This window comes from Chiloscyllium plagiosum, unplaced genomic scaffold, assembly GCF_037043375.1.
Source record: "Chiloscyllium plagiosum isolate Xiang-an unplaced genomic scaffold, Cpla_swu_hap1 HiC_scaffold_22, whole genome shotgun sequence".
In the NCBI taxonomy this organism is placed as follows: domain Eukaryota; kingdom Metazoa; phylum Chordata; class Chondrichthyes; order Orectolobiformes; family Hemiscylliidae; genus Chiloscyllium; species Chiloscyllium plagiosum.
This window is the reverse complement of record NW_028270160.1, coordinates 48,676,886-48,821,064: the sequence shown is the minus strand read 5'-3', so window position 1 is coordinate 48,821,064 and position 144,179 is coordinate 48,676,886. Positions and strand designations below refer to the sequence as shown.

The 144,179-nt window shown below is 42.7% G+C and overlaps 4 protein-coding genes and 1 long non-coding RNA gene across 10 annotated transcripts in view; 4 read left to right on the top strand and 1 right to left on the bottom strand.

The window, feature by feature from the left end:
• LOC122561065 (interferon-induced protein with tetratricopeptide repeats 5-like) overlaps nucleotides 1-967 on the top strand; it is a 5,368-nt gene extending 4,401 nt beyond the window's left edge. Inside the window, exon 2 of the mRNA XM_043712425.2 lies at nucleotides 1-967. This exon is cut by the window's left edge and continues 2,734 nt beyond it. The gene's annotated coding sequence lies outside the window, so the exon portion shown is untranslated.
• Nucleotides 968-31,309: 30,342 nt separating this feature from the next.
• On the top strand, nucleotides 31,310-36,902 carry LOC122561066 (interferon-induced protein with tetratricopeptide repeats 5-like). 3 transcript variants are annotated; one of them, XM_043712427.2, is made up of 2 exons: nucleotides 31,310-31,329; nucleotides 34,664-36,902. In XM_043712427.2, exons 1-2 carry the CDS (start codon nucleotides 31,325-31,327, stop codon nucleotides 36,138-36,140), a joined length of 1,482 nt encoding a protein of 493 aa, XP_043568362.1. In that variant the 5' UTR covers nucleotides 31,310-31,324; the 3' UTR covers nucleotides 36,141-36,902. The 3 variants fall into 3 exon arrangements, with proteins under 3 accessions (XP_043568362.1, XP_043568361.1, XP_087855160.1); XM_043712426.2 differs by lacking the exon at nucleotides 31,310-31,329 and adding an exon at nucleotides 31,616-31,653; XM_087999034.1 differs by lacking the exon at nucleotides 31,310-31,329 and adding an exon at nucleotides 34,337-34,476.
• A 19,559-nt stretch (nucleotides 36,903-56,461) lies between these two features.
• Nucleotides 56,462-66,652, top strand: LOC122561067 (interferon-induced protein with tetratricopeptide repeats 5-like). Its single transcript, XM_043712430.2, has 2 exons — nucleotides 56,462-56,597; nucleotides 63,174-66,652. Exons 1-2 carry the CDS (start codon nucleotides 56,593-56,595, stop codon nucleotides 64,654-64,656), a joined length of 1,488 nt encoding a protein of 495 aa, XP_043568365.2. The 5' UTR covers nucleotides 56,462-56,592; the 3' UTR covers nucleotides 64,657-66,652.
• Nucleotides 66,653-80,941: 14,289 nt separating this feature from the next.
• LOC122561068 (monocarboxylate transporter 12-like) lies at nucleotides 80,942-134,826 on the bottom strand. 4 transcript variants are annotated; one of them, XM_087999033.1, is made up of 7 exons: nucleotides 134,799-134,826; nucleotides 107,513-107,771; nucleotides 101,775-101,878; nucleotides 93,749-93,892; nucleotides 91,116-91,740; nucleotides 88,070-88,329; nucleotides 80,942-83,956 (listed from the first exon to the last, which is right to left on the bottom strand). In XM_087999033.1, the coding sequence occupies exons 2-7, from the start codon at nucleotides 107,620-107,622 to the stop codon at nucleotides 83,760-83,762; spliced, it is 1,440 nt and encodes a 479-aa protein (XP_087855159.1). In that variant the 5' UTR covers nucleotides 107,623-107,771; nucleotides 134,799-134,826; the 3' UTR covers nucleotides 80,942-83,759. The 4 variants fall into 4 exon arrangements, with proteins under 4 accessions (XP_087855159.1, XP_043568370.2, XP_043568369.2 ...); XM_043712435.2 differs by lacking the exon at nucleotides 134,799-134,826 and adding an exon at nucleotides 134,155-134,233; XM_043712434.2 differs by lacking the exon at nucleotides 134,799-134,826 and adding an exon at nucleotides 108,423-108,558.
• Nucleotides 104,235-113,491, top strand: LOC122561069 (uncharacterized). Its single transcript, XR_006314895.2, has 3 exons — nucleotides 104,235-108,592; nucleotides 108,704-108,819; nucleotides 111,687-113,491. It is a non-coding gene; the product is annotated as an uncharacterized LOC122561069 (long non-coding RNA).
• Nucleotides 134,827-144,179: the final 9,353 nt, after the last annotated feature.

The following is a 144,179-nucleotide window of genomic DNA, read 5'->3' as shown; positions in this document are numbered from 1 at the left end:
TATTCATCTGCCATGCTACCCAGCAAGTGTCCTGTTTACTTGCACCTTATCCACCTGCCACCTAACCATCCGGTTCCCTCCCTTTCCAGCATCCTCATATGCTTATTGTTTGACACAAATTGTTAAAATGACTGTCAGGACCTTTACATTTCAAAATGTGGCAACTTACCACTGTGAAAAGGGAGGGTGATTTGCTTTCTTCTGACAGTTCTCTGCGACAAAAGAACCAACAGAATGGAAGTATGCCTCCATACTTCTAAGGCTGCCCCGAAAGGAAACCCCTCTCTCAAAGGCAGAGCTCTCTTTCAGAAAACAAAAGGGCCCAAGTGGCAATCTGTATGAGACTGCCATTCCTCAAACAGCCCAATACAGCAGAAGGACCATCAATCTCAGTGACAGTCTCAGCATGTGACTGCTCCTCTTTCGATGGTGATGATGGTGTATTCACAATATCCAATCCAGCCTCTAGAGACTGGATTAAAGCCCCCCTTCACTTGCTGCCTCTTCACAAAAAGGATTTCCATTGGGTGAAAGGGCCACCAATCAATGCAGACCCTTCAAATGAACCAACAGCTTAATTCTGTGTCCCTGAGGATTTACTGTGAGGTGATGGGACATCCCCTCCAGAGCGTTCACTCAGATCTCAGCCTCTGTCACTGGGAGTCTCCCTGTCCTGGAAGTTGTCAGCTTCACCAAGCCTTCAGCAAACTATCTGAGGTCCTGATTGGCTATTGCAGAGCAGCTGGGACAATCCCCGAGGAAAGGCCATTTACTGCAGACTGTTGCAGTCTGGGAGAAAGAAAAAGCAGGAACGGGTGTGGGGGATGGGGGGAAGATAGAAGATAGTAAAATGGGTTTGAAGGAATATAACACAATGGCTGCAGATTTTGATCTTGCAATTTAGTTGTAATTGTAATATCAGAAATTGTATGCTCAAAATAGCCAATAAAAGTACACTGTGGCTAACATTCCATTTATGTTGTCGATGTGGGTGAATGAAAACAGTTAATCGTGTGCACACTGCATTAACCCATAATGGGGATTAAATTAGAAAAACCATTTCTAGCAGTCTGTCAGGTTTCCAGACCCTTGTCACCATTTGGAAAACTACCACAGTTCCTTCTGGTCAACACAGGGCAACTTGTCTAAAAGCTGTGAATGGAAATTAGAGCCACCTTAGCCAAAGAGGACTCTGTAAAGGGACAAAAGCTGTGATGATCTAAAGGGTACAGAATCATTAAAACCTCACCATTACACACACTGATTCCATCAACACAAGTCCCACTTGTCAATGAGGCTTGTCTCCTGGAGCCTAGACTGCAATGATTCTCCCTGATGTAGGTGGATTCCTATCTCTGTTTTCATCTTTAGCATTTCTTTGAAGATAAAGTGAAATAAATTGAAGATTTGGATTCCTCTAAGCAATAGATGCCCTGTGGCTGATGAGGACCAGAGGATTTAAAATGTAAAATGATCACCAATTCTCAAATGGAACTGGAGATGGATTTGTCATAAAATTGAACAAATGTTCCATTTTATTCAAAATATAAAAAGAAATCCAATAAAATTGCAAGTCCCAAGTTAAAGAAGCTGCAGCAAATAATGGGCTAAAAGAGTTTGGAGTTCATACCCATTTTACAGGCTGCTTCACTTTGTTTTCTTGGCTGTTCTTATCTTTCCTTTCTTGTTCTATTTCTTCCAGTGCTTTCTCTACCTTTCTACCCAGTCTTCCTCTCACCAGACCTTTCTTACCTCTTGTGTGAAAAGTGCTTCTGTCTTCACTTTCACCAAGTCAGATTCTAATTTTAAAACTCTTTTCCTCTGTTCTAAATCACCCTGCCACACGATCTGGCTTATCAGATCAATTCTATTGAACTCTGTTTTCATTTTTATTGGAGAAAGTGAGGTCTGCAGATGCTGGAGATCAGAGCTGAAAATGTGTTGCTGGAACAGCGCAGCAGGTCAGGCAGCATCCAGGGAACAGGAGAATCGACGTTTCGGGCATAAGCCCTTCTTCAGGAAGGTTCCTGAAGAAGGGCTTATGCCCGAAACGTCGATTCGCCTGTTTCCTGGATGCTGCCTGACCTGCTGCGCTGTTCCAGCAACACATTTTCAGCTTTCATTTTTATTTCGAAGTTAAACTTTCCCTCAACTTACTGAACTCATGTGCATGTCAAACAAGTTAAATCAACTTGTCCTTGTAATTAAATCTTTCACCCCCTGGAATCATTCTTCATTCAGGATCTTACTGTGAGATAGAATGGATGGTGATGGGGTTAGTGTGGGTGAAATATAAAGGTAGTGACAGCTTACTCCAGACGTAAAAGATGTTGGTGACATGACATGAGAGGACTGCTTGCTCTTTGAGTCTCCTCTTTCAAGGAGGAATTTTCTGGTATTGGAGTTACTTCAGAGAAGTTTCACTTGGCAGCTTCATGAGAGAACAGAGTTGTCACATGAGGAACAAGTTGAACAGGTTGGGTCTGCACTCATTGGAGTTTAGACGATTAAGAGGTAATCTTATGAAAACACTATTCTGAGGAATAGTGATAGGGTAGATGCTGAAAGATGGCTCATCTAATGGGGAAATCTAGAACCGGGGGCACCATTTCAGGATAAAGATTCCCAGTTGAAATGAAGATGAAGAGGCATTTCTTCTTCAGGAAGATCATTGTCTTTCAGAGAGTGATGGAGAACTGGATGATTGAATATAATAATTGGATCTACAAGGGAGGGAGCAAAGTGAAGTGACAGCCAGGATCAGATCAGCCATCTTCTTATTGCATGATGGAGCAGGTTTCAAGGACCAAATGGCCTACTCCTTTGGTTTCTTCCTCTAGTTCAGGTTTAAATTGATATAATTACAGTAGACCCCCCGTACTCACGGGGGATACGTTCTAAGACCTACTGCGGAAGCCTGAAACCGAGGATAGGAGTGAACCCATTCATGTAAATGACCTTCCCAGCAGCCCCCTGGTCCCTGGTTCTGGAAGGTTCCCTATGATATGTTTGGGCTGCAGTAAACCACAGGTAACTGAAACCACAGAAAATGATTCCGCAGATATGGGGGCTCGTCCTGTATTTGGAAATTCGACTCCCAGGTGTTGTGTGTAGTACATGGATTACATGGGGCATTTCAATGGTACCACACCTGCTCTGTTCCATGTCAACAAATTATCAGGAGGGGTTCTGAATCAGCTGATAGACACTTCATTAACTTGTGGATGGAGCCTAATGTTCGTTCTGGATGCTGTCAGGTATACATGAATACAGTCAAACTGGTACACTAATAAATTCACTTTAGGTTCCCATGTTCCACATGATACAATGTGAGGAAGTTGATGATTATTTCCTGTATTATGCATTCAGGAAATGGTGCTTGAGGGTTCAAATGTTACTTCTCTCATTGCTGACTGCATGTTGATGTCAACTATTATGGTCCCCATACAGACGCATTCTTTTAAAAAGAGGTGAACCATCAGTTATAAGCAAATGACAAGGTTTCCCATTTTAAGCCATTTCTTTTAACAAATTTAATACACAACTAACACTACAATAAAGAAAAGATACTCACACATTAACTAACAAATGCAATCAAAATATGTCTCATGTTTTTTTTATTTTAGACCATCATTCCTGCAGATCTGTGACATCAAAGATGACATCCTGACTTACTCCCAGGTTTCTATCAAGGCTATTTCTCCTTGCCAAGCCAAATTCCCAGTGTTCACTGAAAATTGTTTTGCCTGAATGAAGTATTCCAGAAATGACTTTCCCAACATGGGCAAACTTAGAAATTTCTTATCCCTTATATCTTCAAAATTTCCGTCTTTGCCTCTTCTCTTTCAACGGAAGACAAACTCTCATCAGTATACTGCTTCGTAACTCACACAAAAATTAGTATTGTAGTCTTCACAGCTGTAGCTGCTTTTGGGTCTCTCTCTCTCTCTCTCTCTCTCTCTCTCTCCTATGTACAAATATCAGCAATTGCTTATTCTGTATTAATGTATGAAAATTATCACTTGATTTTCATTAGGTTTTGGTGTCTTTGCCCAAGGCAACCAGATCAAATGAGTCTTCTCTGGGCAGAAGTTTACAAAGACTTCAGCATTCTCTTGTCCCGAGTACGTTGTTTCACCTTAAGTTAAAAGCAACATTTTATGACAAACTCTCTTGTCAAATCCCACATTTGTAACACTGTGTTTCTCAATTGACAGCATTTAATAGCTCAACAGAACTGTCCCAGGACTCTTCACTTATTTGGTTGTCCTAACTGCTTTTCCAATTTCACTTCCAGGCCAGAGATTTGCTCCCTTTGTCCTTATTCTTTCACAAGATGTGTATGTCTCTGGCTAGGTAAGTATTTCATACCCATCTCCAAATGCCCCTGGACTGTAATCCATATCTCTGCCACCTTTGGATCTTATCATTGATTTCCAACCTTACAGATGTTTTCTGTCTTGCTGTTCCCTCACTACACTGTCTGGCTCTTCAAACTCGTAAAAAGTATCTCTGCACCTTTCAGTTCAGTTTGATTTCACCAAATTCTGCAGTTCCACCTATATGAAAAGTTTCAGTCTTCAATTGAACTTTCATTTTGGACCTTATTTTCTTCACTGTGGCAATCTGGTATGAAACACACATGATAATGTTCATGTTAACACTGTCCAAACAACAGACTTGACTGATGTTGGACCTTGAGCCTCATCATCTGACAGAATGGGGGCACCGCTCAGGTGATGAGAGGAAACTAAGCAAACTGTGGAGCACCAACTGCTGCCAAGCAGTGACCTTCAAGGTAACACTGGGAAGGATGGGCCGGGACGGAGGAGATGTGGAGATGATTGGGAGGTCAGTGAACATGGGTAGGCAATGTAATGGAGCATGTTAATAGAGCAGTCAGTCCAGCATCACTAATCCAGAATCTGATTTCCAGCATCTGCAGTCATTGTTTTTACCCAGTCATATATATAGTGGGTTAGAAATTGGCACTTTTTAAACAAATGCATTCAGGATGTCTCACTGCAACTTGATGTGATGTTGGGGAGACCACACCTAGAGTGATATGAACAGTTTTGGTCCTCTTATTTAAGGAAAGATATTGTTTCATTGGTGACAGTTCAGAAAAAAGGTGCACTTGGATGATCCCGGTGTGGAAGGATTGTCTTCGAGCAAAGGATGAACAGGTTAATAGTCAACTCATTGGATATGGAAGAATGAAAGGTGAACTCATTGAGACACTTCAGATCCTTAACAGGATAAATGCTGAGATCATATGGAAGAATTAGATTAGATTAGATTAGATTAGATTAGATTAGATTACAGTGTGGAAACAGGCCCTTCGGCCCAACAAGTCCACACCGACCCGCCGAAGCGAAACCCACCCATACCCCTACATTTACCCCTTACCTAACACTACGGGCAATTTAGTATGGCCAATTCACCTAACCTGCACATCTTTGGACTGTGGGAGGAAACCGGAGCACCCGGAGGAAACCCACGCAGACACGGGGAGAACGTGCAAACTCCACACAGTCAGTCGCCTGAGTCGGGAATTGAACCCGGGTCTCTGGCGCTGCGAGGCAGCAGTGCTAACCACTGTGCCACCGTGCCACCCACCAGAGCAGAGAGCATAGTCTCAAATTGAACACATCCCAATTTAAGACTGAGATGAGGAATTTCTTCTCTCAGAGGTTTGAGTGTTTTTGGAACTCCATACCATAGAGAGTTGTGGGGCAGAGTCATTGAATATGTGTAAAGTTGGGAGAGATCAGTAGGGGAATCAAGGGTTATGGGGAAAAATCAGGAAAGTGGGCATATGGAATGCTGGATCCGCCATGACCCTCGTGAAAGGTGGAGCCAGCTTAAGGGGCCAAATGGCCTACTCCTGTCCCTATACCTTATGGTCTTATGGACTATGGGTTGATAACCTGACTGTGCCCAATGATAGGTAGAGACTATAAGAAAATGTAGTCTTGACAACAGAGTAATCCAAGCAAGACCCTTGTTTAACTGCTCACCAGGGTTCTGAGTAGGGAGGTGGGCTAGGGGAGTGAAGGTAGGGAAGTGAGGGTAGGAGAATGGGGATAGGGTGTGAGAGTAGAACAGTGGGATAGTGGACTGGATGTAGGGGAGTGGGGAGAGGGCATAAGGGAGTGTAAGTAGGGGAGTAAGGAGTGAGGGTAGAGGAGAGCGGGAAATGCAAGTAAGGATAGGGGACTGGGAGTAAGGAGGTGGGACTAATGGAGTAAGGGAGTGGGGATAGGGCAGTGGGTTTAAAGGATTGGGGGTTGAGCAATGTCATGGGTTACACAGTCTGTTCCTCTTGAAGCTCTTCTGTCCTCAAAGCAAGAGCCTCACTGAATCAAAGAAACGTGATTAATGTTGTTGTGTCAATTGTGAAGAAGGGAAATGAAACCCCCTGACAGACAGATCACTCCCTGAGAGCACAAAGGTCCGAATGATTTGCTTCTCACTTCATCAACATGCCCCGAGTGGGACTCAAACCCACAACCGAGAGATAGAGGCATTATCACTGTCGTACAAAAACTTCCCTTAAACATAGTTAATTTATAAGCAACTGTTCAGACATATTGAAACATACATCCAGGGCAATTGAGATTTGAACAGAGACTTTCTTATGTGTTGTTAAGGACACCACCAATGCAGCATAAGAGCCCTTATCCTCATAGTTTATCTTTGCTGAGTCTGAGAACCTGTCTAATTGTTTGTGTTAGATTATAAACCACCAGCTATTCTGAATGAGTAAAAGACATTTGTCTTACACAAGGTATAACTTACTGCAAAGCTAGGAATCACACAGTGGCCCAATGTGCAGGTTAGATGAATTACTCATGAAAAAATGCTCATAACTTGCTCCAGGGATGTTCAGGCTAGCTGGATTAGTCATGGCATATGCAGGGGTTACAGGGATAGGGTAGGGGGTTTGGTTAAGGTGGTATCCTCTTTGGAGGGTCAATAGGCAACAAAATATAGGTGTTGGAGTAAGCCCTTCGGCCCTTCAAGCCAGCACCACCATTCATTATGATCCTGACTGATCATCCACAATCAGTATCCTGTTCCTGCCTTATCCCCATAACCCTTGATTCCACTATCTTTAAGACCTCTGTCCATCTCTTTCTTGAAAGTATCCAGATACTTGACCTCCACAGACTTCTGGGGCAGAGCATTCCTTACACCCACCACTCTCTGGGTGAAGAACCCAATGGATGAAATGTCAAGATTAGTGGTACTGGAAAAGCACAGTAGTTCAGGCAGCCCCTGAGGAGCAGGAAAATCGACATTTTGGGCAAAAGCCCTTCATCCTGATGAATTTTACAGATTTTGCCCAAAACATTGATTTTCCTGCTCCTCGGATGCTGCCTGACCTGCTGTGCTTTTCCAGCACCACTGATCTTGACTCTGATCTCCAGCATCTACAGTCCTCACTTTTGCCCCGATGGGTCAAATGGCCTACTTCCACACTGTAGGGATTCTATGACAGCCATAGATACAATTAACATTAACTAGTTATCCTAACTGCATAGAAACATAGAAACGAGCAGGAGTAGGTCATCAGCCCTTAAGATCTGCTGTGTTGTTTAGTGTGACCATGTCTGATCATCGAGCCCAATGGCCTAATCTCATCCTCCCTCCATGCCCTTTGAGCCCTTAAGTCACAAGACCCATGTCTAAGTCCTTCTTGAGAACACATTGTTTTGGTCTCAACCCACTTTCTGTGGTAGTAAATTCCACAGGCTCACCATTCTCTGGGTGAAGAAATTTCTCCTCATCTCAGTCCTAAAAGGCTTATCCTTAAACCATGACCCTTGGATTTGGGTTCATGATCAGGAACATCCTTCCTGCATCTGATCTGTCTAGATCCTGCTAGAATTTTACAGATTTTTATAAGATTCCCCCCTCGTTCTTCTGAACTCCAATGAACAGAATCTGGAACTGACTCAATCTCCCCTCATACATCAGTTCTGTCATCTCAGGAGTCAATGTGTTAAATCTTCACTGCACGATGACTTCTAGGTCTCATTGAACATTCCCCTCTCTCAATTTACAGCCTTTAAAATAAGAATCAGCCTTCCTATTTTTGCTACCAAAGTGGACAACATCATAGTTATCCACATTTTACTGCATCTGCCATGCATTTGCCCTCTTACTCCACCTGTCCAAATCACATTGCAACATCTCAGCACCCTCCTCACAGCGCAACCTTTCACTCAGCTTTGCATCACCTGCAAATTTTGAAATATTACATTTAGTTCCATCATCTAAACCACTAACATATTTTGTAACTTGCTGGGGGTCCTAGTACTGATCTCTACAGAACTCCACTAGTCACTTCCTTCCATTCAAAAATAGGTCTGTTTATTCCTACCCTTTGTTTCCTGTCTGCAAACTAGTTTTTTTATTCATCTCAATACAGTCAAGATTAGAGTAGTGCTGGAAAAGCACAGCAGGTCAGGCAGCATCCGAGGAGCAGTTTCAGGCAAAAGCCCTTCATCAGCCCTTTCCTGCTGCTTGGCTGCTGCCTGACTTGCCATGCTTTTCCACACTACTTTAATCTTGACTCTAATCTCCAGCATCTGCAGTACCCACTTTCACCTATTCATCTCAATAATCTACCCCCAATCCGATCTGCTTAATTTTACATATTAATCTCTTACGTGAGACTTTGTGCAAAGCTTTCTGAAAGGCCAAATAAACCACATCCACTGGCTTCTCCTGATCAACTGTACTAGTTCCATCCTTGAAGAATTCTAATAGATTTCTCAAGCATCGTAAATCCATGCTGACTGTCTGATTCTACCATTGTTTTCCAAGAGGTCTGCTATAAAATCCTTGATAATGAGCTGTAGCATTTTGCCCACGATCAATGCCAAATTCATTGGTCTATAATTCCCTGTTTCCCCACTACTTCCATTTTTAACTAGTGGGGTTAAATTAGCTATCCTTAAAACTCTTTCAGAGTCTGAAGAATCTTGGAAGATGACCGCCAATGCATCCATTATTTCTAGGGGCACTGGGTCCTGGGGATTTATTAGCCTTCAATCCCATCTATTTCTCCAACACCATTTCTCTACAATTACAGATTTGCTTCAGTTCCTTTCTTGCACTAAAACCTGTATTCCCCATCATTTCTGTATTCATGTGAATCCAGAATCTAACTATGAATTTTATTCATCACCCAGTTCTTTATTCCCCATTATAAATTTCCTCGTTTCTGACTGTAAGTTACATTAGTTTTCTTTTATCCCTTTGTCGTGCTCGTGTTGGACTGGGGTGTACACTTAAATTTATATGATAACCTCTTCTGTGGCATGTCATCAAAAGCTTTCTGCAAGACCAATTAAACCGCATCCACTGACACCATTTCTGCTAGTTACATCATTAAAGAAATTCAGTAGATTTGACAAGCGCAATTTCCCTTTCACAAATCAATGCTGACTGTCTGATCCTGTCACTGTTTTCCAACCACTCTGCTGTTAAATCTTTTATAATGAACTCTCACATTTTCCTTACCACCAATGTCAGGCTAACTGGCATTTACTTCCTCATTTTCTTTCTTAAATAATGGTGTTACATTATTTACCCTCCAATCCATACAAACTGTTCCAGAGTCTATCAAATCTTGGAAGTTGACCACCAATGCATCCATTATTTCTAGTGATACTTCTGTAAGTACTCTTGGAATTTAGATTATCGAGCTCTGGACCTTTAATCAATTTCCTCAAATTCATATCTCAACTAATACAGATTTCCTTCAGTTCCTCCATCTCACGATATCTGTGGTCCTCACCACTTCTAGGGCCCTTTTATGAAGACAGAACCAAATTATATATTTATTCATATACCATGTCTTTATTTACCATTATATACTTCCCTTTTTCTGTACTTTGTCTTCACTAAACATCTTTTCTACACATACCCAGAGCTGCTTTTGCAATCAATTTGTATGTTCCCTGAAAGCTTACTCTAACAATCTACTTCTCTTCTTAATTGATCACTTTGCTTAAATGTAAATTGCTACCAATCTTCAGGTTTGCTACTTTTTTGGGGTAATTTATATCCCCCTTGCTTAGATCTAATATTAACCCAAATTTCCCTATAAAAACCAAAAGAGCTGCGTATGCCATAAACAGAAACAAAAACAGAAACAACTGGAAAAGCTCAGGAGGCCTGGCTGCACCTGTAGAGTTCTGAGGAAGGGTCACTTGCCCCAGAAACATTAACTCTAATTTCTCTCCACAGATGCTGCCAGACCTGCTGAGCTTTTCCAGCCATTTCTGTTTCTGTTGGCCCAAATTTCCTTTGTTGGCCATTTTATAGCAAAGTTAGCTGAGAGTAAAGTAAGTGATGGAGTGAAAAAACAGAAAGGAAGTTAGGAAAGCAAAAACGAGAGTGTGAAAGAATATCGGGCACCATCATTAATGTGAGTCCTCGGACGTTTTTAGCCAATCCATTAAGACTGAGAGCGTAACTAAGGAGAGAGTTAGCTCCTTTAAAGACAAAAAGCTTCTGTTCAGAGGTGAAAGATTCCTAATGAATGCTTTGTTAGTCTTCACAAGAGGGTGGATGATGCAGATATTGTAGACAAGGGGGGGGGATTGTGACGTACTGAATGTGATAATTATAGGGAGAGAGGAAATATTAATGTGATTCACATTGTTGACAATAGGCCAAATGCTGGTTGTTACTCAGTCTTGGCAATTCTATCCTGCATTGATAACAGTGACATTGCAATCCAACATTCCTCTGCTCCCATTTGTCTGCTGGTCTCTTTCATTTGGACTTAATTTCTAAAAATCTAATGGCTTCATTGCATTCACATGACTCACAACACTATGTTTCTTAATACTTTCCAAACAACCTGTTCAGGTATGTTATGGCACACTTCTGGAGCATTTGGAACTGGCATCAGGTCCTACTGACCCAGAGATAGGAACGCTGCCAAGGCAGTGGATGCAGAATCTTCAACTATTTTTAAGTCAGAGACAGATTGATTCTTGATGATCATAGAGATGAAAGATGATCAGGGCTTTGCAGGAATGTAGAGTTAAGATTAAACTCAGAGCAGCCATGATCTTATTGAATGGTGAAGCAGGTTTGCAGGGCCTAGTGGCCCAGTTTTGTTCCTTGTTCATATGTTCATGCTCGTGGTTTCTAAATGAAGAGCCTGAGGAACATGGTAGAGGCAATGTTGAGATTAATCAAGCAGGTTGTGCTTGTTACGTATTTCTGTATTAGTAAACAGGCCTGTGTGGATAATAGGAACCATGGACTTCTGTGAAATTATACTCCTATTTGCCCATGTTCTGAAATCTACCTCCATAGAGAAAGACATGGGTGGGTCTTATTGTTTAGCAGTTTCAGTTTCACAGTCAAAGAAGGTACTGAAGGAATAACATGGAGCACTGTTCAGCATCAGCTCACCAGTGGAACATAGAACATTACAGTACAGTACAGGCCCTTCGGCCATTAACGTCGCACCGATCTGTGAAACCAGTCTAAAGACCATCTCACCTACACTATTCCATTTTCAGCCATATGTTTATCCAATTACCATTTGAATGCCCTTAAAGTGAACTTAGGTTGAGACAGGAATTTGACATTTTACCAACATTATGGGGTAAAATTAATTGAAATGATTTTACATTAGACTGTTAGACATGTAGAGTATTGAATAAAAAGATCATTTTCAGAAATAATTTGGTATAGATTACAGAGCAGGATTATTTGTCACAGTGACACATCAGACAAGTGTTTACTGCTGTCAGAAGAAATAAGGGAAGGAAATTTGTACATATTATGCAAGGCACTCTTAAATCAACCTTAACGTCCACTCAGATATTCCATAAAATACAATGTTGAACTTTAACTCCACACTGTCATAATGTTGAATCAAATATTCTGTAACGTTCTCAAGCAGATATGATGAAATACGACTATCCGGAGTTAGGAACTAACGTAAAACTGTGAATTGTGGCTCAACCTGATTAATGGACTTAATCTCATTCAGAACTGTAATTCCCAGGGTAACAGAAAACACATAACATTGCAGAATGCAATTGACTATTCCTGATGTGAATTTGGTTGCAGTGGTCACTGAGCTGGTCAGTAGACGGTGGGATTGAAAGCGTGCTGCGGTCACTCCTGCCCGGCACCATCACTTCAGTGCAGCTTAATCCTGCTCTCTGCTCCAGTAACTGTTCAGTCTCCGTGTCTCCCATTCTCTCCTCATTAATAGGTGGCATAAATAGTCATGAATGGTATTCATTTGTGAAATAAATACACTTTTAAAGTACAAATTACTAATAATGTGGTCCCAATAGTATATGTCTGTTCATGATATGATAGTGAAGAAGGCATTTAATATGCTTTCCTTTAGGAAATCAGGAGGACAAAACAGGGACATGAGATAACTTTGGCAAATAGAATTAAGGAGAATCCAAAGGGTTTTTACAAATATATTAAGGACAAAAGGGTAACTAGGGAGAGAATAGGGCCCCTCAAAGATCAGCAAGGCGGCCTTTGTGTGGAGCCACAGAAAATAGGGGAGATACTAAATGAATATTTTGCATCAGTATTTACTGTGGAAAAGGATATGGAAGATATAGACTGTAGGGAAATAGATGGTGACATCTTGCAAAATGTCCAGATTACAGAGGAGGAAGTGCTGGATGTCTTGAAATGGTTAAAGTTGGATAAATCCCCAGGACCTGATCAGGTGTACCCGAGAACTCTTTGGGAAGCTAGAGAAATGATTGCTGGGCCAATTGCTGGGCCTCTTGCTGAGATATTTGTATCATCGATAGTCACAGGTGAGGTGCCAGAAGACTGGAGGTTGGCAAACGTGGTGTCATTGTTTAAGAAGGGCGGTAAAGACAAGCAAGGGAACTATAGATCAATGAGTCTGACCTTGGTGGTGGGCAAGTTGATGGAGGGAATCCTGAAGGACAGGATACACATGTATTTGGAAAAGCAAAGACTGACTCGGGATAATCAACATGATTTTGTGCGTGGGAAATCATGTCTCACAAATTTGATTGAGTTTTTTGAAGAAGTAACAAAGAAGATTGATGAGGGCAGAGCAGTAGATGTGATCTATATGGACTTCAGTAAGGCATTCGACAGGATTCCCCATGGGAGACTGATTAGCAAGGTTAGATCTCATGGAATACAGGGAGAACTAGCCATTTGGATACAGAACTGGCTCAAAGGTAGAAGACAGAGGGTCGTGATGGACGGTTGTTTTTCAGACTGGAGGCTTGTGACCAGTGGAGTGCCACAAGGATCGGTGCTGGGCCCTCTACTTTTTGTTATTAACATAAATGATTTGGATGCGAGCATAAAAGGTACAGTTAGTAAGTTTGCAGATAACACCAAAATTGGAGGTGTAGTGGACAGCGAAGAGGATTACCTCAGATTACAACAGGATCTGGATCAGATGGGCCAATGGGCTGAGAAGTGGCAGATGGAGTTTAATTCAAATAAATGCGAGGTGCTGCATTTTGGGAAAGCAAATCTTAGCAGGACTTATACACTTAATGGTAAGGTCCTAGGGAGTGTTGCTGAGAAAAGAGACCTTGGAGTGCAGGTTCATAGCTCCTTGAAAGTGGAGTCACAGGTAGATAAGATAGTGAAGAAGGCGTTTGGTATGCTTTCCTTCATTGGTCAGAGTATTGAGTACAGGAGTTGGGAGGTCATGTTGTAGCTGTACAGGACATTGGTTATGCCACTGTTGGAATATTGCATGCTATTCTGGTCTCCTTCCTATTGGAAAGATGTTGTGAAACTTGAAAAGTTTCAGAAAAGATTTACAAAGACATTGCCAGGGTTGGAGGATCTGAGCTACAGGGAGAGGCTGAACAGGCTGGGGTTGTTTTCCCTAGAGCGTCAGAGGCTGAGGGGAGACCTTATAGAGGTTTACAAAATTATAAGGGACATGGATAGGATAAATAGACAAAGTCTTTTCCCTGGGGCGGGGGAGTCCAGAACTAGAGGGCATAGGTTTAGGGTGAGAGGGGAAAGATATAAAAGAGACCTGAGGGGCAACTTTTTCACGCAGAGGGTGGTACATGTATGGAATGAGCTGCCAGAGGAAGTGGTGGAGGCTGGTACAATTGCAACATTTAAGAGGCATTTGGATGGGTATATGAATAGGAAGAGTTTGGAGGGATATGGGCCGGGTGCTGGCAGGTGGGACTAGATTGGATTGGGATATCTGGTTGGCATGGACGAGTTGGACCGAAGGGTCTGTTACAATGCTGTACATCTCTATGACTCCATGACTTTATAATAGAATTGCTACAATGTGGAAACAGGCTCCTTGGCCCAATAAGTCCACACCGACCCTCTGAAAGTATCCCACCCAGACCCATTCCCCTATTACTCTACATTTGCCCCCGACTATTGCACGTAACCTACACATCCCTGAACACTATGGGCAATTTAGCATGGCCAATTCACCTAACCTGCACATCTTGGGATTGTGGGAGGAAATCCATGCAGCCACAGGGAGAATGTGCAAACTCCACACAGACAGTCACTAGAGGCTGGAATCGAATCCAGATCCCTGGCGCTGTGAGGCTGCAGTGTTAACCACTGAGCCACTGCACTGCCCCACGGGCAGCTTATTGGTCAGAGCATTGAGTATAGGAGTTGGGAGGTCATGTTGCGACTATACAGCACATTTCTTAGGCCACTTTTGGAATATTGCATGCAGTTTTGGCCTCCTCCCTATCGGAAGGATGTTGTGAAATTTGAAAGGGTTCAGAAAACATTTATAGGGATGTTGCCAGGGTTGAAGAGTTTAAGCTACAGGGAGAGGCTGAATAAGCTGAATAAGCTTTTCTCTGAAGTGTTGGAGGCTAAGGAACGACCTTATATAAGTTCATAAAATCATGAGGGGCATGGACAGAGTAAATAGACAAGGTCTTTTACATGGGTTGGGGGAGTCCAGCCTCTAGGAAACTAGAGGCCATAGGTTTAACGTGAGAGGGGAAAGATTTGAAAGGGAATGAAGGAGCAACATTTTCATGCAGAGGGTGGTTTGCGTATGAAATGAACCTCTAGAGGAAGTGGTGGAGGCTGGTACAACTGCAACATTTAAAAGGCATCTGAATGGGTATATGAATAGGAAGGGATTGGAGGGATATGGGCCAAGTGCTGGCAAATGGGACTAGATTAATTTAGGATACTTGGTTGGCATGGTGTTTTCTGTGCTGTACATCTTTATGACTCAATGACTCTATGTTTGAGAATAACAAGTAAATTTTAATAAGCCTTGTATTTGTAAAGCATATTTCGCAACTTCAGAGTATCCCAAATTGCTTTACAACCATCAAAGTGTATTTAAAATATAATGACTGTTGTTATGCGGGCAGTAGAAGTGAGAATTTGCACAAAGCAAATTGCACACTGTGCCAATGACCGGGTATTTTATTTTAGTGAAGTTGATGAAGTGATAATATTGGTCAGGGCAATGGGACAAACTCCATTATAAATTCTTCTTCCAATAGCACCTTGGATCCATTGCATTCACCTAACAGTCCAGGGGGGGCCCCCATTTAAATGACTGATCCAGAAGGTTATACCGTAACCATGTGCACTTCCCTCAGTAGTACACTGCAGTAAAAAAATGTGCAAGTTTCAGAAGAGAGACATGAACTCGCAACCTTCTCTCAGGCTGAAACACGTAAGCTCATGAAGGCTGCTGGTGACTAATTGGAGCTGAAAAGTGTTGGAAATAACCTTGATTTCACAGTGCTGTGGTGTTGTCAAACATAGTACTTTGGTTCAAAAACAGATGTTGCTGGAAAAGTTCAGCAGGTCTAGCAGCATCTGTGAAGAGAAATCAGAGTTAACATTTCAGGTCCGATCACCCTTCCTCAGAACCAAGGTTGTTGTAGATTTCAGTTTTGAATGTTGTGGGGCAGTTTATACAGCAATTGAAAGGGATGGACAATAAATGCTGGCCCAGCCAAATGATGCCCTCATTCCATGACCAAATTAAGAAAACACTATTTGATATTTAGTTGATTGAAGAAATTGAGAAATATCAAATGTTCCCAGTTACACAATTTTTTTTATATATTAATGACCAACTTTCTCCATCTCCGGCCTCTAGTGCACCCACACTTCCTTCACTTCACTATTGTTAGACATGTCTTGACAGCCTCTTCATTAAGTCCTGGGATTTCCTCCATTAACCCTTCTCTTCTCCAGTTTTCTCTCCTCTTTTGAAATGTCCCTTAAAATCTAACCTTTGGACCAATCATTTGGCCTCATGTCCTCATATCTCATTCTGAGTTTGGGTGTCAAATTATTGTTTCACTAAGTTAAAGGTGCTATGGAATTACAGGTTGTTGTTGTAAGCTCTCAATGAGCTATTCTGTGGGCTCTTTGTTGAAACTGTGAAGTATTAGTCTCTAATGTTTTTTATTCATTCCTGGGCTGAGGGCATTGTTGGTTGGGCCAGTATTTATTACCCCTCCTTAATTGCCCAGAGGACAGGTAAGAGTCAACCACATTGCTATGGGTCTGGAGTCACGCGTAGGCCAGACCAGGTAAGGATGACAGTTTCCTTCTCCACAGGACATTAGTGAACCAGATGGTTGTTATTTTTTTAACTGATAATGGATTCACGATCATCATTAGATTCTTAATTCCTGATTTTTATTGAATTCAAATTCTACATCAGTCATAGCAGATTTCGAACCTGGGTCACCAGAACATTACCTGGGTCCCTGGATTAACAGTCCAGCGATAATACCATGAGGCTGTCACCTCCTATCATTACATCTCAGAGTGCCTGCAGAATCTGGAATATAATTCTTTAATCAAAACTCTCAGAGGCCCAGGAAACAAAATCAAACCTAATGGTTTTCAGTACCTCAGCTATGTATCCACCACATGAAGGCCCTTTCTTTGTCTCTAGTGGCCTCCTCCCAATGATTACTTTGATCTAATGCTCTTAGTGCAAGTCAGTCTCTTGAGACAAGCCAGTGCCTTATAAGAACCAGAGACATCTGGGATCACATGTCACTGAGTAAAAAAAAAACAATATTTCTACCACTGGGTTAGAAAATGCTCTGGAAATAATTTGAACTTCTCATTGTAGATTCACACGGATTTACAAACTGATTCTCTGGAATATAACAGATCCTCTCTAATGCCACAGAAAAATCACTCTGAAAATAATATTGGGCAGGAATCTGATAAATTGATGAATAACATTGCGTTGAATGGATTGGGTAATGGTAATGCATAGCTTCATATTTAGCTGGTTCTTTGAAAGCTGTTTGCTGTTACTAAACTAACAGCAGTGCTTTGGTAACCCTGATGATGATCTGAATCCACAGAGTCAGAAAAACATTTATTTCTGGGTACATGTAACATTGAACAAAGAGCTCTTAGTGAAGATTGGACCAGAATCATTCCGATATTATGTAGATTGTAAATCAGCAATGATACCCAGCGATTAGGATTTCCTGGAAAGATGACATAATGGATGTCACCCCATGCAATTTGTATGAACGTACAGATGCACATGTTAGTTAGGAACAGAAACAGGCCATTCAGCCCATCAAACCCACTCTTCCATTTAGTAAGAGCAATGCTGATCTGATTGTGGCCTCAATAGCTTTGTACCTATCCGATACCGTTTGACTCCCTAATTAGTCAAGAAACTATCTACTCTGTTTTAGAGATATTCAGTAAGTGTGCCTACATTCAGCTGATATCTTTTTATCTAATCCAGGGTTTTTGTAGAAACATTGGAGCTGGACTAATCTATTTAGCCTAATGAGTCTACTCTTTCAATCAGTTATATCCAGCAAATTGTCCACCTTGATAACACTTCTCCACACACCATCTCCATTTCTCTGGATGTAATTAGCCTCCAGAAGTTTTTCAATTTTTGTCTAAAACATGCTGAAGATTGAGCTTCCATAGTCCTCTGCCATAGGGAATTCCAAAGATTCACCATTCTCTAACTAAAGAATCTGCTACCCATCGCAGTCTTAAATGGCCGACCCCTTGTCCTGAGATTATGCCCCTTGGTTTTAGACTCACCAACTATGAGAAACATTGTATCTACACACCAACATGTCCTGCCCTGTCAGAGCTTTATAGGTTTCAATGAAGTAACCCTTCATTCTTCAAAACTGTTAGGAATACAGACCCACTCTCCTCAATCTCTCTTCATAAAATAATTCCACCACCAATAGAGGTGAACCTCTATTGAACTTCTTCCATGGCAATTATATCTCTCCTTAGATAAAGAGGCCAAAACTATAACCATTACTCCAGGAGCAATCTCACCAAGGCTCTATACAACCACCACTCAAGTTCCCTTGTGAAGGAGGTGAACATACCATTTGCCTTTCTAATTACTTGTTGCATCGTCATGTTAGTTTTTGGAGACTCATGAACAAGTACATCCAAAACCCTTTGGACAGCTGCACTTTCCATTCTTTCATCATTTAAGAAATATTGTTTGCCTTTCTGATTTTTGTACCAAAGTGAATAACGGATTTGAAATTACTCCATAGGGGCCAGTATCCTATCACCAAGTCACCTTTTATTTGCGTGTGGAGAGTCCTTGATACTGATCCAGCTCCCTCAGAGCCAGCTCTCAGAGTGAACAGAACCTCTGACACTCCTGTTTATTTTTTTTTTTTTGCACTCCACTCCCACATTCCTGTTTTTTTTTAATTTAACCCCCACACTACCACCTAAGTGCGGTAGTGCTTATTTTATCCCCAGCACCCATGGTGTGTGTGTGCAGGTGTGAGACACAGTGAAAGACACAAAGTGCACAAATCTTTATTCAATTTCCACCACCAGGAAGATAGGAAAACACCCGGGTGGCCAGTGACAAACACTGCCCTTCACATCAAAGGGCAGTGCTGTGTGATCAAAACAGTGAAGGGGAGGGTAGGGACTAAATCAAAATAGAATTGGAGGGAGAAATGATGCACTCCACTCCCTGCGGCGCTCACCTCTCCCTGAACAACTCGACACTCCTGTTTATTTTTTTTTTTTCTTTTTTTCTTTTTCCAAGGACACCCGGGCCCCTCTCCTGTTTATTTATTTATTTTTTTTAAACCCCCACACGACCACCTAAGTGCGGTAGTGCTTATTTTTTTTGTCCCCTGTTTATTTTTTTTTAATATTTTAACCCCCACACTACCACCTAAGTGCGGTAGTGCTTATTTTATCCCCAGCACCCATGGTGTGTGTGCAGGTGGGAGACACAGTGGAAGACACAAAGTGCACAAATCTTTATTCAATTTCCACCACCAGGAAGATAGGAAAACACCCAGGTGGCCAGGACACTCCTGTTTATATCTGTCAGCTAGGGCTGCCTGATTGGACCAGATTAACAGTCCCAGTCAGGGAACTTGTATTCTGTGAGGTCCATCTGGCTGACCTCATTCCAATCACTGCAATAGTTAACTGCCATGTTCTAGTCGATGCATTCAACCAGTCCAAATGTTCCTCAAACCTCCCTGCATACGCCTCACAACTTAGGTTCCCATCCAATTTGGTGCCATCAGAAAGTTTGGAAATATTATAAGAATGACCGTCACATTCAATCATATACATGGAGAGTGAGCAAGCTGTGGCTGAGCACTGATGCTTGAGATACCCACTAGTCACATTCTGTCATTCTGAGAATGATAGGCTTTTCCTACTCTCTGCTTTACGTTAATCAATTCTATATCCATGACCCTCTCTAAAGAGAAGACATGATTTCTCTTACATAAATCTATGTTGACTCTATTTAATTTTCTCATTCGTTTCTCAATTTCCATTTATCATTATAATAATGTGTAACAAATTGTAAATATTTCCTTTCTACTGACACCAAACTAAGAGGTATGTTGTTCTCTACTGTCCCTCTTATTTCTTTATTAAACGATGGAATATCTTTCCAACTTTCCAGTCCCCAGGAAACTTTTTGGAATCTATTGAATTTCGAATACATCTATTATCTCACTCGTCATCTCCAACAATCTGTGTTGAAGCTCAGCTGGTCGAGGGGATTTATCAATTTTCAATCAAGTTAAGGTTTCAAGAAAAATGTCTTTATTAATACAAATTTATTTTACTTTCTCAGTTTCACATGTCCATTGGTCATGTAGTATTTCTAGGAAATTTTCTGAATCTTCTTCTGTAAAGACTATAACTGGTTGGTTGTCTTCTATTTTATTCCTCTCCATCTGAAATAAACCTGTCCCCACCTGTCATGAGCCCATATTTGTCTCAACTAATCTTTTCCTTTATACATACCTAAAGAAGATTTCATAGCCTGATGCTCCTTGTTAGTTTGTGTTCATTCTATCTTTTCCATTTCTTAATCAAGTTCATAGCTCTCCTTTCCTGGGTTTGAAATCCTTGGGCAAAACACTTTTTCTGTCATCCTTGGAAGCCATCTCCTTTGATTGAGTGGGATCTTTAACCTCTTTCATAAACTATGATTGGTTTACCTTTCCCTTTGAATGCTTGTACCTTAGAGGAATGTTTATCAGTTGTAAGTTGACCATCCAGTTGACCATCCAGTTGACCATCCAGTCTTTCAGTCACACATTTACGGGAGATTCTCATTCAAAGGCATTCAGTCAGAAACCCTCAGATAGGAGCTTCACATCATTGGATCCTCAGCTAAATACAGATCAAACATCTGAACTTGTAGCACCTCTCAGACAGAATGGGAGCTTGACTGTACCAACACAGCATAAACTACGTTCTGACCCATGTTACACATTTGTCTTGATTGAAGAGTCTGAAACAGTGCCAGAGGAAATGGTCTTTAGCTGGACCCTCCCCACTTTGTTATCTCACTAAACCTCCTCCATCACCTCCCCCAGACTGTGTCTTCACTAAACCTCCACCACCATTTTGCCAGCTCTCCAAATCCCAACCCCATCTGTTACCTCATTAAAAGACCCTTCCAGCTCCATGATATCAAACCAAGTCTCTGAGAAGTAACCAGGAACATCTTGTGAAATATAACAAGAGATATGCGGCCTTTGATAACGACCTGCTTAAGATGAGCAGAAGGTTGCTAAAGACTCAGGTATTGAGGTCAGGGCCACACCATGTGCTTCATGCCATAGAATCCCGACATAGAAAGAGGCAATTCAGCCCATCGACTCTGCACCGACCCTTTGAAGAGCATCCCATCCAGAACTAGCCGCTGACCCTATCCTAATAACTTACATTTATCATGGCTAATCCACCTGAACATTTTGGAACAATTTAGCATGGCCAATCCACCTAACTTGCACATCTTTAAACTGTGGAAGAAAACCCATGAAGGCACAGGGAGAGCATGCAACCTTCACACACTCACCTAAGGACTAGAAATGAACCTGGATCCCTGGTGCTGTGAGGCAGCAGTGTTAACAAATTGTGCCACTGTGCCGCCTCTTGGGCAGTCTGAGTGACCTGTTGTGGATAGAGAGATGGACATTTCATTGACATACAATCATGGTCTCAGAGGTGTACAGCATGGAAACAGACTCTTCGGTCCAACTCATCTATCCCAGCCAGATATCCTAACTTAACCTAGTCCCATTTGCCAGCATTTAGCTAATATCTCTCTAAATCCTTCCTGTTCATATACCAATCCAGATGCCTTTTAAATGCTGTAATTGTACCAGCCTCTACCATGTTTTTTTTTTTTTTTGAGATTACATTACAGTGTGGAAACAGGCCCTTCGGCCCAACAAGTCCACACCGACCCGCCGAAGCGCAACCCACCCATACCCTTACATTTACCCCTTACCTAACACTATGGGCAATTTAGCATGGCCATTCAACTGACCCTGCACATCTTTGGACTGTGGGAGGAAACCGGAGCACCCGGAGGAAACCCACGCAGACACGGGGAGAATGTGCAGACTCCACACAGTTAGTCGCCTGAGGCGGGAATTGAACCCAGGTCTCAGGCGCTGTGAGGCAGCAGTGCTAACCACTGTGCCACCATGCCGCCCACGCATCATTCCATACACACACCAACCTCTGTGTGAAAAAGTTGCCTCTTAGGTCCCTTTTAAATATTTACCACCCTAAACCTATGCCCTCTAGGTCTGGACTCCCCCACCCCAGGGAAGAGACTCTGTCTATTTAACCTATCCATGCCCTCCTTATTGTATAAACCTCTATAAGGTCACCCCTCAGCCTCTGACACTCCTGGAAAAACAGCCCCAGCCTGTTAAGCCTCTCCCCATGTCTCACATCCTATAACCCTGGCAATGTCCTTGTAAATCTTTTCTGAACCATTTCAAGTTTCACAACATCCTTTCAATTGGAGGGAAATCACAATTGCTCACGATATTCCAAAAGTGACTGAACCAATGTCCTGTACAGTTGCAGCATGACCTCCCAATTCCTATACTCAATGCATTCACCAATACAGGAAAGCATACCAAACGCCTTTTTCACCATCCTATCTACCTGCGACTCCACTTTCAAGGAACTATGAACCTGCACTCCAAGGTCTCTTTTGTTGGGATTGTGGTGCTGGAAAAACACAGCAGTTCAGGCTGCACCTGAGGAGCAGAGAATCTACATTTTGGGCATAAGCCCTTCATCAAGAATGAGGTTTGTGGGCTGGGTGGGGGGGGGGGGCTGAGAGATAAAAATGGGAGGGGGATGGGGTTGGGGGAAAGGTAGCTGAGAATGTGATAGGTAGACGAAGGTGGGGAGAAGGTGATAGGTCAGAGAGGAAGGTGGAGTGGATTGATGAGAAAGGTGATGGACAGGTCAGGAGGGCAGTACTGAGTTGGAGACTTGGGACTGAGATAATGTGGGGGTATTGAAAATGAGGAAACTGGTGAAATCCACATTGATCCCATGTAGTTGCAGGGTCCAGGCGCCAGGTGGTAAAGGCTTGATGGTGGGGGAGACCTAGGACCTGCATGTCCTTGGCGGAGTGGGAGGGGGAGTTGAAGTGTTCTGCCACAGGGCGGTGGGGTTGGTTGCTGCGGATGTCCCAAAAATGTTATCTGAAACAATCCGCAAGTTGGCATCCTGTCTCTCCGATGTAGAGGAGACCACATCGGATGCAATGGATACAGTAGATGACATTAGTGGAGGTACAGGTAAATTTCTGTTGGATGTGGGGGAAAGATCCTTTGCAGCCTTGGACAGAGGTGAGGGGGGAGGTGTGGCGCAGGTTTGCAGGACATTAACTTGCGGATCATTTCAGAGAACATCTCTGGGACACCTGCACCAACCAAACCACCAACCCTTGGCTGAGCACTTCCACTCCCCCACTCTGTGAAGGACATGCAGATCCTGGGTCTCATCCACTGTCAAACCCTTACCACCCGACGCCTGGAGGAAGAATGCCTCATAATGTGCCTTCAGACCTTGCAACCACCGGGATCAACAGGGATTTCACCAGTTTCTTCATTTCCTCCATCCCAACATTAGCCCAGTCCCAAACCTCCAACTCGGCACCACCCTCCTGACCTGACCATCACATTGGCTAATGCCAGAAACGTTGATTCTCCTAATCCTCGGATGCTGCCTGACCTGCTGTGCTTTTTCAGCACTACACTCTCGACTCTGAGCTCCAGCATCTGCAGTCCTCACTTTCTCCAGGGAGATTTACGAGTTCTGCTTCAAGGGCCTATAAAATATTAGAAAGTTTGGGGGGGTTCCTACGTTGCAGTGAAAATAAAAAGATGATGAGGATGGATCAGAATCAGAAAAGAGCAAGTCCAAATAAACCTGTTGGGCAACATTTAAGAGGCATTTGGATGGGTATATGAATAGGAAGGGTTTGGAGGGATATGGGCCGGTGCTGGCAGGTGGGATTAGATTGGGTTGGGATATCTGGTCGGCATGTACGGATTGGACCGAAGTGTGTTTCCATGCTGTATATCTCTATGACTCGATGACTATAACCTGGTGTTGTGTGATTTTTAACTTAATTAGCAAGGACAGACAAGAGCATGTCAGAGAACAAAGTAATTCTGAAGAATTAAACTGCAGTTATCCCAATGCAAAGGGTTTTACAAGTAAGGATGATGAACTCAGGGCATCTATCAGAAAATGGACCTGGGACATTGTAGCTATTACAGAAACTTGGCTGAGGGGAGGACAGGACTGACAGCTCAATGTTCCGGGCTTAAGACACTATAGGAAGGATAGAAAGGGAGCAAGAGAGAAGGGGGAGTGGTGTTTTTGATTAAGGAAAGCATTACTATTGTAGAGAGACTGTTTCTGAAGGATCATCCAGTGGAAACTTATGGGTTGAAATTAGAAATAAAAAAGGCATGATCACATAGATGGGTTTATACCGTAGGTCACCTCGGTAGTCAGAGGCAAATTGAGCAGCAAATATGTAGAGTACTCTCAGATATGTGTAAGAATAATGGAGGTGTAATAGTAGGGGATTTTAATTTTCCAAACATTGACTGGGACTGCTATAGTTTTAAAGTTTTTGACAGTGAGGAATTTGTTAAATACGTTCAAGAAAACTTTCTTTATCAACATGTAAATGTTCCTACTAGAGAAGGAGCAAAACGTCAACTGCTCTTTAGTATTAAGGCAGGGCAAGTGACTAAAAAGATAATAGGTGAACACTTTGGGACTGGTGATCATAATTCTATTAGTTTTAAAATAGTTATGGAAAAGGATAAGCCTTCCACAAAATTTTAAATTCTTAATTGGAATAAGGCAAATTTTAATGATATGAGACAAGAACTTTCAAAAGTTGAAAGGACCAGACAGTTTGCAGGTAAAGGGATGACTGACAGTAGGAGGCTTTCAAAAGTGTAATAACAGGTGTTCAGAGGCATTATGTCCCTGGTTAGATTAGGGAACCATGGATGAATAAAGATATTGAGGTTCTAGTCAAGAATAAAGAAGAATCATATATTAGATATAGACAACTGGGATCAAATGAATCTCTTGAAGAGGATAAAGAGTGTAAAGGCATTCTTAAGAGGGAGATAAGGAAGGCAAAGAGAGGATATGAGATAGTCTTGGGCAGATAAGTTCAGGGATAATCCAAAGAGGTTCTACAAGTACATTAAGACCAAAAGAGCAACTAGAGAGAGAGTAGGGCCCCTTAAAGATCCACAATGTCATATTTGTATTGAACCTCAGGAGATGAGGGAGATATTCAATGAATATTTTGCATCAGTTTTTACTGTGAAGAAAACAATGGTGGCTAGAGAGCTCAGGGAAATTTAGCACGGGGATAGTGTCACACAACACAATGGAGGTTATTCTCAATGTGAAGATGGGACTTCATCTCCATTAGGACCATACGGTGGTCACTCTTACCGATACTGTCATGAATGGATATATCTGCAGCTGGCAGATTGGTAACGATGAGATCAAGCATTCTTTTCTCTCTTGGTGGCTCCCTCACCACCTGCTGCTGAACCAACTGTGGTGTAAAATTATGTCCCAATACATGTGTGAATCATAATGTAACACATGTATTGGGCCAAGCAGTGGAATGTGGTGAAACGGTTAAAAATTATGTCCCAATACATGTGTGAATCTAACCGGAATGGAGGTGTTGCTTAGTCCCGTGTGAATCTTATTACACACCTCCCCGTGTGAATCTTCTTATCTGTATGTAACCAGAATGGAATGTGTTTTTTAGCCTTGCTCTGCTGTTCACATGAATGTTTATATCTGGAAAAGAGTATATCAGCTGGAAAAGTCTCCAGTTCGGTGAGTCTGCTCCGGGGTTACGTTTAACCGCCGAGCGTGGGTTGTTGGCAACCGCTCTACGAGAACTGACGGCTCCCAGTTCCGGTAACATGTAGAGTGAGTATAAGCCAGACCCGGGAGTCTGCTCCGGGGTTATGTTTAACCGCCGAGCGTGGGTTGTTGGCAACCGCTCTACGAGAACTGACGGCTCCCAGTTCCGGTAACATGTAGAGTGAGTATAAGCCAGACCCGTTGTAAGTATGAGACCTGGTTGTGGCGATGCTGCGGGGAATAAAATGCTCATATTCTAGCAGACTCGCCTCTTGGTCGTTTGTTCTGTGTCAGACTACTCTCCTACGAACCTGACCTTGAGAATTTTTTAAAACATTTGGCGCTGCGAGCAGGGTCAATCGCAATTGAGGAGAGATTTTGATACAGAACAATGTTTTGGAAAAAGACTAAGAAACCAGAAGAACAAACTGTGGAGGTCCCGACCGTCCCGGGATGGCATGGATGTGGGCATGTACGTGGCAGTTTGTTTGAGAAATGGTGGGGGGCGACCGGAGGAACCCCAGGGTCGCTGCTGTCCACCCTTGAGAGGATCCCAGTCCTGCCGAAGAACCCCTTGCCTGGGGTACAGCGGAGGATGTGGGCATGTCCAAAAAGCTGAAGCGGAGTTAACAGAATTGAATGGGATTGAACTGAACTGAACTGAGTGGAACTGAAGTGAATCAAATTGAACGGAACAAAATGGAACTGAGCTAAATTGAATTGAAATGGACGGAACTGAATTGAACACAATTGAATTGAACTGAACAGACCTGAACTGAGCTGAATTGAACTACACTGAATTGACTGAACTGAAATTAACTGAAACGAATTGAACTGAATTAAGCATAATGTAACACATGTATTGGGCCAAGCAGTGGAATGTGGTGTAAAATTATGTCCCAATACATGTGTGAATCATAATGTAACACATGTATTGGGCCAAGCAGTGGAATGTGGTGAAACGGTTAAAAATTATGTCCCAATACATGTGTGAATCTAACCGGAATGGAGGTGTTGCTTAGTCCCGTGTGAATCTTATTACACACCTCCCCGTGTGAATCTTCTTATCTGTATGTAACCAGAATGGAATGTGTTTTTTAGCCTTGCTCTGCTGTTCACATGAATGTTTATTTCTGGAAAAAAGTATATCAGCTGGAAAAGTCTCCAGTTCGGTGAGTCTGCTCCGGGGTTACGTTTAACCGCCGAGCGTGGGTTGTTGGCAACCGCTCTACGAGAACTGACGGCTCCCAGTTCCGGTAACATGTAGAGTGAGTATAAGCCAGACCCGGGAGTCTGCTCCGGGGTTATGTTTAACCGCCGAGCGTGGGTTGTTGGCAACCGCTCTACGAGAACTGACGGCTCCCAGTTCCGGTAACATGTAGAGTGAGTATAAGCCAGACCCGTTGTAAGTATGAGACCTGGTTGTGGCGACGCTGCGGGGAATAAAATGCTCATATTCTAGCAGACTCGCCTCTTGGTCGTTTGTTCTGTGTCAGACTACTCTCCTACGAACCTGACCTTGAGAATTTTTTAAAACACCAACCTAGCAGAACTGCAGTCCTTTCGGACCCCACTACCTCTATCAGTAGTGCTGCCACCGAGCCACTCTTAGTGGTGAATATTGAAATCCTGCACCATTGCCACCCTCAGTGCTTCATCCAAGTGTTGTTCAAAATGGAGGAGTACAGATTCATCAGCCAAGGGAGGACAGTACATGGTAATCAGCAGGAGGTTTCCTTGTCCATGTTTAATCTGAAGCTTTGAGACTTCATGGAGTTAATGTTGAGGATTCCCAGGGCAACTCCCTCCTGACTGTAGACCACTTTGCCATCACCTCCACTGGGTTTGTCTTGCTGATGGGACAGAAATATCCAGAGATGGTAAGGATGATATCTGGGACATTGTCTGTAAGGTATGATTCTGGGAGTATAATTATGTCAGGTTGTAGCTTGACTAGTCTGTGAGTCAGCTCTCCCAATTTTGGCATGACCCCCAGATGTTAGAAGAAAGACTGTGCAGGGTTGACAGGACAGCATAGGGGTTTAATTTAGATAAATGTTAGCAGGACTTATACACTTAACGGTAAGGTCCTAGGGAGTATTGCTGAACAAAGAGAATTTGGAGCGCAGGTTCATAGCTCCTTAAAAGTGGAGTTGAAGGTGGATAGGGTAGTGAAGAAGATGTTTGGTATACTTTCCTTTATTGGTCAGAGTATTGAGTACAGGAGTTGGGAGGTCATGATGTGGCTGTACAAGACATTGGTTAGGCCACTTTTGGAATGTTGTGTGCAATTCTGGTCTCCTTCCTATTGGAAGGATGTTGTGAAACTTGAAAGGGTTCAGAAAAGATTTACAAGGATGTTGCCAGGGTTGGAGGATTTGAGCTATTGGGAGAGGCTGAACAGGCTGGGGTTGTTTTCCCTGGAGTGTCAGATGCTGAAGGGTGACCTCATAGAGGTTTATAAAATCATGAGGGGCATGGATAGGGTAAATAGACAGAGTCTCTTCCCTGGGGTGGGGGAGTCCAGAACTAGAGGGCATAGGTTTAGGGTGAGAGGGGAAAGATATAGAAAAGACCTGAGAGGCAACTTTTTCATGCAGAGGGTGTTGCATGTATAGAATGAGCTGCCAGAGGAAGTGGTGGAGGCTGGTACAATTGCAACATTTAAAAGGCATCTGGATGGGTATATGAATAGGAAGGGATTGGAGGGATATGGGCTGGGTGCTGGCAGGTGGGATTGGATTGGGTTGGGATACCTGGATGTCATGGATGAGTTGGACTGAAGGGTCTGTTTCCATGCTGTACATCTCTGTAACTCTATGACTCTATGACTGATTTAGCTATTGCCTTTTCTGGTGCCTACATCGATGTCAGTTGGTCCTTTGCTGAGATGTTGCTGCGATTGATACAACTGAGTGGCTTGCCAGGCTATTTTTTTTTTTTAGATTACTTACAGTGTGGGAACAGGCCCTTCGGCCCAACAAGCCCATACCGACCCGCCGAAGCGCAACACACCCAGACCCATTCCCCTACATTTACCCCTTCACCTAACACAATGGGCAATTTAGCATGGCCATTTCACCTAACCTGTGGGAGGAAACTGGAGCACCCGGAGGACACCCACGCAGACACGGGGAGAATGTGCAAACTCCACACAGATAGTCACCTCAGGCGGGAAATGAACCCGGGTCTCTGGCACTGTAAGGCAGCAGTGCTAACCACTGACAGGGCCATTGAGAGTAAATCACATTGTTAAGAGTCTGGAGTCACAGGGAGACCAGACCAAGTAAGGATGGGTAGGAGACTGGAAGAACACAGCCCCACCAGGAGGTTCAGCTGTGACCCTTCTTCAGGACTGGAGACATGTGTAAAGGCAGCTGCAGATAAAGGGAGCACCTATCTATTTTGGATTCCAGCACCTGCAGTTTCTTTTTGTCTCAGACCAGGTAAGGATGGCAGATTTCCTTCCCTGAAGGCCATCAGTGAACCAAATACGTTTTCTGACAATGGTTTCATGGTCATTAGCAGATTGTTAATTCCTCACACTCATCAGATTGAATTGCACTTGCCATGCAACAACCCATCTGACCAGCCCATCTATATCCTCCAAAGATTCTCCTCCTCAATATCTACCACGCCAACAATTTTTGTCTCACTCGCTGCTTTAAGAACATTTCTTTTTATTCATGAAAAGAATGTGGACATTGCTGACAAGGTCTTATTTGTTGTTCAAGGAAATAGAAATGTCCTTACATTTCCATAAGGGTTGAAAAAGTCCTTTCAGGATTGAAAAATGTCATGAAGATTATTTATCCCTTAAACAGATAATTCTTTCATGGTTAAGATACAAGCACGTTCATTTCATTCTCACGTGATAAAATTAGATTGTGTATTTGTAGTTCCGAGCTACGGGAAATGATGGTAAGGTGACAATTTCCTGCCGTCACAAGCTGGCCAGGAGTCTCTCCCTGAATCAGAGTTCCTCTTTACTGCACATGATATGGTTCTTTGGCCTGCCCACTTGAAGCTGCATTTCCAGAACTAAACTCTCGCTCTTTCCTCAGACTCTAGATTAGGTTCTGGGTCTGTGTGAAGGTGTCACCTCTGAACTGGGAGCTTCCATCTGAGCTATGTGTACTTGAATCTCACACCTCAAAACTGGTCAGTGCAGATTGACCTAACCAGCCTGAGTAAGTGCACAAATGGGCAATGAGCTCAGGCAGTTTTTGCGGCACTTCTCAAGGAGTGCATTAACATAAACCCAACTCAGCTCCAACCTTCCTGAGCCCATTTCCGGAGCAAGCACAGAATCAGTACCAGGGGTTTCACTCTCTGGAGCTACGTAGCCCTCTCTCATTCAAGCTCATGCCTATTTCAGTGAAACTTCAATTACTAACCAGGCAGCAGGGGACAGAAAGTCACAATTCTGGTTCACTAATACCCTTTTGGGAAGGAAATCTGCCACCTGGCCTCCACGTGACTCCAAACCCACAGCTATGTGGCTGATGCTTAACTGCCCACTGGGCGATTTTTAAAATTCATTTACGGGCTGAGGGACACTGGCCAGGCCAGCATTTATTGCCCATCCCTAATTGCCCAGAGGCTAGGAATGAGTGGTCAAGAAGGCATACGGCATGCTTTCCTCCATCAGCTGGGGTATTGAGTACAAGCATTGGCAGGGCATGTTACAGTTGTATAGGACTTTGGTTCGGCCACATTTGGAATACTGTGTACAGTTCTGGCCGCTACCCTACCAAAAGGATGTGGATGTTTTGGAGAGGGTGCAGATGAGGTTCACCAGGATGTTGCCTGGTATGGAGGAAGCTAGCTATGAAGAGATTTTGAGTAAATTAGGATTATTTTCATTAGAAAGATGGAGGTTGTGGGGTGGGGGGGTTGGTTCCTGATTGAGGTCTACAAATTCATGAGAGATATAGACAGGGTAGATAGCAGAAGCTCTTTTCCTCCCCGCAGTGGGGGACTCAATTACTTGGGGTCAGAGTTCAAGGTGAGAGGGGAAAAGTTTAAGGGAGATATAACGTGGAAACTTCTTTACGCAGAGGGTGGTGGGTGCCTGGAACGCGTTGCCAGTGGAGGTGGTAGAGATGGGCACGACAATGTCATTTAAGATGTACCTCGATATATACAAAAATGGGCAGGGAACAGAGGGATACAGATCCTTAGAAAATAGGCGACAGATTTAGATAGAGGATCTGGCTCGGCACAGGCTTGGAGGGCCGAAGGGCCTGTTTCTGTGCTGTAATTTTCTTTGTTTTTGCAATACCATTCTCAACTCCAATGTCCCCTGACCACCCCAATTACAGTCGAACGCAAACGCAAAAACCGAAACCCCACAAGCCTTGTTATTTCAATTCCCGAAATCTGGGGAATGGGCGGTCACTGTAATAACACAATGAGGGAAGTGTTTCACTTGAGATTCACTTTCCAGTTTCAATTTCCAGTTTCACTTCATGAATTCACTGAAGTCATGTGACTCCAGACGCTATAAAACAGTATCTGCAAAACAAGCCAATGGACTGGAGCAGAAATCTGCAGCAGCAGCAACATCATCATGAGGTTAGTGAACTCTGTACTGTACTTTACACGGTCTTGTTAGATCTCCTTGCCTGTCATTTTACTGAGGGCGGACAGCAGGCAGTAATAAGGAACCTGACTCATACACCACCACCACCACACACTGACACGTTAACAGGGATTCCTCGGCATGTCACTTCCGAACTTTTCAGTGTAACCTCGGTTGGCCGGGGGACCCAGCTAACACGGACATTTGTCTCAAATCTTTCCAATCCTCATTTCCGACCCACATCAGACACAATGTTATCGAATCTTTCTCCGAATTTCCGGGGTCCGACTTCCGATGCAAAGTCTGTCCCAGTGCAGGTAATGCAGCGAGCTGTACATGGCTGTAGGCTGTGGCTGACATCTCGGCCCCAGCACTTTGTGAACCAGAGCACCAATGGCCCGAAACCTGTTCACAAATACAAGTGTGACAGCAGTGATGGTGCCAACTCTGTGTTACTGTCTGAACATCTCTCCCCTATTCGTCAAAAGCTTGACCATTGTATCCATTAGCCCACATGGCTGCTGGGTGTGTGTGCGTCTGTCTGTCTCTATGAGTGAGTGTCTGTGTGTGGGTGTCTGTGTGTATGTCCTCTAGGTGTATGTGACTGTGTCAGTGTATGTGCCTGACCGTGTGTGTACGCGCATGCCTGTGTGTCCTCTAGGTGTGTGTGTGTGTGCTTGTGTGTGTGCATGCCTGTGTCTGTCCGTGTGTGTGTGTCTGTCTGTCTGTCTCTGTGAGTGTGCGTCTGTGTGTGGGTGTGTGTTTATGTCCTCTGGGTGTGTGCGCGTGCTTTTGTGTGTGTGCATTCCTGTGTCTGTCCGTGTGTGTGAATGTGCGCGCGCTTACGTGTGTGCATGCCTGTGTCTGTGTGTGTATGTGTGCATGCCTGTGTGTGGGTGTATGTGTGTGCCTGTGTGTCCTCTGGGTATGTGTGCATGACTATGTGTGTGCATGCTTGTGTCTATGTGTGTGCATGTGTGTGTGTGCAGCCTGATATGCTACAGACATTTGCCAGCCTAACCTCTTACCCACCTGCCATTCTACCTCCTTGTGCATCTGCTAACTTGCCTCCTCACCTGCATAGCCATCCTACCTCCTCACCCACTTCTCGTGGTCATTTTTGCAATGTTCCATGTGAAAAATTACACACTGCTGCTCAATGATGGGTTGAACAACCATTTAATTGGAGGCATGGACATTTCTGGGATATTAGCTCCACCATCTTATGTAAAGCAATGTCACATTCCAGAGATATTAGAAACCAAAAGGCTCTCTCATGGAATGTGATTTTCGGTCCCATTCACACACCACTTCTTGAAAATCCAGCCATTTCTCACTTCCCGCTCAATCTTTCTATCCTCCCTCCCTGGCTGAGAGCTGGGATGCTGTATGCACCAGCTTCCGAAGATTGCAGTGCAGTGAGAGGCAAGTCAGTCCACACATGTGTCCACTCAGAATCATTATTTCTGACCCAGATCAAAGAAAGAATACATCCTTTCCTTAGTTTGACTTTTCCCTGGGTGTCCGGTGCAGGATCCATCCCAACAGACTGAGTCCAGCAAATCCTGGAGGCAGGATCAGAGTCAAACATCACGGAAGCCAGGTCACCCTTTTATTGCTGCCGCAATTCAAGAAGTAAACACAGTTAGGATATCCGAAAGCCTCTTTGAGAACCTCCTGAGAGGAGGTACGTGTGTAAGGTAACTAAGTGTATAGGATAGGATATTGTTAGGGCAACAGGGGGAGAGGGGGGGGGGGGGGAGAGGGCATTTAGTTGGCAGAGGACAATGGGGTCAATATTTAGAATGGACGGATGATGGAGTAAGGAGACAAACAGAAAGGCAAGGTCAGAAATGTTGGCCCCAGATTTGTTCTTGGACAAGGCCCCCTTCTGTCAGCAAGGTACAACAGTACACACTCCCACGCCAACCCATTGACCCTCTTCCTCGCCACCTCAGAGGACAGCAACTACTCTCTACCCTTCTCCCAAGAACATGGTAGACAGAAGTTAGGATAGGTGCCTATTTGGGCAAGTCTGCTGCAACTCCCTGAGGTCTATGATTCTAGCTCAGATCTGGGGACATTTTTTGGAGTGTTCCAGGCAATGGGTTAATGCCCATTGCAAGTTTAAACTTTCTAGACAGTTGCCACTTAGTGTATTAGGATCTCGAAAGCGTCCAATACTGCAACTGTTGAAGCTAATCCATTCTCCAGTTGTCAGGAGCCTGAAAAGTCTGGAAGTATGACTGTCCAAATAGTGTGTAAGTTTTTATATAAGACACAATCAGTGATCTTGAAGTTATTAGAATGATACTGTATAATAATGATAAACTTCATTTTTGGAAGGTGATATGGGCACGATAGACACTGATTGGTGATAATCAACTCAGTCAAATGTCACATGAGCATTTAGTGGAACAGTTAAATTTCTAGGGTCTGAGCATTCCGGGAGAGATGGGCTAAGTCCTGGAACATAGGAACATTAGACTCAAGGATCTGGGAATATTGTGAGGCAAGTTCTGGATCTTAAGAAATTGATGAGCAAGTGAGAGACTTCCACTCAGGGTAAGGAAAATGATTAACCTTACTGCCAGCCATCTGCACCACATTATTTATATATCAATGCTTTAGCTCAAGAAACAGAAATAAAACAAACTGCGAGAAGGAGACAAAAGTTGTGTGGTTCATTATGACTAGGCTTCAAGAAACATGCTTGAAACTGTCTGACACACACAATAGCTAAATCTAGTGGACCAATTGATTATTTATTCTAAGGTTAGTGGATAGTTGACCTTCATCTCAGTGGGACAGGAATGCAAAGGGTGGAAATTATATGATAGTAATTTCAAACCCTCTTATTCGACCATCTTTCCTTTACATAAAGGATATTAATAACCGAGTGCACAAGAATTCAATTGAAAATTTCAAAACTTAGAATAGTAGACCTTTTTTCAATATGGAGTGGAAGCGTTTTGGAAGCAAGGTGGATAGGAAGAGTTGAGATAAGAAGCAGCCATGATCCAATTTAATATTAGTCTTTCATGTGTTCATATTTTAGGGGGTGATTTTAAATTTCTGCGAGCTGATCTATTGTTGATTTTCTTTTTATCCTATTCTAGTTCCTTACAGGATTACTGTAGGTGCGTTCAATCATTTGAGGGTTACTGGCCACATCCAGCTGGAGTAGGATTGCTCTGAATCCACTTGCACTGACCCATACACCTGGTCAGCTATTCCAGTACTTTGCCAGTTCAACTGATGTGAATGCAAGTTACAAATGTAATTTAGATATACATAAGTTGGGTTTTATTGTGTGCTTTTTTACAGTAACACTTGGAAGGATTCCTGGAAACCAAAACTTGGCCAGCTTCAATGTCACTTCACATGGACCCCACTAAAAGAAAACATCGATTTGGATGATATGAAGCACAGATTAGAAGATTTAATACAGGCTGGTGTAAAATATCAAGCCATGTCTTACAACCATCTCGCTTTTATACACTGCCTGTTAGGAAATTGTGAAGAGGCAATTCAGAATTTAAAGGAAGCTGAAAGGATTCTGAGGGAGAGACATGGAGATGAATTTGAGAAAAGGATCTTGGTCACCTATGGAAACTATGTCTGGGTTTATTATCACATGGACCGACTGGAGGAGGCTCAGTCCTACCTCGACAAGCTGGAGGCGGTCTGTAAACTATTTCCTGAAGCCTCTCGGTTTACAGCAATGATACCTGAGCTTTACGGGGAGAAGGGCTGGTCACTGTTGAGGTCAAGCAGGAAGTATTATGAGGAATCAAAGGAATGTTTTAAAAAGGCTCTTGAGGAAGATCCTGATAACACGGAATGGATTGTTGGCTATGCCACTGTTCTATCTCGTCTGGAAGTGTTTTCTGGTACCACAGCGCATCATCAGCCCAGAGAATCAGTGAAGTGGTTTAGACGTGTGTTGGAGCTTGACCCTGATGACTCGGTATCCATGGTGATGTTGGCTCTCAAACTTCAGGAGTTCAAACAAAAGGAGGAAGCATGCGTGTTAGTGGAACGAGCTTTGCAGAAGTCCCCTGATCTTCTGTACGTGCTTCGATATGCAGCCAAATTTCTGAGGAAAGAAGGAGATTTGGAAAGGTCTTTGGAGCTGTTGAAAAAAGGATTGAAAATTGCTCCAGAGTCGGCCTTCTTACATCACCAAGCAGGACTGTGTTACAAAACCAAACTAATGCCACTGATCAAAAATCCACACCTCAAGAATCTTCACAAACTTAGTTCACAACAGGTAACCAAATTGATCAATCAGTGCAAGCATCACTTCAAAAAGGCAAGTGAGAATCGCCCTTTAACATTTGTTATTGCAAAGTTGGATTATGCAATAATATGCTCATTAAATAAAGAATATCTCAAAGTAGAAGAGATCTTCAGCAACCTACTGAAGTCCGAGCAGATACACCCTGATGATAAACAATCAGTATATTTACAGGCTGGCTTATTTGAAATGCATCACAAAAGATCAGAATCAAATGCCATTGCTCATTTTCTGGAAGGACTTAAATTGAAACGTGACTCATTGGAATGGGAATTATGTCACAAAAACTTGATCAAGATTGCAACCAGACAAATTGATAGGAATCAAACAGATAGCAAGGCCTTTGGTATCCTTGGACATGTACACCAGCTGACTGGGGAGAAGCGTGACGCTATTGAATGCTTTGAAAAGGCCTTACAAATTGATTGTGACAATGAGGAATATATAAGTGCTCTTTTGGAACTCCGGCTTTCCCTTCAGGCTCAAAATGATGCACCAAACTAAAGTTGAATACGTTGCATTATAGTGTTGCCTTCAGACCCAAATGTGAACTTCAGCACAGTGGTGTTTAAAATACAGCTGATAAGATTACAGGAAAAGCTTCTGCTATAATTTATTAGTGTAAATGTAAACATGAAATCTTCCTGTGAACAATTCTTTCAATCAGTGTAATAGAGTGCAATCCACTTTTCTGTTTGGAGTAACAAATAAGCATTGCATTTAAAAGTTACAACCATTTACGCACTTTTGTTGTACTGATAAAACTGTACACCATGAAAAATAAGCAGTTTGCTAAGTGTGTCATGTCCTTCACGTGTGATAAACCTGTATGAAAACGATTTCAAGAAAAGGATATGGTCTCTGAACAGATATGGCAGGTACTGATTTAACAGATTTTAGTATATACTGATAATTATTTCTTTCACATCAATCTAATTGATCATTTTGTATATAAACAAATATTCATGAATGCTATTCTCCTGCAAATAACAATGACCATTAATGTGAATTCATTTTTCCCTCTATATTCTCGCAAGTATAATGTTTGAAGCATTAGTCTGTTGGCAACTAATTAGCTACAGCTCCCTGATTTTCAATTCCTTCTGAGTGTTTCAGTTCCACTGGATGACTTACAGCTAAACGATATAAAAATGGTGCAATAATAACTATGTAAAGGGTATCTTTTCAACTAGAAGTGCAAATTTACTCTGATATCAGAGACTGGACATTCAAATAGCCAATAAAGAGAAACTTCTGCTAAAGTTCTATTGGTGTCATTGATCTTTGCAATTACTGAGGATCAATATTGTTCATATTCCAAACTTTGAGCCCAGGACTGGAATGAGCTCTATATGCAACATTCAAATCAACCTTTATATTGGATGTTACAGCTATTATGTTCACCCTGATAGTTTACAGGTATAGATGCACAGTAGAGAAAGGTTGAAAGAAATGATTGAGAAGGTTTACAAGATTAAAACAGTGGAAGAATCGAACATTAGGAGATGGTGCAAAGGCCTCACAGCCTATTATGACATCTAAAAAGATCAATACCTGGGAAGAGCCGGCTTTTCTGGGGTGATTTTGTCTGTAGGCACAATATTGTAAATAGTTTTATAGTTAATACATGATGGCCAGTGCTTGTGAAACTGTACAGTAATGGGTCAACATCTTCCTCGCCAATTTTCAGTGGTTCAGCAGAAGTAATGTGAGTTGCAGACCCTTGTTTTCACTCTACTGTGTCTGTGAGTTGACAGCCATTTCAATGTTAATTCTCCAGTCACTATTTCACATTCCTTACAATGCTGGAAATTGCTGGTGTCAAACATTGCCTTCTGCTTTTGACAGGTTACTTCTTAGTTCAGACTTGAGGATTAGAACAAGTAATGAGACAATTGAAACATTATCTCTTCTAGATCTCCATTGAAACAATATCGCTTCTCGATTTAAACAGTAGAATAATCTATTGCGATACACTCACTACAGATAAATAGAGATACAAGAAATAACTACACATGAGCAAAAAGCAAGTATTCAGATCCATGGCAACCATACGTCTAGAAGACAATGAAATGCTAGGCCAAGCTCCAAAACAATGACTTTGATCGACTTTTCAGGATATTCATTGACAAGATAGTACGGTCCTATTCAAATCAATCCTAAGTGACAATTGTTCAATGAGGTGTCCAATTCTTTGTTTAAAGCATGATATCACAAACTTCTCAGACAATGTTCAGATGTTTAAGATCCTCTTAGTAACTTCCTGCAATGGGAAGGGAAAAGAAGAAAGGGACGTGAAGATTTGGGAGAGGGTCATCTAGACTGTGAGGCTCAACTTGTGACTCTCTGAGTGAAATAGGGACCTGTGTGAATCACTCTGTGAACTGAGACTGTAATGGATCAGACCAAACCCCCTTCAAATATATAAAGGAGATAGCCAAGACCCTAATTTTTATCTTATTTAAAGATAAGTGCAAGGTACTGCGTTCCAGGTATAATTTAATTGGTCACACGACTCAGCTTTAAGAAAAACACACTTTATTCTTACACTACAATTAAAATATAAACAAAAGAAAGAAGAATTGGTAAACTTTAACTGTATCGGAAAACTTAACAAAATAATAGATTATTTAACTACTAAACGGCAACTATTCCGAGATAGTAACATTTCATAAACACAAGGGCAAGTTCAGTAAAATAGATTGATTCACATGCGATGCTTCTTCAGTCTAGGAGGAAAGAACACCAAGAGGAAGCTGTGGCAGAGAGGGAGATGTGAGATAGATTCCACTGCCAACCTCAAAACCCCAATAACTGAAAACTAAACTCAAACCCGGGTTCTGCCGGAGCCAGACTCCACCCATTCATGGTGCCTCTATGGTTCTAACTTGGGAAAAAACCCCAGGGCCTTACAAGCTGTTTACTTTAATGACTTTGAAAGAGGCAACTCAGTGCCTGTCTCTACAAAAAGAATGAGGACAAAATACAGCTCTTAAAGCCACATATTGTCACATCTCCTCCCTTAAAAATAAACCATCGATATACAAAGATGGCCTCATTTTAAAAAAAATCTTTACTCTTACACTATGAACGTTACAATACATAGAAACATAGAAAGTCAATGCATGAGTAGGCCATTTGGCCCTCTGAGCCTGCACCACCATTCAATACGATCATGACTGACTATTCAATGTCAGTATCCCACTCCCACTTTCTCTTCATATCCCTTGATCCCTTTAGCCACGACCAGCTCCCTCTTGAATAAATCAACCAAATTGGCCCCAACAGCTTTCTGTGGGAGATAATTCCACAGGATCACAACTCTCTCAGTGAAGAAATTCTTCCTCATCTCAGTACTGAATGGCTTACCCTTTATTCTTAGATTGTGGCCCCTAGTTCTGGACTTCCCCAACATCAGGAGTGTTCTTCCCACATCTAGCCTGCACAGTCCCATCAGGATTTTATATGTTTCTGTGAGATATCCCCCTCATTCTTCCAAATTCCAGTGAGTACAAGCTCAGCGATCCAACCTTTCTTCATATATCCGTGCTTCCATCCCGGGAATCAGTCTGGTGAACCTTCACTGGACTCCCTCAACAGCAAGAAAAGGAGGAGACCAAAACTGCACACAATATTAAAGGTGTGCTCACACCAAGACTTCCTGACTCTGATACTCAAATCCTCTCGCTATGAAGGCCACCATGCCATTAACGTTTCTCACTGCCTGCTGCACCTGCATGCCAACCTCCAGTGACTGTTCCATCATGACACCCAGGTCTCATTACACCTCACCTTCTCCTAAACTGACACCATTCACAGAATAATCTGTCTTCCTGTTTTTGTGACCAAAGTGGATAACGTCACATTTATCCACATTATATTGAATTTGCCAAGTATTTGCCCACTCAGCCAGTCTGTCCAAGTCACCCTGCAGCCTCTTAGTATCCTCCTCACAGCATACACTGCCACCCAGCTTAGTGTCATCTGAAAATTCAGAGATATGACATTCAATTCCTTTGTCCAAATAGTTTATGCATATTGTGAATATCTGGGGTCCCACTCATCACTGCCTGCTGCCCAGAAAAGGACCCATTTATTCCAAATCTCTACTTTCTGTCTGCCCACTAGCTCTCTATCCACATCAAAATGTTACCTCTGATACAATGAGCTTTAATTTTCTTTATGAATCTCTTATGCAGGATTTTGCCCGAAGACTTTTGAAAGTCTAGATATGCAACATCAACTGATTCGTTCTTGTCCATTCGACTAGTCACATTCTCAAATAATTCCAGAAGATTTGTCAAGCTTGACTTCCCTTTGGTGAATCCCTGCTGACTTGGACTGATTCTGTCACCACCTTCCTAATGCTCCTTTATTACATCCCTAATGATTGACTTCAGCATTTGCCCCAACACCGATGTCAAGCTAACTGACCTATAATTCCTGATTTTCTCTCTCCCTCCTTTTTAAAAAAAGTAGGGTTACGTCAGCTAAACTCCAGTCCATTGGGACTCTTCCGGAGTCGATGGTGTTGGAAAATGATTACTGATGCTTTCAGTATTTCTAGGGTCACTTCCATAAATACTCTGGAATGCAGAGCATCAGACCCTGAGGACTAACCAAGTTTTAATCCCATCAGTTTCCCCAAAACTATTTCCTGATTAATAAGGACTTCCTTCAGTTCCTTCCCCATGTTTGACTCTGTGTCCCCGAGCATTTCTGGAAGGTTGCTTGGGTCCTCCTTAGTAAAGATCAAAATATTTGTTCAACAAGTTTGCCATCTCTTTGTTGTCCATTATGAATTCACCTGATTCTAACTGTAAGGGAATTATAGATGTCTTCATCAGTCTTTCCCTCTTCACATATTTATAGAAACTTTTGCAGTCAGTTTTTATGTTTTCTGCAAGCTTATTCTTGTATTCTATTCTCTCCTTCTGAATTAAACCCTTTATCCTCCTCTGCTGAATTTTAAGTTTCTCCCAGTTCTCAGGTTTGCTGCTTTTTCTGGCTAATTTATATGCCTCCTCTTTGCTTTTAACACGATCTCTGATTTCCCTTGTCAGCCATGGTTGAGCCACTTTCCCCACTTTACTTTTACACCAGATAGGGATATACAATTGTTGAAGTTCTTTAAATATCTGCCATTGCCTATCCATCGTCAACCCTTAAAGTATCCTTGGCCAGCTTATCCCAGTCAATGCATGCCTCATACCATCAAATTCAGTTTTCTTTAAATTCAAGATCCCAGTCTCAGATTTAATTGTGTCACTCTCCGTCTTAATGAAGAATTCTGCCATATTATGGCCACTCTTCCCCAAAGGATCTTGCACCACAAAGTTGCTCATTAATCCTTTCTCATTACACAATACCCAGTCTAGGATAGCCTGATCTCTGGTTGGTCCCTTGACATATTGATCGAGGAAACCATCCCTCATACATTCCAGGAAAGCCTCCTCCATCGCATTGTTACCAATTTGGTTTGTCCAATCAATATGCAGTCACCCATAATAACTGCTGCACCTTTACTGCATCCATCTCTAATTTCCTGTTTTATGCCACCCCCAACCTCATAACTACTGATGGGTGGTCCAAACACAACTCCCACTAACATTTTTCCTCTTTGGCCTTCCACAACTCCACCCGTACTGATTCCACATTGTCCAGGCTAACGTTCTTCCTTACTTTTGCATTAATCCCCTCTTTGACCAGCAATGCTACCCCACATAACTTTCCTTCCCAATTACCTTTCCTGAAAATTGAATATGCCTGGATGTTGAGTTCCCATCCTTGGTCATCCAGGACTCTGTGATCCCAATTATATCATATCAATTAATAACTGTCTGCACAGCTAATTCACCCACCTTATTACAAATGCTGCTTGCACTGAAACACAGAGCATTCAGGCTCGTTTTTTTGACATGTATTGCCCTTTTAGAATTATGATGTAATTTGGCCCTTTTTTGATTTTTGTCTTTGGTGTTTTTGCCTTCCACTTTCTCTTTTCCCCTTGCAGCCTTTTTTTCTGTCCCCACATTACTTCCATCCAACTTTCTGCATTGGTTTCCATCCCCCGCCATATTAACTTAAACCCTCCCCAACAGCACTAGCAAATATGTTTCTCTTGGACTTGGTTCCAGTCCTGCCCAGATGCAGATCATCCTGTTTCTACTGGTCCCACTTCCCCCTGAACAGGTTCCAATGTCCCAGGAATTTGAATCCCTCCCTCTTATATCATCCTTGAAGCCACATATTGGTTTTAGCTATCCTGCCATTCCTATTCTGACTTGCACATGGCACTGGTAGCAATCCCAAAATTAGATTAGATTCCCTACAGTATGGAAACAGGTCCTTTGGCCCAACAAGTCCACACCGACCCTCTGAAGAGTAACCTACCTAGACCCATTCCCCACATTTACCCCCCCCCCCCCCCCCCCCACTAATGCACTATGGGCAATTTAGCACTAAACCTGAATTGTGGGAGGAATTGTGGAGCACCCAGAGGAAACCCACACAGACAAGGGGAGAATGTGCTAACTCCACACAGACAGTCGCCCGAGGCTGTAATCAAACCCGGGTCCCTGGCGCTGTGAGGCAGCAGTGCTAACCACTGAGCCACCGGGCCACCCACTTCTGAGGTGCTACTTATTAGTTTAACTCCTAGCTCTCTAAATTCAGCTTGTAGGACCTCATCCCATTTTGGACCTATATTGTTGGTGCCTACACACATCAAGACAACTGGCTTTTCACCCTCCTGCAGCTCTGTGACATCCTTGATCCTTACAATTGAATCCCCCTTCACTGTAGCTGTAGCTCTGCCACTCTTTCTCTTGCTCTCTTGTGCAGCAGAGCCAGCCACAGTGCTGTGAACCCAGCTGCTGTCACTTTTCCTTGGTGAGCCATCTCCCTCAATGGTATCCAAAATGTTATATCATTTTTGGAAGGAGAGGAGTTGAGCACAGGAGACCCCTGCACTGCTTTCATACTCTTCCCTGTCTGTTGGTCACTTGTTCCCTATCTTGGTCATTTTTATCTGTGGTGTGACCAACTTACTGAACAAAGGCGAAAGTGAGGACTGCAGATGCTGGAAATCAGAGTCAAGATTAGCCCAGAACATTGATTTTCCTGCTCCTCGGATGCTGCCTGACCTGCTGTGCTTTTGCAGCACCACTCTAATCTTGATAACTTACTGAACAGGCTATCCCCAATTCCCTCAGCCAATGTGAATCCAGCCGCAGCTCCAGAGCTGTCAGGCAGTTGGACAGGACCTGCAGCTGGATGCACTTCCTGCACGTGAAGGAGTCAGGGACATCAGCAAGGTCCCTGAATTCCCACGTTGCATTGATGGAGCATGACACAGGCCTAGGATCTCCTGCCGTCACGTAACCCTTAAATTAACACAGCAACAGCAAGGCCAAGAGAAAGTAAGAAAAAGAAAATTCTAATTACCAGTCACCGGCCACTCACTAACCTGCTAGCTGTGACGTCATGGTCTAATTTCATTCTCCTTCTCCTTTGCCCTCGTGCCTTCAGCAGCTTCTCCTCCAGCCGCCTTACCTCATTTCCGATCGCCCTCCTCACCGAAGTCTGGTATTCACTTAAGTCTACACTTAAACCTCCAGCAGCGCTCCAACCACAAAGCAGCCCTTCTCAAAATGGCCGCTCCACTATAGCTTGCCTCCTTTCTGTTTGCTCCTGGGCGAATGCTGGTGACCGTGTCAACTTCTCCCAGAATCCTCCTCAGTCACTCCTCAGCAGTGCCCTGTGTTCAATTGATCTAAGCATGGAAACATTCAATACTACAGTCCATTTCAATCCATTTCTTCCACCACTGAGCACCTTCGTCTTTCTTCATCAAAGCCATGACAACGTCACAGGAATTAAATTCCCTCATCCTGCCACATGTATCATTTTAAAATTAAATAGCTGTAAACATCTAAACAGGCTGATAATTTCATCTTTAATTTTCTTCCAAAACTATTAAAGGGTTAGGATCAGTCCATGCAATTGCCTCAGACATTTAACTGGCATTATAAATATTGAAATGTTGCAACACCAACACCAAATTCAAGGTGTCCTCCTCAATTGTGGAATATTTCTGTTGATGAATATTCAACGTCTGGAAAAAAGCCAAGAGGTCTTTCTATCTTCTAGTCATCTTCTTGCAAGAGTACAGCACCGACACCCACATCACATGCATCGTTAGCCACCTTAATTAGCTTTGTGTAATTAAGTTTAGCTAACACTGGGGCAGTGGTTAATCCAGCGTTCAGGCTGTCAAATGCCTTTTGACAGTCCTCCATTGTTAGAAACGAAAATCGCTTCTCAATAATCGCTCTAGACAAATTCAGGAAAACAAAGTTTTATTAACAAGTCAAGTCTGCAGAGTCGGGCACCCTTGAAGAAAAGGCGCGCTGAGGCTTACAAAGTCTCCCATTATATACAGCACAAGTCCCTCCTCTCCTTGGCTCCAACAAGCCATGAGGTTCACATTCTTAAAAACATCATTATTCTTATCACAAAGTCTGCAACAAAAGGCTCCAGAGTCTCCAAAGTTGTTGTTTTTCTCACCCTGTAGTCTTATCAGTCAAAGGCTTTAATCTGTAACAGATGTCTCTCAAGTCGTTCCCCTATCCTGGAGTCTTATCAGTCAAGGACTCATCCTTCCCGCCTGTGTTAATGGTTCCATCAATCAAGGGCCTGTTTGTTTTTACTCTGCTCACAAATTGTCAGCATTCTGCACAATTTAAACTAGCCTGTTTGTTTTTACTCTGCTCACAAATTGTCAGCATTCTGCACAATTTAAACTATTCTACTTTTGAGTATATAAAATGTTCTAGAAAAGAAACAAAAGTTTTGTCTTTTATTATAGACCAGTCTGTGGTCCAGGCACATCTTAAAGTTTAAACCGAAATTACCTCTCACAATTCCACCCTTTTCTTTCTTTAAGATGTGCCTGACCAAGATAAGCCCCCCCTCCCTCAAGGGCTCGGGAAATCCTTGGTCTTTCGCAGCAACATCACTTTAGGTTCCCGCGTCCCATGTTGTGGAACCACCACTGCCTGGAGTCGGGAAATATTTTTCTGAATTAAAAACTGAATACAGGGAGTTAGGCAGGGTAATACGAGAAGAAGAATCATGCCTCCCCCAACCACCAGCAACGCCGTGCGCCACCAGCTACCACCTAGGAGACCATCCCACCATCCGATGCCACTAAGAGGATGCCAAGATTGTACTGGCATATGGGCCAATCTCCGAATTTCATCGGAAATTTTCAAAACCGCTTTACCATTATCGTCAATTTCTAGACAGCAGTTTGTCAGGTTAAATTTCCCGCACACACCCCCCTCCGAGGCCAACAGATAATCCAAGGCAAGTCGGTTTTGATATTTAGCAGCCCTCATCTGATCCTGCTGCTGAGCCAACAACTCTAGGGCCAGGGCAGTCCGGTTAGTAATGACCTCTACGACTGCTTGGAGCCTGATAATTCGATTTAGCATATAGATAGGAGTACGATATCCCCATGATCCGTCCTGTGCCCACGTAGCCGGCCCGTAGTATTCAATAATCCGGGCCGGTGGCCACTCATCCCCCCAATCACCGACTTGGATATTCCTTGGCGACCTACGCAGGGAGTCAAAGAGTTTAACTCCCAAATCATCGCCTTCCTCCCGGGGTAATAGGAAGAATTTAGGTCTTATTAGACCCAGGAAGCATACTCCAGCCCATCCCATGGGCAGTTTGGAATATGCCTGATTACCGCATATCCAAAATAGGCCATCTGGAGCAGGCCCTCCCTGCCTCACAACTTCATCCCACAACTCCTTTACCCCAGGGACGCCCTCATAAGGACCAGGACCACTGCAATTCCAGTATTCGGATTGTTGACCCCATGGCAGAGTCTGGACAGGATTATTCCAGCATTGATTCCCCTGACAACCACCGCTCCACACTCTTTTCATGCCATCGGAAGGGTCAGCACTTAGCTCGTAAGAGGAGGAATCAGAACGTAACCGAATGCAATTTTGATGATCTCGGTGTGCAATGTACCAAGCAATATTCTCAGGCCACCATACTCGCGTGGTTGCATCCAATATATTCTGACAGGGGCTAATCCCTACCTTCACGGTCCCCTTGCCTTCAATACAGAACTGGCCCTCAGGGCTGTTTGTCAGTCTCCACCCCTGGCTTTTTCTGTCGTTGTCATGAGTCCAAGTGGTTTGCAGCAATTCTCCTATGTCTAAGCTTTGACCAGTCCACGGCCATTGTTCCGACATATGCGGCCCCCCACAGACCCAGCAATTGCTAACATTTAAAACAGTGGCTATTCTAGAGGTGAGATCAATAAACAGGTTTTGTGTAACATCAGGGAGTTCAATCTTTCCTTCTACCTCTTCATATACAGATGGCACTTGAGGGAGCACGACCGTTCTCTGACGGTCTTGCTCTTTCCCCAGCCCCCGATCAGTGATCTGCATCTTGGTCTCCTTGACTCTGTCAACCTGCTCCCTGAGCAACACGGAGGATAGGTCCCACCTCCCAGTTTTGCTAATACACACCCAGCGGTCATTTATAGGGCATCCATGGATTTTGCCACCGTATCCTTTATTATATACCTGATAATAGGGTCTCCCATCCTCCCAACATTCATGGCGTGCACTCACATCGTAACACCTATCGTCCACATAGGAATGGGACACAAATGATCCCGAATAGATTCGAATCCCAAGTCTTACTGTAGTTCGACATTTGTCACATCTCCCCTCACCCTCCCCCACATACAGGAGTAAACTGATCAATATCCCCACCAATACAGTCCAAGTAGAGTTCATTATTGCTGTCTTTTCAGTTTTACCGACAACGGCTTGTCCCCTTGCTCGCATGTCCAGGTGCTTTCTTCTTCAGGCGGAACAGGCCCCTTTATCCTTGATGCGTGGACCCACCCTTTTTCTTTCGTCCGAACAGCTGCTTCAGTTGTTAATAGAACCAGGAACGGTCCTTCCCACCGCGGCTGGAGCTTTTCGGCCTTCCAGGTCTTAACAAGTATCCAATCTCCGGGCTCCACCTTATGCAGGAGGAAGTCAAGTGGCGGAGTCTGAGCCAGGAGACCTTTCCTCCGGAGTTCTGCAAAAGAACGGGATAAGGCCAGTAAATAGGTTCGGATAAATACATCCCCCCCTTGTAGAGTGGGACATCCATCAACCTTACTCCAATACGGTAATCCGAACAGCATTTCATAGGGGGAAACCCCGACATCTCGGCGAGGTGCCGTACGTATCCTCAATAGGGCAATGGGCAGGCACTTTGGCCAGGGTAACTTAGTTTCTAACATCAGCTTAGTCAATTGGGTCTTAAGCGTGCCATTCATTCTCTCAACTCGACCCGAACTCTGAGGATGCCAGGGTGCGTGGAATTTCCATTGGATACCCAGGGTAGTACAGATCAAATGGTGTAGCTTAGAAATAAAATGCGTCCCGCAGTCGGAGTCGATAGATTCCATTATGCCATATCTCGGGATTATGTTCTCTAACAACAGTCGGGCCACGGTTGGTGCATCGTCTTTGGCAGTTGGGAAAGCCTCTACCCAGTGAGTGAAATGGTCTACTATTACTAGCAGATATTTCCATCTCTGTACTGGGGGTAATTCTGTAAAGTCGACTTGGATCCTCTGAAATGGCCTAATCGCGAGGGGCTGACCACCGGCTGGCATAGAACGCATGGCCTTCCGATTAATACGCCGGCAAGTGGGGCATCCGACTACCTCTTGTTGGGCTAATGTGTACATCCCCCTGCATACATAGTCTCTCAGGATTGTGTCACACATGGCTTGCACCCCCCAGTGGGTCTGATGGTGTAATCGGTGCAGAATACCCCGGGTGATCTGTTTGTTCAGTACTTGTCTCCCATCAGGAACCGTCCACTTCCCGTTAGTATCTAGCCGGGCACCCAATTGATCCATTTTATCAATCTCCTTTCGTATGTCCGGCCAGGCTTTTGATACAAACTCTACCCGTATGAGTTGTTGCCCCACGTCCGTCTCAGGGTCCACCCCAGCAAACTGCTGCAAATTCTTCCTAATCCTGTCTAGGAAGTCCGTAGGGGTTTCCTCCGGGTTTTGATGATTACCAAAGGCCTTGGTAAAATTGTGCCCCTTCGGGGCTGCGTGTCTTATTCCTTTTATCCAATATTCCCGCATGTCTCTCATGTTGCGCCGTCCTCCCTCCGTGTTCTTATCCCACTCAGGGTTATTGAGGGGAAACTTCTGTTCCCCTCCTTCTCCCCCCTCTCTCTCCCAGACCAAGAGCGCAGCTTGTCGTATCATCTGACGCTCCTGGCTAGAGAACAATGTTTTCATGATGGAACACATCTCTTCCCACGTGTAAGTATTCGGACCCAGGAACTGATCCAATTGTTCAGCAAGTCCCATGGGGCCCTCTAGTAGACGCTTCATCTCCCTCCTGAAATTCCGTACTTCAGTACTCGTCAAGGGAACGTTCACATATCCCGTCCTTCCCTCCTCGCCCCCCATGGGCACTTCCCGGAGTGGATTCATTCTTGCAATCGAGACAGGGTTTTGTCTGTGACCCTTTTCAGCTTGAGATCTGGTCTGTACCCCTGAGGTAGTTTGTGATTCCTCCCCATTTTCTTCCCCTTCCCCTGAATCGTCGTCACCCGAAGGAACATTCTGTGGGGCAGACGGGGTCACGTAGGGCGGCGGTAAGTGATCTAAAGGGTCCCATTCTTTCTGCCCTTTCGAGTCTTTATTAGTTACCTGCATTTGGCAAGATATCGTAACCGGCAGCCAACAAAGGGCATAATCACTTTCTTCCAGATTAACATCAGGTTTTGAATTGACATATAAAATGAGGGCTTGCGGGACCCAGTCTTCGTCAGTACCGAATCTAGGCCACCACACTGAGTCGCCCTGAATAGGTTTCTGGGACCACTTTTGACAGTATTTTACCATCTTCCTTTTAGATTTTCCCTTTCTTCCACCCTGATCCCAATTATTTAGCATTCTCCCTAACGGACTATCGTCAGGTACCCCGGGGTATGTGTCATTGTCCCTGTTTAAGCCTACCTTTCCCTTAATCGCCTTAGATCCCTTATTTCCCATTTCCGAGGACTTCGTATTTTTCCCGTGATAATCTATCACAATGTAGCCAATTCCCGGACCTTCAGTCCCGTGATCGCCCAGGTTCCTTTGCAGGCACCCCCGGTCTTTGGATTCCTGTGTCCTACATCTCTGTGACACAAATCACAGGCACCCCGTAGGTACACGTTCCTCCTCAAACACGGTCTCTGCAAAATCCCTCACAGGCGAGCCCCGGTCTCTAGATTCCTGAGTCCCACGTCTCTGTAGAAAAAAATCCACAGGCACCCCGTAGGTCCCCAGTCCTCCGGAAACACGGTCCCCACAAGGTTTTTCTTACCTGGGTTCGGTGCACCGAAATTACTCGATCGTTAACCGTCCCCACTGCCTCGGGTACACCCCTCCTTTGTTTTCCTGAGCCTCCCGGATATCACTCGCTTAAGCCGCGCGGGGCGACAAGCAAGGAATCAGGGACTGCCGAACTCGGCAGGGTGAACCTTCTCCGATATCCTTCCTCAACTCCCCTTGCGGCCGGAGTGTTGATCCCGGACGAGCCCCCAAGTTGTTAGAAACGAAAATCGCTTCTCAATAATCGCTCTAGACAAATTCAGGAAAACAAAGTTTTATTAACAAGTCAAGTCTGCAGAGTCGGGCACCCTTGAAGAAAAGGCGCGCTGAGGCTTACAAAGTCTCCCATTATATACAGCACAAGTCCCTCCTCTCCTTGGCTCCAACAAGCCATGAGGTTCACATTCTTAAAAACATCATTATTCTTATCACAAAGTCTGCAACAAAAGGCTCCAGAGTCTTCAAAGTTGTTGTTTTTCTCACCCTGTAGTCTTATCAGTCAAAGGCTTTAATCTGTAACAGATGTCTCTCGAGTCGTTCCCCTATCCTGGAGTCTTATCAGTCAAGGACTCATCCTTCCCGCCTGTGTTAATGGTTCCATCAATCAAGGGCCTGTTTGTTTTTACTCTGCTCACAAATTGTCAGCATTCTGCACAATTTAAACTATTCTACTTTTGAGTATATAAAATGTTCTAGAAAAGAAACAAAAGTTTTGTCTTTTATTATAGACCAGTCTGTGGTCCAGGCACATCTTAAAGTTTAAACCGAAATTACCTCTCACATCCATCCACTGAAATTTCCTGCATTTTTTCAACAAGTCATTTAGTGGTGCAACCACACTGCTAAAATTCGATATGAACTTCCCATACAAAGCACTCAATCCCAGGAATGGTAGTGCTTCCTCTTCATCAATATTATGGGCAACCACCCAATAACCTTTGTTTTCACATCCCATGGGGTCCATGTCCAATGAAATGACCCAGTGCGATGGCAGCTTCCATAAGCAAATTCAAAACCTCAATAACAGAAAATGAAAACAAAATGCTGGTTGCATGAGAGCCTGACTTCACCCATTCATGCTGCTTCTATTGTTTAAAAACTCCCAGGGCCTGACAAGCTGGTTACCTTATTTGACTTTGAAGAGACAGCTTGGCCCTTTGGTCTTAAAAGCTCTTTTCAAACACAAACAGGACAAAATATACCTCTTAAAGCCATAGCATCCCCGCCGACGGGAGAGGCCATTTTGGATTTGGTGCTCGACAATGAGCCAGGACAGGTGTCAGATCTCGCGGTGGGAGAGCACTTTGGTGACAGTGATCACAACTGCCTCACATTCAGCATAACCTTGGAGAGGGAAAGGAGCAGTTACCGAGGGAAGATATTTAATTAGGGAAAAGGAAATTATGATGCTATCAGACAGGAGTTGGGAAGTACAGACTGGGAGCAGTTGTTCCTCGGAAAGGACACAGCAGATTTGTGGAGACTATTTAAGGAGCAGCTGTTGTGAGTGATGCACAAATTTGTTCCTCTGAGACAGGTAAGAACGGGTAAGATTAAGGAATCTTGGATGATGAGAACAAAGGAGCTTCTCATTAAAAGGAAGAAGGCAGCTCATATAAGGTGAAGGAAGCAAGGATTAGATTAGATTACTTACAGTGTGGAAACAGGCCCTTTGGCCCAACAAGTCCACACCGCCCCGCCGAAGCGCAACCCACCCATACATTTACCCCTTACCTAACACTACGGGCAATTTAGCATGGCCAATTCACCTTACCTGCACACCTTTGGACTGTGGGAGGAAACCGGAGCACCCAGAGGAAACCCACGCAGACACGGGGAGAACGTGCAAACTCTGCACAGTCAGTCGCCTGAGGCAGGAATTGAACCCGGGTCTCTGGCGCTGTGAGGCAGCAGTGCTAACCACTGTGCCACCGTGCCGCCCACATCTAGCACATCTTTAGAGGATTACAGGTTTGCTAGAAAGGAACCCAGAAATGGACTGAGGAGAGCCAGGAGGGGGCACAAAAAAGGCTTGGCATGAAGGATTAGGGAGAACCCAAAGGCATTTTACTCATACATGAGGAATAAGAGAATGATCAGGGAGAAGGTAGGGCTGATCAGGGATAGTGGAGGAAACTTGTGCGTGGAGTCTGAGCAAACAGGAGAAGCCCTAAATGAGTTTTTTTGCTTCAGTTTTCACCAAGGAAAGGGACCTTGTTGTAAATGAAAACTTTGAGGAGCTGGGATACAGTCTTTACCAGATCAAGATTGATGAAGTTGATGTGCTGGAAATTTTGGAAAACATTAAGATTGATAAGTCCCCAAGACCAGACCAGATTTATCCTAGACTGCTCCGAGAAATGAGAAAGGAGGTTGCTCAGCCACTGGCGAGGATATTTGCCTCCTCACTCTCCACAGGAGTCATATCGGAGGATTGGCAGGAGGCGAATGTTGTTCCTCTTTTCAAGAAGGGTAATAGGGAAATCCCTGGCAATTACAGACCAGTCAGTCTTACGTCTGCGGTCAGCAAAGTTTTGGAAAGCATTCTCAAGGATAGGAATAATGACTATTTGGCAAAGCATAGTGTGATTAAAGGCAGTCAGCATGGCTTTGTGAGAGGCAGGTCATGCCTCACAAATCTTATTGAGTTCTTTGAGGAGGTGTCAAGACAGGTCGATGAGGGTCAAACTGTGGATGTGGTGTATGTGGACTTCAGCAAGGCATTTGATAAGGTTCCCCATGGTAGTCTCATTCATATAGTCAGGAAGTATGAGATAAAGGGAGATTTGGCTATCTGGATTCAGAATTGGCTGGCTGACAGAAGGCAGAGAGTGGTTATAGATGGAAAGTATTCTGCCTGGAGGTCAGTTTTGAGTGGAGTCCCACAGGGCTCTGTTTTTGGGCCTCTGCTCTTTGTAGTTTTTATAAATGACTTGGATGAGGAGGTTGAGGGCTGGGTTAGTAAATTTGCAGATGTCAAAGGTTGGAGGTGTCGTCGATAGTATAGAGGGCTCCTGCAGGCTGCAGCGCGACACAGACAAGATGCAGAGCTGGGCTGAGAAATGGCAGATGGAATTCAACCTGGATAAATGCAAAGTGATGCATTTTGGAAGTTCGAACTCGAATGCTGAATATAGGATTAAAGACAGGATTCTTGGCAGTGTGGAGGAACAGATGGATCTGGGTGTGCAAGTACATAGATCCCTCAAAGTTACCACCCAATTGCATAGGGTTGTTAAGAAAGCATATGTTGTTCTGGCTTTCATTAACAGGGGAATCGAGTTTAAGAACCATGAGGTTTTGCCACAGCTCTACAAGTCCTTGGTGAGACCACACTTGGAATATTGTGTCCAGTTCTGGTCGCCCTACTATATGAAAGACACAGAGGCTTTGGAGAGGGTGCAAAGAAGGTTTACCAGGATACTGCCTGGACTGGAGAGCTTGCCTTATGAAGAAAGGTTGAATAAGCTTGGACTTTTCTCTCTGGAGAGGAGGAGGAAGAGGAGACCTGATCAAGGTGTACAAGATAATGAGCGGAATAGATAGAGTCAATAGCCAGAGACTTTTCCCCAGGGCAGGATTGACTGGTACGAGGAGTCATAGTTTGAAGATATTAGGAGGAAGGTATAAAGGAGACGTCAGAGGTAGGTTCTTTACACAGAGAGTTGTGAGTGCATGGAATGCGTTGCCAGCTGTGGTGGTGGAAGCAGAGTCATTGGGGACATTTAAGCGACTGCTGGACATGCACATGGATAGCAGTGTGTTGAGGGGTACGTAGGTTAAGTTATTATATTTTACATTAGGATTAAACCTCAGCACAACATTGTGGGCCAAAGGGCCTGTTCTGAACTGTACTTTTCTATGTTCTATATTGTCACTGGGCCTGTGTTGCCTTCCATCTTGATCCAAATTAGTGTGAACAATCAGTGCAGAAAATGGCTGCCACCACATCTGGAGTGGGTGTCTAAATGTATTTTCACTGAGGTTGGGTGTCCACTTTCATGTAATGTGAGGCTCCTCCGAGAGTGATAGCATTAAACATACAGAAAAGATGGGGAGAATCTGTGATCACACAATGCTGTATGTGGATCTCCCACATTGATCTATTGTGTCGACCAAAAGCCCCAAGAACTCTTACCCACTTCCGTCAACATTATCAATCGACCGTACTAATGGCTGTGAGTACAAGTAATGTTTCATAGTCTGGAAACTTTTACTCCAGTTGCTAAATTAGCAATCATCTTCCAGGAATCGACTATATGCACAAGATTAGAGTGGTGCTGGAAAAGCATAGCAGTTCAGGCAGTATCCAAGGAGCAGGAAAATCGACATTTCAGGCAAAAGTCCTTCCTGCTCCTCAGATGCTGCCTGACCTGCTGTGCTTTTCCAGCACCACTCTAATCTTGACTCTGATCTCCAGCATCTGTGGTCCTCACTTTTGCCTATATGCACAAGATGTAGGAGCTGCTTACTTCAATCTCTGGACCATGTCCGATATAGGACACTATGTTCCTTAGGTTCTGTGGGGAATGGGAGGAAGGAATGAGGCCCTCATTACTGCTTCCACGTGTACAATCTGATAGTGTGTGCACCAGTTGGCATGAACAGCAAGCATCTGATTCAGGAAAGCAAGGTGCAATGTCAATATGGGCTGGCTTCCTTTCTGGGGGCCTCCATGTCTCAGTGTTATGAGGACACTGTTCAAATGTGATGTGTATGTGTGTGTCTGTGACTGCTGAATGATCACTTTAATGAGGAGCTGCTTTGTTTCTGATATTGACCATGCAGAGAGGCTCACTGGGCCAGTTCCCCCATGGATCCAAACACAGAAGCTGTGGCTTCCTGTCCCTGTGCCCACAGCACTCGGAGCTGCTGTATGAATGGATGAAGGAGTGCAACAGGAAGCGCTCGAGCCAATGTCAGCCACCAACGGAGGGAGATTCCCACTGCTTACTGTGGAGCTCCCAGCTATTGGGGCAAAGATCTGTCCAGAAATGTCTGCAATCCAACATCTTCTTCCACTGGGGGGCACTGATGACAGGCAATTGCGCCTTGACATCAGGTGCCCAGGTAGGTCATGCCTGGAGTTGTGGACCATTATGACTGACACAAAGATCCCTGCCTCAGACAACTGGAGAATGCACAAGGTTATGAATGGATGATGAGAACCTGTTAGAACCACAGCATTGTGCTGAGGAAGAGTAATGAGGGTATTCTTCAGTTGGAAACAGCACCTGCAGCATCCCACAGTGCAGTTGTTTCAGCCACAATACCACAGGAAGGATTTGTTTATGAGAGCATTCAATGGAATTGAGCTGAGTGATGGCTATGTTCACTGACTGTAATTGCATCAATGCTGCTGAGGCCAGTATCCCCTGTATTTTCTGTATCCCTTGCCATTGCCTCTAATTCAAGCTGCTTCATTTGGAGTTGAATTTTATCCATTTCCAATAATTCTGAATGCCTTCCTGGCAATTGTAAATGTTGAGCTATTGGCCACAATTATCTCCCCTTTCATCAGAGACACAGGCACTCCCAACATCAGCTTGCTCATCAGGTTCTGAAAGTGTTGCCTTGCTCACTTTCTGTAAAACACTGGAAGTGACTTCCTGTGTGATTCCTTGTATGATCCCAACCACAAATGCAACTTAATCGTTTGACCTTTTAAAAATACATGGTTAATGACAGTTAATCAAAGTTAATTATACAAGAAGATGAAAGCCTTTACAATGTCTGTTGCTCCCTGATTTGATCGCTACAAAGTTTCATGCTAATATAGGTGCTGAGGAAAGAGTAGCTATCATTCAGACAGGGTTAGAACATCATGTGTTGTTAAGAATGGTTAGCATGTGTACCTTCATTCTTGCAGTTCCCTCCATTTAAATAAAGGGCTGCTTTTTAATTATTCTTGCAGAAGTTAACAAGTTCGCTTCTTCCCACAAAACTCCATCTTCCAATCTCGTGTCCACACACTTAATCTATCTCCGTTCCTCGCAGACTCCTTATGGTCTCTTCAAACTTATGCCAACACCCACTTTTGGCCATCTGTAAATTTCAATTCCTTCATCAAAGTTATCAATAGTCTAAGGCTCTCGCCCTGAGCCTGTGGCACTCCACTTACTAGCTTGAAAATGACCTATTCATGGCCAATCATGCTGGCTTGCTTTGCCTTTCTAATCATCGTATGCCACACTGGTTCCCTCCATCACACCTAACCTAGGACATTACAACGCCATCATCTTCAGCATTAGCTCAGCTCCCAGTGATTTAATTAACTTATCACGGTGCACTGCCATTATCTGTTACTGGAGCCGTGTAACATGATCCCGGGAATGCATTGCAACACTAAGTGAACCACATAACTGCCAGAATAACGTTCATAATCTCTGATTCGAAAATCAGCCTTAGCTGCCATTGAGTTTTTTTTAAAAAACTGTTTAGCTGTCGTTTATCTTCTGCCACCCATCACCCCAACCCCATTCCAGCGTCTCCCTTCACCCAGACTGCGAGAGTCTGCAGTAAATGGCCTTTCCTCGGGGATTGTCCCAGCGGCTCTGTATTGGCCAATCAGGACCTCAGATGGTTTGCTGAAGGCTTGGTGAAGCTGACAACTTCCAGGACAGGGAGACTCCCAGTGACAGGGGCTGAGATCTGAGTGAACGCTCTGGAGGGGAGTCTTGTATGTCTTTATTCACTGTCCATAGCGCCAGCACCTTTAACCTGCACAGACCTAATACAGATGCAGTGTCCGCTTCACAAAAGGCCTTCATCATCCCCCTGTTTAATTCTCCATCCACTCACACTCCAGCCTCTCACCCTCACTTTCATTGACTGTTCAAGGCAAACTCAGTAAAATATTATATAAATAAACTATTTATAGCATGGAAATAAATAATTCTGCCTGTACCTGGGTCAATGAGGGGAGAGTGAGTTTAAAGTCAGTGAAATTAATATTACGTCGATGGGTGGGGGTGTGGAACGGTCGGTAACTTCAATTTGTCCAGTAACCGGAGAGCTTTGGATGAGGAAGCCAACAATGAAGGAGCAGCAGGGAATTTCTGATGCAGCGATAGGCTTTCGGAACGCATTGAGCGTGCTAGCCAAGAGAATAGGGCAGCTTGCCGAAAGAATATGAAGAATGCTGAAAGTGTTTTTCATTGAAGAAAATATAATAATGTGTTCCTTTAAAAAGCTGAATGACGGAGGCGGCAGGATGAGTTTAACAAAAAAGAAATCTTTGGCTCTTAGAGCTAAGGCTATGAAATTAGGCTCAATGGAATACTGTGTGTCAATTCATAATGGTCTCTGGCACCCTTCCTCCATTGAAAGGTTGCTCATAAGTTTCGTTTCCTCGCTTTAGTTTCTACGTAGGGGGGAAATGACTTCACTCAGTTATCACGGGATTAATATATTAGGTTGTAAAACAATGTAGCTAGACACTCACATTGATTATCCCAAGTTAGAAGCCAATTTGAAGCTGAGAAAGGAATTCAAAAGGATTTCCATCTGATTAGTATTATGAGGTAAACACCATTGGAATCTCTTCAGTGTCAATATGGATATGTAGACTATTGATGAACGAGTTTGTTTTCTGAAATAACGCTTGGATTATTTGTTAATGTGGGAAGGTGTGATGCTAACGAAGACGAGTAATTGTTAGAAAGCGTTAGTTGCATCGAGTAATATTTGAAATTAGAATTAAATAAGCTTCCAATTTGACTTCAGTAATACACTAGATTAAATTTAGGTTTGATGTTTGTATTCTGTTAATGCACTCAAATTGTTTTGAGAAGGAAATGTTGCTTTATGCTCAGTGATTTTCGAGAAAGGATTTACTTATAAATCATGGAGAGTTCACAGCGTGAACTGGGACAGTTGCGAGTGAATGTAACATGGAATCGGGGCAGTCCAGTTTAAAGTGAACATGAGAAAGACTGACACTTGTTGAAATTGGGAATGAGTGTGGGGGAGATGAAAACTCACATAAACTGGGGAGAAAAGCAGCTGCTTTAGTTTGACTTGAGAAGCAAGTGCGGAAAACCATGACCTGTGCGAGGGGTAAGAATGTCAGTAACGATTGAAGACTGAGAGAATCGCCGCTAATATGCGTAAAGTACAGAGGAAATAGGGTGGGTCCCATATTTCGAAGTTTATATCGAAGTATTTGCTAATATTGCTCTCTCCGCTTCACTTTATTTGTAGGCGAGATGCAACAGTAAGTAGTTTATTAAAATAGCCCTCACTAAGTAGATGTTAATCTTACTCAGTACAATTGACAATGGAAAATTGCTGGCAGGGATGGAATTGAAGTTTTGTTTCCGTTTGTTTGAGGAATTCGAGACTGAACACCATTGAGTTCACAAATTTGGAACTCCTAAAGTTGACTTGCAGGATGTCTGAGCAATCTGACAATGTAGACATGATTTAGAGATGCCGGTGTCGGACTGGGGTGTACAAAGTTAATCACACAACACCAGGTTATAGTCCAACAGGTTTAATTGGAAGCACACTAGCTTTCGGAGCGACGCTCCTTCATCAGGTGATTGTGGAGGGCTCGATCGTAACACAGAATTTATAGCAAAAATTTACAGTGTGATGTAACTGAAATTATACATTGAAAAATTGATTGTCTGTTGAGTCTTTCATCTGTTAGAATACAGTGATAGTTTCACTTTCGTGTGTAAATCACAAAACCCTTTTTTTAAAAGTTGCATCCTCGGGTTAGCTGTTAACAATGGTGATAGCTAGACAATATGTTAAAGGTGTTAACCCCCTGTGTTCTCTGTCTATGACCTGATGTTTAGATTGATTCTAATCTAAAAAGTGAGACAACAGAGTTTTACATAAATTCATGCAGTTTTTGAGCAAAGTGCAATGTAACTCTGCAAGTACAAATTCACCCCACAAAATATATGTGTGCATGTGTGTTGAAAGCTAGTGTGCTTCCAATTAAACCTGTTGGACTATAACCTGGTGTTGTGTGATTTTTAACTTTGAAAATGTAGATATAGTGTATTATTATTCTGATGGAATGAGTTAGCATGGTACATTTTGGGGGAAAAAATGGAGCTGAAGACCTATTTGGGAACAACGGAGATTTCAACTCTGACAAAGGGAACTGGTGTAGTCGATAATGAAAGTTGCCCATTTAGCTGAAAGTCAATCAAACTTGTAAAGGCGCACTAATGTTTTCCTCCTGTATCCACCCAATGTTGCCCGTAGTACCAAAGGACTGTTCCGAAATGTATGTAATTACAACATGAGAAAGAATGAAATTCTACTGAGAATTGCAATCCAAGCAAGGAAGAAACTGTCACTTAAAATTATTACAGATTATGCTGTCGAATTGAGGAAAATCTCTCGCAGCAATGGAGATGGCAGAATCGTAAAAAAAATCAACCTTAGACGTTTGTAGGGATCCAAAGGAGTGTGCTGACGAGAAATTACATAACCATGAGCGTAGATTAAGGCTGTCTCCTGTGGGTTTGTGTCATTTTCCCACCAGGTTTGAGAAACGGTATCACCAGCACACAGAAATTGTCTGTTTGAAACCAGCTGCATTTATTTTTAGTATCCAAATATAGATACAATTGTTGAAGAATTAGTGAAATGTTTTAAGAAGTGTTTCAAAATGAGTAATGACTCAGTCAGTGTCCCTTTCCTTCTGTGGTTAAGCGGAAGTTTTTATTTGTGGGGGTGGCACAGTGGTTAGCACAGCTGCCTCACAGCGCCAGAGACCCGGGTTCAATTCCCACCTCAGGCGACTGACTGTGTGGAGTTTGTACATTCTCCCCGGGTCTGCGTGGGTTTCCTCCGGGTGCTCCGGTTTCCTCCCACCAGCCCAAGAGCAGGTTCGGTGAACACTGGCCATGCGTAACGTTCGGTGTAGGGGAATGGATCTGGGTGGGTTACAGGTCGGTGTGGGCTGAAGGGTCTGTTTCCACACTGTAAGTAATCTAATCTAAAAGCCTAGGATGCAATCATTGATTTCTTTGAAGTGGAAAGGAAAGAGTATTTGGTCAATAGCTAAAGCAATTGGATAAATGTTAGATCTATCCTCAATATTACTAGTGTCAAAACTATTAAGGTTTTGAGAAGTTGGTCACCAGAGGTGCTGGTGTTAAATCAGGATCCACTGCTTGAACGGAGTCCAACACGACCTAATGCCATTTTATCTCCCAGTATTGAATGTCACTGATGAAAGAAGTATATAGATTGTGGAAAAGGTCTTTGTAGAACCATTTGCTCCATATTTCTCTTTGTCACGCGCTAAACAATTTCCTCTGCTGCCCTCTCTGCTTGGAAGCTGCAAGGAAAGTTTGTTCAGTAAGGGCTGTTGGCAACTGAGCATTAACACACTACACAGTAGACAGAGTGCAAGAATCAAATTTGATGGCTGGGAAATGAAACATACCCCTAAGAATTGAACCGGAATAAAGCACGAAGAGAAATTTCATTCATGTGATATCTTGTTATACCTCACAGGATAATCTTTCAGTGATTTATTTGTAAATGCAGTCACTGTTACTATGTGTAGAAATCTAATTCTAATCCTTCCCTTCCCCTCACAACATCCCTCCAACTCCTGACTTCCCCAGACACCCCCAGAAACTGTCTCAACAGCCCCACAATCCCACTCCATCAAATCCTGAGTAGATTTTCCTGGTCCTGCAATCTTCAACAAATATTTCCCCATCTCTCCCTCCATAGTCTTTCCTTACTTTACTGTTGTCCTTGTCAATCAAGGTGGTGGGGGTAGCAGGTTTGGAAGCTACTGTCAGAGGAACCTGGCAAATTATGATAGAGTATTTATTTGTGGTGACTGTTGTTACTCCTGTGTATCAGTGGTAGAGCCACTGATTGTTTAAGATGGTAAATGGGTCACAATCAAAGGTATTGCTTTATCTTTGATGGTGTTCAGCTTTTTGAGTGTTGTTGGAGTTGCCCTCATCCAGGCTGGAAGGAATTATCCAATCACATTCCTAACTTGTGCCTTGTAGATGGTGGACAGGCTTTGGGAATCAAAAGATAATCTCAACCTCTGACTTTATCATGTGAATCAGAGTCTTCATGTGGTTGATGAACTCAGGGCATAGAGTCATAGAGTTATACAGCACAGACCCTTCCATCTAAACAGTCCATGCTGAACATAATCCCAAACTAAACTAGTCCCACCTACCTGCTCCTGGCCCATATCCCTCCAAACCTTTCCTAGTCATGTACTTATCCAAATGTCTTTTAAACATTGTAACCGTGCCTGCATCCACCACTTCCTCAGGAAGTTCATGCCATACGCAAAGCATCCTCTCTGTAAAACATTTGCCTGTGGTGTCTTTTTTAAATATCTCTCTTCTCATGTGCCCCCTAGTCTTGAAATTTCCTATCCTAGGGAACTGACACCTACCATTAACCCTACCTATACCACTCATGACCACCTCCTACGCTGTCAGTTTCCGATCGATGATAACCATCAGGAATTTTATAATGGGGATTACCCTTACTGATAATGTTAAGTTGATATCTAGGGCTGATAGCTAGATTCTCTCTTGTGGAAGATGATCATTGTTTGGTAAAAGTATTATTTTCCCTCTATTTGATGAATAGGTGTTGCTGAATTTGGGAATTACTGTTTAGTTGTTTAACACATTGCAAATGTAACTGAACACTGTGTAATCATCAGGGAGTGTCTCCACTTCTGACCTTTTGATGGAAAGAAGTTCATAGATGAATCCGCTGTAGATTCATCTATGAAGTCCAGGACACTTCCTTGAGATCCTGCAGCAATCTCACAACTTAAAATTCAAATTCTCATCAAAATTCAATGCTTCACATGGGGAGAAATTCAGATAATGACCTATATGTTCTGAAGGTGATTTATTTGATGAATAATAAGCAAAAGGCATTTTAAAAACCTGTGCTGATGTTCAACAGTGTACACTGTGTTATAAATAACGAGCACAAAATCTGAAATGGCTTTCATTTAAATCATCCACATTTGAGAAAAATCAATGAAATTGAATTTGTTGGAAGATATTAAGCAGGTTTGTTATAAGGATCTATTAGATTTCTCACTTTGCCTATCACTGTAGGATTATCTCAGTGAAGGTAGAAAAGGAAACAATTAAACCTCATCAGTTTGACTTGACATTGTGAAATTTTCTGATTCTGATGTGTGGTAAAATCTTTAAAGTTTTACTGATATTTTTATCAGGATAAATGTGTTGTAACATCATAGAGTCCTGGAGTTTTACAGCAAAAAAAAAGAGGCCATTTGGCTCATCATGTCTATGTTGGTCATTGAACAACTATCTCTTTTAATTCCATTTTCTGGCACATTGCCTGTAGCCTCTCAGGCTGCTTCATAAATGTCTCAAGTTTCCAGTTTGACCATCCTCGCAATGAAGGAAGTTTTTCTCAAGTCCCTTCTAGAACTCTGGCTCCTTACCTTCAAACTATGACCCCTGGTTATTGACCCCAAACTAAGAAGAAAGATTTCTCTTTATCAATACTCTGTTCCCCTTCTAACATTTTACACTTCAGTCAGATCCCCTCTCAGCCTTCCATGCCCTAAGGAAAACAATGCCAGCCTATCTAGTTTCTCTTTGTAACAGAATTCCTCCAGCCCAGGCAACATCTTGGGGAATCTTCACTGCACTTTCTCTAATGCAATCACACATGAATTAAGTTAGGAGAAAGTGAGGACTACAGATGCTGGAGAGTCAGAGTAAAAAAAACAAAGCAGGTCAGGCAGCACCCGAGGAGCAGGAGAGTCAATGTTTTGGGCATAAACCCTTCATCAGCAAGGTTAGGCTAATTTTAAACTCAATTTTTTGCTAATATTAATTAATGTCATAAAAGTTTTTTTTGTTTAAATATCAGTGAAACAGACTCCTATTTATTTTCCAAATCTGCTTTAATGTTAAGTATCGATCCAGGGCATAGACATTATTAACAATGCCGATTGTGTCAGTTATAGTACACGGTGATTAAATACAACCTATTCATTCTTAATTCAAGTACATAGGAACACAGCCATGCCATTCAGCCACTCAAGCCTGTTCCACCATTCAATCAGATAATGGCTGATTTATGGCCTAATTCCATTAACCTGCCTTTGGCTCATATCCCTTATTACATTTGCTTAACAAAAATCTATCCATATCAGATTTAAAATTAACAATTGATCCAGCATTCACTGCCCTTTACAGGAGAGAGTTCAAAATATCCACCACCCTTTCTGTGTATAACTGCTTCCTAACATCTTGGAACAGTCTGGACCTAATTCTTAGACTAAGCCTCTACTTCAAGAATCCCCAAACCAGTGGAAATAGTTTATCATATCTACCATGTCTTTTCCTGTTAATACAGGGCTAATTTGTAGAATTTCTCTTCATAACTTAACTGAAGGACAGGTATCATTCTTATGAAACTCCCTCCAACTTCAATATATCTTTCCAAAAATATAACCTATTTTCTAGCTTAAATCTGACCGATGTTTGCAGGTGATGTAAGCATTCACAGAGAGTGATATTGAAGAAGTCAGGATTTATTTTGGCCAGGGATATGATATATAAAATATAAATATCAATCTATTGCACAAACACCAACCCAGACATTGTACTCTACTGTGCACCTGTACTTACATTCAATACATCATTATTCTTTTATTTAGTTGTCAGTGATTTAATTTTGTCTTTGAGGGAAAGCCTGATCTACTCACAAACACATCAGCCAGAATTAAAGACACAAGTATGAACTGAGCCATGTTTTTTGCATAAAATGTCAGCTATCACATGACACCATGTTACAAGCCAAAAGGTTTATTTGAAATCACAAGAATTTGGAGTGCTGCTCCTCCTTGGATGATGGACCTGAGGAGGAAGCAGCACTTCAAAAGCTTATGATTTGAAATAAACGTGTTGGACTATACCCTGGTGTTGTGCGGTTTCTGAATTTGTCTACTCCAGCCCAAAACTGGCACCTCCACATCATGTTTTTATAGATATGACAATTCATTTTGTAAACAAACTGGATGGGGTAGAGACAGTACTTCAGTTGATACCAGATGAATTTTGAAGAGAATTTTTATTTTCTTGCAGTGACACACAGGAAGATTTGTTGAAAGTGAAGCTTGATTGGCTTCAATGTCACTTCACGTGGACTCCACAGAAAGAAAATATCGACTTGGGTGATATGAAACAAAGATTAGAAGATTCAATACAGGCTGGTGTAAAATATCAAGCCAGGTCTTACAACCATCTCGCCTTTATAAACTGTCTGCAAGGAAACTGTGAAGAGGCAATTCAGAATTTAAAGGAAGCTGAAAGGATTCTGAGGGAGAGACATGAAGATGAATTTGAGAAAAGGATCTTGGTCACCTATGGAAACTATGTCTGGGTTTATTATCACATGGACCGACTGGAGGAGGCTCAGTCCCACCTCGACAAGCTGGAGACGGTCTGTAAACTATTTCCTGAAGCCTCTCGGTTTACAGCAATGATACCTGAGGTTTACGGGGAGAAGGGCTGGTCACTGTTGACTACAGCTGCTCAATATTATGGAGAGGCAAAGGAATGTTTTACAAAGGCCCTGGAGGAAGATCCTGACAACATTGAGTGGAATGTTGGCTATGCTACTGTACTGTCCCGTCTGGAAGGATTTTCTGGGACCCCAGAGAGCTGGAGGCCCATGGAATCAGTGACGTGGTTTAGACGTGTGCTGGAGTTGGATCCTGATGATTCTGTATCCATGGTGCTGTTGGCTCTCAAACTACAACAAAGCCGGAGAAACAATGAAGCACTCGCTTTAGTTGAACGAGCATTGGAGAAGTCCCCTGATCTCCTTTATGTGCTTCGATACGCAGCACAATTTTACAAAAATTGCAACAATGTGGAAAAGGCTGTGGAGCTGTTGAAGAGAGGATTAGAAATTAGCCCACACTCCACCTTCATACATCATAAAATAGGTCAATGCTACAGAATCAAATTGTATCGAGTGATCAAGTCTCTGGGCAGTAAAGATCCTCGCAATCTGGCATTTCAGCAGAAAGCTGAGCTGATTAATAAATGCAAGTACCATTTTGAAAAGTCTTTTGAGAAACGAATGCTGACATCTATTAAGGGCCACCTTGATTTTGCTGAAATTTGCTTATTAAATGAAGAATATGACAAAGCACAGGAAATCTACAGCCACCTCCTGACACTGGAAGGAATTCGTCCAGAGAATAAGCAAGCGATATGTTTAGCAGTCGGGTTATTTGAGCTAAATCACAAGAATTCAGAATCAAACGCCATTCGACATTTTCTGGTGGGAATGAAAGTCAATTATGCCTCAGTGGAACAGAAAAGATGCCGTGAAAACCTGGAGATGATAGCAGCAAGACGACTTCGCAGGAATCCAGGAGACAGTGAGGCCCTTGGAGTTCGGGGATTTCTAAACCAGCTGGATGGGGAGAAGAGTAAAGCGATTGAATGCTTTGAAAAAGCTTTAGAATTTGATCCTGATAATGACGAATATCTCAGTGCTCTTTGTGAATTACGCCTTTCCATCGAGGTCAAAAGCAACCTTCCCAACAAAAACTAAACAACTTTGTGAAATGCATTGACTCCCCAATCTATAAACACATTCAATTGGGGTTCATTTCTTTTATATACCAGAGGAAGCTTCTTCAAAGTAAGCATTTTATATCTGTTTCATTTTCCAAAAAGCCCTGGACCACACGCAGAACTAACGAAATCGCAATAATTTCCATAAAATTAGAGATTCTGCTGAGCGTGAATAAGCATAAAATAATATCAGACATGGGGAAATTAGTGTTAACTGAATGATAAAGATCCTGTCTTTAATTGTGGACTAAAATGAAAAATAGAACTACTTCAAAACTAAGGATTGCTGGAGGATTGCTGCATGCTTTGAAGGCAAGTAACCTGTAACTCATTGTAAATAAGGATTATGCAGCTGCAACAGTTGAAGTGCAGTTTGCAGATGAGCTGGAAACAAAGGAGGTGTGTACACAAATGGAGCTTAGGCTGGCAGCAAGTAGCTGATTGGTTTGTGGACTAGTGATAAAGGCCTTCTGCCTGCCAACAGCAATGTGATTGGTTCTCAGGTAGCTGAATAGCTTGAAACTATGAACAAGAACGTGAGAAGATATATTAGCCAAGCCATAACAATGCAGTTACACCCCTGGCATCTACCCAACAATGTAAAACATTATCCAGATCTACCCTGCAAACAAAAAAAATGTACAAGTCCAACCACCACCCCATCTGTCTACTCTTCATTGTCAATAAGGTATCACCAACATTGCTGTCAAGCATTACAAGTTTCACAATAAGCTGCTCACTGATGCTCATTCTGCATTCTGCCAGGGTCACTCAGCTCCTGATGTCATTACAGCCTTGGTCCACACATGGACAAAAGAGCTGAATTCCAAATGTGGGCATCGATGCAGGAGATCCTCAGGGAAACGTCTGAGGCCCAAACTTCTACAGCTGCTTCATCGATGACCTTTCCTCCATCACAATGTCAGAAGTGGGGATGTTCTTGATGGCTGCACAATTTGCAACACAATTCCCAATTCCTGAAATACAGAAAACAGTCCATGTCCATACACAGCAACACCTGGGCAATATCCATGATAAGTGGCAAGTAACGTTAGTGCCATCCAAGGCCCAAACCCCAAGAAGAGAGAATCTAACGATCACCTCTTAATAGTCAATGGTATTACCATCACTGAATCTCCGACTGTCAGCAGCCATGATGTTGACCAGAATCTGACCTGGACCAAAGTAAAGATCACATCTTTTTATCTTCCTTTATTTTGGATTCTGCGCTGAAACACAGAAAAAAACTGACTTTAAACTAGAACTGTGAAAAGAGTAGCTGCCCTATTAAAACAAGTTACTGGAGCCCAGTGTGAGTTGTGTTTCCGGGGTTGTTTTCTTCAAGCAGTGGGGGAAGATATTTGAGTCTCAGCAACACCAAACTTTGCTCTGAGAGAGACTACTGATTGGTTTTTTGATAAGGACCAATTGTGGAAGTCACTAGTCATTGCCATGACAACAACTCTCTGATTTGCTCCAGGGCAAGTGATCAGCTTGTGTGTGAACAATCCAGGGGCAGAAGATCTGCAGACTGCAAAAGACAGCATCTCTCCTTTCCTCCATTGCAGTGAAGAATTAAACCTTAACAATAGCTATTCTCTCCCAGCAATTGTTGTTTCTAAGTGGGGACTGAGAAAGTGAACAATGAATTTGTCAGCCGCGCCTTCTCCCCTCCAGCATAGAATTGAAAGCACTTGGATATGAAGATCAGAGTTCAGAAAGTTTTGGAAGAAATGAAAGAGACACCTCAGCGAATCATGTGGACTGGTGCTATTGAACCATCCTTCTGAATATTTTCTCCTTCACTCATAACATTCATGTTTGCTTGTTTGTTTGTCTGTGCCTATCTGCATGTGTATGTGATTAGGTTAGGGCTTCAGCTAATACAGCTCTATATCGATAATTCATATTTGCATTTGCCTGTAGTTGGAATTGTTTTATTTGTAATAAATAGTGATTCTCGTTAAGTACAGAAGCCTGACCGGTGTTTTCTGTCAACCTGAGTCCATCTGATCACCTCCATCTCCCCAAACTACAAGATAGACTGAAGAGTATGGATGGGTGCAGCTCCAACAACACTAAAGAAGCTTGACACCATCCAAGAGAAAGCATGTATGGCACCCCAAAAACCACTTTCAACAGTCATCACTACCAGTGCTTAGTGTAGCAGTGTATACCATCTACAAGGTGCACTGTTGGAATTCATTGGGGTTTCTTCTATAGCACCTTCAAAACCTGCAAAGTCTACAGCCTAGAAGGACAAAGGGAGCAAGTGTGAGAGAGCATCAGCAATTGCATGTTCCTCTCTGAGTCACACACCATCCTGGTTTTGAACGATATCAATGGTCCTTCTCTGTCACTGGGTTAAAATCCTGGAACTCCCTTTATAACAGCACTGTGGTTATTTCTATATCCAAAGCACTGCAGGCATTCAAGAAAGCAGCTCACCACCATATTTCCCACAGTAATTAGGGATTAACAATAAAGGTCTAGCCTGCAATGCATGTACCGTGAATGAATGAAGAAAATTTTCGATATTGCGATAAAGTGAGACATGTTGCTGACAATTTTTTATCTTACACTTATCAGGACAAACACAAAAGTCAAGTTTGAAACAATCACAATAATTCATACTACGAGAGAAAAAGAGTGTTGATTTGTCAGTAAGTCGGAATGAGCTGTACCCTTTTGCTATTTCTGATTAAATTGAGCCAAGCACTAGCAATCTCTATAGAAGTCCACACCAGAAGGCAGTTCTCTTAATCAAACCACATCAACATGCACCTATTAATGTCCGTTTTGCCTCTAGGAGGTATCTTTGCCAATTGAAAACGCTTATGTTATCCCTTGTAACATCAGAAACTAGGAAGTGAGTAACATGGAAAGATCCAAGAGATGTGTCTTACAGCTTTCCTCATCCAAACAAATATACAATCACAGGTACTTTAGGGCTAATATTAAACTATTTGATAACATAGTGTGCAGCACAATTCCATCAGCATGTCATGCTTCAAGTGACCAGAGTTAAGAAGCTGTGCATCTATACTCTTAGATCACATGCATTGATGATATCCTGAGCAAATCTTTTTAAGATATGCTGACATACTAACTGTGAGATATAATACTATGCTTGCCTTAATAAGACTTCTACAGGAAATAAGGATACTGGTACATACATTAATTAGGCATAGTGGATAATAAACCCAGAGAGTTAATTATTAAGATTTTACATGGCATCTTAGCTCATATTAGGGGAGACAAAGACTACCTTAAGTGCCCCATTACCTTAGTAACAAAGGCATAAAATTTAATGAAATAATAGATCAATGAACGGATATTCTGTCATAATTTTAAACATCTTTGTCAACCTTCTAGTTAATAACTGGGGCAGTTTTGGTTCACCTGCAGCGATAACTGTACTTGAATAATCCGCAGATTATCTTTTTGTATCTGATACATTTTACAGCCTGAGGGCAGTCATACAAACTAAGTGCCTGTGCACTGCCACCACAGTTCCTTTCCCATTGTTGACCAGCTTGGTGTTGGTTACATGTCTGTCAGTATACGTGCTCCTTCAACATCCCTCTGTGAAACAACTGTTCTGATTGAAAGGGAGATCTGAACCGGAATGCTGCTCAGGCCATTACAAACTCTGAATCCAGGAGTATAGAGTGTCTGATATGAACCTACTGTCCTATCATGTACAGTGTTTGATACAATTCTACTCCAAACCCCAATCACTGACCTGAACTCTGTTTCTCTCCAGAGCTACTTACTGACCGACTCAGTCTTTCCACTTCCCTTTTTGCGTTCTTATTTCAGATTTCCAGAACCTGAGTTCGGAATTTTAAAGACTTGCTGATTGCTTTAGAATACTTCTTGAATCTCTGAGTCAATTTGTTTTGCAATAAGTTCCTTAAATGTTCCTCTTCCAAGTTCAACTCCAAATAATTTACATGCCCAGTGAGACCTCTAATGGAGAAGTACATGCACTGCGTTTTCAACCCAGTGTGAAACAAATACTAAATGCTTATTTTTCAAAAATAAAAACCGAAAGGTTTGTGGTGGTTGAAGTAATACAGGATCTTGGAGTTTGTCCTACTGTTTTTCTTCTTTATTTAGCCTGGCAACCAAAATAGTTGCAAAAGACGACCAGGGACTTTTAATAATCTGAATGCTGAGAATTTGACCGGGTTTGCTTCATTCACTTGGATGTTATGGTTTACCAGGCAAAAGTGAGGACTGCAGATGCTGGAGATTAGAGTCAAGATTAGAGTGGTACTAGATAAGCACAGCAGGTCAGGCTGCATCCGAGGAGCAGGAAAATCAATGTTTTGGGCTGGAGCCCTTCATCAGGAATGTTATGGTTTATCATCCATTACGACGAACTTCCAAAGACTTGGTGGAACAGTCTCAGCTATTCCAGAAAAGCACTGGAAAGCGTGGACCGGTATATTCTCATAGAACGGCAATCTCCAAAATCCTGCCTCAGTTCTTGATGATGGGAATACGCACAAAAACGAATCAGCAGCTGTCTCTTTTTAAGCTGCGCTCAGTTTGCTGGATGGATGATTTGTAATACTGAGTGTACCAACAGCATGGGTTCAATTCCCACACCAGCTGAGGTTACCATGAAAGATTCTCAACCTCTCCCCAGGTGTAGTAGCCCTCAGGTTAAATGGTAGGAGTAACCAATTGTCCAGCAGGACTTTATCTTGGGGTCTGATAAAACTCAGGCCATTTTTCTGTCACACTACACTGCAGGGCCCAGATTGCCTCCAATTCCTGGACAATACACAGTGATGGGAAATAGAGACCATTCTCAGTTTAACCTGGGTGACAATAGAAATGTATTTGGAATTAAATTGTCAAGAACACAAGTCTCAGCAATGAAAACACAAGTTTGTGGATATCAAATCAAACTTTAATGAAAAATTATTCCTTCATAATACAGAAAACTTTGTTTTAATTGTTACCTTGATGAGCCAGCACTCTCAATAAGGTGGCAAACATTTATAGATGAAATACTGGAAGTTTATTGAATTCTTGGCAATCTCAGTTGGGGATGCAAGTGAGATGCTCTCTCCCGGTAAGCCTTATTTAAATCAAAAGTTGCATTATTATTTAAGTGATTCATATTACAAACAAAAGTACAACAGTGAGGTACATATCACCAGCATTACGTTTCTGTTACTTAGTTTGTGTTTTTATATTGATTATGTGGACCTCTCTATCAGCCGGAATATTGATTAATCAGCACAATCATGGACCCATAGTTTGCTGTATAACAGATAGTCACACGCAAAAAAACTAAACATAAAGTGTTGAAGCAAGTACCTTCTACATAAAAAATACTTGGTACTTTTGAGATATTTCCTTGAGACATGCAATTAATAGATATGTTTAAACTTTCTGCTTTAAACCCATTTGATAGATTTTATAATCATTTGCAGTGTGCACTCCAGTTCCACACGAGTTATCATTAAGTGTTCTTTCAGTAATGTTTAGTCTCACAGTTTTTGCCGTTGCACTGAGCTGTTCCCCAGGGCTGCAAATGGTATAGATTTGACATGAAGTTGTCACAGATGGCATGACATTTCCGTGATACGAATGACAGCATGTGTGATGTGACTGAGCATCAGTTCAAATGTAATCACATAATACTCATCATTACCCCATAATCTCCTATCTCCGAGAAGAAGGCATTTTAAACTGTTTCAAACTGAAAGAATTAACTCCATTGCACAAAGACAGGAGGCCAGTGGATTATACATAGATGCAGTTCCTACGAGATTGTAGTTTCTGTTTATAGGGTCAGTGGCTTTTCCCTTGCAACAAATCAAAGGAAAGCTGGCTGTATACAAAGTCTAACTTACTACTTTATTTAGGCATTCGTCTGAAAACTGAAGGGGAGCAAGAGGATTCCCCTCATTGACATCGCAGAGATGTTTAACAAAACAGAAACATCAAGACTGTTATCAGAAAGTAGTTATCAGGTGAAATACCGGTGACGGGAGAACATGGGATAGATAAGGTTAAAAAATGTTTCAGGATATTCACCAGAGTAAGATAAGCCAACATACCACACTATGTCGGGGAGGCAGAACACTAACAGACTGTTCTCACTGATTGGCGTACATGCTAAGTCTTCACAAAACTGTGCTGTTAAAGGTTTTTGCAGACATGCCCACAATATTGCACTGTTGCTATTTCAAACTGTATAATAAGTCATGAAAGAAATCACAATTACATTGCAAATTAGTATTCATCTTGTCAATGATTGACCAACTATCCGTTGTGTGCTTCTTAAATTTCTAAAGTTACATCATTAGTTCTTGCAGGGAAAAGCATTGTCCAGAAGAAACCAGACAGAATCTGAACAATTCCCCTCATTTCTATTCACTGAGACTATATGAGGAGCCATGTTAGAGCTCAATAACACACAATGGGCCATAGTGATGCCTTCCTGGGGGCATAGGGCCAAAACTATCTAATTGTGTGCCCTTCCTCCCATTGTTGTCACACATGCACATACTGTAGGTAACCCCTGTTGCATTTGTAAGCTGTGTAAGTTCTTTGAGGGTCTCTATTCAGCTGCAATTCTAACAAATCCCAATGGTGACCACAATCCTACCATTTCCCAGAAGTCACTCCATGTACAGAAATCCCATGTTAGCATAAGAGCATCTAGCCTGGAGGTTTATATAGTCAGTTTGAGGTGAGTGAGTACATTGGGTTAATCACAGTACAGTAGAGAAGGAGCAGAAATTGTTGGCACCATCAGTTTCAGCCTTTGCTTTGCTGCAAGACCCTCACAAGAACATCAACATGGACAATAATGTTTCTTTGCTTATTATAGAGTCAGTTAAGCCCTGGGTGATAAGATATTCACTACAAACCAAGTCCACTTCTCACATCAGGTCAATTATGGCTATCCAACAGATTTGCAGTCCAGCAGAGAGAATGAGGCAATGCCAAGACAATATACTGCAAGGCCCCAGTAAAAGAGTTTCTAAAGCCAGTTAAAATATTCACCTGTTTTTGCTATAGGAGCAAGCTGTAAAGGGTTCTAACCTCAAAAAGATTGCTTTGCCCAAATTTGACACACTGGGAAATCCATGAGAAGAAGCACTTTGTATAGTTTCAGTGCTTTTGTATTACTCAGATATTTGCTCTCATGTGCATCACTGTTCATACTAACCAAGATCCCAGTCTATGGATGCAGTTGGGAACATAGATACATAGGAACAGGAGTAGGCTATTCAGCCCCTTGAGCCTATCCCATCATTCAATTAGATCATGGCTGATCTATGACCTAATTCAATTTACCTGCCTTTTGCCTATATTACTGAATACTTTTGCTCAAGAAAACATGATCAGTCTCAGATTTAAAATTAACAACTGATCCAGCATCCACTGCCATTTCCACCTCCAAATGTGTAAGGCTACAAACCTCAAAATCAAAAGAGGATGCAGTAGAGAATGCATATCTCCTCATCAAAACAGGCACAAATATTGGAGAGCATATTGAAAGGCTCCCACTGATATTCTAAATGCAGCTGCTTAAAGAGGAGCTCAAGGTAAAAGAAACCTCCACAAATGGGTGCGTTCCCAGGGAAGTGTATATTAATAGCTAGACCATTGAAGGAATCTCCAGGCTTTTTGAAGTCATGGGGAGATCAATCAGCTCAATACCCAGCCATCACTCTGTTATCTTCAGCAATGGGGATTGGAGGTTACATTATAAAAATGCGCATACAAAAACAACATGTCTACTGTATCACCTACATCTTTGCCACAAGCAGAGCAATTCTAAATGAGCTTTTTCACACCTCGCCAGCCTCAGAACCCCCAAAGCAGCAATAAACATCTATTCATACAAGAACTGGTGTACTGAACATTCTTCAGACTGTTTGTCCAACTTTTATCTTTGAAATACACACCAAATTAATGTTTGCAGTAACTTAATTTTGATTGTGCAGCACTGTAGCTTTAAGAATGTAAAGTTGCCGATATGGACATGTTTCTAAGTTTCTCATTATTTTGATGTTCTTGCAGCTGAGCCAAGTGTGAATGAGTATAGAAGTTAAAGCATTGATATTATGAGAATATTGACTGAGGTATTATAAGCTTAATATGCCACCTCATGCAGTAACCCGACGGCATGTTGAGGACGGACAATCAATGACAGAACATAGGTTCATTAATGTGCAGCACTGAAAGGTTAGCTCCTGGTATTCCACACACAAGTTATTAACTGTCCATTTGCAGCAGGAGCAGCTTTAAGGAAAATTACCAGTCAATGTAAAGTCCAGGAAGGCAATGTTACTTAATCAGTTCTGATGCAGTCTTTCAACTTGGAACATTGAATCTGTCTCTTTCTTTCTCTTGCTCACTCCACAGATGTTGTCAGACTTGCTGTTTCTCTACTATTTTCTGTTTTTATTTCAGGTTTCTAGCATCAGCAGTATTGTGCTTTTACTTAACCCTACTCTTCGATCTTAACAGGATTTACCCATACGCCATTAACAATTTTATTTGAGGTCAGAATTCCAAACTTTTCTTCCAGCTCAAATCCATGTGTAGATTGAGATCAATTAACCAATATAGGCTGCTTATACTATTAATAGTGCTCACCAAGCAGAATATATTCCGCTCTGCACAGAATAAACCAACTAAAGATTTCAGAACAACGATTGAATGCAGTTTTTTTCTTCAACTTTACATTGAGGAAAATTAAGCTGTTGGATAAGTTTAGTGTCACAACATCTGGCAACACAGAAAATATTAAATTCTCAAATGTATAATGTTGTCTTCTATAAAAGATTGAAATAAAACAAAATAATAATAATTCAATGATGCTGCACCTGTTCTAAAACATTAGACATTTTACAGGATACAATTATCTGAAATACTGTACCAAATATTAATCAAAGCAACAGTGAAGATACACTCAGCGACAAGAAGTACCATTTACCATTATTTATGATTTTGTTCAAAGCCTTTCCTCTATACACTGACAGAGTTTACTTACAGACTTGCTATTTTTACTGTAACAAGTTGCATGCAGGATTCTGTTTTTAAGGCCTTTTTAGGTGACAAGAACCTGGCCCTGCTACCAACAATTGACCTTGCTCTCAGCCATCAGGTTTCCTGCAATTTTGAGATCCACACTGGCTATATAAAGCCACACTGGCAAGTCAGGAGTTCTCATAGATCTTATCTTCAAAGTTCTATTCAGCATTATTTTTGCTTTCTGATAATCCTGAACATTAACTATGCCCTTTCTGATGGTGAATTAATGGGAATGCCAAAAGTATAATGTACTTTTGTTGCCAATAGTAAGAAACGTAACTACAACAGAAATAGAAACAGGAGTTGACCAAACAACCCCTCACACCTGTTCCACCATCCTACTTGCAATTGATGTTTAGCCTAAATTTCGCTTTTCTGCCCATTTGCCTATTCCTTGATTGCCTTAGGGAACCGATGTTCACTGATCCCAGCAATAAAGCACACCATTCACAATGCTCTGAGATAGAGGATTCTAAAATCGCATGGTCATTTCCTTGTTACTAGTAGCACATACCTCTAGTTGACAGCAGATCTCTCCTTCAATTATTGTTAATCATATTCTCCCAGGTTCCTGAAGAGGAGAAATTCACAAGTGAATATACAAAAAGATCCTACATGAGTAACATTTAGACAGCCATGTGTTTATCAGTAGATATGATACTGCTTGAGGATGAATTTGCAAAGATCTAGCCATTGAGATGAAAAACGTCATTCTAAAACAGGAAGTGCTTGGTAACTCTGCCAATATCTGTGCATCTGTGTGTCAGCAGTTTAATACTTTGAATGACAATGCGAGTTGTCACTGTCAAGACGGAATAATCCTGAACTGACCCAACAAGAAAAAAGCTGGAGCAAGAAATTACAAACAGCCAACGTCATCAAAGCAGATCAATGAAATGTTATAAATCTGAAAGCAAAACAGGAAATTCAGGAAATACACAGATCAGCACACACAGGATGGGGCTGGCATTCAGAGTATGCATCTTTTAATCATTTTATCAAAGTATTAATTTGATTAACAAGTCATTTTCTACAATGTCAGTATAACGTTCAGCCTCACAGTACCCAGGAATATTGTTCAGTATCCAAAATGGTGTTGTGCATACCTCCTGTTCCTAGTGGAAATGTTAGCGTGCTCACTGTGAGTGTTCAGCTGAGGGTTACAGAGTAAGAGGATCCTGATGTCGTTCAGCCTCCTCTACATGTTCAAACACCAGTGTCAGAGAAGTGACCAGTGTTAGCCAAACATCTGCCAGACATATCCTGTCTGTTGGAGGTAGATCCACTGGCAAGTGGACCTGGTGGCCATATGTTACCAATGGCTCTGAAAGTAGCTGCTGTATTCCTGCATTACCTTCCTTACCCATCCACTGTGAGAGTGGTAATTCTGTGTTAAGTAGCAAAAGTGCAATTTACTTGAAAATCTCAGACAAAATGATGAGTAGATCCACAACTACAACTTGTATCGAAGAAGATAATGCTGTTTGAAAGTCCTCTCGCTTTGGAGTCATTCTGGCCTTTGGCTCATTCGCATATGCAGTCTTAAAGTTGTAAGCCAGTAGGCAATGCACCCTTCCTTGTCCAACGATCCTTCCAGTCAGAGACATTTGCAGGATCTCACAGTTAACAGCCTAAAGATTCATAAGGCCGGATGTCACCTTAACCTCAGATGATGCCAGACAGAGAGACATCAGGTTTGTGACCAGGATGTGGATTTTCCATGGATACAAGGCGCCATTGAGGTCTACTTGACAATTAAGACACTACACATCACTGTGGATTCAAAGTTTGTGAGAAGATTTGTAGCTCGGGTGCTCGTTGTTGTGGTTCTGTTCGCCGAGCTGGGAATTTGTGTTGCAGACGTTTCGTCCCCTGTCTAGGTGACATCCTCAGTGCTTGGGAGCCTCCTGTGAAGCACTTCTGTGATGTTTCCTCCGGTATTTATAGAGGTTTGTCTCTGCCGCTTCCGGTTGTCAGTTCCAGCTGTCCGCTGCAGTGGTCAAGCCAAACAGCGAACAGTCAGGGAATTCCTAGAGGCATGGCACTCATCCACAGATTCAATCAATAAGCACATTGACCTGGACCCAATATACCAGCCACTGCAGCGGACAGCTGGAACTGACAACCAGAAGCGGCAGATTCAAACCACTATAAATGCCAGAGGAAACATCACAGAAGCGCTTCACGGGGACTCCCAAGCACTCAAAGGGCTGAATGGCTTACTCCTGCACCTATTGTCTATTGTCACTGAGGATGTCACCTAGACAGGGGACGAAATGTCTGCAACACAAATTCCCAGCTCGGCGAACAGAACCACAACAATCACTGTGGATTGTTTATCAACCATAAGGGTTTTCACCCCATCAATATATAGCTGACGTGTCATTAAAACCAGGCCTATATAAAAGCAGAGGCACAATTCCTGAGTGGCAGACCTGTTGCTTTTTTCTTGTGGCAGTCTCCCCCAACCCCCCACCCCCCCACCTTTATGAGGAAGCCACCAATTAGACCCAGGGGTCGATGAAAGCCATCTGATAATGAACCCTGTCATCAGAAACTGCAAGTGGGCTTCAAATGCCTGGTCAGATTTGGAAATGCTTTTCTTTTGATGATAGTGATCAAGGTGCTCAGAATGACCGTGGCGAGGTGTTTTCCACATCAGAGAGTGCTTGGATCTGCAGAACAACCAAAGTGCAGAAAGCAGAGCCACTCAGACAATCCGACAGAGGAAGCCCATGTCTGCGATGTAGCTGAAACAGCCAACGCGGCTCCCCTTGCTTCTGAGGTGGCTTTTTTGCTGCAAACTTCTTTTAAGCAGTCCATTGATCTGGCAGCCACCTGCAAAACCCACTCCATTAAGCAATCCTGCAAAATTGCCTTTCACACCCTCACCCCAGCACTGGTCACTGCCAGTTCACATTCAGCACAAGAGAGAGGACTAATTGCCAAGCAGGAGATAATGAACAAGAAAGTGTTAATTTTTGACTAAAAATCAAAGCAACACTTCACAGTCTAACATTGTGTAACACTTACATGTGCAATCCCTTATAAAACTATCAATCATTATTCTTCCAGGCCATTCAATATGTTATAATCCCTATGGCTTCAGCTGAGCTAGAGTCAAGGAGTACAAATCCCTTCTCTAATGACTGAGATCACCTTTCCTAAAATGTTCTGGATATTTGAGCCTGTGAAAGGCCAGCCCATAGGGACTCCATTTGTATTTGAGCAGAATCTGACTCAAAAACCAGGATACAGTGAGACAGCTTGAGGGATAGTGACTGGGCAGGGTATAGAGAGGCAATGGGGAGTAACAAATGAAAATTCAAAGCACTTTAATAACTCCACAGACACTGACATCCTGTTACCAAGTCCCCCTTTATTTACACGTGGAGAGTCGTTGACACTGATCCCACTCCCTCAGAGTCAGCTCAAATAACAACCCCAATCAGGGAACTCATATTCTCTGAGGTCTACCTGGCTGACCTCATTACAATCCCTTCCCAGCCCATCCCCACTCCCTTCCATTCCTCTGATCGACTCTTCCTCCCAGCCACCAACTGGATTCATTCCTCCCATCGACCAATCAGGTCGTACTCTCTACCAGTCTTCACCTATCCCCACTTCACAACCCTGCCCCCACCACCCCCTTTATCTGCAGCTCCCCCCCACACCCACACCCAGTCCTGAAGAAGAGTTACACCTGAAACGTTGACCTCTCCACCTCCTGATGCTGCTGTGTTCTTCCAGCTTCCTGCTTGTCTACCTTGGAATTCAGCACCTGTAGGGTTTTTTTTTGTCTCATTACAATCACTGCAGTCCCTGCTTCCACATATTCTCGAGCTTTTCTATCTCATGGTCCATCTTTGCCCTTCTCAGCATTCAATTGAAGAGCACTTTGCTGCAGATCTTTGGGCGGAAGAGCTACGGTGTTATGAATTCTACTCAAGATGACAATCACAGGGTGCAGACCATTAGGGTGGAGCCACTGAAGACATATTCCCAGAAAAAAACCAAAGAACTGCAGATGCTGGATATCTGAAACAAAACCAGAACTTGCTGGATAAACTCAGCAGGTCTGGAGCATCTGTGGAGAGGAACTTTAGGCTCCAGTAACCCTTCTTCAGAACTGATTGTCACAAGGAAACGTTTATATCCTGAAGGTGGGGTTGGGGCAGGGGAGAGAAGGAAGACTAAACGGTAAGTGGAAGTGGAGCCCAGATAGAGAAAGCACAACAACTGGGCAGAGAAAGGAATAGATAATGGTGAGCTGAGAAAATAAACAAGCTGCCAGTGGGGACAGTTAGTGGGTAAAAATGGGTTGGCTGTGGTGGAAACAGTCCATGTGATGACAAGGTCTGGTGCATGGGGATGGGGCTAAGGACATAGGAGAATGTGCTCAGATCCTAAAACTATTAAACTCGATATTTAGTCCAGAAGGCTATAGGGTCCCCAAGCAGAAAATGAGATTCTCTTCTTCTAGCTTCTACTGAGTTTCTTTGGAGCATTGAAGCAAGCTGAAGACTAAGGTGTTGACCAGGGAACACAGTGGAGTGTTGACGTGACAAGCAATTAGAAGCTCTGGGTCATTGTTTGCAGACGGAACATAGATGTTCTGCGAAGCAGTCACCCAGTCTACGCTTCATTTCCTCAATGCAGAGGGGACGACATTATGAACGGTGAATGTAGTAAATTAGATTGAGAGAGGTACAGGTAAAATATTGCTTCACCTGGAGCCTCAATTAGTGAGGAGGGAGGAAGTAAACAGGCACCTTCTGGGGATGCGTGGGAAGGTGCTGTGTGGCTGTGGGGAGATATTGGGAGTAGAGGAGGAGTGGATCAGGGTGTCCCAGAGGGAACAGTCCCTGCAGAAGGCTGACAAGGGAGGAGAAGGGAATATGTGTCTGGTGACGGCATCCTACTGGGAGGTGGTGGAAGTGCAGCTTGTGGTCCTTTGGATGTGGATCCTGGTGGGTGATGAGTGAGGACCAGGGGAACTATATTGGTGCTGTGGGAGGGAAGAGAAATGCTAAGGGCAGGAAATGAGTCAGAACTGGGCTCTTATCAACCACGGTGGTGGGAAATTATCAGTTAAGGAAAAAGGCGGACATTTCGGAGGCTTCCTTGTGCCATAATTACAGAGGAACGGCAGCATTTATAGCTCATTCTTGAGATTGATTTCACTAACCTTTCTCTGTGCAGGATCTTCCTGGATCACCCCCTGCAGGATGTTGAAGGACATACACAACATCAACTTTGAGTTTCAAGATAAGACTGTTCTGAATGATTATTAATCATGTAATTATATTTCACTGCCTGCTAACATCAATGCAGCAGACAACACCCACTCATGGCATGTAACTGTCTGAACTTGATTTTGTCACAAGGTTGCTGGGACACTCCTGATTCCCCATTTCTAACAGTCAAGCTGTTGTGGACATCCTGTTCTGCAGCTGTTGGTTTGGAGATGGCTCAAGAATTGTCCTACAGTTCCTTGCTGTTCTCGGCTTTCTTACTCTGCAAGGAGGAAAGCAAAGACCCATCAGTGTCATAATGGAGTACACAGAATGGATGAAGTGCAATTGTTCAGGGTGGCTAAGAGGAGTATGATATTGCATTAAGAATGAAGCTGAGTTGTGTCAATGATGGATGGATTGATGCAATGGGAGAAAGAACATTGTTGGTTAATGGGGACTGGACATACATGATTAAATGGATATTTCTATTTTTGGAATGTAGGGATCAGTGGCTAATTCAATATTTATTGTCTATTATTGTCTATCCCTAATTGATCCTAAGAAGCTGACAGTGAGTTGCTGACTTGAATTGCTGCATTCGCAAACTGAAGCAGTTTTGATACAAATTGAGTGGCTTGCAGAGCCATTTCAGAGGGCAATTAAAAGTCAACACATTATTGTGGGCCTGGAGTCACATGTAATGATGATAGCTTTCATTCCCTAAAGGACATTAATGAATGAGATGGGTTTTTACAACAATCGCTGCTGTTAGACGACCTTTGAAATCCAGGTTTCCTGATCAAAATCACATTTCATTATCTGTCTTGGTAGGCTCTATTATTAGTCTAGTGACAATATCACCATCAACCCCTAATGGATATGAGGAATAATGTGCTAAAGTGGATTTGAGAAGACACTGAGAGGGGGCTAGGTTAATACACACATTAAGTTACAACTGAATGCCTTTTTATAATCGATTTTCTTGCTCTAATTATATCGATAAATCATTTTCAATCACAAATCTAAAAGCGTGGCACCACAATATACCTGCTCACCACCTCTGCTGCTTCCAGCCACACATTCTAGTTTTTAACTGGTTCTTCCTCCTGTCATTATGGAATAGCATCTCCTTCCAATCTAGCCTCCAGCATCCCACCCAGAGAAGCACACCAAAATGGGATTGTACGCAATCCGCTTGTGCTCTGCTCCATTACATTTCACCTTTGCAATGTCCCTTGAGGTATTCATCATACCTGCTCAAAGCAACAAGTTGCAAACCCAAGAAGGACAGATCAATACAGTAGAAAAGCTAAAAGCTACTGACAGAATTGCAGTTCCCCGCTGCTCCCAGTGCATTTGGCAACTTACATATAAACAAACTGACTAATTAGGCCACGGGACATTGGAGGCAGATCACCCATTCATTAAGATCATGACCAATCTGTTTGTGTTTCAATTTTATATCTTCACTTACTCCCAATAACCTTTGATTTCCTTGTCCAACAGAAATTTATCTACTTTCACAGTCATTTGAAGCTGGGAGTTCCAAAGTCACGTGACTCTTTGCAGGATCAAAATTCTGTTCAATTTTATCCTAAGAGAGTAACCCTAATTTTTAATCATGTGTCACCTAGCTCTCATAATCTTTCCATGACCACCTCATTAAAACATTCTAGGATCGTATATTCTTCAATCAACTCACCTCACGTTCTTCAAGACACCAGTTGAAACAAGACCAGTCTTAAGACATCCTTTCCTCTTAACACAACCCACTCATTCCAGGAATCAATTCCAGGAACCGCCTTCAAAGAAGATTTTCATCCATTCTTAAATAAGGAATGATCTGTCACCATGTCATGGGCTTTTGCCTTCAGCAGAGGATTTGTTCTTAATGAGGCAATACTTACGTTAGCTGCCATAACACAAGAACTAAACATGGGTAACAGTCTGGAAGATTCAATAGATGTTTATTACAGCTCTTGAAATATACATAAACATTACAGTTGCAGGCACTTCTATGTCTGAGCTAATAATCAGTTTTTCAGTGACAAACTGCAGCCCACTCACATCAGCACGTCATGCTTCAATTGACCATAGTTAAGATGGAGATCGAGATCTTTATACTTTAGGTCACATGCTATGGTACAGTTACAATATCACAAGCATGTCTCTTAAAGGTAAGCTGCATTATAGCAATCAGACATAAATCAAAGAGGCCCAAACTGTATTTAGTACTCCAAATGTAGTCTCAACAACACCCTACATAACACCCTACATACCTTAAGCATAACATACTTTATTCAAGTTAAATTCTGCTCATAATAAAGGATAGCATTCCATTAGCCTTAATTATTTACTGCATTTGTAAACTAACCTTTAATCACTCAGGCAGTAGAACATGTAGATCTCTCTGCACCTCAGAATTCTGCAGTATCTCTCTGGTTAAATAATATTCTGCCTTTATATTCGTCCTGCCAAAGAATGTATTACCCAATATTATACTCCATATGCCAGATTTTTACCCATTGACTCAATCTATCTCTATCTGTCTGCAGCTTCCTTGCCTTCCTCCCTATCTTTATGGACCTAACATTTAAAAAGGTAGCCAGCATACTTCACTTCCCCCATCTTAGTCATTGATGTAAACTAAAAGGTTGAGGACCCAACAGAGAATCCTGCGGGACTTCATTTGTCATATCCTGTGGATCAGAAAAAGATCCAATTATTCATGTGCTGCTTTCTACCAGCCAATCTTCTATCCTGCAACAATACTATGGCTTTAAGAGGTGTAGTTTGTGCTTTTTTTTAAATGAAGGAAGTTGAAACAGAGGTGGTGAGCAGTCTTATCAAAGCCAATAAGTAAACAGCTTGTGAGGTCTTGGGATTCTTTTTAAAGTTGGAACAATAGAAGCATCCTGAATGGGTGGTGTCAAGCTCCACAGAACCGGTTTGTTTTTAGTTTTAGCCTTCGGTAACAGTTGCTAGGGTTTTGAAGTTGGATGTGGAAGCTCTTATTCCTCTCTATGTTACAGCTAAAAGATGGAGTTCTCTTCCTGCTGCTAGAATTGCATGCATGACAATCTATTTACTGAATTTGCCTTTGCCAAGGGTGTATCCATGGGATACAACTATATTGGAACAGTTGCTGCTTAGTAGTTAAATAATCTATTATTCTGTTTAAGCTTTCCAACAGAGTTAAATTGTTGCAATTTATTCTTTCTTTTGGTGTGTTTTAACTATAGTGTATGATAAAGTGTGTTTTATTTCAATACTGTTGGTTTGACCAATCAAATAGCATTTGGAATGCAACATTTTGCACTTGCCTTTAAAATAAGAAAAGGTCTAAGCTATCTTCTGCATATATTTTGAGGGAGTTTGGTCTGGTTCATAACAAAACCTTACACAAGAATTCAAGGCAAATTACTTGGCATTTGGAAATGGGCTACTAAATGAACTTGGTCTGGATTAGTTAAAGATGAATTTTGTTTCACTAACTTGATTTGATGAGGTAGCAGAGAGTGTTGATGAGGGTAATGGGGTAATCCAAAAGGGAGTGGGGGCAGAGTTCATGGTCTGAAATTGCTGAACTCGATGTTGAGTTCAGAAGTGGAAAATGAGATCCTCTTCCTCCACCTTGCCTTGACCACTCCAGTCTAGGAGAGAAATATTAGAACGAGAGCAAGGTGGAGCATTGAAATAGCAAGCAGCTGAAAGGATGGAGTCATTCTTGTTAACACTGCAGTCCACAAAGCAGTCACTCAGTCGATGGTAGGTCTCACCAATGTGGTGATGGATAGCTGGTCTTCACACTCAAGGATAGTGAATCACAGTGTTTCACTGTGATCAGTGTTAAGACTATTTCTCTTTGATATACGTCAATGATATGGACTAGATATCACGGCCAGCATTTCAAAATTTGTAGATCATACAAAATGTGGAATTATGATAAAGAATTAAGGGGATGATAACAAACTCCAGAAGGTTAAGGATAGGGTGATGAAATGGACAGCACACGATACATTTTGATAGAGCGTGAGAAAAGGCAGTATGAATGAGATATAACAACTCAAAAGGATATGAAAATCTTCAGAAAGGTAGCAGGACAGAGACTGCTCAAAAAGCATGTAGGGTTGTTGGCTTAATTAATGGATGAACAGATTAGAAAAACGAGAAAACTGTATGCTTGCATGATTCCTACCTCTCTTCAGGAGTCTATATACAGTATATCATCCTTAAATTAAATGGAAGAAGTTCAACTTCAGAGGCTTTTTCTACTAACAATCAACCAAATCCTGGCTGATCGGCGCTTAAATTAATGTCCCTGTCTTTATTCCATATCTTTTGATAGACATAATTAAAGAAAATCTATGGATCACAATCTTAAAAATTTCAATTGAGCTTGTGTCATTATGAGGTATGAGATTTATGACTGACACTGGCCACATATACAATCACTGATACATTATTAGGAGTCATATGTCCACACATAAGCCCTTTGTATTGAAGAAAAGTATTGGTACAAACCAGCGACTCTGCAGTTAGCAAGCCAAGAGGAACTTGCCAAATGAAAGAGACAGAAAACATTTTTTAAAAAAACTATTATATATATGGATATATATGAAAATACTTTGGCATTGAAAGAAGTATTTATCATTAGCTTCTCAAGTATAATGATTGCCCGTATATTTTGATAATTTGAGAGCCTTTTAAAAATATGCCAGCAATTTTTTTTGCCTGCATTTTCTTAATGTCTAATGAATCCAGTTTTTCATATTGGATCACTTGATGTAGTCTGAAAAGTTGTAGTGCTAGGATCTGGCTCTATGACCGAGGTGTGAAGGTTAACTGAATTCCTGTGTTTGGTTATTTGATTGGCAGTAACCACCAGCATAGAACTGATTATCATGGACAGCCCACTGACGAGGAAGGCTGCTGTATAACTTCCTGTAGTATCCACCAACCAACCTGTGAAAGGAAAAGCAAATTTTGAATAAAATCAATGCTCAGATGCAACTTCCCTATTCAGAGAATCACTATGGCACAGATAAACATCATTAAGCCCATCGAGTCTCTTCACAGTATACCACCCATACCCACCGTGTCCCTGTCACCCCACATTCCCCATGGCTAATCTACCTAATCCGAACACTATGGGACAATTTAGCACAGCCAATCCACCCAATCTGTACACCTTTGGACAGAGAGGAAACCAGACCACCTACAGGAGACCGACAGTGAGAATGTGCAAACTCCACATAGACAGTTGCCTGAGGATGGAATTGAACCTGGGCTCGTGGTGCTGTGAGGCAGCAGTGCTTACCACTAAGCCATCGTGCCACGCTATTACAACATTTCTTTTTAATATAGCACCATCTCCACGACCGTAAGTACTGTCACATCTTCTAAGCATGGCACATTTCTCTGACATGTACAAAGCTAAGTGACTCCACTGTTAGATTCCCATTCAGCTATGGTGAAATACTACTGAAGGTTCAATCAATCTCTCTTAATGCTTTCAGAATAAGCATCGCTGTTGACAAGACTGGTTTCGGTACGTTTTTTTGGAATTGATGAATGGATAGGTTCACTCTGGGTTCATTTGGTAAAGGTATTATTTGGGTTCTCCTGGGCTATGGACTGTATGGACTCATTCATAATGTCAGGAAGTATTGGATACAGGGAGATTTGGCTATCTGGATTCAGAATTGGCTGGCTGACAGAAGGCAGAGAGTGGTTATAGATGGAAAGTATTCTGCCTGGAGGTCAGTTTTGAGTGGGGTCCCGCAGGGCTCTGTTCTTGGGTCTCTGCTCTTTGTAGTTTTTATAATGACTTGGATGAGGAGGTTGAGGGGTGGGTTAGTAAATTTGCGGATGACACAAAGGTTGGAGGTGTCGTGGATAGTATAGAGGGCTCCTGCAGGCTGCAGCGCAACATAGACAGGATGCAGAGCTGGGTTGAGAAATGGCAGATGGAGTTCAACCTGGATAAATGCGAAGTGATGCATTTTGGAAGGTCGAACTCAAATGCTGAATATAGGATTAAAGACAGGATTCTTGGCAGTGTAGAGGAACAGAGGAATCTGGGTGTGCAAGTACATAAAATTTCCCACCCAAGTGGATAGGTTGTTAAGTAAGCACATGCTGTATTGGCTTTCATTAACAGGGGGATCGAGTTTAAGAGCCGCAAGGTTTTGCTGCAGCTCTACAAAGCCCTGGTGAGACCACACTTGGATTATTGTGTCCAGTTCTGGTCACCCTACTATAGGAAAGATATAGAGACTTTGGAGAGGGTGCAAAGAAGGTTTACCAGGATGCTGCCTGGACTGTAGGGCTTGCCTTATGAAGAAAGGTTGAATAAGCTCTGACTTTTCTCTCTGGAGAGAAGGAGGAAGAGAGGAGACCTGATCGAGGTATACAAGATAATGAGTGGAATAGATAGAGTCAATAGCCAGAGACTTTTCCCCAGGGCAGGATTGACTGGTACGAGGAGTCATAGTTTGAAGATATTAGGAGGAAGGTATAAAGGAGACGTCAGAGGTAGGTTCTTTACGCAGAGAGTTGTGAGTGCATGGAATGCGTTGCCAGCTGTGGTGGTGGAAGCAGAGTCATTGGGGACATTTAAGCGACTGCTGGACATGCACATGGATAGCAGTGAGTTGACGGGTGCATAGGTTAAGTTACTATATTTTACATTAGGATTAAACCTCAGCACAACATCGTGGGCCACAGGGCCTGTTCTGTGCTGTACTTTTCTATGCTCTACATTCTATGCATGTTAGAAGCACAGGGAACGACTGGAACACAACAGATGTTTGGGCAAAGAATAATAAATGAACTAATAGTGACATTGGTTGTGAGTTAATTTCTTTTTGCACCATATGTTGGCATGGGAATTGTAAAAGGCATGTAAAGCCCCTGATCCCACCAGCAAAAAAAACCCCACTAGGTCAAGCACTTCAGTTCTGACCAGTGAGCTTTGCAGTCTGTCAGCTGCCTTATCAGTGAAGTCTCATCCTGCCTGAAACTGCCAGCAACCAGTCGGACACCTGAAGCCAGTAGAAAGTGAGGACATCATTCCTAATGAAGGCCTTTTGCCGAAAACATTGATTCTCCTGCTCCTCAGATGCTGCCTGAGCTGTGCTTTTCCAGCACCACTCTCTTGACTCAGACACTCAAAGCCACTGGGATTTGGAGAGAGTCAAGGGGAGGTCTGGGCTACACAGCCATGAAAAGCAGGTGAGAGTCCAGTTTTCTTTGAAGGGGATTGCAATGTGGAAGTTAGAGGCAGAGGCATTGAAGCCAAGGGCAAGGGGATGGCTTTTAGCTGCCACCCCATAATATGCACCATCTCTGACCACAATTGCTCTCAGATTGGGGCAACTGGAGGCCACCCCCACTAAACCCGGTTTCCCACGTCAGATAAGCAGTCAATTCTTTTGTCTGCTGGGAAGGCAGGTAACTAAGAACGCGAGATCCAGACCTTTTGGTGGTCGTTAATTGGTCATAAGGACTTTAATTAGTAACTGGTCAAGAAAGTTGTCCATAGATCGTCCCACCCAAAACTGAACTGTTGAGATGTTGGGAAGGCATTATTTGTCCTTCCCTCCATCTGTCCTGCTACCTCTAAGAAAGGGGAATGCTCCACCCATTATCAAGGTGACATCTCAAACTGTGGCATTTTGTAGCTCAGAGATTTGCTCTCCTATTTTTATGTCACACACTGTCCACATGTGAGGAGCTGAATAGCTCAGCAGCAGTTCTAAAACAACCTGAAGGCAGCAAATGTTTAACACAAAGCCTTGTCTTTAGTATTCAAAGGGCATTTGACGATTATTTGAATCGAAATAACATACAAAGGATTAGGGAAAAACTGGCACCAGCTAATGAGTTGATTTGATTTAATACTGTCACATGTAATGAGGTACAGTGAAAAGTGTTGTCTCACAGGAAGATCACGCTATACAAATGCTTCAGGGTAACAGAACAGAGTGCAGGATACAACATTACAGCTGCCAAGAAGGTGCAGAGAGAGAGAGAGATTAACATTAACATGAAAGAAGTCCATTCAAAACTCTGATAACAGCGGGGAAGAAACCAGTCTTGAATCTGTTTGTACATCTATTCAAACTTTTATATCTTCTGCCTGATGGAAGACTGTGGAAGAGAATATAACGAGGGTCTTTGTTTATGTGGGTCGCTTTTCCGAGGCAGTGGGAAGTATAGTTGGAGTCAATGGATGGAAAGCCAGTTCACATATTAGACTGGGCTGTGCTCACAACACTGAAACTCTCAGAGTTTCTTCTGCTCAGGGGCAGAGCAGTTGCCATACCACACTGTGATGCATCCAAATAGAATGCTTTCTATGGTGCATCTATAAAACAATACTCATTTGAACAGCTGCTGCAGGCAAGATGGTCTCCTTTTGTGTTATAATTATTCTGATTAAACCAGGAGGTTGCATTTCAAAATGAGAGCTTGTGATGGTGGTGGTGGTGGTGGTGGGTGGGGGGGGGGGGGGGGGGGGGGGGGGGGGTAGGGGGGGGGGGCGGTGGTGGTGCTTTTAATATTCAACTGTTACTAATGGCAAGAGTTCAGTTGGCTGGCATTAGCCAAAACATGTAAATTAGTTTTAAGAAGACATTGAAATATTAAAACCACACTTATGAAAAGCTCTTAGTTGATTATGTAGGGTGATTGAGCAGAGGGGCTGTGGTGCAGTTTGCTCAGTTGGTCAAATAGCTTATGTGTGGGATTCATTAACAACAGCAACACAGGGTTTGACCTCTGTTCCAGCCAATGTAGACACAGAACATGCTTGATAAAAAACGTGGACTGCAGATGCTGGAAACCCGAGTCCGGATTAGAGTGGTGCTGGAAAAGTACAGCAGGTCAGGCAGCATCCAAAGAGCAGGAAAATCGATACTTCGGGCAAAAGCCCTTCATCAGGAATCATCCAGCACCAATCTAATCCAAACAGAGCATGCTTCCACATCCTACCATTGCTTAAAAGATATTACTGTAGTTTAGTGGATAAGAATGCAAAAGAGATAAAAATATATTATTTAAAATATTACTGACCTGCTATTGGGGGCCCAATTAGATAGGGAATCCCGTGGATAAAGTAAACTATTCCCAGAGCAGAGGACAGGAACCTATTCCCTGCTATATCGGATGTTACCACTGGGATAAGAGCAACGTAAGCCCCGTCAAAGTATCCATAAAAAACTGCATAGGGAACAAGGAGTGGAAAGGATCTCAGAATGGGAATGAACAGAGAGCAGAGACCATCCAAGCCGACTGTCAAAATGTAACAGTATTTCCGATACTTCTTCAAGAACCTGCAGATTTAAAGAGAGAGAAAGAGCTGCCAGAATAAAAATGTGGAAATTCACTTTAAGTAAAGCAGCAAACAAGTAAAGTTTGAATGACCTATTTTTCATCGCACTCAGTATAGACAGTTGCAACTTTATCAATGGCTGTTCTTTCTTATTTAGGGGTGATTAACACCATTCAAATTTTGTATCTGTCTCTAGATTCACTCTCTTTCAAAAGTGACATTTTTAAAAACAAGAGTTGAATGAATACTGGGTATTATTAGAGTGTGCTATGTACATATTTTATAATTTGAATTGCATGAAAACTAACTTTTTCTTGCTTGGTGCTGCATGATGCCAGACTTCGCCATTTCATCACCAATCTGTTTCTATACTCCATGTAACTCTTAACCCCATCCAACCTGGACTGGCATGAACCACCTGCAACATGAAGGCCACCACCATCCAACCTCCCCCCATAACACCCCCACCCCTCCCCACCCACCACCACATCCACCCACCCAGGAGCTGGTAAAATCAAATCTCCTGGCACAGCCATCAGGTTTGTGAGTGTACCTGTTCAATGAAACCGACAGATACAAATCACTAAACAGCAGCAAAGGTTTCCCATCAAATGGAACACAATATCATTCAAGTAGTGACATTGTTACTTTAAAGTGAAAACAACAAGTGTTGGGATATATTCAACAGTTCAAACAGCAACTGTGCAGGCAGAAGTATTGGGCATAATCTTAAAGGAGTCTGATCTGGAATATGGTCTGGTTTGTGGCAGTCAGGTGAGAACTCTGGTGAGGATTATCTCAATGTCAGGAGCATCTCGCTGCATCTACTATGCTTTTTGCCAAGCAGTGAGGCAAGTTTCTGACTAGGCAGTGTCAAGTTGCCAATTAAGGGGGATTACTGCTTGTTAAACACCGTGTTGCCAGCCCAACGTAGCTCATCAATACCCAGCTTTCAGACATGAGAGCCAGTGAGGGTGCCAAGCGCATCCAAAGGATCAATGGCATCTCTGGGCAAACTCCATGGGCACTGGCCACATATTCCCCACACCCATTGACATTGGCATCCAACATGTGCCAGCCTTTAAAGAACCTTCAGCCAAGTAAGTAGGTAGCGCCCAGGGCTGTCTGGGCTTTGGGGTTGATGAGAGCGAGTGGGGAAGATGAGGAGGCCATTGACCTGCTTCCTGTACAGTGAGGGGCATTCCTCTGGATGGAGGAGGCAGCACTAACCCCACCCTTCACCACACCAGGGTCACAACCTCGTTCACTGGGTGAAGGGGACATCTCACATCTGCACCATCATGTCCACCAGGACCTCCTGGTCCTTGCCCACAAAGCAGGGCATAGGTCAGTAACCACACCGGGTAGCTCCAGTCTACACAGAGCATTTGTCTAAATGCACAAAGGCCTTTTAAAGACACACTCTCCTCGGAGATGCCAGTTAATTCCAGGATCTCCTGGTAAGTGCGAAGCTGTTTGAGATGTAACACGTGTGACACAGCGGGGCTAGAATCAGGTGAGGGGGCAGAGTAGGTAAGTAATGAGATACGTTTGGTAAGAAAACTCATTCACAGCGAGCAACCTTCTGTGATACTCAATAAAACTGACACTCAGCCAGAAAGAGTTTACGACCAGAGGACATAGGCTCACAGTAAGGGGTCAAATAGCTAAGTTTCCTCTCTCAGGGTAGTGATTCCATGGAATTCTTTACCCAGAGAGTGGTTGAGGCTGGGACATCAAGAGTATTCAAGAGCGAGATAAATTCTGAAACAGTAAGGGAGCCAAGGGTTCTGGTGACAGGCAGGAAAGTGGAGTTGAAGATTATCAGATCAATCACCATCTTACCAAATAGTACAGCAGATTCATTGGGCCAAATGGCTTACTTCTGCTCCTACATCTTACGGTCTTATAGGGTTAACTCATACCCGCACTGAGGGATTAAAGATTTTTATTGTTGCCATCTGACTAAATAATGTAATATTCCCAAGTGAGCAAGAAAACCTCCTTCATAAAATGCATTGATTCTTAATGTGCTGCACACGTAATTTCTTAGCCTGATGCTGTTGATGTCACCGATATCTCATAATATATTGACATCAATCTCTATACATCTCTTTTTGACTAGCTATAAAAGAAGTCCCTTGAGGCATATATTTTGAGTCTATTAATATCCAGTCTGTATAAAGTTTACATCCTGCTAACAGACAGTGCAAACTGCAAAGAAGAAAGCATACTAGTTATTTGTAAAACATGCTATCAAAAAAAAGGCCAAGTCGGAAATACGGTTGAGAGAATTATTCTAAAAAGAGCCAAAATTGAACTGTGTAGCAATGAGATACGCTGAATTATTAAAGCATTTAAAGTGCCCTATTAAAATTGCTTTTACTACATTTGCAATTTCGGGTTAATAGGTTCAGGATACACATCGAAAACAATTTCACATTAATCTTCCTAGGGAGACAGACATTTTTGTGGATGGTACACATACAAAATACATCTGTTGACTGATTTTGGCCTTTGTGTATATAGCATTATAATCCATTCAACCACAGGGGCTGCTGTAGCACATGTTCATAATCAATTTCAATGGAAAGTTTGAAGTTTCAATGGTGAGGAGCTAGCTGAAGACTTTTCCATTCTAGTCCAGTGAGGTACATCACACAAAGTCAGTAATAATCCTGCCCCAGTGTTATTGGGTGCTGGAGTTAGAATCCTTAGCACTTCACACCTCTGAATGATCTCATTCTAGCGCCGAATACAATTAAATATTTTCACTTGTACCCTTACCTTCTGTCCGTTATCCAGCCAAATGAAATGGTGCCAATAATGTTTATGATGCCTAGTATCGACATTAGGAAGGCTGCTTGCTGTTGGCTTACCCCAGTGCTTACTGCATATGGTACAAGATGAACAAACGGAGTGCTGCAGCCATAGGCGAGGAACAGCAGCGATGCGGCAAACACAAGGAAGTCCGGAGTCAGCAGGAAGGCATATTCTTTATATGACGGACAACAGCTGCACAGCTGCCTTTCGGCCCTCTCTTTGCTAATGAAGTTCGAATCTGCCGAAGGGCTGGGCAGTTGAGGGTCATCACATTGTGCCTTAAGGCTGCATTCCACAGAGATTTTCTCACTGGCAATGTCACTAATGGTGGAACTGCACAGCTCCTCGACAAGGGTGAGGGGTCTCAACAGAGCACCACAAACACAAATATTCGCCACAAGGCCTCCAAGGATGAGTAATGCCCCACGCCAAGAGTACTGTTCAATCAGCAGCTGAACTACTGGAGCTAAAACAAAAGTCCCAATCCCACTTCCTGACATGGCCAATCCATACGCCACAGCTTTCTTCTTGCAGAAGTACTTGCCGACTATTGATATGGCAGGAGAATAAGCTAAAGCATAGCCACAACCTGCAATACAAACAGATTTTTAAAAAAATTATGACATGCTTTTAATGTAAAAGCTATGCGATGTAAGGTAAAGATGCAGTCCAAGCTTTGATTACTTTAGACGCGTTATTCCGAGATAGACACTGAAAGGCTGCAGTTCCCATCCCAAGACCCGCTGTTCCAGTTTGCTCCTACATAGAGGAGCATGAGTCTCTTCTTAAAATATATTTTCTGTGTCAACCTATGCTGAAGCAGGTGAGACTTGAACCAGAATGTATTGAATCTGGGTCTCCTGGCTGAGAGATGGGACACTACCACAGCGCCACAAAAGCCCTTTTGAGGAGCACAAGTGACTTCCCAGTTAATGTCCACCACCTGAGCACAATTACATATGGAATTACTTTGCAATGAACATTTCCATCCAATTGTTCTCACTTTTGGCTTTCTATTGAAATTAGGTTTATCACATATTCTCAAAAGGAGGGTACGGTAAGAGATTTCAGTGGGATTTTTTTGGTTGCCTTCCCTATTTTGATAGAGAGATGGTAGAAGAGTCTCAGGAATACAAAGACTGTGCTCACAGGCTGTTAATCCTATTGCTAGATATCACTTACACATGATTAGGATATTTTATTTGTGTAGCACTTCTACAGCAGCATGCATCGTGATAAACACTGAGTAGCACAAAGCCTCCTTTCAACATGCTTCTTTGCTGTGAATGTAAAATATAAAATGGAAACATTGCAAGGTGATCGGGAAAAAGTAAGGGACTGTGTCGAATTGGGAATGACATTTCAAATATGATTTCCGGTCCAATGGATGGTCATCCACTTTGGTCCTAAAACAGAGTAAAGTCTTTTCTACAGTGGTGAAGAGTGAGAAAATAGTGGAAGTTCAAAGACCTGACTGTTCCAAGTACTTAGATCATTAAAATTTTATGACCAGCTACAGAAATTAATCAGAGCCGCTAATGGAATGCTGACCTTTATATTTGGAGGATTAGAATATAAGGAGATAGAAATTAAGTGAAAACTAAACCAAGCAGCAAATAAACCTCTCCTGGAGACCCATGACTGTTTCGAGCACCACATCTCTGGAAGCATTTAATGACCTTGGAGGGAGGGCAGTGTAATTCACTAGAATGGTACCTGAAGTCCATAGGTTACATTGTGAAGGACTAAGCAAACACATACTGCATTCCTTTGAATTTCAAGAGTTAAGGGTTTATTTGATTGAATCATTCAAGATAGAAGAACAGATAGGGTAGACAGGGAGAAACTGTTGTCTCTGCTTGAGCAGGTCTGGGGGGGGGGGGCGTGCAGTAGGAAAAAAATAACAGCAGATCTTTCAGGAGAGAAATTAGATAACACTTCAATGCAAAGTGTGGTCCAAGTTTAGAACTCTATTGCAACTAGTAACTAACACTAGATTAGATGTTAACTTACAAACTGAGACTGACAGATTTTGGTAAACCAAAGATATTAAGGGACGTCATGTGTCAGATTAAACCACAGGCCATACTTAACTAGTAAAGCAGAGAGCACTGAGCCCACTGGAGAGTTGGGTTATTCTATGGCTGCTACTGAAATTCTACATATCTGCCAAAAGTGCAGTATACAGCAAAGGGGTTGTGTAAGAATCTCAACAGTTAGTGAACTCATGCGAAAGTAGCTTCTCTTTAATTGGATATATTAGTTGTCGCATTAATATTTCATCTATGTTGGTTTTAGTTTGTTTGCTGCAGAAAAAGTTTTATAATATGGTATCATGTCCTTCGGTAATTATGATTGGTCACTGGGAAATTCATCCCTCTTAAGAAGTCTCTACAGAGATTGCAATAACATGTACGCTGACAACATCCAGCCCCACCCATCTCCCGACTCGTCCACTGTTTATAGATTGTCAGACCATTTATCTGAGTGCTGTTCTCAGTGGCTCTCTGACTTCCTCACCTTTTACCACCTAAGGATGTCCCTGGGGGATTTAGTGCACCAGTCAATTATATTTACACAGCAGTTATAGCTCTTACCAGTGACAACTCCCAGAGATAGATAGAGATACTCCAAGCAGGTAGCGAATGAGCTGAGAATGAGGCCGGCAGAAGCTAATATTCCTCCAAGAATCACTGACACTCTCGTAGAATAACGATTGCTAATAATACTTCCAACAGGTGCTACAGAGAACAAAGGGACAAACATAATAGATGGGATACACTGCGGTATCCCTATGCTGCTTTTGACTCTGTACAAATGCAAAAACTGACAAAACTCAACATAAAACAGTAATTCATGGAATAAATGACAGAGCACTTTATTTTTGCCTGGATTGGAGGGTTTGAGCTACAGGGAGAGGCTGGGGGCTTTTTTCCCTGGTGTGTCAAAGGCTGAGGGGTGACTTTATAGAGGTTTATAAAACCGTGGGAAGCATGGATAAGGTGAATAGCCAATGTCTTTTTCCCAGGGTAGGAGAGTCCAAAACTAGACAGCGTAGATTTGAGGAGAGAGAGGCAAGATTTAAATACGACCTAAGGAGCAATGTTTTCATGCAGAGGGTGGTATGTGTATGGAATGAGCTGTCAGAGGAAGTGGTTGAGGCGGGTACAATTACAACATTTAAAAGGTATCTGGATGGGTACATGAATAGGAAGGGTTTACAGGGACATGGGTCAAATGCTGGCAAATAGCACTAGATCAGTTTAGGATACCTTTTCACACAGAGGGTGGTACATGTATGGAATGAGCTGCCAAAGGAAGTGTTGGCAGCTGGTACAATTACAACATTTCAAAGGCATCTGGATGGGTATATGAATAGGAAGGGTTTGGAGGGAAATGGGCAGGGTGCTGGCAGGAGGGACTAGATTGGTTTGGGATATCTGGTCGGCATGGACGGGTTGGACTGAAGGGTCTGTTTCCATGCTGTACATCTCTACGGTCGGTATGGATGAGTTGGACTGAAGGATCTGTTTCCATGCTGTATAACTCCATGACTCTAAGTGTTATGCCACCTAAAGGTCACCATTTCAGTGTTACTCTAGGGTCATGTTCTAAAACCATCATAGCTAATGGTAGACACTGGAGAGTATTGTCGAACAGAGACCTTCGGGGTGTCGGGACATAGTTCCTTGAAAGTGGAGTCACAGGAAGACAGGATGGTGAAGAATGCATTTGGTGCACTTTCCTTCACCAGTCACAGCACTGAGTACAGAAATTGGGACATCGTGTTCCAGCTGTACAAGACATTTCTAAGACAACATTTAGAGTACTGAGTGCAATTCTGGTTGCCCTACTGTTGGAAGGATGCTACTAAACTGGAAAAAAAATTGACAAGGCTGTCATTGAAACTGGATAGTTGGATAGGCTGGAACTTTTTTCACTGAAGATAGGAGACTGAGAGGTGACCTTCTTGAGGTTTATAAAATCATGAGGGTCATACAAAAAGTGAATAGCCAAGGTCTTTTCCCGGGGTGGGGGAGTCTAAAACTAGAGGGGATAGGTTTAAGGTATGTGGGGAAAGACTTAAGAGGGACCTGAGGGGCAACTTCTTTCACTCAGAGGGTGGTACGTGTACAGAATGAACTGCGAGAGGAAGTGTTGAGGTGGGTACAATTACAACAGTTAAAATGCACTTGGACAGGTACAAGGTTAGGAAAGATTTAGAGGAACACGGACCTAATGCAGGCAAATGGGACTAGTTCAGTTTAGGGAAACTGATTGGCATGGACGACTTGGACTGCGCTGTCTGACTCCATAACTCCATGCATCCATGGCATGTGTTTAGACAGTCAAGATGTATGTAATGTACAGTGTTGTCAATAAGTGCAGAGCACAGTGTGCAAATCTGTGACATTATAGCAATGTAAATAGTTAGTGTTGTTAGCAAATTCCCAAGACTGCCCCAACAAGAATCTAGTTATTATGGCACATGCTGCACAAAGCTAACAGGTAAGGCAGCGCTCAGAGCACATCATACCAGCAGTGGTGATTGGCCTAAAATCCGTGTCCCGCAGTTGTTTTCTACTCCACATATGTCTTTGTCTGAGTTCTCTGCAGCAGAACCCAAGTGCACCTTTGTTCTGAGGAGTTAGCACCAGCACTATCCTCTGACTGGCTGCAGCTTTTGCCTACCCAGTGACTCACCACACACAGATCCTGCCTCACTGCTGCCCTCTAACGGACAAACAGTGTCAGCATTCGAGTAGTAGCTACAACAAGTGACATTGTTTCTTCTTCATTAGTCTCTCAGTCTTCTTGTACTTCACACTCTCCCCAACCAATTGTGGACCAGGTGAGGGTTCTCGTGTGTAGCTAAAAGGATAAAAGTACAAGAGTCTTGGTGGAGTGAAAGGGGCATATTAGAATTTGCACAAAGACCATAACATATGAACACATGGACTAGCCAAAGATCATGAAGCAGGAATTCTTTATTCCACAGGCAGGAGGTCATTACAAACATGAAGGAAAATTAAGGATAAATGAGGAAGTATTTACACTATGTATATGGAACAACCTGGGCTGGCGGGGGAATGTTATATTGGGCTGAGGAATCCATTTGTCTGTCTGCTCCCCCTCCGATCAGCCCTCGCCTCATCAAAGATGCTCTTTCTTTCCAGTGACAGTCCATTTAATTGTTCCAGCTGCCCTCCATCATCATCATCTCCTTCTGTTGGAGATCCCAAAGAACATCTCTGCTCACTCAGCGCCTTCTATCACTGTTGCTACCTGCTGCTGTCAGTCTCGTTATACGCATTTACATGATCCGCAGTTTGTAAATCAGAGGACATTGTGGGTTGAGGAAATAATACAGGGATTTGAGAAGGCTAGGTTTGAGCATTTTGTGAAGTTCCATAATTTCAGCATTATCCTCATTCACTGCAGTGTCAATGATGCTACCCACTCTCTTCTTCAGTAGGGGTGAGGGTAATGCTGACAATGTCTGACACCCGCTATCGAGTTAGGTGCTGCTGTCTCTGATTATGGGCCACCTTGTCTTGCAAGAGAGAGGGAAGTGTGCTTCAGTGCTTTGTCTTTCATAATTGGTAGAGTGGAAGCTGTGAGTGTTGGGTATGAGGCTTGCAGCAGTGAGAGAAGATGTGGTGATGCTGTGAATGTTAGCTTTCAGTTGGGCTTGAATGGGATAGACAATAAGTGAGTGAACAGGGTGTGGTGACTAGAGGAGTGCGAGAGGACCAGTTATCAGGAAATGGTATCTGAAGATGCTTTCACCGAGTCTGACAATGTGCAAGAGGTCTTTGAATTTTCTTGTGTCACTGCACTCTGGGCCTCAGAGCTTCTCACATTGGCACGATGGTGATTTTTCCTCAGCGTAGTGTCTGTGTGAAATGAATTAATTTTACTGCCTGCTGCTTGCCTTTAAAGGGGTGTACTCTGGCTATAGTGGTATCAGCCTTGCACTGTCATGTGATCCTTGCTGGCAGGCAGCAGTGCATTCAAGATTGGAGTGCAATCATTATAATTAGCAGGTAGCACAGATGTTGCACAATCTCCACGCGACGTTGGACAGCCTGGGTCCGTTCACACATCAATGGACCTTACAACTATGTTCAAGGCCTATCAAAGTTTAGAGTCCTGAGGTTTGCTTTCTCTGAAAAATAGAATGGGAAGAGAATTATTGCAAGTTGAAAGAGTAAATGATGAAACCAAAGAATAAAAGAAATGTTCATAAGCACTTGCTGAAATCATACCTTATTGAACAAAAGCAACCAGCCAGTTCCTAGGAATCCCAGATCAATGGACAAGATTGGATGTACACTCCGGGTAGGTGTTGCTATCTGATTTGTTGATATCCTGCAGACTGTCAGCAATTTAGCTTTCAAAATGTTGCCAAAATGGTTCTTCGACTGATCATAGCATGCATTGGAATTCAATAACATGTTTCAAATCATAAACATTGCGAAACCATTATCACGGATGTGCTCTTCTAGAAAAAGTCATAAAAATCTAATATTTGAATGGCGAAAGATGTTTGGTCCAGCTTTGCATTTACTGGAGGGTCCTGGGTCTTCAGTAATTTCTGCTGTTAATGCTACTGGATACATGGAAACAAATTCAGAATACTGCAACCGAACATCGGGCTAATTCCATTCTTGTTTTTCAATGGTCTGCACCAGATATAATAGTCTTCACTCATGACCCATATATATCCTTTAATGTCTAACAGGCATATGTTGCAATATCAGAAGGTCTTTCTTTAACTTTCCTCATGGATTTCCAAGTTGCAAAGTCTGCCAGGGATACTTTCCAGGCTGCAACCTGCAGTTTAAAATGTCTTCCCGTTCCCCACACTGGGGCCATCATTAGTTTACATCATTTGCATTTTCATTGATAATTGCAGAGTTCGGAAAAATTACACCTTTGGTTATTGCTTGCAGTTTTATATTTCCCAGTTAATACAACTTCATTCTTGTAGAAAGTTTGGCTTTTTAATTTCGGAAAGAATTATGCAGTGGGTTGGGAGCTCAAGGAACAAAGCTTGGGCCAGAAGAGAAACTAAAAGATCTCAGAATTGATGCCCATCCTGGCAGCTATTCCCAAATCCCAAATGTGGGATGCGGTTAGTTCAACACTTCATGATCTTTCGAGTCCCAAGTCCTTACCTTCCCACCTGGGAGAAAGTGAGGACTGCAGATGCTGGAGACCAGAGTTGAAAAATGTGGTACTGGAAAAACACAGCAGGCCAGGCAGCATCCGAGGAGCAGGAGAATCGACGTTTCGTGCATGAGCCCTTCTTCAGGAATGAGGCTGGTGTGCCAAGCAAGCTGAGATAAAAGGTAAGGGGGAGGGGATTTGGGGGAGGGGCGCTAGGAATACGATAGGTGGAAGGACGTGAGGATGAGGGTGATAGGCCGGAGATGGGGTGGGAGCGGAGAGGTCGGGAAGAAGCTTGCAGGTCAAGAGGGCGGTGCTGAATCCGGGGGTTGGGACTGAGATAAGATGGGGGGAGGGGAAATGAAGAAGCTGGAGAAATCTACATTCATCCCATGTGGTTGGAGGGTTCCTAGGTAGAAGATGAGGTGCTCTTCCTCCAGGTGTCGTGTGGTCAGGGTCTGGCGATGGAGGAGGCCAAGGACCTGCATGTCCTTGGTGGAGTGGGAGGGGGAGTTAAAGTGTTCCTGGCAATGGAGGAGCAGATGATGGACTTTCTAAAGAGTTAAAAATCACACAACACCAGGTTTAGTCCAGGCTCATTTCGAAGTACAAGCTTTCGGAGCGCTGCTCCTTCATCAGGTAGCTAATGGGGCAGGATCATAGAATGCAGAATTTATAGCAAAAGATCATAGTGTCGTACAACTGATGAAGGACAAACCTAGATTGCTGTTAAGTCTTTCATCTTTTAGAATGGGTTACATGTTTCAATTCATTAATATGTAAATCCCAGAACTTAATGAATTGAAATAGTCCAACAGGTTTATTTGGAAGCACTAGCTTTCAGAGCACTGTTCCCTCATCAGGTGGTTGTGGAATATAAGATCGTGAGACACAGAATTTATAGCAAAGGTTTACAGTGTGTTGCAACTGAAATGATATGTTGAAAAAGACCTGGATTGTTTGTTAAGTCTCTCATCTTTTGGGATAACCATGTTGATTTCAGTTCTTTTATATGTAAATCCCAGAACCTTTTTTTAAAGTTACATTCTCAAACGAACTTTAACAATAGGTGCTATGTCAGCTCAAATAATGCATTGAAAATGTGAGGTGCCCTGTGTGAGGCTGTCTGTGCCCCAATGTTCAGACTGATTCTATTTCTAAAAAAGGAATTTACAGAATCTTACATAGATTCGTGCAGTTTTTTGAACAAAATAAAATGTAATTCTGCAAGTACAAATTCATCCCATAAACTTACATGTGTACATGGGGAGAGGGGGGGAGGGTGTGTATGAGTGCCTGTCGAGAGTGTGTGTCTGTGTGAGAGTGTAATGGGGTATAAGTCTGTGATAGGGTGTGTGTGTGGGTGTATATGTGTGAGCATATGAGAGAGAGCTTGTGTATGAGAGGGGGTCTGCATGAGTGTAGGCCCATACATTCGCTCTCATACATTCATACATATACACTCCCACATTCACACCCACACACACATCCTCTCACAGCCTTATACCCTCTACTCACACACATACACATACTCTCTCACAGACACTCACACCCCCCCAGATACACACACATGCACACACACACACACACACATATAAGTTTGTGGGATGAATTTGTACTTGCAGAATTACATTTTATTTTGCTCAAAAAACTGCACGAATCCATGTAAGATTCTTTAAATCTCTTTTTTAGAAATAGAATCAGTCTGAACATTGGGGCACAGACAGACAGACTTTAATCTCACACCTTCAATGCATTATCTGAGTTCACATGGCACTTATTGTTAAAGTTCACTTGAGAATGTAACTTTAAAAAAAGTTCTAGGATTTATATATGAAAGAACTGAAATCAACATGGTCATCCTAAAACAATCCAGGTCTTTTTCAATATATAATTTCAGTTCCATCACACTGTAAACCTTTGCTATAAATTCTGTGTCTCACGATCTTATTCTCCACAACCACCTGATGAAGGAACAGCGCTCCGAAAGCTAGTGCTTCCAAATAAACCTGTTGGACTATAACCTGTTGTTGTGTGATTTTTAATGTCATCAAGTATGGAAGCTTTACTGGATTTACTGAAGGATTTGCACATCTGATTAATTCAGAATCAAAACAGTAATTTCTTGACACTTTGAAACTGCTCCTCAGGTACTGAGACAGATATTAAAAAGCTGCCAAGGAAATGTGCCCAGATTGGTCGAAATTAATGTTTCATTCGTACCCAAGTTCTTTTTAAAGTCTAATCACTTTATTCCAACCCGGTTACTGCATCGCTCTGGCAAATAATAATTAACAGCAGATACTTGTTGTGCCTTCAGCTCTGTAGAGTATAATATTTGACTAGTTAACCAAGTTAGCACAGTGAAGCAACTCTCTGCACCACAAACTACAGAATCAACCCTGAACCGTAGGAAAGGAGAATTTAGTTCATGAAAAAAAACTGCAAATCTTCCTTCAAATTGTTAACATAACTGCAGAACGTCTGAAACATGCACTAAGCTTACAGTAGAACAATTGAGAGTCCCAAAAAGTGTGACTGGCATTTTAGCCCTCCATTTGTGAATGGTCAAACACCAAGCAAGTCAGCTGCTTAATTACAAACCTCTGAGCAGAGAGTGTTGTTGTCACAGCAGCGAACATGGAACCTGGGACTTCCCACTGACCCACAGGGCAAGCCCAATTAGGTTTGTTTCCTTAGATTGTGAGGATTGGTGCAGCATGGCCTTGCAGCCTTATTGATACTTTATCCCATCTTCTCTGACAGTGTAAATTCTTTACAGTTGGCCAGCACTATAAAGCTCTCATTCTATGAAAGGTTTCCTGATGGTCTATGAAAGGTTTCCTGATGGTCTATGAAAGGTTTCCTGATGGTATTTCAGTGGAAGTTCAACCCTCGGAAACAGATAGAGAGCTGAAAGCTCAAAAATAGCGTGTTCCCAATTTTAAAAAACGGGCCCTTTTTAAAAATCATCTCTTGTCCCCCACGCCATTCTTTGTTCTTCCGATCCTCAACGTTTCGATTGCCCACAGCACATCTCAAGTTAAATGTGAGCAGTGTGTTCAAAAAAAGATATAATTACTGCCTTAGACACACACAGAATCTTCATTATATGCAGAGGGTTGTCAGAGGCTTAAGATGTAATTTATTGATATCATCAAGTGATGAGCTTGAATGGAATACTTGAGAACAAATAAGTGAAATCATTTATACATTTATACTATTTGCTCATTACAGAATCATAAGACCGATACACAATTCTATTAATAATCATGTGGCTAATGATTATGGCCAACTTCCATGACCTCAACACAACAGGATAGCTGCAATTAATCCACTGCAGCCCGTGCTTTCTGAGCTGCTGAGGACTACATGATTGCACATGGGGAAAGCTTCCCAAGTTGTATTTCGGAGGGTACGGTTTATGAGTTGAAGTAATCACACACTCACCAAATACCATTGTCGTGCAGTCAACCGTGGAGTGTATCCATGCTGTCATGGCGTAATCTTGGGCAAAATAATTCTGGAACTCCACGAAAAATATGGAGAAGCATCTGAGAAATCCAAAACAAGTATCAGGTGTAGCATGGAACTAAAATATACAAATGCTCAGAATGCACAATTGATACATCAGCAACAGGAAGATGAATTAACACTGTGGGTGGAGACAAAGTAGCAGATGTTCCTTTTTCTACACCTGCATGCATTGAACGTGCTTAAATCACAACTACACTGCTTGGCACTGTTAAGAGAGCTTGCAGCTTCCTTGGCTTTGGGAATAGACACATGGAATACAAAAGGAAAGAGGTTGTGTGGCATGTTCAGAAAATACTTGTTAGACCTAAACTACAACACTATATTCTTCTCCGGACAGACACTTTGGGATGTGAAGTTCTTGGGGAGGACAGAGATTTACTAGAATGCTAACAGGGAGGAGGACCACGAGCTACTTTGAGAGACTGGAGAGGCTGGGGGTGATTCTCTTCAGCAGAGAAGGTTGAGGGGAGATTGAATTCAAAAGCGTGAGCAGTTAGGATCGTGCAAATAAGGAGAATCCATTTCCAGTGACAGCAGTATTGGGAATCAGTGGATTCAGATAGAAAGCCATTGCTAAAATGAAATCAGGGCGGGGGACAGGGTAGTAGATATTTGTAGTCAGCTGGGAAAAGCAGACTTTAAATTACCACATGTGGTTATCCAGTGCCTTTTGCAATTCCACACATGCACTGAAGGGGGCGCAGAGGAGATTCACCAGGATATTGCCGGAGAAGGAGCAGTTTAGCTGTGGAGAGGGGCTAGGATTGTTTTCTTTGGAGCAGAGGAGATTGGGGGGGGGGGGGGGTATCTGATGGAAGTGTGTAAGACTATGAGGGGCATGGATAGGGTGAGTATACAACAGCTAGTCCCCTGTCATGCTAAAGGGTCAATAACAAGTGGATGTAAGTTTTAAAGTGAAAGCTAGGAGGATTAAAAGGACATTTTGAGAAAATATCTTTTCATCCAGAGGGTAGTGGTGATCTGAAAAGCATTGCTAGGAGAGTAATTGAGGCAAGAAACCTCACAATCTTTAAAAAAAATACTTGGATGATCACTTGAAATGGCATTACATTTCAGGCTACGTGTCTAGTGTATGTATATAGGTCAAACCGACTTGATGGGCTTCTTCCATGATGTATGACTCCATGATTTCGCAAAGCACCTTTCCACCCAATAAAGTATTGTAACATGGGAAATACAGCAGCCAATTTTCAAACAGCAAAATGACAAAAACAATCTGTTTTTGTGATAATTGATGGAGGGATAATATTGCAGGTCAAAATGGATGAGGGTGTGTCTCTCGGATGTACAATGCAACCTCTGTTGGATAAGGCAAAGCCCAGTAAGACAGTGGATGTACCAGGAACCACCCACCCCCTCCTCATCCTCTTGCCTTGCTCAACATCTCTCCAGTGGTGGTGTCTTTGTCACTGAAGACCACCACAATTATGGCATACTTCTCACAATCACTACATTATTTCTTCAGATCCAGGCAGCAAAACTGTTGCATCAACACCCTAATTACCCGTGCAGTGAGATTCGACATGACTGAATGACTCATTATATCTGCAGAGAGATCCAAGCCAGATGTTAAACTGACAGAGTCATCAACACTCAACAGCCACAATTGGCTTGATATGGTGACTGAAACCCTGAAGGACAACTGCAAAATTAAAAGCATTGTGACGGTTGTCAGGATGCCAAGCAATTGCCTGCATGATGTGGTGGCCTTTGTGTTTGTGGTACATTCTGTATTGAGATACGGTGTCCCCAGAGCTGTGTGAGCAGTCGATGGAAGCCAGATATTCAGCCTGCACCTTGCTGGTCAAGTTCAAGGTAATGAACCCCTCAGAAGTGACATAAATAACATTCCTTATCTCTTGGATCAGGAGTGAAAAGCAAAATGGGTTAAATTACCGTACAGCACCTGGTTTTGCCTAGAACAATCTCATGCAAAGAAATTCAGGACCATGTTACCCTCACACTAACTTACAGTGCAGTCCATGACCTGGTTAGAAATGGTGGCAGCTTGTTATTAGCGCCTCCTTTGTAATATGGAGACAATGCACATACGGTCCCCAGCTGAGGTAATGGAAATGCTCCTAGATCATTTTAAGCTCCTGCTGAGGAGCTATTCTTGCGCCTTGAGCAGCTTGTCATCTTCTTGCCTCTGTGCCATCTGCCTGTCATGCTGTGGCCCAAAAGTCTGACCATGCTTGCATTTCACACAACTTACAACCCAGTTTTCTTTAGTATTGTTAAGTATGTCATGCAAGCGCTTCCAGAAAGTTTGAAGCTTGAAATGGATCTAAATCTTCATAGAGTCATAGAATCATAGAGATGTACAGCATGGAAACAGACCCTTCGGTCCAACCCCTCCACTTCTTTAAATAGTACTGGCAAGGGTCCTTCCTGCTGCTGAATGCAAGATCAGTGATGGGTGTGTCAGAGAAGGTGTTGGCAGGAATAGCAAGTCAGAAACAGTAATTCTGTGCTCTGACTAAATCTGTCTACCCTGTATATATCTGGCTCTCAACTCAATGTCTACACAAAACCCTTCCACAAAATGGCATTTGTTGTGGACCAGAATGTGCATATTTTGGGTAAGCATCACTTTTATAGCAAAACAAACACCCATAACATCACCAAAAAGAGCAAAAAACCCTACACAAGAACATAAACTTGCAGTTCATTGACATAACAGCTACTGGCAAAATGTTGAGAGGCCTTGCAAAATCTCATCGATCAAGGAAAATTGAGAGTATGGATTGACATTGAACATTAAAAAACCAAAGACAATGATAATTAGAAGGAATTGAAGTGGATAGTGTCACACTGGACAAGTAGATAAATTTGTCTAGTTCGGATGAATGAGGACAGATGGTGGTAGATGTGATGCAGAGGTCCAAAGAACCAAGTACACAGAAGTAATTGAAGAATTTGTTGAACAACATGAAAACACAGCTGGGAATGAAAATAAAACCTCATGAGATATTAGATTCTATCCACTTTCCTGCATGGCTCAGAAACTGAGATAAAATGTAATGATACATGGAGGAAATAGACAGCTTCACAATGTAGCTGCGAAATCACACGCCAAAATTTCCACATTAAGACCAGATGACAAACATACAGCTGCTAGAATTTGTAAGAGCAAAAGAACTTCAAGAAGTGACATCCAGGAAATCAAACATTAGCATTTCAGCCATTTGATTTGGAGTTGAGATCTCTTCTGGATGGAAAGATACAGGAAGCATAAAGAAATGGGCAATCTCAGTCTAGTTGGATGATAGATGTCATTGAATGTTTGCAGACGAGCTCAAGTGGATGTGCAAGGAAGGTGTGAGGCAGTAAAGTGCGATATCTCTTGGTGGGAGTAGCTACAAGCAAGACAGGTTGAGGCTTAGAACACTTGCCACAGAGAACCATTTAGTGGTCATTGTCTGATAAATAAAGAAAAAATCACCATAGTTTTACCAGACCACAGGGCTGCTCTCTCATTAGAGAGAGCTGACTGGTGGCAGTTTAACCAGAGGGTCACCATGCCTCATGTGAGAGGAGAGTCATAGTCATAGAGTCATAGAGTTGTACAGCATAGAAACAGGCCCTTTCATCCAACTCGTCTATGCCGAGCAGACATCCTAACCTAATCTAGTCCCATTTGTCAGCACTTGGCCATATCCCTTTAAACCCTTCCTTTTCATATACCCACCCAGATGCCTTTTAAATGCTGCGTTGAAAGTCATTGAGTAATTGAGTCATACAGATGTATAGTACAGAAACAAACCCTTCAGTCCAATTCGTCCGTGCTGACCAGATATCCCAACCCAATCTAGTCCCACCTGCCTTTTAAATGTTGCAATTGTACCAGCCTCCACCACTTCCTCTGGCAGTTCATTCCATACATGCTCTGCCCTCTGTGTGAAAAAGATACCCCTTAGGTCCCTTTTAAGTCTTTCCCCTCTCGCCTTAAACCTACACCCTCTATTTCTGGACTCCTCCACCCCAGGGAAAAGACATTGTCCATTTACCCTATTCATGCCCCTCATGATTTTATAAGCCTCAATAAAGTCGCCCCTCGGCCTCCGACGCTCCAGGCAAAACAGCCCCAGCCTATTCGGCCTCTCCCTATAGCTGAAATCCTCCAACCCTGGCAACATCCTTGTAAATCTTTCAGAACCAAGAGGTTGAGAAGGAGTGTTGTGCACAGTGACTTCAACTGGTGGGGGAATTGAACCCATGTTGTTGACATTACTCTGTAACATTAAATCTGATAACTAATAAAGGGCTCTTAAAGGCCTACAAATCAGAAGTACCTTTAAAAGATCTGGAGAGAATGTGTTAGAACAAGCCAAACTCCCTTCCCTACAAATTAAGCTCAGCTCCTAAATTAAAAACCTACACTTCTGAATCTGTTTTATTTAGGGGATCATTTCGATGGGATCCCTTGCAAAATATTCTCTAAAAATACCATCTTTAAGAGTCTGACATAATGGCCACATTTATTTGACAAAGTTACTAGAGAATATCCAGTGATCAATGATCCATCTGCATAGTCTCCATCTCCAGAGAAGAAAAGGAGAAGTGAAACATTGAAGGGCAAATCAGAAAACTAAATTCCTATTAACGTCATAATTTCAATTCAATTACGCCTTTGTTAAAATTCTTTGATCAGCCATTATACGACTTGAAGCTAAACTTGGGCAGCACGGTGGCACAGTTGGGCGGCACGGTGGCACAGTGGGCGGCACGGTGGCACAGTGGTTAGCACTGCTGCCTCACAGCGCCAGAGACCTGGGTTCAATTCCCGCCTCAGGCGACTGACTGTGTGGAGTTTGCACGTTCTCCCCGTGTCGGCGTGGGTTTCCTCTCACAGTCCAAAGATGTGCAGGTCAGGTAAATTGGCCATGCTAAATTGTCCGTAGTGTTAGGTAAGGGTAAATGTAGGGGTATGGGTGGGTTGTGCTTCGGCGGGGCGGTGTGGACTTGTTGGGCCGAAGGGCCTGTTTCCACACTGTAAGTAATCTAATCTAATCTAATCTAATCTGAATTCCCTGCACTTTAATACACTATGACATTACATAAAAATTGACCTCAGACATTAGTTGCAGTTTCAAAAGATCACATAATTTCAACATAAATGAGCAATCCAATTAAGTAACAACAACACCATTAAAAATAATAGGCACTATTCCCAGTGTTCTGAAGCCCTGCTCCAAGGTAAAGTCAGAGCTCCTGAACACAAAGACTTCCTTGGCATGCTTCCATGGGACATTATGTTGCCACATGCTGCTACGTCTACAGGATTGGAAAAACAGCTCCAAACACAATGAATCAGAGCATTCAGGTCTGTCTGTCTCGGCCAGGGAGAAAGAAAAGCAGATGTTGATTCAACTCCCGCTGATCAATCAGATGATCAATTCCTCAGGGCACAGCACCTGCTGTACTCCTCTAGGCCAGGAACAGCATGCACGCAAGATAAGAGGAAGAATGGTTAAAACGTACACCGAAAAAAGGTTCAAACTAACGTCACACATCCAATACTGAACAGAAATGTAGATTATAGATCATTCTGAAGGATTGTAAATGCAAGCAAAGCTTTGTCTTAATCAGAGCAAAGTATAATGACCCCAAGAGGTTTTCTGACAAACCTGGACACTGCCCTTGTGCAAACAGTCACTAAGAAGCAGCTAATCACAACCATCCAGCCCCATCCTCCATCTGGGGCTTCCATTAATGGAACCTTTGAGTGCCGGGCCATTGTACCAATTCGACTGTCTACTGAGATTTGCACTGCACCCTGGTTCCAACAGAGTGTCAAGTTTGTTTTTCTGTACTGCAGAGGGTGGTTCAGAACTTCTGCACTCGGAGGTCTGGAATGTGCTCTTGTAAATGATTTTCATGAAACATCTGAAAAAAATTAAACACAGGATGCGTTAGGTCAAAAGTCATATCTGCATGATTAAGAATGAGGCAAATTGATTGCAAATTCTTACCGCAAAAGATTTAAGAAGTTTAATTAGAAAAGACCAGATCAGAAGGCCTACATAAGAACTCAATAAAATAAGAATGTAAAAGACAGACTGCTTAATCATCATATTTTTCTACTTTTTGTACAAACACAACACAAGCAGGAGCTCACATTTGCAAATGCAAACGGCACTCTTTCGATGTTTGATGAACACAATTATTCTTAACAAGCTGAAGCAAGCCCAGGACACAGCAAGCAGTCAGGCACAAAGAGTAGAACTTACAAAGGAATGAACTTTATTCACCCATTGCAATTGTGTGTTTATGCACAGTAACGAACAAGACATGAGTGGCGATAGATATCCAACCATCGCCTCATTCTTGACGCCTTCGTCTACTTAACTACCTCCCTCTATTTTATCCTCCAGCTTGAGTCATTTGCGATCAAAGGAAAATAACATTACCAATTTGTTCAAATCTATATCTGCCTTGTTCAGGTCCGCATAACACAAATTACACAATTTCTTCAAAGTTTTTTCCGGTAAGAAGACGGTGAAGTAGGTTACTCCAGCTGGAGTTCGTCTGCTGCACCTGTTCTTATTCTTTCTTTCTCCTTCTCTTCCTCCTTTCTCTCGGCCTCAAATAGGCAGCCCCAGCCTCTGAAATGGGGACTCCAGTGACCGGCGGCTCAGTGCGGTGTGTGTTGGCAGCCAGCGGTGAGAGCACATTGACCAGCGCTGATCTGCTGTGGACAGCCCTTAGTGAGAGACTCTGATGTTTGTCTTTTTAGCTTCTTGTTTTCTGACCTAGGGTTATGCTGTGTATAGCTGTAATGTAACCTTTTCTCTTCATTTTTCTATTCTTTAACTAAGGATTGTACCCTAGTACTCAATAGCTAAGATGGTGCCATGTGCTGCTGACGTTGTTACACCGTAATTAATCTTGTAACTGAAGAAACTGTACCTAGGTTTGTAGCTAACTTGGCACGGTAAGTGGCAACTTGTTAACTTTTCACTATACTAATTTGCGTACATGTGACAATAAAGCTAATTCAATACAATTCAAAATTGCACTTCTATCCCACAGGAGAAAGTGAGGACTGCAGATGCTGGAGATCAGAGTCAAAAAATGTGGTGCTGGAAAAGCACAGCCGGTCAGGCAGTATCTGAGGAGCAGGTGAATCGATGGTTCAGGCAAAAACCCTTCATCAGGAATGAGGCTCATTCCTGATGAAGAGCTTTTACCTGAAACGTCGACTCTCCTGCTCCTCGGATGCTGCCTGACCGGCTGTGCTTTTCCAACACCACACTCTTTGACTCCTATCACACAAGCACAGAACTCAAAAGCTTATGTTTAGATGTCATCCCTGTCTTGGGTCTTTGAGTATGATGTACATTGAGAGGTTTGACCTGTGCACAAAGTGAGAACAAGGTCAGCAGTGAAGCACTGTGCCAATCTGAGCCCTGCAGTCAGTGTAGCCTCAGGCAGTATTTTAAATTAGATTAGATTACATTACAGTGTGGAAACAGGCCCTTCGGCCCAACAAGTCCACACCGACCCGCCGAAGTGCAACCCACCCATACCCATACCCCGACATTTACCCCTAACCTAACACTACGGGCAATTTAGCATGGTCAATTCACCTAACCTGCACATCTTTGTGACTGTGGGAGGAAACCGGAGCACCCGGTGGAAACCCATGCAGACACGGGGAGGACGTGCAAACTCCACACAGAGAGTCGCCTGAGGCGGGAATTGAACCCGGGTCTCTGGCGCTGTGAGGCAGCAGTGCTAACCACTGTGCCACCGTGCCGCCCATGTTGCCAATCAATCAGTGGGCACCAACTCGTGAGGATGAGAAGCATGAGAAACATTCCAACCTTTTAAATAAAGAGTAATCAGGTTAGACAGCCCCTGCTGGATGCATCAGATTCCTAGCTGAGCCAGCTAGAACCATGGAATCCCTATGGTGTGGAAAGAGGCCATTCGGCCCATTCTGCCTGCAATGACCCTCCGAAGAGCATTCCACTCAACATCCTCCTCCACTCTATCCCCATAACCCCAGATTTAGCATGACCAACCCACCCAGCCTACACAGCTTTGGTCTTGGGGGAAACTGGAGCACCCACCAAAAACACTCATCGACACGGGGAGAATGTGCTATCGGGATTCTATTAAACCCCAGCTCTATCCTATGAAAACATTTAGGAGCACGCAAACTCCCTACAGATAGACAGTTACCTGGGACTGGAATTGAACCCAGGTCCCTGCTGCTGTGAGGCAGCAGTGCTAACTACTGAGCCACCATGCTGCCCCCAAAGGAGGTCAGGTCTGAGGGGTGGGAGAAGAGGACATCAACAGTGTGCTGACAGTTTTGTGTGTGTGTGCACGTGTATCTGTGTGTGAGTCTGTGTGTCGGTGTTCATGCCTGTGTGTGAGACTGTCTGTCTGTCTATGTCTGCGTCTGTCTGTGTGTATATGTGTGTATTTGTTTGCGTGTCTGTATAAATGTCTGTCTGTGTGTATCTGTGTGCGTGGCTGTGTATGTGTCTGTGTGTGTGTCTGTGGCTCTGTGTGTCTGTCTGTGTGTGTCTGTCTGTACCTGTGTGTGTCTGCGTGTGTGTCTGTCCATGTCTGTAAATATCTGTGTCTGTCTGTCTGTCTGTGTGTATATCTGTGTGTGTGTGTGTCTGTGTGGGAGTGTGTGTGTGCCTGTGGGGGTATGTGTGCCCACACGTGTGTGTGTATGTGTGCACGTGTGTCTGTGTATGTCTGTTTGCATGCATGTTTGTGTCTCTCTGTGTGTATCTGTGTATGTTTCTGTGTGTGTATGTGCGTGTCTGTGCGTGTGTGTGCATTTGTGTGTGTGTGCATGTGCTCATGTGTGTCTGTCTGTGTGTCTGTGTTTGTGCATGTCTGTCTGTGTGTATGTGTGTGTGCGTGTCTGTGTACGTGTCTGTGTCTGTGTCTGTGCGTGTCTGTGTGTGGGGTCTGTTGTGTATCTGTCTGTGCCTGTGTGGATGTGTGTGTGTGTATATGTGTGTATGTCTGTGGGTGTGTGTGTTTGTCTTTGTGCTTGTGTGTGCATCTGTATGTCTGTGTGTGTCTATGTGTGTGGGAGTGATCTTGGGGTCCTCGTCCATAGATCCCTCAAAGTTGCCAAGAAGGTGTATGGTGTGTTGGCTTTTGTTAGCAGGGGGATTGAGTTGAAGAGCTGCAAGATTATGCTGCTGCTCTATAGAGCCCTGGTTAGACCACACTTGGAATATTGTGTTCAGTTCTGGTTGCCTCATTATACAAAGGATGTGGAAGCTTTAGAGAGAGTGCAGAGGAGATTTACTAGGACACTGCCTGGACTGAAGGGCATGTTTAATGAAGAAAGGTAGAGGGAGCTAGGGCTTTTCTCATTGGAGCGAAGAAGAATGAGAGGTGACTTGGTAGAGGTGTATAGGATGTTAAGAGGTATAGATAGAGTGGATAGCTAGAGTTTTTTTTCCCATGGCGGAAATGGCTATCACGAGGGGGCATAATTTTAAGATAATTGAAGGAAGGTTTAGGGGAGATGTCAGAGGTAGGTTCTTTACCCAGAGAGTGGTGGGTGCGTGGAATGCATTGCCAGCGGTGGTAGTAGAGTCAGATACATTAGGGACATTAAGCAATTCTTGGATAGGCACATGGATGATAGTACATTAACATCCCCTTCCTGCAAACTCTCCTGGTTATCCTAGGGAGGTGTCACACCTCCCTAAGATAACATTGCCCATGGAGCTACATAGCATCCTTAATATCCCTCGGCAGGTTGCACATAAGCCAGTCCCTTTGAATGAATGATTTATTGTCACTTGTGTTTTACAGTGAATAACACTTGCCTGGACGGGTGCACGCAACAACTCTCAAGAAACTTGACACCATCCAGGACAAAGCAACCCGCTTGACTGGCACCACATTCAATCCCTCCATGACCGGCGCTCAGTAGCAGCAGTGTGTACTAACTACAAAATGCACAGCAGAAATTCACCAAAGATCCTTAGACAGCACCTTCCAAACCCACGACCACTTCCATCTAGAAGGACAAGGGCAGCAGGTACTTGGGAACAACACCACCTGCAAGTTCCCATCCAAGCCACTCACTATCCTGACATGGAAATATACCATTCTTCCTTCACAGTCATTGGGTCACAATCCTGGAATTCTATCCCTACCAGCATTGTGGGCCAACCTGCAGCAAGTGATTGCAGCGATTCAAGACGGCAGCTCACCACCACCTTCTCAAGGGCAAATAGGGAAGGGCTAGCAATGCTGGCCAGCCAAACAAATTTCCATAGCCAATGGACCTCAGTGGAGGGCAGTGACGCCCAAGTCCCACAAATGAATAAAAAACAGTAAAATACAGTGAAAGCTTCAACTGTTACCACAATCAGGCGCCATTTTCAATAGTTTAAGAATAAGAAGAGTGAAAAGATATAACTGAAAGAGAGCCCATCTTTGTCTTGGTACCTCCACCATGAGTCCTGAACCGTGCCCTGCCAGTCTTCCTCCACTGCCTCGCTGCCCCTGTGCTGGAAATCACCAACATCAGAGTTGCCATGAATTGGCACTTCGCCATTGTGCCCACCTCGCTGTCAGGTCCCACGCAAGACCCACACTCTCCCTGTAACCACGATCCCAGCTCTGGGCCTACCACAACCGGGAGCTGTCACTACCACCTTGCCGATAACTTTAAAGAAATGCAAAACATTTTAAAAATGAGCCACTGTAGCAGTTTCAGGGCAATCCCCAGTTTTAAAAGGAAAGATTGAAAGAAAATGGTCTTTTGTGAAAAACTGGTCAACCTGGCATCTGTGCTGGCAGGATTTCCCAGCAGGCCTGCCAGAATAAGGACACACCTCCTTCTGGGAATGGAGATCCTCAGAGGTATGAGATAACTCGGCCAACAAAACAGCACCTGCCAGACATCGTATCAAGGGGCAGGCATAGAAATGACAATGAACCCCGAGACTGTGAACCTATCTAGTTCATGGGATAACGATTTACTCTAATCTGAAAATATTTTGGGAGGCTCCATGAAGTCATCAGAATTTCACTGAAGTAAATTTGGGATGGTATCGACCCTTTTGTTTCCATGAATGATGAGGTTAAACCGGCCCCAGCAATCACCTGAGATGCTTCGTGAGATGGAGTTACCTGAGGAGCAGACCTGACCAGCCCTTTGTAATCGTCAGGGTAAAGGGGGCAGCAGGGCCAGCTATCGGGGCTCTTTTCCTTTCACTCTCCTCGCTCTGAGCTCGCTGCGTCTCTGGACACCAACCCTTTGGGGCTGAAGTTATCGACCCTGTCTGCGACCTCGGACCTTGGAAGGCCGCAACAACACCCGAGACAGAGAGGGAGCCCCACCGGACAAGCAACAAGTCCCTCTGAGACTGAAAGAACCCTTTTCAGGCCTGGAACACTTGTACTCTGGAGTAGTTGGTTAGGCATGGTGGGAGGGTGGTTGTGTGATTCTTCCAGTATAAGCACCCTGTAAATTGTGTAAGGTTAAAAAGATTTACGTTGTGTCCGCTCCAGTTTCCTTATATTTTGTATCATTGTATAAGTTTCATTGAAGTGTTGTACAGATTGGGCAAGTTGAATTTTTTTTCTGTAATAAAGGTCAGTGGCAATTTTCAGGTCACGTTTGAGTCCATCTGTGCTCCATCTGGGTACACCAATTCTGGCTGAGTTCACAGCAGATCCCAGACCATAATTCCAGCGTCAAGGACCGAAGGGTGATCCAGACGATTCGAACCGCCCACTCAAGGGGGGTTTGCTGGCCAGGATAGGCCGTTTGATCTCTCTTTTCCTCTCTCTTGGGGATACTGCCCGAGTGGGTAGGTACCAGGTGGCCGTTGTCCCACCAACAAGAGAGGGAATCGCCCAGGCATTGGTGGTGGTCGCCATTACAGTGTGGAGATAAGTTCCGACTCGCCGGTCAGGCTATATACAGTGAGTTTGGTTCAGTGCTGTCTCCCCAGCGGGGCTGTCCTAGTGCGGCATTCTGGGTCTTTGAAGTTTCAGAGCCTGCTGGAGAGAGACCACCACAGTAATCAGTGAACCCCAGACACCGGCCGGAGGGTGGAGTAAAGGAAAGAGGCTCTTCCACACCATGCTCTAAACCAACTTGCCCCATGGTCTCCGGAACAATGACAGGTTAATGTGCCAGCACATTTGAGCAGAGGTGCCCACTCCCAACTCTACAAATTCCTCATTCATGATAATTTATACAGCAGAATCTAATTGTCGGACAGTGTAGACTCAAGGAGAGACAATTCCTCCATCTTCACCAACAACCACACGGCTCCTACAATGCTCTCCCTTGATCCTCTCTCTGGAACTTTAATAAAAATTTCAAATATTTCAGTGCTATTCTCCGGTTTTGGTAGTGAGCAACTGTTCCTGGATATTGTATTAATGAAGTTAGAACATGGGAATAAAGGGGACCAAAAAGGGGGATATTCAGTCCCTCTCAGCCTGTTGCAACATTCAATGACATCCTGGTTGATCTGCACCCCAGCTCCACCTACCCTGCTTTTTGTCCCTTAAGGCCTTTATCTAAGAAAACGTTATCAATCTCAGTTTCCATGACACAGCATCCACCAGTCTTCATGGAAAGAAAGTTGCAAATTTCCCACACCCTGAGCACAGACATATTTCACTGCAGAGTAGCCTCACTCCAATTTTAAAATAATTTGCCGTTTTGCTCAATCCCTCTGCAAAGTTGGTACATCCAAAGCTCGACTGCCGATGTTTTGACTCTCACTCAAGTCCGTTGCATGTACTATCCAGTGTTCATCCGCCTACATTGGCTGCTCAAACTTACAATTCTTGCCCTTGTGTTCAGCTCCGCAGTTAGATCTTGACTGGCAGTTAAACAGCAATGTTTCCTCACTATGCCTTTTATCATTTATCTTCTGGACGGCATTGCAGCAGCATCTGAAGTCTTTCATTCATGGAGGTCTCAAAACATTCTACAAGGTTTGGTAGGCCTGTATATCTCAAACTTTGTATTGGCCACACCAACTAGCCCTTTGCACACTGTAGACATAAACACATCGCTTCTCTGGTCTATGTCAAATACAACAGGAATATATGATAGGAACAAAAACACCGTATCCTTTAATGTTACTTTAAAGAAGAAAAAAAGTTAAATCAAACAGTATTTCATGTAATCTAGTTTGAGCTCTGTTAGTGATTACCTTAATTGTTGTAATCAATGATCTGTTGTCGTAAGTACATTTTGGCAACTTGCTATATCTCAGTTTAATCTAAAGAGCTTGCATTTTAATAAAAGCTTGCATTTATATAGTACTTTAGAAAAATAATTCTGGACATCCTTAAGCACTTCATAGATAACGAAGTGCTCTTACAGGCAGCAGCCTCTACCCTCAGCAAATGTCAGAATAACAAGCAGGAATTGGTCACTTCACCGAAACATGCTGCAGAAGAATGAAGAATGAATACTGACCAGGGGGGCAAGGAAGAACTCCCTTGCTGTCCTTCAAATACAATTGTTATTATTCTGTCCTGTTGGGGGTAAGCAGGGCCTCGGCTTACTGCCTCATCCATCCTGCAGCATCTCTGACAGCGCAGCGCTCCTTCAGTACTTTAATCGACTGTCAGCCTGGATTATGGATTCATCACTTGAATGAGATTTGAGCCCACAAGCAAGAGTGCTATCTACTAACTTTTTTTTTATTTTAAATTTTAAAATATATTGCCAAAAAAATGACAAGTTGCTGAAGCTTTCTGTTTTGCACTCATCAGAACAATTTGCAAAACTATCAAAAACTTCTTTGAAAGAACCAATCAATATAAATAACGTAGAGTGGGTTTGGCTATACTTCAGGCATTTAAAAGGTGCAAGTGTTCCAATTGCAACCTGCTGACAACCTGGTGAAAGTCCACTGGAAAATGGGGCAGAATTCCATTTAAGAATAAGAAAATCATACTCAGTTCGTGTTGCAAATCCTCACTAGAAATTATAATCTCTGAGAAACTGCTGTAATTAAACCAAAAGGAAAATAATGGGGTTGCTAAATGAAGTGGGGCACTTTTAAGCAAAGTGGCTTTGAAAATGTAGTGAAGGGAAGGAAACAAAAGGCGGCTTTTTGAGTCAGAGGGCTTGGCTACAGGCTGAAGACCACATGATGGAACCTCCAGGAATAAGTCCAACAAAGCTTGGCAACCCTTTGTACAGTGTATGCCTGAACTTGTAATGATGCATTTCACTAAGCAGGGCTTCACTTTGAGTGCTGTAAACGTCAGTAAACTGGTTTCAGCTACTCTACTAGATTGTCATTGCTTTTGACTTTTTGCAAGAATGTAATTAAACAGGATCCAAAGCAGGCAGAGACCAGCCCTACAATGAAGCTAGCATATGCCGTTCTTGTTAAAATTTGTTCACAGAATTTATGATAGAGAGCCATCCTATTCCAAGTGCTACTTAGTCTACTTCAGTCAGTGGGGAGTGGAACAAAATATTTCTCAAGCTACTACAGACTGTCCAGCCAACTACTCAGTAACAGAGTGGCTTACGGCCATGGTCAGATGTTTGACCAGGACAGGTGGACAATATACTCTTTGGTACAATTCCACTCAATGTAGCATCACCTGTATAAGAAGGAGCACACAGCAGTGATATTATATGACAGAACAACAGTAAGGCTTCCAGATAGAGTACAGGGGACCTGCGGAGATTAAACTTGGTTAAAGGTCAGCTCATTAATAAGATTTTCATCTGTGCTACCAAGTTTGATGAAGCAGTAAAGCAGAAAGATCTCTCATTTTAGGAAATTTTTTACAATGTCTAAAATTACTGAAAGACTTTTGAAATGTAGTCATGGTTGTATTGTGAGAAAAGCGCCATCTAACATTTGCACGGTGGGGTCTGACAAACAGCAGAGATAACAGACTGGATAAATCTATTTCAAGGAACTTGATTGAGAGAAGGCCATCAGCTAGGAGACCATGGAGAACTCATATGGGTTTCTCCAAACATGGAATCTTAAACAAACAAAAGCAGGCCCCCTTCCAAACAGGTGACACAATGCAGCACTTTTGTCAGTATTATACCAAAGTGTCAAGTCTGGATTACGGACTCAGGAGTTTGAGGAGCGACTTGAATCCATGACCTCTGACCCAGATGAACTGAACCCCATTTTACATCATGGCAAAGATTAAGCTTCTACAAAAATAGAATCTGGATGCAGTGAAGATGTCTGGAACTGATTACTTAAATAAGTGCAAGCTGCATTGGACTTGTCTGTTGTTGATTGAAGTGGCTCATTTGTTCCAAAATAGTTTTCCAGGCACATTGCTGGCAACTCAGTGGGATCATCTATTAAAACAATCTTGCTAACTTCCAATAAGTGTGTATTTGCAGAGCCAACGAAACATTGTCCCCGAATGCCAGCAAGCCCCATAGGGGAAGGAAGAGTCTGTCCTTCCTGAAGCTATACTGAAAGATTGAGCAGCTCTGCCCATGTATCTGGAGGAGAGAAGGGATTGAAATTCCTGTCTTTTATCTCAATAACATACTACCAGTTTAAAAAGTGGTGGAATGAGAATGGAAGCACTAAAACATTATTTGTTTCTCTTCATCACTGTTCCCTATACTTGTACCACTTTAAAACAGGATGAAATTGACTCAAACAACAATTGTCCTTTATCCGGAAGAGAGCTAACAGTTATTTTCCGAACAACATTCTGAAACTGCACTTTATTCCAAGTCAGATCCAATATTAGACATTCAGTGACATTAATTCCAGTTTTAATCCATAAAAAAATGAGTGATTATTTTGTTTAGAAGGGCTGACCAGAAATAATTCTCTTGTTATTTTTCCAAATAAACATTGCAACTGTATGCAAATTGTAGCCTCCTGTTCAGATTCGTGGGTAATTTAAAATATCTCTCTACCAATTGGGAGCAATGATTATTTCATGCCATTTTGAGAGCCAGAAGCAGCTTGCATTTATATAATGCCTTCAGTGTAGAAGAAACATCCCAATGCAATTAGAGAGATTAAAACAGATGTCAAGATAAAGGAGGAGATATTACACCTTAAAAAGGAGATGGAACTATGAGCTTTTAGCGACAGAACTAGAGGAATAAACAGTGGCATGATTGTCAATGGAGGTGATAGGGAGATCAGGCTTTCAGGCGTGGCCACCCTGGAAAAATGACAAAAATAGATCAAACATTCCCACAAAGCTGTCAATAAATATGAGCACATTCCTTCAAAGCTATTTTCAAGAAATAACAAAACGTACGAGGGTCAGAAGGGAAAATGCAAATGTTTCAAGACCATTCCTCATGAAATATTTGAATTTTTAGCCAATTGATAAACACTGATTCAGCAAGTTTATACTTTACAATTGCTAAATATTATAATTCACTTTTCTTTAAAATCTGATTTATCAGCAGACTAACTATTTACAATAATGACTACCCCAATGCTTATCATAATATTCATCTTCCCAGTGGCATCACTGAAGGAAATTCAGTTTGCCTCACTCACGTTGCATATACCCCCCAGCCCTACATCTGACTTCACTGGAAAGATAGTGTTGGGCTATCTGGGGAATGGAGGGAGCTGCACTTGGTGACCGGCAGTATCTATGTCCCAAATTGTAGGCCTGAACTATCCACAGAGCATTGCTTTTATGCCTCCATTAGCCAGAGAAGTTAGCATATGTCCAACATCTACTGAATTTGCCACAAGGGCACTTGGTGTGTTGTCCTTCTTAGCACTCATCTCATGTAGAGAAACCATAGATTAGTCTAACTAATACAAGCCAAGTAGGGCACAGTGGCACTGAAATGTGAAGTGACAACTGTAGACAAGAGTGTTGAAATCAAGCTCCTCTGGTGGTTTTTTGAATCTGCCTGTTGCTATCATGCAGCCAAAATATTTAGAGGTATACATCACCAGTGTTTCCAAGGAGCAACCTTTGCAGAAGTCTTTGTGTTATCTAACCAGAAGTCAATGGACTGGAACTTTAAATAAAAGTACAAGATACAGCTCAATGTTTTATATACAGTCGTACCTCATTGACATAACGTGTTGGAAATGGAGTTCCATCATACCTTGAGTTGTCACAAAATTAAAGGTTTTTTTAAAAATGAAGAATTACCCAATTTACCTGACTTTCGGACTCATATTGAGAGAAAACACACTCCAGGTTTCTGTATTTAACAAGAATGACTAATTATAACAAATAAATACATTTTCACTACAGATTAATAATTTGGAACTGTTGAAAGGAACTCTATGGACACACACACACAGCAACGTTGACCGTGGGAACTTCTGAGAAGATAGTCCTTGGTTCCTATTCACATGGTTTACTCAGATGAGGAGAATGTTGCTTTTTGGTTTTCCATCTCCTGACACTTTTGCTTGTTTACAAGGAGCAAAGGGTGAATGCATCACACTTATATGGCTCTTTGACTCATCCATTAAAGGTCACTTCCTTCAGCAACTGGCTTGAGATGTTTTTTTACCTCAGAGAAAACAACCACTCCTTCTCCTCCTGAGGTCCAACAGTTCCTGCCCAAGCATTCAGCTACCCCGGAGCCGGTCACATAGTTGCTGGCTCGCGGCAGGTCTGTGTCATCAATAATTGATCACAAATGGCAATGGATGCAAGATCAATTGTGAATCTGAAATCTGACATTGCTGAAAGGTTTACCTAAGGTATGAAGGGATATGGGCCAAAGCCGGGTATATAGAGACAGACCACAGATCAGCCATAATCTAGTTGAATAGTGGAACAGGCTTGAGGGGATGAATGACCAACTCTACTTACCAGAGAAAACATCTGATTTGGATGCATCACAAAATGGTTTGGTAATTACCCTTCCCATGACTTCAAGAAACTACAGAATTGTGGACATTGCTCAGTCCATCAGAAAAACCAGCGTTCCAACCATTGACTTCACCTATACTTCCTGCTGCCTTGGGAAAGCAACCAGCATTATCAAAGACCCCTTCCACTCCAGTTATACTCTCTCGCACCATCTTCCCTCAGGCAGAAGATATAAAAGTTTGAAGACACATATGAATAGATTCAAGAGCCGTTCCTTCCCCGCTGTTATCAGACTTTTGAATGGACCTCTTCAATGTTAATATTGATCTCTCTTTCTCTGCACCTTCTCTGTGACTGTAACACCATATTCTGCACTCTGTTCTGCTACCCCGCTGCACTTTATATGGTACAAGCATGCAAAGTACAAGAGTATGCAAAACAACAGATTTCTATCTTGGTACATGTGACAACAATGAATTAATCCTGTCGGGAAAATCCTCGGTTTCATCGAATCCCTATAATGTGGGAGCAGGCCACTTAGCCCATCCAGAGCCACCACCATACCCTACATACCAAAAGCATCCTCCTTAGTTAATCTACCTCACCAACATATCTTTGGATGCAGTGGGAGGAAACCTATGCAGATGTGGGGAAAATGTGCAAACTTCACATAAACAGTCACCAGAGGGTGGAACTGAACCCAGGTCTCTGGTGCTGTGAGACAGCGGTGCTAGCCACCAAGCCACCATGCTGTGCTGCGTCAGCTGGATGGATCCTCACATAAACACAAGCATCCTAAATGGTCCATGAAGGTGCCAACTAGGAAAGTAATACTCCTTGGGGAATTATTAGCAGCTTGGGGCTAAATTTTAAAAAAAGCGGAACTACAAAGTCAATAGCCTCTGGACAACTATCCGAGCCACGTGTAGACTGAAGTAGTATTACTAAGATTAGAGGGGCAAATATGTGGGTCAAACATTGGTGTGGGAGAAATGGGCTCTGATTCATGTGGCACTGGCATCAGTGTTGGGGAAAGAGAGAGGTGTACCATTAGGAAGGATTCTGTTTGAATATGTTGGGATCCGTGTCTTGGAAAACCAGATAGGGTTAATCATGGGGGGAGAGTGTTACAATTGAAGAGAAGACTAAACAGTAAAACAAAATGAGTGAGCAGAGGTGCAGGGTGGTGAAGAGGGAAATTACTATTGGTTTGTCAGGAAGGGGTAGAAAATAGAATGCAGCAGAAATTAGAATGAGAGAGAGGGAGAACAATACAAAGAAGTCAAAGCTAAAGGCTCTTATTCCAAATGCACCCAACTTTGCAAACAAGATAGATTAATTGATGGCTCAAATAAAAATAAATGAATATGACTTGATAGCAATTGTAGGGACATAATTGCAGGGTGGCAACTTTAAAATACATTATTTTAGATCCAGCAATGTGTAACATGTTAAGAATTTTTAAACTTCATTCATGGAATGTGGGTGTTGCTGGCTAGCTCAGCAATTATTGCCCATCCCTAAGTACCCAGCAGGCAGTTAGGAGTCAACCACATTGCTGAGCGTCTGGAATCACAGATAGACTAGATCATGTAAAGATAACAGTTTCTTTCCCTAAAGGACATTACTGAACCAAACAGAAATTTCTGGCAATCAACAACGGTTTCATGATCTTCATTAGCCTCTTAATTCCAGATTTTTAACTGAATCAAAATTCCACCCTCTGCCAAGGAAGGATTTGAATCCAGATCATTGCTTGAGTCTCTGGATGGATGGTCTAGTGACATTACCACTAAGCTACTAATTCCTATCAACAAGGGGGCCAATCAGGAGTCTCATATGTAAGGGTCCTCAAGGTGGGTAGCATATACAACATGACAGAATTTCAAATTCAGTTTGAGGGAGGGCGGCTCAATTCCAAAACAACGTCTTCAACTTAATTAAGGGCAATTACAGAGGTACAAAGAAAGATTGGCCTAAAGGAGGTTGTAAAATTAAGCCAAGTCAGTGGATCATCAGTGGCAGATATTTCAGAATGGTCAGCAAACATTTATTAAGTGTCAGAAAAGGACTCGTGAGAAAGACATATGGTAGCACAACAACTAACACCTCACACATACAGAACTTGTCAGGTCAAATATTAACTCGCAAACCCAGCTGAATGATCTTTTTCAAACCTTTGTAGATACATTCTATTTTGCTCAAAAAGCACACAATCTGTAGGCAGTCAATCCATATAACATTTTATAAATTCTTACTTTGGGAATAGAACCAGTCTGACTCAAGATTGAGATACAGACAGACTCTAATCTCACACCTTTAGTACATTATTTGAGCTGAGATTACACCTTTTTTATAAAACCTTAAATTGTCTCAAGAATGTGATTTAAAAGAAGTTCTGGGATTTACATATTAATGAACAGAAACCTGTAACCCATTCTAAAAGATGAAAGACTTGACAGCAATCTAGGTTTGTTCAATATATTGCATCAGTTTGTAGGACACTGTGATCTTTTGCTATAAATTCTCTGTCCTATGATCCTGCTCCACAACCAGCTGATGAAGGAGCTGCATTCTGAAAGCTAGTGATTCCAAATAAACCTGTTGGACTATAGCCTGGTGTTGTGCAATTTTTTCTTTTCAAACCTGTTTGACACGAGCATTGTTTGTAGTGAATTACATGTCATGTATAGAGTCATATAACTCAAATGGAGAATGCATTCAAGTACAATTTAATTACGGTGGCTCAGTGGTTAGCACTATTGCTTCACAGAGCCAGGGACCTGGGTGTGATTCCTGCCTTGGGCAACTGTCTGTGTGGAGTTTGCATGCTCTCCCTGTGTGTGTATGTGTGTGTGAGTTTGGAGTTTGCACATTCATCCTGGTGTCTGTGTGGGTTTGCTCTGGTTTCCTCCCACACTCCCCAAAAAAAGGATGTGCAGGTGAGGTGAGTTGGCCATGCTAAATTGCCCATAGTGTTAGGTGCATTAGTCAGAGGTAAATATAGGTCTGGGTGGGTTACTCTCCGGAGGGTTGGTGTAGACTTTTGGGCCGAAGGGCCTGTTTCCATAGTGTGGAATCTCACAGTGGCTCAGTGGTTAGCACTGCTGCCTCACAGCACCAGGGATCCAGATTTGATTCCCACCTTGGGCAACTGTCTGTGTGCAGTTTGCACATTCTCCCTGTGTCTGTGTGGGGTTCCTCTGGGTGCTCTGGTTTCCTCCCATAATCCAAAGATGTGCAGGCCAGGTGAATTGGCCATGCTAAATTGTCCATTGGTGCATTGGTCTGGGTGGGCTACTCTTCGGAAGGTTGGCGTGGACTTGTTGGGCCAAAGGACCTGTTTCCACACTATAGGGAATCTGATCTAGTCACTTAACTTGTAGTTTTATTCCATAAGTTCACAAGATTAAAGTGAATCATTGAAATAAAAAGAAGAATTAAGGCTTTTTAAAAAAATTTAATTCCCTAGACTGAGGGAAACAACCACTTCCTGGAGGAAGAGTGTGGAGCAGGATGTGGAGAAGTGTCTGCAGTTGGACTCCAGCTTCCTACTTCAGAACCAAAGTTTCTATACAGCAACACTGGATCATCCAGGATTCCAGCAGCTCTCACATGCTGCAGCAGCATCACATATTTCATCCCACCTTCACTTTCATATCAACTTAATTTCTGAATTAATCACTCTAGATTCTCTTCTCTTTACATGCCATTGTCCTTATATTAACTAAAGAAGTACCAGCATCAATCTTATACTTAACCAGCTTTTTAACTAAAAGAGAAAAAAAATACTAGAAACCTAAACACAAACTTTAAAAGACTAGAAAGATTCTCCAAACTTACTAACCAATCAGCTGCTTTCTCTATGCTCACGGCACTTGATTGCTCATCACTCTGTCATCAGTCTCACAACAGGTTGGCTTCTCCTTTCATGTGTTTTATCTTCTCAGCTTTCTGCTCACCCTGGAGATTTTATGTCTTGCAGTAAACTCAAGTTAAAGCATCTCTGTTCCCTTTTGCATTGTATTTCCACTTTGAACCCTACTCCCAGTTTCATTAACTCAGTTTTTCTGTCTCTTTGACAAAGTCTGCAATCACATCAGCTGCACTCCTTGCTAACTGAGAGGTGCAAAAGATTCCTTTCTTCCATGAATCTGCACAAAGCCACCTCCAGGGTATAGTAATTAGCACCTATTTACACCAAGAATTTCAGGGGCTTAAGATGCAACTGCTACAATCATACACTGCCTCCTTTAATTAAACTACTTTACCTTGAGAGCTATTGATTGAAACCAACCTTACCTCCAAAACTAAAGCTGGAAAAGATACACCAGTTGAATTCCCACTTTGAAACAAATTAATAGTTTCACTCACTCAGTGTTTGTCTCAGTCTGACAAAGTCTCTCGGTCCTGATAGAATTCATCTTAGTATCTTAAGAGAAGTTGTACAGGGTTGTAGATGCTTTTTTGCTAGTTTTTCAAAATTCACTCAGTGTAGGAAACATTCAGTCAGATTAGAAGGTAGTAGATATACTCCCTGTATTCTAGATGGCAGGGATGCTAAAACAGGAAACGATAGACCACTTAGCTTGACTCTTTACTGGGTGTTAGAATTGATCATTAAAGAGATTAAAGCTGCAATTTACAAAATATCAAGCTAGCTGGGAATAGTCAACATGGTTTTGTCAAATGTACATCATGTTTAACGAATTTCAGTTCTTTGAGGGAGTAACATGCACTGTGGTTAAAGGGTGCCTGCAGATGTTTTATACTTGGATTGCCAGAAGTCATTTGATAAGGTGCCACATCATAAGCAGAATTAGGCCATTCGGCCCAGCAGGTCTATTCTGCCTTTTGATCATGGCTAATATTTTCTTAACCCCATTCTCCTCACTTTTCCCCAAAACATTATTGTGAAAAATAAAAGCTCACGGTGAACATGTTACAATAATAGCTTAGACAGAGATTTGTGCACAAACAGGTCTTTGTTGGGTTGGGAGGAATCGATGGGTGGGATCCTGCAGGAATGTGTGCTGGGATCTAAAGTTCACAATTCATATTCATAACTAAATGAAGGGAGCAAAGACACGGTGGCTAAATTGGCAGATGATTCAAGGTGGGTAGGAAAGTATGTTGTGAAGAAGACACAAAGAATTTGAAGGTGGATGCAGACACAGTATGTTGCCTAAGTGGGCAAAATAATACAAGATAGACAAACACACAGATACATAGACAAACACATAAATAAAAACATATATACATAAATAAATATCCACACTGTAAAAAGACTGCATCAGAAATAATGTTGCCAGAAAGATTTAATTTCAGAGATAGATCAAATAGAACATTTGGACATCTTAAAGAAAACAATTCTCAAGATATAGAATGGCTTCCAAATTAGGTGTTACAACAGAAATTGAAATGGTTCCTTTACATTAATATATAAAAGTCAAGAGTATAGCCCATTGTTATATCTGCCCACAGTGTTAAAGAAACAGGGAAAAGCTCTTTGGTTCACTAACATCCTTCAGGGAAAAAAATCTGTTATTCCTATAACATTTGTTATCCACATTTGACCAGACCCACAGCAATTTGGTTGACTCTTAATTACCCTCTGGGTAATTAGGAATGGACAATAAATGCTGGCCTAGCCAGCAATACCCTCATCCCAGGATTGAATTCAAACATCCTCAGAGTAGGAGTGAGGAAGGGACCATGATGGTTCACCAATAATGTACATGAAGGTTAAATGAGTGCATTCAAGCCAATGCACAAGCTGAAGTGAAAACTTCACAGATTTTATTGTCTAATTAAGTATAATCATCCACTGACACAGATTAAAGATTTGGTGCATACATACATGGAAGTCACACTAAGAAGTGATGACCATTGTCCAGCGATCCACAGTACATTTAAGAAAAGGAAAACATTGTTCAGAGGTACAGGATATTACAAAGAAGAAATTATCTGGCTCAGATCAAAGGTACTCCAGCCCACTCACAGTCAGAAGCAGAAGTAAAGTTAAGAACTGTCAACCCAGAGCCCAGCCAATCTTCCAGATCCAAAGAGAATAGCTACCTGAATGTTATGAAGTCAAAGACTTGAGTACCAGTAAATGTAATTATTTACAAAAAATTGTGATATTCACATAAGCCAGAAAAGAAGCGCAAGGGAGACATGTACAAAGGTATAAGAGTTAGAGAAGGGTAAAACCTAGGATGCCTTAAACACCACCCAGTATGATGATGTCACAGCGAATCTGGTGACAAGTGTACCCATGGTGAACAAAGATGCAGCTAACCTCATAAGCACGATGGCTTGCAAAAGGATGTTATTCAACTAGATAGGGTGCAATAAAGATTTACAAGACATTACTGAGACTAGAGGGTTTGAATTATAAAGGAGAGGTTGGATAGGCTGGAACTTCTTTCCCATGAAGCGTGTGAAGGGTGACCTGAGAGGTTTATTAAATCATGAGGGCATGGATGAGCTGAATGTCCAAGGTTGTTTTTCCAGAATAGGTGAGTCCATAACTACAACACAATAATACAATACAGCATAGGAACAGGCCCTCCAGCCCACCAAGCCTCTGCTGATTCCTAGTCCTTATTTAGACCCAACATTGATTGCCCATACACAGTGTCTAGCCCTCTGTTCCTGTACTATCAAGATACACCTTAAACATAGCTAGCGTACCTGCTTCCCCCACCTCCACTTGCAGTGCATTCCAGGCACCACCAGCCCAAGTGAAATATTTTCCCCACACTTCCCCGCTAAACTAAATTACCCATAGTGTTCAGGGTTGTGCAAGTTAGGTGGATTAGTCATGGAGGGTCAAGGGACAGGGTAAGGAGGTCTGGGTGGGATATTCTTTGGAGGATCAGTATGACTCAATGAGCCACATGGCCTGTTACTGCACTCAAGGGGTTCTGTGAAACCTGCAGTGTAGAAGCAGGCTATTCAGTCCACCGAGTCCACCCAGACTCAACCCCCTTACCCTATCCCTGTCACCCTGCATCTCCCATGGTTAGTCCATCTAACCTGCACATCTTTGGACTGTAGGAGGAACCTGGAACACCCAAGGAAACATACAAACATGAGCAGAATGTGCAAACTCCACATAGATAATCACCCAAGGGTGGAACTGAACCTTCCCTGGCACTGTGAGGTAGCAGCGCTAACCACAATCATTCTGCTTCCCCAGATTTTCCTCCAGATCATTATAACCAAAGTTCCCAGCACTGATCCCTGTGGAACACCACTAGTTACTGACTTCTATTCCGAAAAGCAGCCTTCCACTACTACTCTCTGTCATCTATGACCAAGACAGTTTGTACCCATCCATCCAGCTCACACCGGATCCCATGACACTCGATCTTCTGTACCAGTCTGCCATGCGGTCCCTTATCAAATGCCTTACTGAAGTACACGTAGACAACATCTGCTGCCTTTCCTCATTAATCATTCCTCTTACCTCCTCAGAAAAGCTCAATTAAGTTGATGAGACATGAGCTTCCCCATAAAAACCCATGTTGCCTATCACCAAGTCCATTTACTTCCAAATGTGAATAAATCCTGTTTCTCAATTCTTCTTGAACAGTTTCCCACCACTGACGTCAAAGTCACCGGCCTGTAGTTACCTAGATTATCTCTGCTTCCCTTATTAATCAACAAACAAATTTGGCCATTCTCCAGTCCTCTGGAACCTCCCCTGAAGCAAGAGAGGATGCAAATATGTCTGTCAAGGCTCTAGTTACTTCCTCCCTTGCCGCCCAGAGAATCCTGGAATATCTTAATACATTTCAAGGCACCCAACACTTCCTTCTTCATTATGTTGACCTGCCAAAGAGTTTCCACATACCTTCCCCAATTTCAACATCCCGCATGTCTCTCTTTTTGGTGAATACCGATGCAAAGTACTCATTAATGATCTCACCCATTTCCTCTGGCTCCATGCATAACCTCCCTCCATTATCCTAGAATGAGCCTACTCTGCCCTGGCTAAAGTTTTCTCCTATTAAATGTATAAATGCCTTGGGATTCTCCTTAATACTGCTGGCCAAGGACATTTCATAGCCCATTTTAGCCCCCCAACTCCCTGGTGAAGCTCCTTCCTACTTTGTGTATATTTTTCAAGGACTTTGTCTGTTTTTTAGTTACCTAGAACTTAGGTAGGCTTTTTTTGGACTAAGCTTTTTTGCCTCTGTCATCCAAAGTTCCTGAATCCTGGCATTCCTGTCCTTCATTTTCAAAGGAACATGCCTACCCTGCACTCTAATCAACTGGTCCTTACAAGTCTCCCACATGTCAGATGTGGATTTACCCTCAAACCCTCCTCCCAATCCACGTTTTACAATTCTCATCTAGTCCGGTTATAGTTAGCCTTCCCCTAATTTAACACCTTCGTCCAAGGTCCACTCTTGCCCTGATCCATAAATGTCTGAAACCTTACAGAATTATGGTCACTATTCCCAAAAACTTTGATCACCTGGCTGGGCTCATTTCCCAATACCAGGTCCAGGTTAGCCCCCGTCTGTTTAGCCCCCTCCCTCACTGGACTATCCACAAACTGTTTCAAAAAACCCTCCTGGACACACCTAACAAATTGCTCCCTATTCAAACCCTGGGCACTAAAGGAGTCCCAGACAAAATGGGAAGTTAACATCACCCACCTATCACAATAACCCTGTTGTTTTCACATCTTTCTAGAAGGTGACTACATTTCTCTACCTCCATCTCCCATCTGGCAGCTGCAACGTCTATAGTACAATCCCAGCATTGGTGACTGCATACTTTCAATTCCTGAGTTCTACTCATCATGCCTCATTGCAAGATCCCTCCAGGGTGTCCTCCCTCTACACAGCTGTGATATCACCAGTCATGCAACTTCTCCACCTCTTTTGCTTCTTCCTCAGTCTCATCTAAAACATTGAAATCCCGGAATATTAAACTGCCGGTCCCATCCTTCTTTCAAGCATGTTTCTTTAATAGCAACATCATCATAATTGCACACATTAGTCCAGGCTCTAAGCTCATCATCTTACCTGTTATACTTCATGTATTGAATAAATACAGACAAAGCCTCCAGTTCGGCCGGGCTCTGCACCTCTCCCTGACTGCTCCTCCTCTTAGCTTTATTTGCCTTAGGTTCAAGCCCTTCCCCAGTTTCTACACTTACTGACCTGCTGTTTCAGATCCCACTGCCCTGCCATACTAGTTTAAACCCTCCCAAGTGGCACTTACCACTTGCCCCTCAAGATTAGGTGCTTCTTGTATAGGTCTCATCCTCCCTAGAAGGCATCCCAATGATTGGCATATCTGAAGCCCTCCCTCTACAACAGAGCTTTAGCCACATGTTCAATTATACTCTTTGCCTCTGTCGCTAGCCTCAGTAGCATGGGGAGTACTGTAACCTTAAAATTACTATCCTAGAGGTCATGTTTTTTAGTTTACTACCTAACTCCCTAAATTGTCATTACAGTTCCTTGTCATTCTTCTTTCCTAACTAGAGGGCATGGGTTCAAAAAGGACCTGATGGGCAATTCTGTCACACAGAGAGTGGAGTGTGTCGGGAATGAGCTGCTAGAGGAGGTTGTGGAGGTGGGTACAATTACAACTTTTAAAACTTTTTACCAGGATGAGTAAATGAATAGGAAGGGTTTGGAGGAATATGGGAAAAATGCAGGTAAGTGGAACAGGTACTGACCAGGTATCCTAAGATCAGCTTAGGATACCTGGTCAGTGTGGATGAGTTGGGCCGAAGGGCCAATTTCCATGCTGTATGATGCTATAATGCAAATTGTTCGTGGCTACAGACAGCACCTCTCTGTGTATACCCCAACTTCCCAAAGATGATCTCCTCTACAATGGATTCCTCCTCTGCCACCACTTCACAAAGTTATCCCTACAAAATAGGCTCACAATGAAGCAAGAAACCATTTCCATTGCGCCCTGCAACCTGTTTGCATTTCATCTTTTTTTAAACTGTTTTTCTTGCACTCTATCTCCACCCACTCTGCTTATCTGTCATTCACTCACCTTTATTATTATCTCCAAGCATCTTTGTCTGATCTTCCTGCTGCTCATAAAGAAGAGATTTAATATTCACGATTGAACCATTATCTTTGTGTTCACACATGTCTATTAGATCCTACCCCCCCTCTTCCATAGCACTCTCCATGACCTCAACTACTCTAACTTGACATTTCACTAAAGGTTTTGTCCAGAAACGTTTCAAACCTGCCCATTCCCACACACACCCGAATCCCTAACACCAACCTCATGCTTTGCTCACTGGCCACACTGAAAACTATTGTAAGATCTATAAATTACACTCAGAATCACAGAGGTGTACAGCACAGGCACAGGCTCTTCGGTCCAACTCGTCCATGTTGACCAGATATCCTAAATTAATCTAGTCCCACTTGCAGGGTTTAGCCCATAATCCTCTAGACCCATCCTATTTATATACCCAAGCAGATGCCTTTTAAATGTTGCAATTGTTTCTCACAACTGCTCTGTCTTTCTCACTCTCCATCTCAACATGGTCAACCTATTTTCTATGCTCAGAACAGCACCTTTCACCCAAAGCTTGTACCCTGCTCCTGAAAGGGTCACTCTCTGTGCTGTAATTTTCCACATTTACAAAATTTGCTCTGAACCCTTTCACCAAAATAGTCTCTCACAGTTGCCCCTTAACATTTGGCAAGAGACTTTGTCAATATTCTCTCATGTCTTCATTTTTCTCGATTCTCCATCTCTCCCTGTTCCCTCCTTCAATAGGGCCATACCTTAACATTGCATTCACAAATTGACCTCAGGTGCTATTAAAGTTAATAACAATTAATTACTCAGATTTTGCATCAAATTATTGCTGAATCTTGTCTAGGACACCAGCAAGTGTCAATTTAGCTACAACTTTGGGAAGCTATTCTGTCAAAAGTCATCCTGGCTTGAGTTAATAATAAACACAGAATGAGACAGGACCACTCAGCCATCAGTATCTTGCTGTTTAGGGTCCAGATAGGATTTCTACTTTGTGACATTTTCAATTGCAAACCCAGATCGTGATATTGTAAATAAATGCTCATCTTCACTTGAACACCAAACTACAATGCTCCTCCTCTGTTGACATCAATCCATCTTGGCAACATATAAAGACTGCATCGGATTCATTTTGGATATCTTGATTTTGGGAAAAGAACTGTTTTAAAACAAAAATTACTGCACTTTGTAAAAGCAAGGAACCTAAAATTTATGACAAGTGCTGTTTAAACAGCTGTCTGTTCAAGCAGTGGTAGAAATCTAGTTTGCACATAACTTGGAGCCACGGATGTGCACAAATGGAGCTTTGGCTGACAACAAGCAGCTGATTAATCTGGGACAATTGCCCAATGGTTGATGAGACAGGCCTTCTGCCTGTCAAGAACTATGTGATTGGTTCCCAGGTAGCATCAATGTTTGGGCAGAAATTGTTGGAACTCAGGAGGAGAAAGAATGATTTTTTTCTCTGCAGTAAAAAATATCTCAAGCCTAAAAATAGCCAGTTTATTTCCCCTTTCCAGTTGCTGGAGGTGGTCACGTTTAATGGATAAGTCATATATGTGTGAACCAGTCACCCTGTGCCTCTTGTAAACAAGTGAAAGTATCAGGAGACAGAAAGTCAAGAAGCGAGGTTCTGGTCATCTGAGTAAACCCTGTGAAGATGAACCACTGGAATGAGAGAGAGAGAGAGAGAAGAGAGTGTACACTTAGTGGTTGTTTATAAGACGGTTAGAGTTTTGAACACTAGTTATTTTCAACAGTTCAAAATTGTTAATCTGTAATGAGAATTTATGTATTTGTAACAGTCATTCTTGTGACATGCAGAAACTTAGAGTGTATTTTCTTTGAACCTGGGTCTGAAACTCAGGTAAATGTGGGAATTCTCCGTACTTTATAAAAAAATCTTTTTTTTAATGACAACTCGGGATATAGCACATTACCCCAGTGAGGAGTAACTACATAAAATCACACACACGCGCACACACACACATTACTGCGCTAAGAAACATAATAGTCACTGTTTATATGTTTCAGAGAAATAAAGTATCTCTGAAGACATGGAGCTGTATCATGTATTTTATTTTGGATTACGTTCAAGTCCTATGATTTTACAAAACTTCGGCCTAGATAGCGCAAGGATTTCTTAACCGGTAAATAGTGGTGATATATGACTCTAACTGTTTTGGTTGTGACAACAGACAAAAAGAAAATATATAGTTTAGTGTTCATCATACAAAGTACGTAGTGGTTAATTATTGAATTATGATACATTGAAACATAGAAGATAGGAGCAGGAGGAGGCCATTCAGCCCTTTGTCCCTTGGATCCTGCTCCGCTATTCATCACGATCATCGCTGATCGTCCAACTCAATAGATTAATCCTGCTTTCTCCCTATAACCATTGATCCCATTCGCCCCAAGTGCTCTAACTAGCTGCCTCTTGAATACATTCAATGTTTTGGCATCAAGTACTTCCTGTGGTACTGCATTCCACAGGCCCACCACTCTTTGGGTGAAGATATATCTCCTCATCTCCGTCCCAAATGGTTCACCCTGAATCCTCAAACTGTGAGCTCTGGTTCTGGATGCACCCACCATCGGGAACATCCTCCCTGCATCTACCCTGTCTAGTCCTGTTGGAATTTTATAAGTCTCGATAAGATCCCCCTACATTTGTCTGAACTCCAGTGAAAACAATCCTAACCTTGTCCGTCTCTCCTCATACATCAGTCTCCCCATTCCCAGAATCACAGATGGGCTGGATTTTCTTGCAGCAAGTTTGTTTCTGTCACAAACCCATCCCAACGGGAATCACAATCTATTTGTGGATGGGAGACAAGTCTTCAAACAATTAGTGGTTAGGGAGAAGTGGGAGAGAGTGAGAGAGGTTGAAAGAGAGAGAGAGGGAGCAAGAGAGGATGGGTTGTGGGGGTGGTGGGAGAGAGAGAGAGAGAGAGAGATCTTCCTCCCACAGGCCAAAGATGTACAGGTTAGATTAATTAGCCATAGGAGATGTATGAGGTAGGGGAGGATGGTTTGGCTCGGATGCTGTTTTGAGGGTTGGTGTGGACTCGATGGGCCGAACGGCTTGTTTCCCCCCCATGTAGTGATTAGTAGATCGTTTGTATACTTCAGACTATAGACGGCAAGGACTGAAGCAAAGAGTAACAAGTCGATAAAGAATGTACAGTAATTCCTTTTGCAGTACCTCACAGAGTGTGCACAGTAACACTGCCCTAGGTGGGAACACTGAACAATCCCATGCACAGTAATCCTACCAGACGTGTAACAAAGTTTGCACCTTGTTTCTTTGTACCTTCCGTTGCGCTTTTTAAAGGGCATAATTCCAGAACAGCGTTAAGCGCATCTTCAACCATCCTGAGATCACAATATCTCCCCAGTGCACCAGCTAATTTCCGGTTCTGAGGAAGGGTCATTGCACCGACAACGCTAACTCTGATTTCTCTGCACAGAGGGCTGCCAGACCTGCTGAGCTTTTCCAGCTTTGGTTTCTGACTTCCAGCATCCGCAGGTTTTTTTAAAAAAAATCCAATTTCCGGTTACATTTATAGAGCACTTTTCGCAACTTCAGAAGAACCCAAAGTAATCTAATCTGTTATGTAAGCAGTTACTAATACAGCAGTCTAACTGCAGTCAATATGCACATCAGATGTTCTACAGACAACAGAATAGGCGGAGATAAGGACAGTCCTCGATTCTACAAAATACAACCATCAGATATTGCACATCCACCGGGGGGCTGGGGCACAGGACGAAGTTGACACCTCGTCTGAATTACAGCAGCCCTCAGGTACTGCACTGAAGTGGCAGCCTGGGTCGTATCGGATTCAAATCTGCAACATTCAGAGGTCTGATCCATGGCAGATTCCAGAGTTTTAGCCTTCACTGCTGTTTCAGAAAGGCAGTTGTGACTCTCTGACTGAAAAGGCATTTCCGGATATCAAATCTAATATCTCCTAATTGTACTCCCAGTCTCTAAGGTGCCTGGAATTACACAGGAACAGGCTGTGCCAGCTCCCGCTGGTGGTTCTGTTCCACGTGCGACTCCTCCCATACCTCTCTCTCTCTCTCCCCTCCCTCTCAGTTGTCAGGCTTTCCTCAGACCTGTCACATCGAGCACTTCTGGTCGTCTCGATGTCCTCGCTCCCACATTCTGGCGGTCGTTTTTAGAATTAAATGTTATTCTCTCCCCCTCCCCCACCCCTTCCTTGAATTCCCTAGTGAATTCCTTGGGTGTCTGTTGACTCCCTTAACAACAGCACTGCCAACTCAGTCGGTCTTCAGTCCAGCTGAAGCCAACCCGATATTGAATGCTCCCGTGCAGATACGCTCAACACATCAGATACACTCCACGGATCTGTTCACCGCCAGTTCCGTGTTTAAAGAGAAAGGGGTTGTTTTTTTTCGCTCCTACCCTGCCGGAGTAGAGTTGTATAACATCATTTCCAGAATGGGTGGCAACACTGAGGTATTTCCAACTGCAGATCCAATCTTGGAACTGTTCCCTCAGAGTGCTCCTTAATACTGGAAGTGGAAAGCAGACCTGCGTGTGTTGCAGTGTGAGACACTGCAAGGGAAGGCATAAGGAGCCGGCACTTATTGAGTTCTTTTTTTAAACGCTGCTGTTCCTTCCAACAGCTAAGAAAGTCCACCCGCTGATGAGAGATTCGTTTTCACTTTAAAATAAAAGTTAAGCTGGCATGAAGCACTGGAATCTGGAGCACATGCTGTCCAAATCGACTTACCCCAGAAGAGCCTGCCGCTAACTATCCAGCAGACCAGCCAACTCCTCCCTTATTTCAGAGCGCCCAGTTTTGGACAGCCCGGAAGGCTGTGAACAGCAAAGCATTTAGCTCCGAAATTACTCCACCCCCAACATCTGACTGATCAATTCCCTCCTTCTCAACCTGTAATCCCGATCAGTAATTCTAAAAGTTATTTTACTAATCCACTGTGAATCTGAAACAAACTCCTTTTTCTCAAGAAGCAGTATTTCATTAAAGTCTCCCTAAAACCGAGCGGTTTCTGTCACCAATCCGGATAGAAAAAAAAACTTGCATTTATGTAGCACCAGGGCCAAGCGTTCGAAGTATTTTGCAGAAGCACTCGGGTTGATCTGTTACAGATATTTCAATCAAAGTGCTTGGGCGCTCCGACAGATGAGACTTCTGGCTCAGACATCGGGTCACTGTCACCGCTTCACAAGTCACAAATGCTTTCCAAGTCCACGGGTCCCTGAAGACAGTGGGGCAGATTAAGGAGGCACATGGGACACCTGCCTTTATCACCAGGCATTGGTTATAACAGCAGGGAGGCCATGTACAGAGTAAGCGGGAGTACTCTGTGCAGTTCTGGTCACCACGCTTTAAGCAGGATGTACTTGCACAGGGAGGGGATGCCGATGAGACTCACCAGCATGTTGCCTGGGATGGAGCATTTCAATGCTGAAGAGAGGCTGGATAAGCTTAGGTTGTTTTCTCTAGAGCACAGAAGGTTGAGGATCCCAGTTGAGCTGTATAAGATTACATGGGACACAGACAAGTGGATAGAAAGTACTGGTTCCTTTGTTGAAGGGTCAATAACAAAGGGGAACACTTCTAATGTAGAAGGCAGGAGGTTCAAAGGAGATTTGAGGTAAAAATAATTTCACCCAGAGGATGGTGGGGGTCTGGAACACATTGCCCAGGAGGGTTGTAGAGGCAAGATACTTCATCACCTTTAAAACGCAGAATCAAGTTACTACAGATGCTGGAATCTGTACTGAAACATCTTCAGGCTTTATTGTTTTCATTACCTTTCAAATGTACTTGGGTGAACATTTGAAATGTCATAACACTTAAAGGATGAGGCTAAGTTCTCGAAATTGGGGCGAGTTTGGATCTGGAGTAGCTTTGTCATGGCAGACTCAATGTACTGTAGGATTCTATGGAATCATTGTTTCAATGACCAAACAGACCAACTAATTCTCCCACAACAAGCTCCCATAAATAGCATCATGATCATGAGCAAACCATTCCTTCATGAATGATGTTTGATAGGGAGGAATTGTGGATGGGGTGCGGGAGGTGTGGTAGAAGAATTTACTTACTTTTTTTCAGTATAATGCATTCCTGTTCCAGAATACAGTCAGGGTGTCAATCTAACCTTTCATCTGAGAGCATAGCATTTCCTCATTTTGCAGTGTAGCATTCCAACTTTAGCTCATTCCCAAGTCTTTGAGAAGACCTGTATGAGTGCTTCCTAAATGTTTTCCCCACGGTGAGCCATTTTGAAAATTATTGCAATCCCTTAGTGAAAACAGAGCACAGGTGTCTATTAGAGGGGGAGCTCAGCTGTTATAACTCAGTTACAGCTCCAAAACAGCCATTACTGGCTCTCTAGCCAATTCATGATAGGCAATAAAAGATAGCCTAGCCAGCAACAATCACATATCTCTCGAGTGTCATAGAGATGTACAGAATGGAAACAGACCCTTTGGGCCAACCCGTCCATGCCGACCAGATATCCCAACCCACCTGCCAGCACCTGGCCCATATCCCTCCAAACCCTTCCTATTCATATACCCCATCCAAATATCTTTTAAATGTTGCAATTGTACCAGCCTCCACCACTTCCTCTGGCAGCTCATTCCATACACATATCACCCTCTGAGTGAAAATGTTGCCTCTTAGGTCTCTTTTATATCTTTCCCCCAACCTTAAACCTATGCCCTCTAGTTCTGGACTCCCTGACCCCAGGAAAAGACTTTGTCTGTTTACCCTATCCATGCCCCTCAAGATTTTATAAACCTTTATAAGGTCACCTCTCAGCCTCCGACGCTCCAGGGAAAACAGCCCCAGCCTGTTCAGCCTCTCCCTATAGCTCAAATCCTCCAACTCTGGCAACATCCTTGTAAATCTTTTCTGAATCCTTTCAAGTTTCACAACATCTTTTCGATAGGAAGGAGACCAGAACTGCACACAATATTCCAGCAGTGGCCTCACCAATGTCCTGTACAGCCACATCATGACCTCCCAACTCCTGTACCTCAATACTCTGACCAATAAAGGAAAGCATACCAAATGCCTTCTACACCTGCGTCTATCTACCTGCGACTCCACTTTCAAGGAGCTATGAACCTGCACTCCAAGGTCTCTTTGTTCAGCAATACTCCCTAGGACCTTACCATTAAGTGTATAAGTCCTGCTAAGATTTGCTTTTGCAAAATGTAGCACCTCACATTATCTGAATTAAAATCCATCTGCCACTTCTCGGCCCATTAGCCCATCTGATCAAGATCCCATTGTAATCTGAGGTAATCTTCTTTGCTGTCCACTACACCTTCAATTTTGGTGTCATCTGCAAACTTACTAACTGTACCTCTTATGCTCACATCCAAATCATTTATATAAATGACGAAAAGAAGTGGACCCAGCATAGATCCTTGTGGCACTCCACTGATCACAGGCTTCCAGTCTGAAAAACAACCCTCTACCACCACCGTCTGTTGTCTACCTTCGAGCCAGTTCTATATCCAAACGGCGAGTTCTCCCTGTATTCTGTGAGATCTAACCTTGCTAACCAGTCTCCCATGGGGAACCTTGTCGAATGCCTTACTTAAGTCCATATATATCACATCTACCACTCTGCCCTCATCAATCCTCTTTGTAACTTCTTCAAAAAACTTAATCAAGTTTGTGAGATATGATTTCCCAAGCACAAAGCCATGTTGACTATCTTTTATCAGTCCTTCCCTTTCCAAATAGAGGTTCATCCTGTCCCTCAGGATTCCCTCCAACAACTTGCCCACCACTGACATCAGGCTCACTGGTCTACAGTTCCCTGGCTTGTCCTTACCACCTTTCTTAAACAGTGGCACCACATAAGCCAACCTCCAGTCTTCCGGCACCTCACCTGTTACTATCGATGGTACAAATATCTCAGCAATAGGCCCAGCAATCACTTCCCTAGCTTCCCACAAAGTTCTCGGGTACACCTGATCAGGTCCTGGGGATTTATCCACTTTTATGTGTTTCAAGACATCCAACACTTCCTCCTCTGTAATATGTACATTTTTCAAGATATCACCATCTAGTTCCCTACATTCTATATCTTCCATGTCCTTTCCCATAGTAAATACTGATGCAAAATACTCGTTTAGTATCGCCCCCATCTCCTGCGACTCCACACAAAGGCCGCCTTGCCTATCTTTGAGGGGTCCATATTCTCTCCCTCGTTACCCTTTTGTCCTTAATGTATATGTAAAAACCCTTTGGATTCTCTTTGATTTTATTTGCCAAAGCTATCTCATGTCCCCTTTTTGCCCTCCTGATTTCCCTCTTAGGTATACTCTTACTACCTTTATACTCTTCTAAGAGTTCAATCTATCCTGTCTATACCTGACATCTGCTTCCTTGTTTTTCCTAACCAAACCCTCAATTTCTTTAGTTATCCAGCATTCCCTATACCTACCAGCCTTCTCTTTCACCCTAACAGGAATGTACTTTCTCTGGACTCTCGTTATCTCATTTCTGAAGGCTTCCCATTTTCCAGCCATCCCTTTACTTGTGAGCATTTGCCCCCAGTCAACCTTTGAAAGTTCTTGCCTAATACCGTCAAAATGGCAGCTTTTGTTGCCCCAGGGCTCAAAGCCCTAAAATCTCAGCTCATGAGACCACTGGGATCTTGACCCCTACTTTAGGAAGCCCTGACCTTTCTGGTCCATTTCCTCTGATGTCAACCTAAGTCCATATGATATCTTCATATTGGATAGTGCTTGATGCATTCAGCATGAACCTGTTCTGAAATTTAGTGCTATTTTAACTTACTGGTTTTCTTTGATGTTGTGATGGAACTAGTGGATGGAGTACACAGTGAATGGAATGTACATGGATTGCAGTATGACTTTTTAATAGAATTCCTTTGCAAAAATTGATATTGGAAATAATGAAAGCAGATATCAGTGGAAATGTGTTACAAATAAATAGTGTTAGGTGACCAATTAAAACCCAGATGATGTTGTAATGGGGATTATCACTAACTAGAGAGAATATTACCAATAGGTCCCAGAGAGATGTGTCGTTTGGGAGCTCTTTTACTGAACATTTTCATAATGAGGATTGACCAGTGTTGCAGCAATGTTCCAGATGATACAAAGCAAATGAACGTAGTTGACACTGTTGTAGAAGAATCACTCAATGTTCTATAAAAAAAAAATTACCAGGAGATGCAGAAAATCCTTCATGAAATTAAACTTCAATCTTGCAAAATCAAAGCTGAGAGCGCCAGCAAAATGTAGTTTAGATTAGATTACTTACAGTGTGGAAACAGGCCCTTCGGCCCAACAAGTCCACACCGACCCGCCGAAGAGCAACCCACCCAGACCCATTCCCCTACATTTACCCCTTCACCTAACACTACGGGCAATTTAGCATGGCCAATTCACCTAACCTGCACATTTTTGGACTGTGGGAGGAAACCGGAGCACCGGAGGAAACCCATGCAGACACGGGGAGAATGTGCAAACTCCACACAGTCAGTCGCCTGAGGGGGGGATTGAACCCGGGTCTCTGGGTGCTGTGAGGCAATAGTGCTAACCACTGTGCCACCGTGCCGCCCTGGCTCCTCACAATTTCTTTGTTCTCCTCCAGTTTATACAATTTGTAGGCCCCGCGCTCATCGGATAACATTGGCATAGCCAATCATGCTGGTTTGCTTTATCTTTCTAAACTAATCATCATCTGCCACACTGGTTCCCTCCATCACACTTAACCTATCTTATTACGACACCAACATCTTCAGCATTAGCTCATCTCCCAGTGATTTAACTAACCTATCATAATGCACTACCATTATCTGCTACTGGAGCCCTGTAACAATGATCCTGGGTATACTTTGCAACACTAAGTTAACTACATGCCTGCCATCATAACTTCCACAACACCAGAATTGAACTGGAAGGATTTGAATATTAGATAACTGGGTAGATAGCTGGTGGATGAAATTCAACACACAAAAAAATGGGGGCAAATAATATAGAAAGGAGCTGTGACTTAATGAAAAGGAAATAACACACATGAAAACTGAAATAAATTGAAGCTGTCCTAACAATGCTCAGTCACAAATAAAACAATCAGATGTTGGAATCCATTAAAAACCCAATGTTGCACTGAAAGAGAGTGGTAATCCTCCCAGCTTGAATTCATTACTATGACTGCACTTAGGCCACAGTTGTGGTCACTACAATATGAGAAGGATATTGCGGCTATTGAAGAGATATAAAAGATCAAGGCAATAAAGAAATTGAATTCTCAGAAGTGGTTATATAAACTGAGCATGTTCTCACACAAAGAGCCTGAGAAATGTTAGGATGACTGAAGATTCTAAATAAACTTAAGAATGCAGGTGGTTACCAACTCATTCAATTTGTCCAGAACAGAAAAGGCACAGCCCATATTTGAGGGAGCCTAAATTCTAAACAAACCAAAATAATACCGAACAATTGGTAAATTTATGGAAAAGATTTGAAGATACTTGAAGCAGGTAATGTTTAATAGAAGATTCTGAAAGAAATAATTTGGGATGCGGTAAATTGAGAAATGTCATGGTCAGGGTAACCAGGGGGAATAGCTGACTTTGGAGCCATCTACCTCTCCATTGCATTTCCCCAATTCTTATCTGGATCTTTGTAGACTAACCAATAGAGATTGATGGCCTGATTATTTAACAACTCCATATTTGATTCATAGGACTAACAGTGTGATTGGAGGTGAACGACAGAAGGCAAGTGAGAAGATCTTTTATCATCTGAGAATTCTTATCTTCCTATTCTACCCTTCTTTTCATCTTTGGAGGTTTCCTACTATATTAGCCATGACCTCTCTCTCTCTCTCCTGGATTTCTGAATGTTAGAAATGATAGGATTCCCTCCTGGTAATGGTTGAATGCCCTGTCTGTAGTCTCCTCCAGACCCTTAAATTTGCAATGATCTGCAATCCTCGAATTTTAATCTCAAGCATCCTCGATTTTAAATGGCTCCACAACTGGTGGCAATATTTTCAGCTGCCTGCACTGCAAGATCTGGAACTCCTCCCAGCACTTCTCCACCTCTGTATCTCACTTACCTTTAAGATGATCCCTAGAACATACCTCTTTGACCACGCACTTGATCATCTCCTCTATGATCGCCTTATGTGGCTCAGTGTAAAGGCTTGCTTTATAATCTTCCTGTGAAGAACCTTTGAATGTTTTATTATATTAGAGGCACTATGTAAATAAAGGTTGTTCAGATACCCCACTGTGGACATCGAGGTAGGAACTTCAAGAAGAAAACTACATTCAAACCATTTGCCCATTTATTGTGTATGGAAAGGTACAGTTTAATGTGATAGGATGACGACATATTGGAAAGTGCTTTCCTTCACTGCATAGATTTTTATTTTGAAGAATGCACATGTATAAGCTGTCGACTAAATAGTACCCACCCAGACAAATAGCAAGGAATATAAGTAGTACTGAATCAAAAACCAGAGAAGGTCTGGGTTAAGTTCTTGTTCTGTAGTGAATTAGCTGAGCTCAGCGGCAAGACCAAGATAGGGAACTCGTGTTTTCAGTGCGTTTTCTTTGGCTCATTGTCAGTTTCACTCCAATTGTGCTACTGCCTTAAGTCTAAAAACACATACCGTGTTAATAGATCATTTTTGTAAACTAGTAAACAGCAGAAAATAGCCTTGAGATCATTCTGTGTTTGAAACAATAAAAGCTTTTAATGTTTAATTTAAAGTTTCAAAAGTTTGCTTCATACTGGTTACAGATGAGCGGTTATAACATCACCTATAATAGGGTAAAACCAGGACAGGGCAAGTCGATTTTTTTTTTCAACATAGAAACACAGAAAATATGTGGAGGTGGGCCATTCGGCCCTTCGAGGCTGCTCCACCATTCAGTATGATCATGCAATGTCAATATCCCACTCCCATGTTCTTTTCATACCACTTGATCTCTTTAGCCACAAGGGCCACATCCAGTTCCCTCTTGAATATACCTAACAAACCGGCCTCAACAGCTTTCTGTGGGAGAGAATTCCATTGGTGAGCAACTCTCTGGCCAAAGAAATTCTTCCCTATCTCAGTCCTGAACGGCTTACCCCTTATTTTTAGACTGCTTTAGCAGGACTTCAATAATAAAGTGACTGCAAAGAAATAATTAAAAATATTCAGGTTGAAGAACTAAAACCAGTTGCACCCATCGGTTATGTGTGAACATGATGAGCAAAAGAAAAACAACATGTTTTGTAAATTTGTGCCATATTCATGACACCTGCAGTGATGAGATCCTTTACGACCCACCTTTCATCTCTAAACCTAGCAGCTACAGAATAACCTGGGAAAGACAGGAAAGAAACAGGGCAGATAAGGGAAAAATATACAATGGGAAAATTCTTCCATTAACTTAATAGGGCCTACATGCTGACAGACTTCCGGTTCAGTTGCGTTTAAAATTTTGGAAAGAGTTAAAGGGGGAGGAGGATGAGAGGAGGATTCGGCAGAGGGTAAAGTTTCTGGAACAAGTAATAGGACAGAGAATATGGAGAGGGTCCGGAACCTAACTTCAGGGACGGCAGTTAAGGGGACAACTGTTAGAAGTGGGGCAGACCAACACAGGACTAATATTGTTATACTTAAATGCACACAGACATGAAACAAGGTAAATGAGCTCTTAATACAGATTGGAATTGGGGGAATACAATGTGTATATCACAGAGACGTGGTTGAAAGAGGTTCAGGGCTGGGAACTAAATATCCATGGATACGCATCCAATCAAAAGGACAGGCAGATGGGCAAAGAGGCCGGGGTTCCCTCGTTAGTAAGAAATGAAATGAAATTGATAGCAAGAGATAGCAGGGAGTCAGAAGGTGTAGAATCAGTGTGATAGAGTTGAGGAAGTGCGAAAGGAGAAAAGACCATGATGGGAGTGGTGTACAGGCCTTCTCGCAGTAGTCAGGGTATGGAGAAGAAAATAAATCAGAAGATCAAAAAGGTATGTGAGAAAGGCACTATTACAATAATCATTGGAGACTTGAATATGTAGCCAGATGGGGAAAAACAGTTAGGTAGCAGATCTTAAGTCAATTAATTCATGGAATGTCTACGAGATGTTTCTTTTTAAACAGCCTGTGGTGGAGCCCACTAGGGAACAGGTAATTCTGGATTTGCAGGAATGAGGCAGATTTGATTAGGGAGTTTAAGGTGAAGGTACCCCTCAGGCCCAGTCAGCAAAACATGATAAAATACATATTTGAACACTCCCTGCAGTTTGAGAGGGAGAAGCTTGAATCAGATGGATGGTTTTATAATTGAGTAAAGGTAACTACAAGGACAAGTGGATGGAGCTGGCCAGACTTAATTAGAAGATGATGGAGTTGCAATGGCAGGAGCTTCTGAAGATAATCCAGAGGCACAACAGAAATTCATCCCAAAGAAGAAACATATTAAGGGGAGGATGAGGTAACTTGCTGAAGAGGGAAGTCAGGAACAGCATTAAAGCAAAAGGAAAATTTGTGGGAATCCAGAGGATTGGGAAGCCTTTAAAAATCCGCAGAGGACAATGAGAAGATCAACTGGGAGGTGGGGTGAAGATAAAATATGAGAAGCTAGCTACTAATATAAAAGAAGACTGCAAGAGTATTTTTAAATCTAAACAGTAAGAGAAGCAAGAGTGGACATTGGACTGCTGGAAAATGAGGCTGGAGAGGTAGTAATGGGGAACAAAGAAATGGCAAATTGAATAGGCACTTTGTATCAGTTTTCATTGGGAAGACATCAGCAATATACCAGAACTTCAAAAGAGTCAGGGAGCAGAGGTGAGTATAATGGCCATCACTGAGGAGAAGGTGCTGGGGAAGCTGAAAGGTCTGTAGGTGGATAAATTAGACTGGATGGACTACACCCCAGAATTCTGAAGGAGATAAATGAGGAGATTAGAGTGGCATTGGTGGTGATCTTTCAGGAAACTCTGGAGTCAGCGACAATCCAAGAGGACTGGAAAATGGCTAATGTAACACCTCTGGTCAAGAAAGGAGGATAGCAAAAGACAGCAATCTGAAGACTAGTTAGCCTGACCTCAGTTGTTGGTAAGAGTTTAGATTTCACTGGTAAGGATGAGATTGCAGAGTACTTGGAAGCACATAGTTAAAAAAAGGAGCAGAGTCAATGGGAGATCATGCTTGACAAATCCTAGAGAAAAGAGAACCAGTGGACGTGATTTATTTGGCACCGGAAGCTGCCAAATAACAGCCCATGGTATTAGGGGCAAGGTACTGGATGGATACAGAATTAGCTGATTGACAGAAGGCAGAGAGTAGGGATAAGGTATCTTTTCCAAGATGACAGCTGGTGACTAGTGGAGTTCTGCAGGGGTCAGTGTTGGGTCCACAACTGTTCATTTTATACATTAATTAT

What these genes read in the sequence shown, in the direction of transcription:
- LOC122561066 (XM_087999034.1), top strand. Translation starts at nt 34,352, where the DNA reads ATGATCCAATTTAATATTAGTCTTTCATGTGTTCATATTTTAGGGGGT. An exon ending in TCCTTACAGGATTACTGTAG is followed by an intron (nt 34,477 to 34,663) that starts GTGCGTTCAATC and finishes GCTTTTTTACAG; the next exon opens with TAACACTTGGAAGGATTCCT.
- LOC122561068 (XM_087999033.1), bottom strand. Translation starts at nt 107,622, where the DNA reads ATGGCCCGGCACTCAAAGGTTCCATTAATGGAAGCCCCAGATGGAGGA. An exon ending in GGCTGGATAACGGACAGAAG is followed by an intron (nt 88,330 to 91,115) that starts GTAAGGGTACAA and finishes TTAAATCTGCAG; the next exon opens with GTTCTTGAAGAAGTATCGGA. An exon ending in AATTGGGCCCCCAATAGCAG is followed by an intron (nt 83,957 to 88,069) that starts GTCAGTAATATT and finishes TTCCTTTCACAG; the next exon opens with GTTGGTTGGTGGATACTACA.